The 140,998-nt window shown below is 37.9% G+C and overlaps 1 protein-coding gene across 3 annotated transcripts; it reads right to left on the reverse strand.

Annotated features, from left to right (window-relative positions):
* Window positions 1–6,143: 6,143 nt before the first annotated feature.
* FOXJ3 (forkhead box J3) lies at window positions 6,144–106,990 on the reverse strand. 3 transcript variants are annotated; one of them, XM_054572067.1, is made up of 13 exons: window positions 106,818–106,990; window positions 84,276–84,336; window positions 66,871–67,195; window positions 61,164–61,238; window positions 42,552–42,635; window positions 33,121–33,222; window positions 25,033–25,161; window positions 21,837–22,011; window positions 18,866–19,282; window positions 15,346–15,447; window positions 14,771–14,962; window positions 9,397–9,504; window positions 6,144–7,652 (listed from the first exon to the last, which is right to left on the reverse strand). In XM_054572067.1, the coding sequence occupies exons 2-13, from the start codon at window positions 84,317–84,319 to the stop codon at window positions 7,537–7,539; spliced, it is 1,869 nt and encodes a 622-aa protein (XP_054428042.1). In that variant the 5' UTR covers window positions 84,320–84,336; window positions 106,818–106,990; the 3' UTR covers window positions 6,144–7,536. The 3 variants fall into 3 exon arrangements, with proteins under 3 accessions (XP_054428042.1, XP_054428044.1, XP_054428043.1); XM_054572069.1 differs by lacking the exon at window positions 33,121–33,222; XM_054572068.1 differs by lacking the exon at window positions 106,818–106,990 and having other exon boundaries at window positions 66,871–67,307; window positions 84,276–84,337.
* Between the last annotated feature and the right edge of the window lie 34,008 nt (window positions 106,991–140,998).

Raw genomic sequence — 140,998 nt, forward strand, 5'->3', positions numbered from 1 at the left:
CCACAGGCGGGCAGCTCTCGGTGGAGCAGCTGCTGGCCTGGCTGGGAAGCAGGGGCGGCCTGGGGCGTAGGAGGAGCTGCAAACCGGTCAGGGATCCAGCTCAGAGGGCTGCCGTGGCAGTGACTGGGGCAGGGCGGGGATGTGACGGAAAAGGGGAAAGCTCATTTGTACGGTACTCGCAGGGCCTACCGCTGACAGTGCCTAGGAACCCAGCCCTATCCCAGCAAGTGTCTCCGGGGACCTGGGCCCCTGGGGGAGTCTGGAATGGCTAATAAGGCGCAGGAAGGAGGAGGGAGACAGAGCTTGAGTGAAGAGCCATCGCCTTCCCTCTGGGCCGCATGCTTTCTCTCCTGTCTGCAGCTTAAAAGCACACACAGATGCACCAGAGCACACAGCCACATTCACACAGGCTACACAGTCACATGCGCAGCCAATACATGATCACGCAAGCACGCCCATTCAAGGACTCACTCTCGTGGAGTCTCACACATATACCAGGCCCCATGGGCACAATCAGACCGTCACACAACCACCTGCAGCGACCCTGACTGACAATCACTCAGGTTCAGGACTTAGACACACACACCAGCCACATGGCGAACGCACTTCCTCTCTCACACAGAACGAGGGGATAGTTCCCAGGAAGATCTCTGCCTATGAACGTCACTCAGCCACGAGAAGGGTGGGGAGTGTCCTCAGACGTCTTTACTGCCGTTGTCTGGAAGAGGAAGTCCCCTCTCTGACCTCTTGGGGGCTCCCTGCGGGAGGCAGAATTCACCCACAGTGATGTCAGCTCAGGCCCCTGCTGGAGGGGCGGGGGGAGGGGGTGTGGTAACCGGTCCTGAGAGGTCAAGGGCAGCTGGGGATTGTTGTGGATGGAGTTGGCAATACGCCTCAGTGGGAAGAGCAGACCAGAGTAAGGCAGACCTGGGTGCCTGTCCTCTCAGCAACCTCTCCCTGGCTGTGACGGGAGAATGACTTTCCCTCTCTGAGTGGCAACAATGTCCTGCCATTGACATTGCACTAATCCCACAAGATGTCTGGGAGTGCTGAGAAAATGACTGCAAGTACTGGCAGAGGGCCTGGCAAACAGTGGCAGCAACCACAATGCTTACGATGGCCGCAGGAGTCCGCGTGTGGGGGGACACCGGAGCCCTCGGAGGCTCGGAGGCGGGCTGGGGGGCAGGGGCGAACGCCAGCCCCAGAGTCAACTAGTCCCCAAAAAGCAGCGCCTCGGGAGACTCAGAGTTTGGGGTTGATGGCGGGGTGACCTTCCCCACCCTAATGTTGGAGTAGGGGGGCAATGGGCCTCAGGAGGACTGGGCAGGGCAGCAGGCTCAGAGGCAGCTCTGAAGTGGGCCCCACCAGTATGTTTATTGCTGCAAACTAGAGGGGCACCTTGGCTCTCTCCAGCAAGCCCTGATTCGGAGGATTCTGAGGGCCGGCCATCGGGGTCCCTACCAGTCTTTAGGAACACCCAACTCGAGGCTGTGGAGAAAAGAGAGGACAGCCCCAGTGCGGAAGGGAAACTTCCATCAGAGGAAAGGCACACAGCTGGCAGCCCTCTGCCCTCTGGTGGCCTCCAGTGCTCACTGCAGCCTCATTGCTTTGGTCTAAGGCGCTCCTACAGCCCAGTAGCCAAGAACTGACAACATAGCATGGCAAACAGAGTAGACAGCCGGGCAGGAAGGCCAAGGTTTGAAATCCCAGCTCCACTGCTGCTGCTATTATTACTTCTGTCACTTACGAGCTGGGTAACACTGGGCAAGTGATGTCATCTCTTTGTGGTTCAGATTCTTTATTTGCAAAACAAGGTTGATAATAAGAGTATCTACTGCACAGTTGTTTTGAAACATAAATATGATAATCTACAGCAAGTACTTGGAATAAGTAAATTAAGTGACAATAAATGGTAACTAGCTGTCCTATTCTGTACTTCTGGGGTCAGCTAGGCTTAGGGGCATTGCTTGAGAGCTGGGAGTCAGACAGCCCTGACCAGGAGCTGAATTGAATTCTGGCTCTGGTGCAGCCACTTACCAAGTTTGTGCTTTGCAATGTTGAGTAGTCACATGCCATACGCAGGGACAGACACCAGGAAGTGAGTTCAAAGTCAGTCTTGAAAATCTTTCGGGAAGACACCATGTCGCGGATAGACATGCTATGTTTCAAAGCCCAACATGGCCAGTTTTTCTAATTCTTGGTAATGGCCTTTCAAGTGCATGCAAGGGCAATGGTGCACAGACCACGTGTATCTTCATCCACTGGACTCATACTCAGTGGTGAGGTGCTCACACAGAGAAGAAGTACATGGAAGCAGATACCTGTTAAGAGTCTTAGGTTCAATCTTCCATCTCACACTCACCAAGGGGCACATGTTCATCACAGGCTAATACTCACTTCAATATAAGATTTCCATTCTTGCCCTGCTGGTATGGCTCAGTGGGTTGAGCACTGGCCTGTGAACCAAAAGGTCGCTGGTTCAATTCCCCTTGAGGGCACATGCCTGGGTTGAGGGCTAGATGCCTGGTTGGGGGCATGCTAGAGGCAGCCAATCAATGTTCCCCTCACGCATCAATGTTTCTCCCTCTTCTCTCCCCCTTCCCCACTCTCTAAAGTCTTAAAAAAAAAAAAAATTCCCATTCTCCCTCTTTTTGGCCAAGTGTGTATAATTCATGTGTTTTGAATGAGTGCATTCAGGATGCAGCTGCATTGTGCCTTACCTCCCTGAAGCGGTTTCCTCTTCTGTAAAATGGGGCAATAACACTATATACTACAGCATCAGGTTCTTGTGTAGATCAAGAGAGACCATGTGTGTAGGACTTTTAATTGCCTGTCCGGTAAGTGACGCTCTCTGCTCCTCCCCTGCCCCCAACTTTCCCCTAATTAGCTGTATGACTTTGAGCAAGCCATTTCTCTCTCTGGGTCTCAATGTTCTCAACAGTGAAATGTGGGGGTTTATCAGTATTAGGTGATTTCCAAGTCCCTTTTAGCTTGAAACTTTCAAGCTAGCCCTGTGATTCTCAGGCATTTAGACTGCAGTCAATGCTTCTACCAATGCTGCGGCTTACATGGTTTTTCCAGGACTGCTTTGTCCAACTGGTAAGGGTACATCTAAATATAGAAGCCCTTTTGCACACTGGAACGTGCTAAAGCCTTGAGAATTAAACATGCATCTTAGTGATCTTGTTTACTTCTTTCTTTTGATCAGCACAAAGGTGTACTTCCTCTGTGCCTCAATCAGCCCACAGTGACCACATTCAACTGTGCCTTCAGAGGCACTGCTGATGACCAAGATTTACCTGTGACAGAAAACAGCTCCCGCCTGTAGGCAACACACACTGGGCAGCAAGGCGCTATCCCTGGCTTTGGGACAGTCCCTTTTTGGAGGGCAGTAGAGTAAAAGGAAATGAACTTTGAGGTCAGGCTCCAGCTGAGCCCCCTCTGTAAAACTGCACATCGTTTTCCTGGCAGCATCGTATGGGTTAAGTCAGAAGTAAGACGAGGCCTTGGGCAGGATCGTGGTTTGGTGGGCAGCACAGCACGCTCTGTGAGGCTGGCTGCCGGTTCAAGTACATGTCCACTGTGTTGTTGATCTCTCCATTGCGTAGCCTATTTCCACATCAGTCGAATCGGGACACCATCACTTGAAGGATTTCTGTGCTTGGTTCTTTGCTAACAACTCATCACTTCTGCTTCGGTCCCCACCCCCACACCAGTCTAGCTTCCACGCCTGGCTCAGAGCAGTGGTATTAACGGAAACACCTTCTCCTGCCTGCCTGGGACCCTTTGAAGACCCACATTGCCCATGACCAACCCTGAGGCTTCCCTAAAGCAGTGCCTTAGCCCCTGCATGACCTACCTCCTCACCCCCAAATTCTTGCTTTGCCAGGGCACACCTTCAGAGTAGCCTCCCTGGGTTGGCATTTGCTACCTGTACTGGGTAAGTCTGTATCCCCTGAAGACAGGAACTGTGGTTTTCTCCTCTCTGGATTTTTCATGGGAAGGTCTGACAATAGTGCATGCTCCGCAAATGTTAAGAAGGTGCACTTTTACCTTTTGGAAATAGCTCTCTGGAAAGGCAGTGCTGGGGCAAGATTAAGGTCAAGGGTAGGGCTAGGGACGGGGACTTCCCTTGGAATAGAGGATGATGTAGAAGAATATGACAATGGAGTCAAATGACCTGGATTCAAACCTCAGCTCTGCCACTTGCCAACAAAGAACCTGGGGTAAGCCACTAGATCCAGATGTTCACACAGTATAGGATGAGGATAACGATGTCTACTTAGCACAGTACCTGGCGCATACTAGTACTTTTTTATGTGCCAGGTGCTGTTCTCAATGTTTAAATGCATTAATTAATTTAATCTCACTACAAGTCTAGGAGGGTAGGGATTACTATCCTCATGTACAGGCACTGTACATGAGGAAAATGAAGAAATGAGGCTCAGAAACATTAAATAACTTCAAGTTCACAGGGCTAGTGAGGTGTTCAATAAATGGCAGCAACAACTGTTCTGCAGCAGCAACACATGGAACAGAGTCTCTGAGACCCCACGGACTGACTGAGGGGCTTCTGCATCTGGACTAGTTCCAGTCTTATTCACTTAATTGCATCAAATGACCCAGAAAAGTTGGTGTTATAAATAGAGTTAACATAATATATTTATTTTAAGTGCCATTCATGCATATCAATTCTGGCACCAACAATCCTAATGACACTTGGAATATTTCTTTAAAGCACTAAACAGTTACAAAGAATGGGTGCCGTTCATCATAGAGGCAAAATATGAAATCGTGCAATAGCAAAACTGTAGAAACATTAAAACACTGACTGTCCAACAGCAGTACAGAGAGCAGATTGTGTTTGCACAAAAAGCCAATGCATTTCATCACATATATACAATATAGATATGTACACATCACCCTTTGAATGGACAATATCAAAATATTCTATTCCATTTCAAATAATCCCCAGATTGATTCCCTCCCACTTCAAAGGACATCTGAGAGACATGTATTTACAAGTACACACATGAATACATTTACATTTCAAAAACTGCCACAAATGCCAGTCGGATTATTCTCCTGGACAGAGTACCCCCATTTGATTATATGCATTTATTATTCTTTTCCCCAAAAGCCTTCAGTCAATTTAAGCCCATGACAGAACTCACTTTGCATTAACAACTACCAACTGAAATGGCCACTAGAGGGATGCTCTGCACCTCACCAGGGAGCACGGTCTGGCTGAGCCCACTGAGAAGGCCTGCCCTGGGCTCCCAGGTCACCTGAATCGCAAGACTGGGACCGGTCTGGATGGAGGCTCTGCCCCCAGGGCCATTCTTGGTAAGTTTAAATTCTTATAAAAATATTCATCACTGCAAATCAGTAAATGAGTGCCAAATAGGAAATTATTTTCACACAATTTCAAAAATCCTCATCAGTGGTTTCTACTCAGATCATTCACTATGAGAGATTCCATTCCAATACCCAAATTGTTTAAAGTGCAAATTGCTACCCAAGCAATTAGAAGTTTCAAAAGGGTCATTTTGGCATCTGGACAACAGTGACTTGAGCACACTATTGAAAATCACCCCCTCTCTTTTTTTCAAGCTTTTACTCTGCAGGCTGCTATCTCATCTTGCCTCTGATCATCTAAGAGGGGCCTGCTGGCTGCCTTTCCAGAATCCTCTGATATTCTCTGATCCAAGGGGCTGGAACTGAGCTTCCCTTTTGCATGCCAAGCAGGGTCCAAACAACAGGAACATAAAGCCCTTCCTTTCTCCCCAACTTCACCAGCCTTTACCATGGCTGGCTTCCCAGTGATTCATTCAAGGCAACACTCCATTTAAACACACACACACAGACACACACACTCAAACACTCTCACATACACACATATAGAAACAAAGATGTTTAGTTCAAGTAGAGATTTCTCAACCACAGAATCACTAAGGCTAATTAAAGTGATTTAAGCATGGATGATAAGAGACTTGAGATGCTAAAAAGCAATCAGTGAGTAGTTATTACTCCTTGATTTGATGGAACATATTTCCCCATTAGAACTAAAAAAAAAAAAAATATTTTTTCTCTAAAGAACCAGTTCAAAATATATTCATTTTTTAAAAAAAAAATCTCATTTCTTTTAGTTTTATTATAAAACTAAGACAATCCATGCAAAATAACTGCGATATGATCTGAACCAAAGTAATAAACAACTGATAAAGACCCTTATGAGATGGACTGCATTTCAAAGAACGTAACCGCCGTGCAATCACAGAAGCACCAGGCAACAGAAAGAGCGGCCCACGCCACAGGAACTGTACTGAAGACTGAGGCAAATAACATCGATGTGTGGCTCTATCCTCCTGCCAGTTTTTCCTAAATGGAAAGAGAATGAGTGGGGAAACTTGCTTTGTAAAACAATATTCTGCTGTTTTGTTTCCCAAATGAACTCTGATTCAAATTCCAGGAAAAAAATCATATTTAGCTAATAAGTCTCAATTAGCAGGAATGCTACGATGGAGAAATATACTCACATGGTATGAGGAGTGATGATAAAGAGAATAACACAATCTCTCTGATTGTCTTGTCTGTAAACTCTTACCAAGAAAAATAATTCTGTGCTTTCAGACATCCCATTTCTCCCTAATGAACCCAATTAGAGCTGAGGATTCACAGAAGATAGCAATAAATACTAAAGTAACACTTTTGAATAATAAATAAGTGGAGACATTGATTTGTTTAAAGAGCCAAGCAATACCCAGCTTCTAATCAATCAAATAAATTTTAGAGCTGTTACAATGCAGATTTAGGAAATCAGACATTGACAAGGTACAACATAAAATCTATAATACTCCAAGCATCCAAAAAAAAAAAAAAAAAAAATTTGGTCAGTTCTTTGTGCTGCTCAGGAACAACGTGCCCCTTAGTACTGTTTCGAGATTATCAAACTCTGGGTCCTTTGACTTGCTGGGTAGAACTCAATACCCACATTTCTGCAAAGATTAAATAAGGGGAACTGGGCCTTGAAAAAATCTATTTCCTTTAAGTTGCCCACATCAGTTAAAAGCATCCTGCAGAAAATAGCCTAACAAGGAATAAAAACTCACAGTAATTTTCTTTTCAAGATCTAATAATCCAATTAGAAAAAATTGAAGCCTTTCAACAAATTTTGTACATGTATTTACACATATGTATCTATAAACTGCTTGCAGCAAAATAGGCTCTGTCTGAAAAATCAGTCTGGCACTTGTGGTCAACATCAAATTGACACAAATATGCAAAAGCTGTTTAAATCACACAACAGGAGCTACATAGGGCAGCTGGCAGGGAGACAAACACGGAGTACTTGTTTGGGTCAGATAAAAGCAGTAAGTTATCCAGCTAAAATCTTTCTGATTGTCTTCAAAAGAAATTTTGATAACATTGGTAGAGTGATTAGCAACTTTGTTTTCTCAACTGGATTCTCTTAAACCTTTCCCTTCACTGCACAGAAAGGTGACTCTGGGGTCCCGTGCCTTGCAGAAACAAGCTCTACACAATTGAATCCCAATCAAAGTCATCTTGGATGTCGTCTGGAGGCAGCGAGCGCCGCATCTGGAAGGCTTGGGAAGGCATCATGTGCTGCTGGTTCATGGCTCCGTGGTGGCCTAGAAGGAAGCAGGCAATGTCAGCAGCAGCTCAGTACAAAGGAAAGCCTCCTGAGCACTTCCCATGTGCCAGGCACTCAGCACACATTATCTCACTAATTTTCATTTTCATTATCTTACATATTTTCATTTTACAGATAAGCAAGACTGGGTTTAAGAGAATGAGCAAGTTACCCAAAGCCATACAACTAGCAAGGGGAAGAGACAGGATTTGAACTCAGTTCGCTTGACTCCAAAACCAACACTCTTTTCATTACAGCAGGCCACAGAATGAAAGACATAAAAAGGGTGGTAGGGTGCCCAAGTGCAGACACAAGCAGTTTCCTTACAGTCTGTTCCATTTCAATATGTTTCAATAACATGAGTTGGCTCACATGAGAATGGTAAAGAGGAGAAGGATGTTAGTGTACCACTGAAGTCACACAGGGCCACAGTGAATTTCCTCAGCAACTTAATTTTTGTGCCACCAAATAGCAGCAGGTGAACAGAGAGGACATCTACGCGGCTGAACACAGAAAGCCATGGAGGAACAGAGCTCAGCACACAGTGCCCACTCTCCCCAAGCTCCTCTCCTTGGATCAGTGTGGCTGCGCGCTATCGGTGCGCCCCAGTTTTGGTGCATTCTGCCCTATCCCCATCACTCTGACAAACCCCCTGCCAAACCAGATTCTTTGTTTTTAAATGATCTTTATTTACTCGCAGAATTTATTCTTTAATTAGGAATTAAACATGTCCTTTTAACTGCTATGGAATTTTTACTGATTATAGTATTCTGAATACAAAGTGTCAAGAAAATCTGCTGCTAATGTTATCTTTCTCATAAGCCCTGTAACTTTTTGTTTGTTTTACTTTTTAGAGAGAGGGGAAGGGAGGGAGAAAAAGGGAGAGAAACATCAATGTGTGGTTGCCTCTCGTGCACCCGCTACTGGGGACCTGGCCTGCAACCCAGGCATGTGCTCTAACTAAGAACTGAACTGGTGGCTCCTTGGTTTGCAGGCTGGCACTCAATCCATTGAACCACACCAGCCAGCACAGCCCTGTAATTTTTAATGTATAATTTTACAAAATGCAAAGGCTTTCAGTATATCACAGAGTAGCAGAAATGACTCATATTTATTTTTAAGGTATAAATCACTTATTTTATGCCAGGCACTACTGAAAATGATTTACATACAATCCTTACTTAATTCTCTTAACAACCCTAGGAGTTAGGTAGTGTTATGAGCCCCCGTTTGTGTGTGTGAGAGGGAAGCTGAAGTAGGAGAGTCAGGCAGCTGAGCACTGAGGACAAAAGAACACATATCACTTGATCCCTACTCCTTCTTCACTACTCCCTGGCACACAGTCCTTTTGAGGTTTTAAATCCACTCCTCCACATTGCCATTTGTCTTTTCCTCAAGTAGCCAAAGTAAAGAGTGATGTGGTACATGAGAAAGATACCGAACTCCAAATCTAGATATCAAGGCTTGTGTCTTGGTTTGGCCATTTACCAAACGGGTAACTCTGGGTGAGTTATCTCCCCTTCTGAGCCTCCATTTCCTCATCCAGATAACCCTTAATACCCTCCCACCTCTGACAATGTGCCTCTACTGCCCTGTATGACATCCAAATTCAGAAACGTAGGGGGAAAATACTTAACAGAGTTCACTCCCTCCTGAGACAGCCTTGTTCACTGTTAGGACAGCTAAAGCTTTTCAATATTAACCACTGAGTACTAACTGCGACACACCACACCCCAAATTACCTGTAATCGTTGTTCCTGGAGTGCTGAGTGCCTGTGGGATATGAGGATAACCAGGAGGTGGCATCACTGAAGGAGGGAGATTTTGCCTGGAGTCTATGTACAAATTTCCTAATCAGATTAAAAAACAGAAAGAAGAAACATAGTATCACAAGTAAAACAAATCAAGCATTAAAATCTTAACAGAACTGTTACCTAAAATTTAAATTAAGCAGGTAAGGTGAGGAAGAAAAGGGAAGGAAAAATTATTTCTTCCAAATGTTAAAACTCTGCCAAGCTAGGGCTGGCTTCTTGAACCCAGCGCCAGGCCAGGTCCACAGGTACTAATTCTAGCACTCCCTCGAACTCACTGCACGCCTGCAGGCCAGTTATGCCTATTTTTTGTTGTTACATACCTTACTACAATTCAAAAGCATTTTCATCATTTCATCTGAGCTTTCCACTAAGCCCACATCAGGGCAACACAGGGATTATCCTCGTTTTATGGATGAGGCAACAGAGACTCAGAAAGGCTACGCTAACTTGTCCAGAGACATCAGTTTGTCACAGTTAGGTCTAGAATCCAGTTCTCCTAACTCACGGGCTCTTCCTACTAATGATGACCTCTCTATTGCCCCCATTTTCTCACCCCCAAAGCAGACCTATGTGCGCCCTAGCTGTTTAACGAAGTGACCAGAGGCACAAAGCCACAGGAAGATTTGAACAAAATAAAAGAACTACATTAAGCAAATGTGATTTGTATTATTTAGAAATGTGAAGTTGGGAAGAAACACAGGTTTCATGTAAGTGGCACTTCAGAAGGTTCTTAATATATTTTTGACAGGAGCCATCAAGTGTAATAGTTCCAAAATGTCAATTATGTTGCATCTTAATGCAAAATAGAAAGGGAGGGGAAGAAACATCATGTGCCTTCCTCCAGTAACTCCTTGGGAAGAAAAAGCATGACACTGGCTCACATTAGATGGAGCATCTGGAATTCCGAAAAAGCTACCTCCCTAAGGTATTCTAGTGTTTCATACAAATAACACGTGCATTCTAGCAATGCTGTAATCAAACTGGAGAAGAACAATTATTTTCCCAGAGGAAACTAAAAAGTGGGGGGGGGGGAATCTTCCTTTTGTATTCAAGGTTGGGCACACTATTTGGCTGCTCACAAGTTTTTGCCTGACATTGGAAAATGAAACTAGTAAGACTGTCCAAACTGGAGGTGGTAGCCTCAGAGATATCTAATCCAGCCCTATCTGTTCATGTGGAGGAGGAAATGTGACCAGAGAGAAAATGAGGCAGAACCAGGAACAGATCACAAAATTTGACTTCCAGACACTGCCTCCTAAGATGACATGCATTTTTACAGTGAAGTTTAGAGTCAGAACTGAGCTCCTCTTTGACCAATTTACCATCCTGAAGATTTAGGAAGAAAAAAGAATAAGTTATACTGCATTCCAGCTCTAGTAAATTCTTTTTTAAAAATATATTTATTTTTAGAGAGAGGATAAGAGAGGGAGAAAGAAAAGGAGAAAAACAACAATGTGAGAGAGCAACATTAATCGTTTGCCTCCTGCACCCCATACACACTCTCACAGGGCACCAAACCCACAGCCCAGGAATGTGTCCTCACCGAGAATCGAACCAGTGACTGCTTCGCAGAATGACGCCCAACCAACTGGGCCACACAGGTCAGGACTCTAGTAAATTCTTATGGTGGGGGGCGGGGGCGCTGATTAGTCTTCATATGCATGGCTGGTGTGCTACTCTAAGTAATATGGTCACTCATTTATTTACCAATGACTTTTCAGCCTCTGTCCTGAAAAACCTTAGTTCTCTTTTACTCATCCTTAGGAGCTCAAATCACAATCAAAAGACAAAATCTGATTTTTATTGAAACTCAATCTGTTTTTGTTTTTGTCCTTTTTTTGCAAAGATTTTATTAATTTATTTTTACAGAGAGAGGAAGGGAAGGACACAGAGAGGGAGAAAACATCAATGTGTGACTGCCTCTCGTGTGCCCCCTACTGGGGACCTGGCCTGCAACCCAGGCACGTGCTCTGACTGGGAATCGAACCAGCAATCTTTCAGTTTGCAAGCCAGCACTCAATCCACTGAGCCACACTAACCAGGGCTATATTTCTTTTTTTCATTTCTTGTTTTTTGCTTAGTAATTCTTACTTTATAAGCGGAGAGGGATTGGAAACTGGACAAGGATTACGGAAATAGATACACACATTAAAAAGCCTTAACTTTTTCAAATGGTCACATTCCTAACACTTTCACTTTCAGATAGAAATTTTCATTAATCATCATTTTTCTCAAGTTCTTGTTGTAGTCTGAACAATGAGAATCTACCTAAAGTTTCTAAGCAAGAACTTCCAATGTAATTTCCAGAGATTTTTGAGACCCTGTAACATTTAGAATGTAGTTATGAAAATTTAAAAATCTAATCACACACAGGTAAACAGGTACTCACATCCTCCTACAACTACATCAAAATTACAATAAAGTAGAGAACAACCATTTTCCGGAACTACTTGAAATCTGGCTGAATGGAAGTCCTATAACTAGGGAATTAAAGAAGAAGTCACATCAAGACTAGTAGGAGAGGTGCAGATGTGGGACCAGCCTGTTACACATGTGGTGAATAAAAATCGGGAGGGATATTTTAGCTGCAGAGGTCCCACTTGAAGAACAAAGCGCCCCAGCCCCATACCACGCCCCCTAGCCCAGGGTTCCAGTGCCAGAAAGAGAAGTCCCGTTAACTTTTGGCTGTAAAAAACAGCAGGGATTAAGGCTGAGGGAAATGGAGGGCTTCTGGAGTCCCAGGCAGTTCCTCTTCAAGGGCCCGTGCCAACTTGCTCGGACTCACTCCCTCTGAGCTCCAGTGCTAGAGCAGCAGCTTGAAAGGAGCCAAGAACATAAGGAGAGGAACTGAATTGTCTGGCTTCAGGGTGAGAGCTGGGTGACAGCCTTCTCCCAGACAGAAGTGCAGGCAGAGGCCACTGTTCCTTTTCTGAGCCCTCCCCGCCCCCACAGTACCAGCAGGCAGGCACTGAAACTGAGACTCCATCAACCTGGCTCTGTTTGTTCCATCCTGGTGATTCCCTGAGGCCCTGCCCCACCCAACTTTCAGGCCCACCCAAGCTGTTTCCAGTGGCTTTTCCAATCAAATGATCTGTCTTGACTCATGCTTTAGATTTTCCTAAATCCTGTCAAACAAGAAGCATTTGGCCTCAGTGAGCCCTGTACTTCCCACTAAGTGGTCCCAATCCTGGCATTAGCATCAACTGGCCTTGGTTCACAACCTGGCCTCTCCTGGGCACCTCCAAGCCCAGCATAAGCAGCATCGATCTGAAGATCACTTTGTAGCTCATACCGGGGGTTCCTGAGCAGAACACAGGCGGCACCTGATGTTGGCCTATATCACCTGGGAGGCCCCAAATCCAGAGTATGAGGTGGACAGCTTCAGACCATGTCAAAGCACCACTACCCAACCACCTCCACAAGCAACATACTTAAGGGGTGGACTCACTGGGCAATAGAGCCCTGCTTGATGTAAGTCCTACTCTGTGGGGCACGGCCCTACACAACTGATCTTCCATGGTGGTCAGTCATCATAGCCAGTCCTTGCAGCTAATCAGGCTAGAGGTAAATCTCTCCCACTGACATGCCAACAACAATCAAGGCTCAACTACAGGAGGAGGGCCTGGCCACACTGGGGGCCGCCTCAGGTACCCAGCTTGGATGATAGGAGAGACTGTGCCTCTGGTCCCTACAGACACCTAGGCCATTAGGCCATTCTACCAAGCCTGTGTATTATGTAGCAGCTCTACATAATACACAGAAATAAACACAAGGTAGCTGCTAAAATGAGAAGACAAAGAAACATGTTCAAAATGAAAGAACACAACAAAACTTCAGGAAAAAAACTGATGGAGACAGACAATCTACTAGATGCAGAGTTCAAAACACTGGTTATAAGAATGCTCAATGAACTTAGTGAGAACTTCAACAACATAAAAAAGGACCAATCAACCAATCAGAAATGAAGAATACACTAACTGAAATGAAGAATAATTTACTGAGAATGAACAGAGGAGTAAATAAAGCCAAGAATGAAATCAGCAATTTGGAATATAAGGAAGCAAAAAACACCCTTTCAGGGCAGCAAAAAGAAAAAAGAACCAATAAAAATGAAGACAATGTAAGGAGCCTTTGGGACAACTTCAAGCAAACCAACACTCACATCATTAAAGTGCCAGAAGGACAAGACAGAGAGCAAGAAATTGAAAACCTATTTGAAAAAATGATAGAAAACTCCCCTAACTTGGTGAAGGAAAGAGACATACAAGCCCATGAAGTGATAAATCCCAAACAAGATGAATCCAAAGAGGCCCACACCAAGACATATCATAATTACAATGCAAAAGGTTAAAGACAAAGAAAGAATCTTAAAAGCAGCAAGAGAAAATTAGACTGTCAGCTGATTTCTCAACAGAAACTTCGAAGGCTAGAAGGAAATGGCAAGAAATGGCAAGAAGCAAAGATGATGGAAGACTTCTATAGTATCAAAAGACACAAAAATAAAGATTTCACTAAAAGAAAGACAAAGCCTTGACTGGGGATCTTGAGAACACAGAAAGACCAAATATATGAAATAAGCTAGGATGATGGTTGAAGAAAGTCACTCGTAATAAAAAAGAGGTTTTGTTTTTGTTTGTTTGTTTGTTTGTTTAGTATCGAATGCAAAACCAAAGTAACATACAAGAAAGAACTCAACTTGGAGACAAAAAGAGGCAAGAAATTAAAATGAAGAGAAAAAGAACGTGGATATTAAATGCTTACAAAGTGGAAACTTCAGAAAATAAAATTGTAGGCACTATAATCGGAGTAAAAGAAATAGCTACAAGGGTAAGGGGTAAAGAAGAAAGATGAAAAATACAAAGCACAAATTTTGAGTCCAGAAAAAAAAGTCAGTGAGACTACATACCACTCTTCAAGTAAACTTTCAACTTTAATATTGTTTAACATTCTTAGAAAATATATAAAAATATTATTTTCATTGTAAGTATATACAAATTTAAATTGATCTAACTTCATAACAATGTTCTTGTAAAAATGTATGTATCTTAAAGACATTTAATTCTTGAGAACTTAAAAGGTAATAGTCAACTGTAAACAATAATATAAATCATGACACATAATTTCTTTATGTCAATTTTGCTAACATATACCGTAAATATGTAACTTGATTTCATTCATTTCTTAGAAATTAAAAGACATAAATGGATCACGGTCACCATTAGCAATGTTCCAAGTTCCCTCAGTCACTAAATTTGATATGAATGAGAAAAAGATAAAATCAAGAGGATAATTAAATCCATACCTGTTCCAATGTGTTGGGAAGGTTTTGTTGGATGCATGGCACCATGACAGACATTTTGCTGAACATTACTCTGTGAGTGGATAAGGCCAGTTTGTGTAAAGAATTGATTAAGAGAAGAACAGAGATCAGCAAATTGAACCTGATCTAAAGACCAGTTCTTGAGATCTGCCTGTCTCATACTCTCCATCAAACCTATGAGAAAAATATTAAAAATATAGTTGGCACAGTTCTGTAACTATTGCAAGGAAAATAGAAGGACAATTTTTTTCAGCCCTTGAAATTTCCACTGGCAGTGATTTGCCCATGCACTGAAGGATGACATTATAAAATTATTCAAAGTCTGATTCTTTTCAATGTGGCCAAACTTGTTTTCAAAACTTGTCTGCGATCCTTTGCTTCAACTGGCCAAAAGATGTAATAATGACTTTTGCAAAATGCTATTTTTAAGCATATTAGCAACAGCAAATAAAACACTATATAAGGAGGTGTTTATTTCTACTACAAAGAAACTTATAAGCTACCAGAGAAAACAGAATGTGTATCTGGTTACATATAAAAAAAGAACCAATACTCACCTTGGAACTGTGAAAGGTCTACATCTGACCAATTAACACTGCTAGCAATTCGACAGCTTTCTTTTAGCATATCAAGTGTTGCATACCAATCATTTGAAACACCTATAAAAATAATATTAACAAAACTATAAATCTTGGATAGTAAAAGTTTGAAGTATTTGATAAGGGAAGACAATGCTGACTTTATTCCTGACATTGGCAGATCCATATTCAGTTTTACAGATTCACACCCATTACATCATGTGTTGGGGCAATCTGCTCTGTGACACGGGTAGAAAGGTTATTATTTCTCTCCATTGTACAAATGGAAAACAAAAAAACAAACAAAAAATGGAACCCAGACTAAGCTGTAGTCTGGCACTTGAAAACTGTCAAAATTGATAACTGCTTTTTATATTTGTACAGAACAAATAAATGACTAGGCAGGACAAGTCATACAAATTAGTATTTCCCCCCATATAAAGTTCATTTTCCTGTCTTGTCACATTAAGAGGCACATTCTTCTTAACTTAGACGCAGGTACACATTTAGAAACAATACACATTATAACTTAAAGCATTGACTTAAGGGAGGTAAGCCAGATTGTATAGCAAGAGAAGTTTCTTACAAAGCAACCTTAAAAGTGAGAAATGCCTTAACATAGTTCTCCTGTCAGGGTAGCAAGGGAGAGGGCTGCAAATTCTGTAAGAAATGTTGATGAATCCAAACCAGGGCATTTATAATCAGGAATCCTCTGTTGTGACATCATCAGAAAAGTTAAGACTCCACAATCTGTATGTCAGCAAAGTGGTCACCACTCAGAGGCATAGGGCAAGAACTGCACTCAATGAGAGTGCTGAATAGATAAAGAATATCTTCCATTCAGAGACTGCTGCCCAAATTCCTCTGTTTTCAGGATCACGCCTGGATACATGAAAGTAAGAACTAATAAAAAAAGACTTTTTGCTACCTCACAGATAACTCTGTATGAACTACTGGCTACCTCGTTTACAAAATTCTGCCAATTACAGATTTTTAAAAAAAGTAAACAATGAACCGGAGACAACATGACCCCACCCCCAGGCAACCCATAATTTAGGAAAAAATTTGTTGGGGGGCAGAGAGCAGAATTAAAGCAATGCCTCAAGTGAACCACAAACATTCAAGTCTACCAGGCTTTCAGACCCTATAATGAATACTGACTTGGCAACATAAAATAAAGCAATCTCTGCAGAGAGTGTGGCTGCGCAAACCCCTTCCCACTCAGTAAATATTTGCTGATTTTTAGTCCTTTTAGAATAACTGTTGTTACAGGCTCTAAACTCTGATAGGGCAGGATTATAAATCCAGTTCTACTAGTTATTAGAGGTATGATCTTGAGCAAATTGCTTAATTTCTTTCACTTACACTTCTCCTATTAAATGAGGTAATCTAAACTTGATTTAAGAGAATAATATGAGATAATGTATCTAAATCGCCTTACACCTAATGGGCACTCAAATAACTGGGAGTTCCCTCCATTCCTTCGCTGTTAAAGACAACCTGCTTATTACTCCCATCTTATAAATGAGAAACTTATTATTCAAATACCATTATCACAGTCACAATTCTTCCCAACTCCCAAAGTTTTCATCCTCTGGCCAGTACCAATGGATAGCAGGCCATTAAGGGCACGTCATGGATGGTTTTCAGCTGTATTTGTACTTTTTTCTCCCCTGACAATAATCAGACTTACAAAGAAAGGTATGACCAGAGGAGAGCATCACAGCCTTCAGCTGATACCCAGTTCTCTATAATTTTTAGTAAATCCTCAAAATCGTATTAAAAAACAAGCTTAAATTTCTGAAGAATGTACAGACATCAAAAGGTAGGCAATAATGACTAAAATAAAAGTTACAAAAGGGCACTATATTATATACCTTTTCCTCTAGGTGTAGATCTAAAAATAACTTCAAGATGTTGTAGGACATATAGGCCAATCAAGGCAGGAACTATATCCAATTTTCAATTTTAATCTAGTTTTATTCTACTTAGAATCAGTATTGGAAAACAAAATAGACTGTTAAAAGAAGTTCACTAAATTCCAAGTACCCTGCTATTCATTTTTGTACTTTTATCTCAATTAAACCCCCCTAAAAAAACTTCTATTATTTTTTCCATGTTGTAAATGAGGAAAGTTTCAGAAAAATTTAAGGTTTAAAGCAAATCAGAATATCAGAAACAGTACGCATTATCTAAAGCTCACTTCCCTTAACAACAGCTTAATTGCTGAAACAAAAAGTCAATTTCTAATTGGTAAGTAAGAACTACACTGTCTAGCACTTAGCAACTGTCCCTTCAGGATATAAATCTCATCAGTGATACGGTGGGTAAGTGGATAGCCAGGCAACCCAAGAGAAGGATGTGTACTTTCCACAACTTCCAAGGGCCCCATTCACCTTGTAATCTACGCCTGTGGCACCCCTTGGAGTTCTGAAGTGCTAAGACTAGTTGGTCGGTAAGCAATGTCAGTTAAACATCTCACCAGAAACCATCAAGACCCATCTGAAGAGCAATAGATTTTTCAAAACATCAGGATATGAAAAATGTTCTCTTCCTTTGCAATATACCATTCTAAAATGAGATACCTGGCAGGAATTAAGCAAAGATGGGAAGAGAGGGAACATTCACTGAATACTTTACAAGGTACGAGAACAGGCATTCCACATTTTCTATTCTCGTCCTGACCCTTAAAACACTATATGCCAGACTATTTTGCTTTCACTTGTATAGATGAGAATAGACAAATCTAAAAGAAGTAATGTGCTAAAACTCATAATAGCTATAATGAGGATTCAAATCTGTGCTCTTTCTTCTATGCCACTAAATTATCACAGATTGGAAATGGGCTGTGCATTCCATTCTTCTTTCAAATACAGCTGACCCTTGAACACCACAGGTTTGAACTCTGTGGGTCTACTCACACGTGGATTATTTTCAATAAATATACAGTTTATAGTATTTTCAATTCCCAGTTGGTAATCTGCAGATGTGGAGGGTCAATTGTTATACACTGTTCTATGCCGTATTATGTAAGGGACTTAAACATCCATGGATTTTGTTATACAAGGTGAGGAGCGGGTCCTAGAACCAATCCCCCATGGACTCTGAGGGGTAACTGAGGAGTCAAAAGTGATACAAAGATTTTCAACTGCTAGGGGTGTAGGGGATGATGTGCAGTTGGAGCTGCTAACCCCTGCATTATTCAAGGGTCAATTGTACTCACAAAAACCTTGTTTTACATAAAAATAAAACAAGAGCTTAAACCATAAAACCTGCAAAGGCTGCTGAGTTTGCCTAGATTGCCATAATAAATTTTAATCAAAAAAATCTCCAGGTCAATCTATGGATTACATGAGTTACAACTAGAGGATTCAAATAAAGAAACACAAAAGGAGATAGATGAAAAGAGAGTTAGTAGTAAATACAGATAAGCCTCAGATAACAAAAAACAGATATCCTAATTGACAATTAGCCAAACAGTCAGGAGACAAAAACTTACCAGAATTACAGGATACCTGTTGTGGGGGTGGGGGTGCCTGATGTGTCAACGTCTGATGCTGATGGTTTGAATGATGCTGCAGGTGCTGATGTGGAGAAGGGTGCTGGGGGTGAGGGGCCTGGAGCTGGCTGTGTTGCTGTGGGTGCGGGGCTGGATGCTGGGGACGCTGCGGATGCTGTGGTAAACCATGTGGTCGATGGGGTGGATGTGGAGACGGCTGTGTGTGCATCTGGGGGTGGGACAGCGAGACCTGTGCGACCGAATTACTGCCAGTGGCGTTGAGGCCACTGCCGTGACTGTTGGACAGGCTGCTTTGGTTGCCGTGTGGGTGGGAGCTCACTGTGCTGCTGGGAGGCTGCTGATAGGAACACGAAGTATGGGACTGCTGGGAAGACTCAGAAGGGATGTTCATCAAACCTAAAAACAGAAAAAGCAAGATCATTTATGGTCAGATTTCAGTTATATTTTATGACATATTTGCAAAATTATTTAGAAAAGAAAAGGTATATGTTGTCAAAAGGCAACTCTGGTTCAGTTTAACAAGTGTTGATGGAACATCTACCATACACTGGGCTCTATCACTGAGAATAGTAAGAAACATCATTCCCTGCCCTCAGGCAGCTTATGGTCTAGGCAGGGCTGTTCAACCTGCAGCCCATGGGTCTCATGCAGCCCAGGACGGCTGTGAATGCAGCCCAACACAAAATCGTAAATTTACTTAAAACATCATGAGATTTTTTTTTGTGTGTGATTACGTGCTGCAATGTATTTAATGTGTGGCCCAAGACAACTCTTCTTCCAGTGTCGCACAGAGACACCGAAAGGTTGGACACCCCTGTTAGTAGAAACATGACACTTAAAAAGATTATGTCCAACAACATTAAGTATAAAGGCAAAAGTATACAGCGAGGATACTTGGAATTTTACTTCTTGCCTTTTAAGATAGACAGGGGCTGGATATACAGGGAAGCCTCCCTGAAAAGACGGTATCTGAGTTGAGTCTTGAAAGATGAATAAAGACTAAGCAAAACAAAACAGCCATCTCCACTGTTCTTCTACACTGGTTTTATGGAACATTCTGAGACACAGTTTAGGGGTTAAGTCCGCATACTTTAAAGCACCAGAAAGTAGAGTGTAAAGTCTCTGTACTGCACTTGGCAACTCTGGAAATTTATTAACCTTTCCAAGCCACAATTACCTCAACTATAAATGGGTATGATAATAGTATCTACTTGATAGAGTTGTGAGGGTAAAATGCCATGATGCAAGTGTAGGATGCAGATGAGCTCAGTAAATGTTAGGTGTTATAATGATGACAGTTAGGCCTGAAGTGCCTATTGCTACACATAGTGTATGTTTGGTTTGCAGGCAATCATTTTAATAAAACTACTGCAACATTTGATTCTATAACTAGGTTATTTTCACATCCTAAAAGATGGCTCATACCATGTTTTGCTGAACCAAACACAAAACACATTACTACCTGAAAAATAAAAATCCCACAGCATAGTGTCAGCCAATAAAAGAATCAAACATTTTAAACAAAATCCTCATACTTGTCATTAATAGTCAAATTGTATTGGAGTACACTGTACAATAATCTTAAAACTTACTGAGTTAAGGTTTTATAAGTATAAGCATTAATTAAAGTTCTTGCCTTTGCCCTGGAAAACTGTCATTTATAGGAACTCTATAGAGTTATTATAGTAAGATAAAAGAAAGCAACTATTTCTCTATTTCAAATAAAGCCGTAGCATTTTAAGAGGGAACCCAGATATGCTCCATACCATTTTCAATCCCAAATTATTTTTAAGTAAAACAAAAGAAAGTATCTTTCAGAAGCCCAATGTGTAAAACTGATAAATGTAAAGTTGCTTTTTTTGAAGTCAGGGAAACAAGCCTGCTAGGTCTCCCTCGTCTGCACACTTCTACTCCCCAAGACCATCACAAAAGCCAAGAACTCCAAAGAGAACAACAGGAAAACCAATGATCTAATCTAATCTTTGTTGTACAAATGGGGATGCTGAGTTCTAGAGAGGTGACATTAACTCAGTTGACTTTATGGTAGAACCAGGTCTAGAACCCAGAGTTCCTATCCATGCTCTTTTTTTTTTTTTTTAAGTTTGACAATCACAAGTATAAAAATGTAAATTCTATACTAACAGGGATTTTTGTCTAAAATATTTTGTGCATTGCAGAATAGGTAAACCCTCTGACTTGAGGTATAAATAGTTAATCTGTCAAAGAGTGAAACTAGGAAACGTTTCAACAGTAGAGTTCCCAACAATGTGTGACTACTTTTCTTTAGGGAAAAGACAATGTGGCATCTTGCTATCACATGACTCTGACTAAAAGTAACAGCTAATGGCACAGTAACACATAATAGCAGCTAACTAACATTTGGTTGATACAATACTGCATCTCAACCAAAACCACTTTCAGCATTAAAATCTGATTTAAATGTTATATAAAACAAGAACCCAGAGCATACCACTAACCACTGTGCTCACTTATAAGTGTCATACATGGAGTCACAAATTGGGTGCTACCATATTCCAATAGTTATCTCTTTGCTAATTACCATTAAGAACAGAAAGGCAAAGCACTCCTATTCTTGTGGTGTAACATTTATCATTAAAGCACTTCACATGGCAGACATCACTAATTAACAATACTCTTTCCCACACAGCACAGATGCAGTATCAGAATTCTTCGACACAATGCTCCAAGACACCCCAGGTCATCATGTGAGGTATACGAGATGAAATTTATCTGCCATTCTTGTACTATGATATAAATATACACAAAGCATAGTAAAGGCACAAAGAGCACTCAATTCTAATCATGATGATAATGTTCTAAGATCAGTAAAACATAACAGCAGCTAAGTGAAAACAATTCTTAAAAGAACATTTTACAACAAATATTTACTTTACAAAAAGCATTTTAAAGAAAAAAAAAAACCCCTTACCTTGTTGACTAAGTGACTGCTCAAAAACTGACTTATAAAGGCTCCGAAATGAGGCACTGAGATCTTCAAAATTATATTCTGAGAAAAGCAGTTGTTTGTCTCGTTCTGGAAGGTTGTACTGTGGCTGCTGTTGAGGATTGAGTGACTGAGAGACTGGCTCTGGATGGTTTGTCACCTAACATTAAAAGAAAATACTACTAATTTAGTAGCTCTATACCAGAACTGACTTGTTACTTAAAATATGTAACTGAAAATATTAAAATAGTTTCTAAAATCCAAAGTTTCCCTGTCTGGGGCTTTCCCATCTTCTGTTTAAGTTGGGTATACATAGGTACAGACCACAAAATTGTTAACTTGGATCTTGTATAACCATAGAAATCCAGCCTCCATAGTTCACAGAAAAAAAAAAAAAAGAGTTCAAAGAAAGTAAATGACCTTCCCAATATCATATAAATAAGTGATGAGCTTGGTTTGGAACCTTTCCAGTTTCTGTAGAATCTTCATCTTGATTTCTATAGAAGGAATTTCATCTCAAACACCACTATAATTATGAAACTACTAACATTTTGCATTCATTTAAATTCAAATTCTGTGAGTACTGTGGTCACTTTTTGTGGCACTGCCTAAAGTATCAAGGAACTTCAATATACCTAACTCATCATTTCTAGGAAAATTTTTGTTGAATGAGGGGAAATGAGAAATGAAGCGTAAAAGACAAAGAAGATTCTAAGAAAAACAAGAGACAGATCAAAGGCTTGAGCTATGCAAGGGGGAAAAAGCACCTACAGAAACATCTACAAAATAAGAATTACCTTTAAGGTAGCACACTTAGGAAAAAAAATTTAAAAGATCAGCTGTATCTGTTAAAGATTCTATCAAGGGGTGGTTTACTGTTTTGAAAAATTAACATATGGACGTTCACCATAAATATATTCAACAACCATTCACAACAATACTCACATGGAATTTGCAATAATATGGGAAAATATCAATTTTGTGTAGGACAAAGACTTCACCACTGGCACTCTAGTAACCTTACATGTCTCCACACAGGCCGTGTAGACCAGACTTAATGGCAGGATGACCTAAGCCTTGGTAGAACACTGCCGATTATCCTGAAACATGGGATGATTCTCATCCACCATTCAATCTTGCAGGAGGCAGCCATAGGGCAGTTTCTTGTCCACCTCTCCATCTTGCAGGAAGCTGCTCAGAGACAGTTGCTCATCTGCCTCTCTATTTCCAGTGAGGCAGAGGACTTTCTACTTTACTTCTGTAGGGTACAGCTACAAGTTATGCAAACTGCTTAGCTGCAGTATGGAATTTGTTCCTCCATTTACCATGACCCACCATATATGGAGTCTGTCACCTGGCTCCCGTGATTTGGGGTTGTCCTGTGGAATATGGCACCATACTGATGTGGTGTATACTGCCTATATAAGTAATAAAACTGTCTCAATGCATGTGGGCTCACTTTGTCCTTACAGGCTCAATGTACAGACTTGTGATAAGCCCAACCAGCGGCTGATGCTATACTGTTGTTTAAGGAGTGCTTGATGGCCAGCTTGATGTCGTGTAGTTAAATGAAAACAGTAGTCTATAATGTATACCTTTTAACAGAGAAGTTTAGCCCTCATATGTATACTGGCATTACAGGCATGTTTGTTCTTACTTCTGTCAGCCAGTTCTATAAATGTTTTTAAAATTTTTCCTCATATATTGTGTTATATAATACAGGGACTCTGTTCTTTTGGTTTCAAAATTTTCTACATTCAAATTATTTTAAAAGCAACTTAAAATCATTGAATCTTTGCATAGTTTGCTGCAATGCTCCAACTAATCCTTCTGTATCATAACTTCCTCATTACTGAGTACTGTACTTTAGTTCACCTCTTGATCAGCTATGGAATTATTTTCAATAAGGGCACAGGAAAACAAGGGTTGCACTTCCTAAGCTCTCTACAATGTCTTTCTCTTGCTTCACATATCAACGAGAAGTTGGCTGGGCATAACATTTATCATTCCAAACCTACTCCCTAAAATTCTGTGTAAGTGTTCCATTATCTTCTGGCATTTAGAACTACGGAAGAGAACTATGACTTATGTTTCTTTGACTGTATCTTATTTCCTCTACCAGAGTATTTTTATGAATAATTACTTCTGAAATTTTAAAATTTGTCATGATTTAGATATAAGGGTTCTTTTTCCATTTAGAACTCAGTAGCCCTTTTAATCTCCATTTCTTCTGAAAACTGCTTCTGTACCAATATCCTAGTTTCTTCTTCAGGGCCATCTGTATTTCTCAGTTCTCCGTATCTATTCTCTCCTTTTACATAACTGTTACTTATCCATTTGTTCTGCATTCTGGGAGAATACCCGAATTCCCTTTTCCCCAGAGCATTGATAACAGTTTTGCAGAATCACTTTTCTTTTTACCTACGTTCGAAGGAAATTTTAATTCTGCTCTGAGTTTGTGTTGCCTCTGTATTATTTTCTTATTTCAGCCACCTCCCCCTCCAAGTTTATATCTTTGTCCTGTGTAATTTTTTACATATTTATTCATCCTGCTGGGTGATCTAGTGACATCAAATTTATATCAATAATAGTGTGGTGTATGGCTCTTGGGCCCTTTCTGTCTAATGTGGAGGATAGTTGCCAGATGATTTGAAAAGAGGTATCAGATAATGCAAAGGGGCAAGAATATTCACACAGGTCCCTTTAGAGCATAGCTTTGTTTTCCAGACAAAAATTGAAAATACAGAACTAGTTAATGATTAAGTACAATGTCATCCTAACCTCTGAGGCTTGTATAATCCCCTTCTCAAATCTATAGCTGGAAAATAAGGTGATACACACATAGGTCCCCTAGGCTCTTTTACCAAGGACTGTAAAATATTATCAAATACAGCTTTGCTAGACTGAGGTATAAACCTTTTTCCTAGTCCAATTAACACATGGAGTAAAGTAAACTAAAATATATAACACAGTACAATCACATACTTGTATCTAACTTGGTAAAAGATAACTACCCAATTAAAACACTATCAGGGTAGATGTCTGTTCTACTTATAAAGCTAATTAACTGATTAGTGAGAAATACACATCTTCACTTTTTATTTGTATTTCAATTACAGGTGGTTCAGTTTTAAGCATTAAATGAGTACCCAACAAAGAAGTTAACTTCACCAAGACTTACCGGTGTATAACTGTGCACACTCCCAACACTGTTCAAGTTAACAGATGCCAAACTCTGGTCTGAGAGACTGTTGTTAAGGCTGCTGCGTGGGCTATCACTGCCATCCTGATCAGTGTTGTACAATGTTACCTAGATTGAAAAGAAAAAAGAAAAACTGAATAAGTAGTTCCTACTAAAAAGAGTACTTTTTAAGCAACTCTACAAAAATACAAGTAGCTGAGATATGGCAGAAAGACAAAATGTTAGCGGTCTTTCCCATTTTGTGCCCTTCACTGCTAACTCCATGTTCAGCATGAAATAATTTACTCTCAAACTACAGGACATATCCTATCCAGAAAGACATAAATTCAATTTACTATCAGGTATAATTAGTTCATCAACATTTGGTAAAAAGGGATTAGAGAAGATTTTAACTATTTCCATAATGCAAAAATATATTTTTATTCAATCTTTAAGCAAAACTGCTGTTCTCTATCAAAATCTTAGGCATCAAAAAAAGAACACAAAAAACAGAATTTAAAAAAAACATAGGTAGCAGTATTTATAATACTGAAAATTGTAAACTTAACTATCCAACACATTTGCAAAATCACAGATACGTGATATAATTTTTTAAAATAACAATATGCTAATACAGAGTGGGCAAAGTAGATTTACAGTTGTTCTTATGGTAAAAATAATACAATAATAAATAAAAATACAACAATGAACTCTGTGTTTCACATACTCACAAATGTAAACCTACTTTTGCCCCACCCTATGTATTTAGACATAAAGTGCTATATATATTACACTGTTAACTATCAGGGGCTCAGTATTCCTGAAGACTTTTATCATTAATAACATGTATTTTTACAGTGATGAAGTTTGTTTATAATAAGCATACTTTTTAATTAGAAACAAAAAAAGATTTATTTATTTATTTATTTATTAGAGCAAGGGGAAAAAAAGGGAGAAAGAGAAGGAAACAGATGGGTGAGAGAAACATCAACCTGTTGCCTCTTGCACATGCCCTAACTGGGGAACCAGCCTGCAATCCAGGCATGTGCTCTGACCAGGAATTGAACGAGCGACCTTTTGCTTTGCGGGACAATGCCCAACCAACTGAGCCACGCCAGCCAGGGCCAAAAAATATATTTTTAAATCTAGCCTAACTATCCTTCAAGGTTCTATTCAGATGCTACTATCAACTTTCTTTATTATGCCCTTACTTCTGTGAGAACAATAAATACATTGGCTTTACAGTCTAATTTTTATCAAATTTTTATTCACTCCTAAGCTATTAGCTCTTTTTGTCACCAATAAGTAATCACAGCGAGTATAGTGCTTTCTTCTCAGTATATAATACATGAATTTAATAACCAATTACCTATCACCATCCTTCTGTTTGTGCTAAAATGCAGTCATGCTCAATGCTCACAAACATTCACCACAAGAGACTGAATATGTTGAAACCTAGACATATATACTTCTACACTTAAAGCAAAACCAAATTTAAATTCCCATATTCAAATTCAGCTAGGAACAATTAGGTGTCTAAGAAGTAATAAGGGACAAAAGAACAGTAGTTCCTCCCCCCACCAACTAGTTTCAGTTACCCGCAGTCAACCACAGTCCAAAAATATTAAATGGAAAATTCCAGAAATAAACAATTCGTAAGTTTTAAACTGCGCACTGTTCTGGTAGCATGAAATGACATGCTGTTTCACCTGTTAGGTGAAACATCCTTTTTGTCCAAGCAATGTACACTGTACATACAGTAGAATAAAACATTTGAAGACCACTGGAACTTTATTCCAGTGAATTGTTATAGTTATTCTATTTTATTATAGTTGTTAATCTCTCACTAAGCCCAATTTATAAGTTAAACTTGATCATAGTATGTATGTGTAGGAAAAAACATAGCACATGTAAGTTCTGGTACTATCAGTGGTTTCAAACATCCAATGGGTGGCTTGGAAAAGGGGAGATGCCTACATAAAAAAGAAAAGTGAGAATGAATACAGCAAACTGGCAAGGATCTTTGTTTTTTTCTGGTACATACTTCCAGTGTAAATTTCACTTTAAAAAAATCTACCTATGGGCTCATAGGAAAAATAAAAGAACTATAAAACAACACAATGCCAACAAATTTCAAGTATCCTACGGTCATTTTCTTGGCTGCTCATTCTTTCCTTTCCATGCTCAAGTACCTATCACTCAGGTCTGAAATACATTCCATCATCACTGGGCAAATCTTCATAGCTTATTTTATTTGGAAGGAGGATAAACAGTTTTATTAAAACATAACAGACAGTGAAGTATATAAATTACTAGTTTATTACTTACAAAATGGGCATACTCATGTAACCATCTAGATGAAAGCATAGAACAACAGTTCTCAAACTTTGATCAAAGAGCCCTCCTACAGCCCTAAAAATTTAAGAGTCAAGGAGCTTTTATTTATGTTGATATTATCTGTCAAAAATTGGCAGATTAGAAATTGAAACTCAAAACAATTTTAAATGTATTAGACAATTTTAAAGTAACAATTATAAACCCAACTATATCTTGACATAAGAAATATTTTCTCCCGCCCTGGCTGGTGTGGTTCAGTGGATTGCCCAACTGTGAACCAAATGGCCGCTGGTTCAATTCCCAGTCTAGCGCGCGTGCCTGGGTTGCAGACCAGGTCCCCAGCAGGGGGTGCACGAGAGGCAAGCACACATTGATGTTCTCTCTTCCTCCCCTCCCCTCATGAAAAATAAATAAAATCTTTAAAAATGAAAAAGAAAAGAAATATATTCTCTCAATAAATAAGTAAAATTAAGAGTGCCACTGTTTTACATTTTTGTAAATCTAAATGCCTGGCTTAACTTAACAGTAACCAGCTAGATTCTCATATCTGTTTCTGTATGCCATGGGTTGCAGTAAGTTGTTTAGGTGGAAGTATATAACCTAGCATCATCATATATATTTTAATAGACTTTTCAGATAATTGTGGATAGTTTTTTTTGATACTCTACCAAAACACGACTAGTGACAATGTGGAATCTGAAATGATAACAATAAATATTTCATATTCTGTCACATGAAAATCCACTCTTCTACTTTGTACTTTGAATGAATCATTTATCTGTGCATGATTTTGTAACATCATGCATTAGTTATTTGGAAAATAATGGTTCACTGACTTATGCATATCTTCCAAATATTGACACATTTCATTACACAACATCAAAACATTACATTTGTTTAACATTACCAATAATCTCATTAGAAAAGTCTGTAAAAACTGGGGCAATATTAGACTTGCTGTGATGGATATAAGTTTTCCAAACTTCTATTTTTTGCTAAAAAGCTTGTATTTTATCACCGGCAAGAGATACTGTCCCTGAAGTGACAGACTCACTTTGTACATTTTCAAGAAAACTTCTGACAAATACCCAAATCTAAATAATCAGTTTCAGATGTTCTTTCAGGTAAAAACAATTATCCATGACCAAAGCAGCCAGTTCAACATCCAACTCAAATAATCACACAAATGCTGTTCCTTGAACCAGCCTTTGCACTTCAACATGTAGTATAAGTGCTTTATACATACTTCCCATTTCATCACACAGAATATTAAAAAGATGTACCCTAAAAGGTTACAACTTAATAAAACAATTCTTCCTGCTTCAGAGATATTAAGTAAAGTTAGTTATTTTCTTTTAAATTTGAAGTGTGTGGCAATGAAGAATACCCCCAGTAGTTAGAAGGCACTGTCTTGATTTGTGCTAGCGTTTACATATTATTGCTTTTGTTGCATCAAGTGAAAGTACAAAAAATACAGGAAAAGGCAAATAATACTGAAATATTATCATGAAAATAATTTTGACCTCAAAGAATCCCTAAAAGGATCTTGGTTACCCAACTGACCACAGACCAAAGAACTGCTGATATAAACCATTACCAGCACTCCACAAGGGCACTCATGCACTTTCCTCATCATTCACCAGCCAGGCATTATCCATCCCGATTCTTCTGTCACAGGTAACCACTATATGAACTTCTAACATGATTGAATGGTTTTCCTATTTTTCAACAAAGTATAAATATTATCATGCAATGTATAACCTTTTCTCTCCTTCTGCAGTAAATTTAGCTAAAGGATTACACAAAGCTTTGTTTTCTATTGCATTATCAGTTCTTAATCTTTATTTCTTCCTTTGTTGTTTTTTAAAATTCATTTTATTCTTTTTCATGCAATTTAGAACTTTATGATTTTATCACTTACATTTATTTCTAGAATTGACTTTTGTGAATGGAAAATATGATTTTCCAACAATCCAGCAATATTTGTTGAAAGATGTCACTAAATTCTGGTCCATAAAGCTGTCTACTCTTACACCAATATCAGACTTTCAATTATTGTAGGTTTACTCTTGATATTTGGAAGTGTAAATCCTCTTCTACCTTTTCCAAGATTTTCTCCAACTACTGTTTGCCATTTGAATGGCAATCAGCTGGTCATTTTTTGTTCCCCAGAAAAGCATCGTGAAATTTTGATTGGGATCATATTAAACCTGTAGATTTAGGAGAAACAGATTTCTTTGCAATAATCTCTATGAAAAGTGTATGTCCATTTATTTATATCTCCTTTGTTTTACTTCAATAATTTTTTAGAGTTTTCACTGCAGAGTTCATCCTTCATTTAATTCTAGGTATGTGGTTTTTTTCAATGCTCACATGTTATCTTTTTAATTTTATTTTCTACTTGTCCATAGCTAGTATACAGAAATACCATTAATTTCTAAAATCAAACATTGATCTTATATGAAGACCTTGCCAAATTCACTTATTAATTCTAAGAGTTTATCCTCAGATTCTTTTTAATTTTCCATATAAACAAGCATGTCTTTCGTGAATAATGATAGCTTTATTTCTGTCTTTTCAAACTTAATGTTTTACCGTACATAAAATTTCTGAATTTCTCCTCTCCTTGACTGAACACTACTGTCATATACAAGGTGGGGCAAAAGTAGGTTTACAGTTGTTCATATGGAAAAATACAGCAATAATCAATAAATAATACAAGAATAAACTTTCCTGTACTCTCAAATGTAAACCTACTTTTGCCCCACCTGGTATTTTACTTTTACATGTTATAAACTCACAATATATTTTTGTTATTTTTGCTTTAAACAATCTCCGAAGAGATTTTAAAATTTTTAAAAGTTTTACGTACACCCATGTAGTCATTCCTTTGTATCGACCCAGATTTCCATCATGAACTTCAATTACAAATATATTAGGTTGCCTGAAGTTGTCCCCAGAGCTCACTAATGCTCTATTTACTTTTTGAACAGTCTTTCCAGTGTGTTTCATTTTGGATAATTGCTTTATCTTCAAATTCACTAACCTTTCCTTCTACAGTGTCTAATGTACTATTAATTCCACCATTTATTTTTCAACCCAGGCATAGATTTTATTTCTATGGAGTTTAACTTGGGTTTTTCATGTATCTACATGGATATTTCATGTATCTACACACATGTCCAACCTGTCCTTTAGCTTCTTTATGGAACATAACTTTTTCTTTCCAGCTTCATTGAGATAACTGACATATAACATTGTGTAAATTTAAAGTGTACAATTTGTCCATTTGATACACTTATATATTGAGAAATGATTACCATGGTAGCATTAGCTATTACCGCCATCATCTCACAAAATTACCATTTCTTTTTTGTGATGAGAACATCTGAGATCTACTCTCCTAATTAACTTTTGTGTACTATCATCACCATGTTATACATTAGATCCCCAAAACTTAATCATCTTGCAACTGAAAGTCTGGACCCTTTGACCAGTGTCTCCCTATTTCCCCCACAGCCTAACCCCTGGTAACCACCATTCCACTGTTTCTATGAATTCGGCCTTTTAAGATTCCACATATAAGTGGTATTACACAGCACATGTCTTTCTCTGCCTGATTTATTCATTTAGCATAATGCCCTCAAGATCCATCCATGTTGTCACAAGTGGTAGAATTTCCTTCTTTCTCATATCTAAGTAATATTTCATTGTACATGCATTGCACACACACACACCCTACATCTTCTTTACTCATTCACTGATGGACATTTCCATTATCTTAGCTTATGGTAACTGTTTTAATGCCTTTTTCTACTAATTTTATCATCTCTGTCATTTCCGGATTGATTCTGATTAACTTTCTTCTCATTAGGGGTTATTTTTTACTAATTACTTGCCTACAATTGTTTGTCTTTCCCTTCTCTGTAACATTGCTGAATTCTGGCTAGCAAAAAAATCTACTTGATTTGTCTGTCTGTCTGACCCCAAGCACACAGAGATTAGGGGATTAGTAAATGCCGTAAGTGGATGTTGCTTGCAAAAAGTTGAGCTCACTTCTGAGATTTCTCAGGATCTTAGTCCTCAAGTCCTGACTGCTTGGTAGTCCGAGACTCCCATTTTTGTTTCCCTATCTCAATGACTGCTCTAAACTGCTGCTCTGTGTTCCGCTTCTATGCCACACACTGAGAACTGGTAAATGTCCCAAGGGAAAATTTTCAGGTCTTATCTCAATGTATTTTTCTTTTTTCCTAAGATCCTAGACAATGAAATCTTGGCTGTTTAGTTCTCCAATGCCTCCCCCAACTTTTTATCGGTGGTGGGGATGGTATTTTATATAGATAGGCATAAGGGTAAAGCTCATTCTAGCTATTCCATCAAATCTGGAAACAGAAGTCCAAAAACTCCAGCTTCTTTGACTCCCATATTTAAGTCATCAAGTCCTAGCATTACTATTTCCTAATTGTTTCCTAATAGCCACAACTGTCTATGTTTAGGCCTCACTATCTCCTACTTGGACTACTGCAAACACTAGTTTTTAGTAATTCTGATTCCAACCTGCCTGCCTCACCAGAAATTCTCAGGTCTAACTGGGCATCATTAGGGATGATGTTTAAAGTACGGGTTCCTGGGCCCTATCCAGAAGGATTAAGTAACTTATTTGACAGGCTTATAATGGAATCTGGGAATTACCACCCCCACCCCTCACCCCCACCCCCCACCCCACACACACATACACATGCACCCTTCCCCTAAGTGATTTTGATAAAATCATTCTACTGACTGCTACTTGGAAAAAAATCATTACATTACACTTTTAAACTGGAAACCTGATTAGGCACTCTGATTGTAATATCTTCTGTTTACTCATTATCTTTCTACAAATAAAATTCCTATGTATACTATATTAGTTCAACTGAATATATGTGTGTATTTGTGTTTATGTGTGTCGTGAGCAAATGGACAAGAGAGAAACAGAGATAAAGCAAGTCTAAGTAAAAGCAACATGAAAGGAGAGAGTGAAAGCAAGACTGTAAGAAAGTTATGAGCATGAGTGTGAGAAATGTATGGCTTCAAGGTGCTTGTGTCTGAGTAAGGGAGAAAACACATGCACAGGACTGAATTACTTCATGAACCTCCTAGAACCTTGTTGGGGTTTTGAGATAGGAGATTAAGAAATCACCTTGTAAAAAAGAGACATCTGTATCCCACTAGGTATCTAATGAGTTGACACACAGTTTTGACTCTTGCTTCAAAAAAACAAAAAAGAAAAATGCAGCAAACTGCCATATACTATTTCTGGGTATGCCACTAGACTTCAGTATCTTGAAACAAGCTGACAACCATTCCAATGAACTCTATGAGTTTGTCCAAGTTATTTATTTTGAGTCTGTTGACTCCCTGGGGATTTGACAATCTTTTTTCCATATATTCAGAGGGGTAATCAATGATATGAAACAAACTGATGCAATAAAATGCTGGCTCAAAATGTCTATCAGTGAAAACTGGCAGTGTCAAGAATTTAATAAAGAACTTCCCAATAAATACCTTCCAATTTTTCCAGAGAAATATTTTCTTCTAATCTATTCATACGCCAGAACACTGTAGATTCAGCTTTCATGCTGCCAGGTATGGGCCAGCCAAATTTGTATCACCTTAAACTCAACCATATAGAACTCTATTGTTATTATAAAGGCAAATTAAATGTATTACTCAATGACATTTCAAAAGTGTTTTTAAAAATGTAATTACTTTGTTAGTCACAGTGTTGATTGCCAGAGTTGGAGAGGCACTTCCCGAAATAATACACTCCATTCCCAAAGAATCTGAATCTATGCTATATGGAGTTGAAGCCTAAAATACAAGAACAAAATAAAAAATTATTAGCTCACATATCCAGCAACTTTAACACAATTTGAAGGTATTTCATCAAATTCACCAACATCCCGTTCTGTACTTTGTTTCTGAAAATTAACTTAAACTAATGGGGGGCATTCGAAAGGCAAGATTAGAAGGAACATGGGCATCTGAATGACCTTGTGAAACAGGAGCTGGTTATCTGTGTGATCTACTGTGAGCTCGGACTTTTACCACCTAAGAGAAATAAATCTCTCTGGTTTAGTTCTTTCAGTTTTTTTTCTTCCTTTGTCCATTAGTGCAATTGAACAATATTGTAAATAACACAACTTCATATGCACTGTTTATAAAGTCAGCATGGATGTCAAGATCAGTAACAGATGGTTCTACACATTTAGAATTTTGGACATTGTGACAACTCTCTAAAGAAAGTTTTTACTGTTTTGGTGAGCCTTTAAGAGAGTTTAACTTCAATGCTGAAAGTTAAAGAAGGGCAGATATAAAAACGATTTGTGGCTATGCTAGTTTTGTGCACCTTCCCTCTCCGGCAAAAAATATTTGTCCCACATGATCCCAATCAGACACGCATTTTTAAAAGATCATATTGGATGAAAAAGTGCATTTTTTTTCCATCAGGTAATCTACAAAGGTATGGGCATCTTGATTGAAATGGAAAAAGGAAAAGACAAGGGTCACCCCTAGAATACAGAATCTAGCACTTAGGTGCTGAGTACACTCAGAGTGAGATGAAAATGGAAAGGAGCTTCTGAAATACAAGTGGAAGAACTGCAAAAAGTCTGTGTCTCAGTTTTGGTGCCAGCCAACTTAGCTAAACCTAAATTAACAAAATTTACTTTAGGCAGCTACAAATCTCAAGTTCCTCTACTTCAACTCAGTCATTGCAGTCCAGACTACTGTTTCACTATTTAATTCTCACTAATCCCCACTGGTAGGAAGAGGCAAGCCTGTGTTATATGATTTCATGCAAATACTCAATCTTTACATACTTATTGAGACTTGTTTTGTAGCTCAACATGTGCTGTATCTTCATGAATATCTGTGTACATTTGAAAAGAAAAGGTATTCTATGGTTGTTTGGTACAGTGTTCTCTAATACCAATTAGATCAAGACATTTGATAATGTATTGCAATGCTCTTTATTGATTTTTATTTATAAGCTTTTGCTTCAAGTATTTTGAAGCAAGTTATTAGTCACATTCTCATTTATAATTACATCTTCATCGGTTATTCCTTTATCAAATGTTTTTAAAATTTCTGATATATTCTGTGGCTTAGAGTCTTTTCTCTGATGTTAATAAAGTCATTGCACCTTTATGCTTACTGCTTGAATGGTATACATATTTTCATGCATTACTTTCACCCCATCTGTGCTGTGTATTTAAGTTGTGACTCTTACAGGTCGCAATCTTGCCCTTTTTAGCATCTCTGACAACCTCTGCCTTTTTACTGCTGTGTCTAGATATTTAATATTAATGCAATTGTTGATATTGTTAGAGTTAGATCTGAATTGTTTTATTGCACCTCTACGTTTTTAGTTCCTTTCTTCCACCCTTTCCTCTCTTCTCTGAGATTATCTAGATATATTTTAGTATTCTAATTTATCTATTGGCTTTTTAGGTATAACCTCAAACTAGGTTTACAAGAGAATGTTCTCAATCTGAAAAGGGGCATCTACAGAAGCCCTACAGCTTATGTCATAGTTGGGGGTGATTTTCCTCTTAAGAATGAAAAAAGGCAAGGATGCCTACTACACCACTCCTATTCAACACTACACTGGAGATTCTAGTCACTACAATAAAGTGGGAGGACATGAGGAGAAGGAAGGGGAGGACTAGGAAAACTGTCTATTTGCAGATGAAATAATTGTTTATATAGAAAATCCCAAGGCATCTTCAAAACAATTCCTAGAACTAACAAGATTAGAGAACACAAAAATTAATTACATTTTTATATACTAGCAGCAAGCAATTGGAAAATGGATTTTAAAAACAGTACATAGCATCCAAAAACAAAATATTCAGGATTAAGTCTAACTGGAAACATCCAAGTCCTCTACACTGAAAACTAAAACATTCCTGAGAGGAACTGAAGGCCTAATGAATGGAGAAATAGATTATTTTCATGGTTTGGCATAATCAATATTGTTAAGATGTTAATTCTCCCCGTATCAGGGTTGCCAGGGGATGAGAATGGAAGGAGGCATGAATTACAAAAGGGCATGAGAAAAATTTGAGGAGCGATGGAAATGTTCATTTGATACTGGTGATTATTTCACATGTCAAAACTCCTCAAATTATAAACTTTAACTATTCAATTAACTGTGCATAGACTATCTATCAAGTATTGTAAAAACAAACAAACAAACAAAAAACTAAATCCTACCCATTCATCAAAATGATCCTTCATGAAATACTTTCTGGTCTACATCTCTAATTAATAGGATTTCTTCAACTTCAAAATTCCCAGAAAATTCTATTTACACATATCTCTTGTAGGCAACATGTAGTACCTCCCACATAATGTACACTCAGTACATGTTTGCCAAATTGAAATAAATGCTTTTTCAGTTCCATGAGTTCTAATGGTAGGAATATAAATTGCATTCCTTCCTTTGCTCACTTATGTATTTAACCCTCACTCAGACTCAGAGAAGACAGGCACACATTGGGGCATCACTTAATCTACAACACCACTCTGTATAACAATGGAAAAGACTGAGGCACAAATAGCACAAAGACAACAATCTCAAATATTAGCAAGATGCACAGTATCCCAAAGAATGTCCTCTTTCTATTTATCCATCCATCCTCAATTTATCTTCCTGATTAAATTTATAACCCTCTTTGAACTATAACACACAATTTAGTTCTTAACTAAAAGAAAAATTAATGTGTATTCCCTCATTTTTGTTCCAATAAAAGTGGGATAATTGCAAATTACGTGTTTTTTCTCAGAGGCCAATATATTTAGGACACTGAGTTTATGTAGCTATCTGGCCTTTACTCCCTCAAATGATTTCCACACAATGCATCAGAAGATTTAAGCGAAACTATCAGCAATTTCCTCTTTATTTGCCTGTTTCTACTCTTTTACAGCTTATACCTCACACAGCAGCTAGAGTGTTCCTATTAAAATATAAATCACATTAGGTCACAATTTTGCTTATATCCCTCCAATGGCTTTCCACCTCCCTCAGAATAAAAGCCAAGTCATTACAAGGTATACAAAGCCCTAAACACTTTTCCCCCTACTCCCACCATTTACTTCTCTAATGTCAAGTCCTACGACTCTTCCCTTCTCACATACGCTAGTCTAGCCACAGTGGCCTCTTGTTTTTCCTCATGCCAAGTATGTTTCTATCTCAGGGCCTTTACACTTGTGGGATTTCAGAAGGGATATTCTCTCCCAGGCCTATATAGCTGACAATCCACTTATATTTATACGCAAAGAAACTATGGTCAGAAAAATTAAACACCTAAGTTACTACATACAACTTTAAAATCGGGTCTCTTAATTTCTAGGCTATTAGAGTTTCTTTCCCTAAATCTTGTACTTAAAATATAGTGACACCTCAGACTTTGTAACATGACTTGGTTTTACTCATAATTTTACTATGTTCTTAAACTAAGAGAGAAACTTCAGATCATTAAATGCAGGTAAAATATAGTACAATCTAAAGGGTTGTTTGTTTTTTTGTTTTTTGGTGTTTTTGTAATAATTTCCTTTTCCTAACACTGGTTTCACCCCATCCTCACCACTGTTCAGATACATTTCTAGCAGGGGAATTATTTTCTGTTTCTAATTCTTTCAAAGCAATTTACCTGTGCTAAGCATACAACAGAAATACAGTAAATATGTGACCTCTCAGCTCATAAGCAAGTTACACACAGCCTTTTCAACTTCCTTAAAACTAATAAATTTTACCACTTGTATTTTAAACTTGAATAAGGTACTTAGCCAAACACTAAGCAGTGACCAGGAAGAGTCTTTGAATTGCAAGAAACAATACACTCCAGAAGACGCACCTTCAGTCTACTAATTTAAGAACAACAACTACACCCATGCACACCTTGAAAAGACAAAGGGTTTTTTTGTTGGGTTTTTTTTTTAAGGATTTCTTGTATTTGGGGTAAGGGTTGCATACAATTTAAGAACTAAGTCAAAGGCTCTGGAAATGCAGGAGACTGTGAAAAATAAAAAGCAATGGTACACACAGATCTGAAAACACAAAGACACATTCCAACAACAGAAAAGACAAGGCACATAGCAAACACTGTCAGAACACGATATTCTCTCTGCATTCATTTCTACACTCTAAAGGCTGCTTACTACAAACATCTGCAACTCTCTGCCTGAAGGCTTTTTCTGGTTGGGGAGGATGCTTTGGCTTTGGCTTTGGCTTTGTGCAGGGCAGGCCAGAAGTGCAGAAAAGCTACTATCCCTAGCTGTACCACTTATTCAAGGAGGAAAGAATTGATAAATATACCACCTTGTTGCCCCACACTTCTAAATGACCCAGAGCTTCCACTGGGACTGAACTCCAAGTGTTTATAGTGGTAACTGAATGATAATTGCCCCACTTCCCTAGGATCACCCCTCAAACTACCTGTGCTCAATCTGTGTTTACTTCCGGGGGAACTCAAATCAAGACAGTTATCTTTTTCTTTCTCAGAAGAAATGTCTCCCGGGATAGACATGAAATCTTCCTTTAACACAGTAGTTCTCAAACTTTTTGGTTGCAGGACCCTTTTACACTATTAAAAATAATTGAGAATCCCAAAGAGCTTTTGTTTATGTGAGTTGTACCTATTGAGATTTACCTACTAGAAATTAAAACAGAAAAATTTTATTAATTTAAAATCAACAATAACCAATATATTGCATATTAAATATTGTTTTGTATGAAAAAAAGTCTCCAAAAAAAAAAAACTTAGAAGAATGGGGTTATTTTACAATTTTTAAAAATTGCTTTAATATTTGGCTTAATAAAAAAACTATTAGTTTCTCATATCTGCCTCTGCATCTGATCTATAACAAAATCACAGGTCATATAACCTCTGGAAAATTAGTAAGTAAAAAGGTCAAGGAACATCTTAGTATTATTATGAACACAGTTTTGACATTGTGGACCCCCTAAAAGAGCCTCACACATTGAGAATCACTTTAGTGTAACAGGTTCCTATGAGCAATGGGTAACAATACAAAATAACCAAGAACCAAGATTTAAGTTATTTTTTAGAGGGAGGGGCAATCACAGAATGAACAGCGAGCACTCATTCTCTCAAAGCATTTCTTTAACAAAGAATTGCCAATGATCCAAGTTCCCTTTCTTCTATTCCTTGAAATTAGTTCCCTTGAAATAGTGTAACTGTTTGCCAGTCTTTAAAAAAAAAGACAATATTGAGCTAATTTTGCTTTTTTCTACCCTAAGCAGCTTCCAGTGAATAGGACACTTTTCATTAATAAAAAAGCAACATATCCTTTGGTTGAACTGAACAGACAAGGTCAAATTAAAAAGCAAAACGGAAAAGGTTAAGCTTCTGCTCAAGATAGAAGAGTAGGTAAATGCAGTACTTGCATCCTCTCGCAATCACATCAAAATTATAATTAAACTACAGAACAATCACCATTCAGAACTGCTTGAAATCTAGCTGAAAAGAAGTCTCATAACTAAGGACATAAAGAAGCAGCCACACAAAGACTGGTAGGATGGGCAAACGCGTCAAACAGGCTAATCCCACACTTACATGTGGCTAGAGAGTTCCTCCCTGAGAAATGAGGGGTCCCAGCTCCATACCAGGTCCCCCAACCAAGAAGTGCCACGAAGTCCCCATAATTTGGGAAAACCAGCACGAACTGTGGTTCAGTGAGACAGAGGGCTTCTTGAGTGCCAGGCTTTCCCTCTTAAAGCGCCCACACATGTACTTACTCAAACTCACTCACTCTGAGCTCCAGAGATGGGCAGCAGAGCTCAAAAGACACTATGGACACATGGGGAGGAGCTGAATTGTCTGGCATCAGGGCAAAGGCTAGAGGGGCAACTTCCCCTCAGATGGAAGAACTGGTAGAGGCCACTGTTCCTTTGATAAGCCCTCCCCACTGAAGAGTCAGCAGGTGAGCCCCATATCTAAGTCTCCATCAACCTGCCTAGTACTGTCCCACCGTAGTGATTCTAAGGCGTCACCCAAGCCTTTTTTCCAGTATCTTATCCATACAAATGGCCTCTCTTGGCTCATGCTCTCCATTTTCCTAAAATCTCTCAAACTCTAAATAATCAGCATCTGGCCACAGCATGCCCCGTACCTCTTGCTAAGTGACCCTAGGCCTGGCAGTAGGGGCAGCCGGCCTTAGTTTGCAGCTTGTCGTCCTCTCCGGAGCACCGCCAAGCCCACCACAAGTAGCAACCATCTACGAATTATTATGTAGCTACGAATTACTCTAGGGTGTCCCTAGACAGGCAAAGAGTCAGCTGATCTTGGCCCACACCTCCCAGGAGGCTCCAGAGCCAGCATACCTGGTGGACAGCTTCAGGCCATGCCAGAGCACCACCCAATCACCTACACCAGCAACACCACAGCCAAGAGGCTGACTCATCAGGCATCAGAGTCCTGCTGAAGCAAATCCTGCTCCATGGTCTCGACCCCACCCCTGCACAGCAGCTCATCTGCTATAGATAAGGCCAGTCCTTGCAGCAGACTGACCTGGTGGTAAATCCCTCCCATGAGATGCCCACAGCAATCAAGGCTCAACTACAACAGGAGAGTACACACAGCCCACATGGGGGGCACACTTGGCATGCCCAGCTCAGGGAGGTTGCACCACTGGGCCCTACAGGACATCTTAGTACATAAGGCCATTCTACCATGATTGGGAGATGTAGCAGCTCTACCTAAGAGATAGAAACAAACACAGGGAGGTGGCCAAAATGAGGAGACATATCCCAAATGAAAGAACACAACAAAACTCCAGAAAAAGAAATAAATCATAAAATGGAGGCAAGCACTCTACCAGATTCAAAGTTCAAAACACTGGATATAAGGATGCTCAATGAACATATGAGAAGAGTAGATGAACTTAGTGTAAAATTCAACATAGAGATAGGAAACAAAATGGAGATAAAAAACATAAAAAAGAACCAATCAGAAGTAAAGAATAAAATAACTGAAATGAGAATACATTACAAAGATCAACAGTAGAGGAAGCAGAGGATCAAATCAGCAATTTGGAAGGTAAAAAAGCTGAAAAATATCTAATCTGAACAGCAGAAAGAAAAAAGAACCCAAAGAAAATGAGGATAGTGTAAGAAGCCTCTGGGCCAACTTCAAATGTACAAACATTTGTATCACGGGAGTGCCAGAAAGAGAAGAGCAAGAACAAGGAATTGAAAACCTATTTGAAAAAATAATGGCATAAAACTTACCTAACCTGGTGAAGGAAATAGACATACAAGTCTAGAAAGTGCAGAGAATTCCAAACAAGATAAACCCAAACAGGCCCACACCATGTCACATCATAATAAATCTAGCATCATAAGTGCTAGAGACAAAGAATCTTAAAAGCAACAAGAGAAAAGCAGCTAGTCACCTACAAGGGAGCTCCTATTAGACCGTCAGCTAATTTCTCAACAGAAACTTTGAAGGCCAGAAAGGACTGGCAAGCAATATCCAAAGTGATGAAAAGTAAGAACCTACAACCAAGATTACTCTACCTAGTAAAGCTATCATTTAGCATCAAAGGATAAGTAGTTTCCAAATGAGAAAAAGCCAAAGGAGTTCACTACCACCAAACCAATGTAAGAAATCTTAAAGGGTTTTTTTAAAAAAGAAAAAAGATTAAAAATATGAATAATAAAATGGCAATAAATATATCTATCAACAGTTACTTTAAATTCAAATGGGTTAAATGCTCCAATGAAAAAACACATGGTGGCTGAATGGATAACAAAACAAGACCCTTACATATGTTGTGTACAAGAGTCTCACCTCAGATCAAAAGATGCACACAGAATGAAAACAAAGGGATAAAAAAGTTATTTCATAAAAAATGAAGAAAAAAGAAAAAGCTGGGGTAGCAGTATTCATCCCAGAAAAAAGTAGACTTTAAAACACAGGCTATAGCAAGAGACAAAGAGCCCTGGCTGGTATGGCTCAGTGGATTGAGTGCCAGCCTGCAAAGCAAAGGGTGGCTGGTCTGACTCCCAGTCAGGGCACATGCCTGGGTTGCAGGCCAGGTCCCCAGTAGGGGGGGGCCCGAGAGGCAACCACACATTGATGTTTCCCTCCCTTCCCCTCTCTCTAAAAATAAATAAATAAAATCTTTTTTAAAAGATAAAAGAACCCAGCAATTACACTTCTGGGTATTTATCCAAAGAACCTAAAACTCTAAATCAAAAAGATATATACATCCATATGTTCACTGCAGCATTTTTTTATAATAGTCAAGATAGGAAAGAAACATAAGGGGATCACAGTACACGCACTTAAGAGAATTGTACAAATTGTGAGAAAGCCTATTAAAAAAATATGGTAAAAATTCTGCAAGAATGCAAATAAATAAATGAGGAAAAGCTTCCCAATGTGGTTAACATTTGAAATGGAACAGTAGGTTAGAATGTGGATTGCGGGGGCGGGGGGGGGGCGGTTGGTGTTAGCTCAGATGCTGGAAATGTATAGTGAGAAAGCTGAAAGATAAAGTTAATGTCCAGTGACAGCCTACGTGTTGACTAAACATGTCACAATAACTTAGAATACCAACTAGAGCTCCTTTATCTCCTTCATCCTTGCAAATTAATTTTTAACCATGAATTTACAAGTAAGAAATATCTTACAATCAACAAACACACTTAAGATATTTTGTGTATAAAATAATTACTACATGGTTGGAAGCAGGAAAAAGCATTTTGAAGATATGAAAATTTGATGTAAGTAGAGTGTATGCAGTGAAAGGGAATAGTTTTGTTAACTAAAACCAGTCCTCAATGTTGTAGATGCCAGAGAAAAGAGTTCAAAATTATAATTCAAGAGACCTGAATTCAAGTCTCAGACAACAGCTGTGCCCTAATTACAGAAAAAATAAAAACAAAAAAAAAACACCTTTTACTTAATTTCTAAACACCCCACCTCACTCAGAGTTGTTAAGATCAAATGAAATAACAAATCTGAAAATGCTTTGAAAAAAAACAGAAAATGCTATACAGACTAATATATTGCCTTCATTATGGTTATACTTGCTATAATGGAAATAAACTTTTAAACTCTACATTCTGACATAATAACCGTGTCACAAACTAAATAAAGAGCTTTTACCCGTTCTACAGATCGTGCTCTCTTCTTTGGCCGAGTAGGCAGCACATCTTCCTTCGGATTGGTGTCTATTGCCCAATAGGACCCCTAAAGGTAAAGAAATAAATTATATTAACAGTGTATCACAGCAACTCTCTAACATTAAAATGGATTCTTACAATCCTCTGCTTCCAGAGCAAACATTTTGCAGATACAACACATATAACATGAGAGAAACACTAGTTTTGAACTGAGAAAAGTCAAGCTCATGAGAAAAGAAGTCCACTTATAACTAGACTGTTAAAGACAAAAAAACAAATCACAAACTGAGGAAGCCAAGTTCAAGAACTTCTGCCACAGACAAATTAAAAGAGAAATGATCAACTGAACACATTTTAAAATATATGCTAACTCTTAATAGAATATATGTGATACTTACAACAGCATATGACATTCAAGTCTAACAGAATTTTACGTATAAAGATACTGTAATTTCTGCACCCTGGGACCTCATAAATCCAAAGGGTCAGTGAAATAATTTATAAAGACAAACTGCTTGAAGACATTTTATGAAATAAGTGCTTCCGGGGAAGCAATGGTCTGCACGTAAATCTTGCTTTTTGATGCAAGTTCTCAAACCACTCACTCAAAAATACATATGAGCACCTACTGTGTTCCAGGCACTCAGAAATTGTGACTGCTTGAAGAAATATTTTGAAAAGCATAGATCGTACAGTTTGCACATTTATGCAGATGAAGAGACCAAAGCTCAGAGAGATCAAATTGTTTTGCTCATCCAAGAATATGAGAACCTGACCTGAATCAAGGCCTTAGTTCCTTTCTTCCTCAGTTATCCTGCCTACACACACATGCACGTATGCACGCACACTCAGAGGATAAGAAAGGAAGGAGGGAATAAGGAAGGAAAGAAGGGAGGGCGGGAGATATGCAATTCAGAAACAGAAATACAACGCACGTCCTAGTTATAAAATAATCTCAGTGGCAGTTATTACAGTTTAGTCCTTGCTTCTATTATTTCATTAATTTTCCCAGGCTATTTTTTCAGGCAGTGTTTGTCCATGAGCTCTCATCTACCAATCCTCACATTTTGTGCCTAACATGAATTATTTACTCATTGTTCCTTAAACATACCATATTCTTTTATACATCTGTGTCTGCTCTACACGCTGATCTCATGGACTATTGTAATATCCATCCAACGATCCACTACCTACAATATGCACTCTGACAAACTCATATTCCACCTTCAAAATTGAGCCCAGATGTTATCTAAAAGAATTCATCACTCTCTCCTTCTGCAAGATCTCTATACTTTCTATACATTTAGATCATGGATTGCACTTAACATTACTTAAAAGGTCTGCATCTCTTCTAGGCTATGACTTCCATAAGGGTAGAACACCCTTTTTCTATATTACTGTGACAGGCACAATGTCAGACACTAAACACATACTCAATAAACATTTGTTCTAATGAGAAGAAAAAAGCTGTTGAACAAACTGCCAAGAATATCAGAGTATGATGCCAGACCTTCCCAGATCCTAGTCTATTCAGGTACCTGAACTTCCACCCACCCACTACTACGGCCGTCTTTCATGTTATCTTTTCAAAGTAATCACTCATGTCAGCTGATGAGTCTTCCAGTCGGATGCAAACTTGCCGAGAACAATGTAAAACGTAGATGCTACAGAAATTCAGCACTGAAAGTGAAAACAATGATCTTGTGTAGGCTCAGCTACCAGTTTCAAAATTAAGTAGGAAAAAGCTTTATATCTGGTTTTTCTAAGAGCTGAAAATAAAGCATAAAGAAAAATACCAAAACTCAATTGACAACAATTTAAAAACCACTGTTCATTAAAATGATAGCAAACCCAAAATTTCTATATCTTAGATATAATACATGTTATATTTAGTATATTCAAATTTTCCTGGTTTTGAAGGTAAATATAACAAAATAGTCAAGATCTTTGAAGTACAACTAATTTCTAAACTGTCATGTTTGAAACTAAAACATCTATCTGTAAATATAGATTCCTGGTTTTCAATTTCTAAAATGTTCTATTTTATTATTATTTCTGGTTCTTTTTCTTATATGTTACTATCAAACCCAATAATGTTTCCAAATCAGTACTTTTGAAATTTTTGATGTCTCAGAATTTTATTAAAGAATGGCCACCTCTGGTACATAATTGTGAGAAACATTTTCATATCTGGTTTATAAAAACCAAATAGAGTGAGGAATCCAATTAACTTTTTCATTTTTTGTAACATCTATTTCCTTGCAAGCACTTCTGAACACACATCAGACCTCAAGATTTGTCCACTTATGAATCATTTCAAGTGATTTTTGGTGCACAACCATCATAAAATGTGAAAAATTGTTCACGTGATTTTCTAGGGAAAAAACCAAGATGATTCTTGTCACAAAATACTGCATGATGAAGATCTTGCTAAATGACTAAATGGATGAAAAGAGCACATTTTTTTTTTTGTCCTTAGAAATAGATCATTAACTCAGTATTTCTTTGGTTTGGGAAAATTAATCTAGGATATTATCAACTCAATTTAACCATCATTAGTAGAGTCTAGAATGTTGCAACCTATCTTTATGTTCATCTTCTGAGTCTACTGGAAATAGTACACCATTTTCCTGTCAATTTTCATTTCTTTATTATGAGCAGGAAAAAAAAAAAGTCTAATCTCTCAACTATGTCCAATGAAAGCTAAAAGAAAAGAAAAAAAGACTTAAGATGGCATCTATATACTTTTATTATGCCTTCTTGAAAGATGTAATATTTTGAGCAACACAAAAGGAAAACTGAATAGGTGGAATCGAATGAACAAACTGAACAACCAAGCAAAGTATGGACAGACTCATAGAGAGCAGGACAGCTCTGGGGGAATGGGTAGTTGAAAGGATGAGAGAGAGAGCAAAAAAGAGAAAGAACTCATGGACAACAGTGTGGTGACTGTATGAGGGAGGTGGGTCAGTGGAGGAGGAAGAGGGTATGGGGGGACAAATAGTAATGAAAAAAGTAACTAAAAAACAAAATAAAGAACACTGAAAGATAACAGTGATGATTTCATTACTGCATCATCCTTCTAGGTCATTCAATCATCCCTTTGTATTCTTGTTATTTTAGTATTTGGGCATGATGGAGAAAATATTGATGGGCACTGATGAAATAATTCTTAAGATGATGAAATTCATTTCAAGATTTAGGAAAAATAAGATCAGTAAAATGCCATAATTCATGTTAGATTCATAAAAGAATCACATAGTAATTGCAAGATACAGTAAGTTTACAAGTATTCTGGTTTTAAAAGTAAATTTTCTATTTGTTCTTTGGAAGAATTCTAAGAACAAATATGTCATAAAATAATCACCTTTACAAATCAGAACTGCTCAAAATTGATACTGAAAAACTAAACTGAGTCAAGTGGACCCTGATAGTATACTGAGAGTTAAATAAAATATTTATGATATAGTCCACCCTCCAAAATTTGACCATGTAGTGTTTTGTATTAATCTTATTCTTTCTCACCTTCTACAATTTCTATCAAAGAACAAGCACTCAGATATTTGGAAAAAACACTTAATTTTAAGGGCTAAAAAATTAAAATCTAGCATAGCTTTTGTTTGATTATTGAAGAGTTACATATACAAAAGATAAATAATTTCGGTAATTCTAAAGATTTACCCTTTCAATTAACATTTGCTGAATTTCCATTCTGAACAATAAAAAGCAAAGAAAAAATAACAATAGCTAAAATATTTTTAGTGGAGCTTATTATTAAAAATAAAATGCAAGAGTAAGCTATACCTTAACATAACCTAAATATTAACTAACCCAACAACTGGGAAATGACACATGCTGAATCATCCAAACTGGCTAAAGGTCTCAAAATTTAGGAAGATACCAGGAAGGTAACATCCCTTCTCTTAAGGACAGTTCATCAAGCGTTGGGCATGTGCTCATCACAGTGCTAGGAGTAGGAATACAAATAAAAAGGAAGTCTCAGTCTGAAGGGTGGTTAGAGAGATAAAAGAGGTACCTGCCTGGTTAAATCTCACCACCTTTATGTCTTTGCTCAAAATTTACCTTCTCAATGAATTTACCTTACTTATTCTTTTGAAAATTGCAATCTACACCTCAATTCACTTTGTCCTATTCTAAGTTTCCCACGGCATATTTATAATGGTCTCATATTCTATGTCATTTATGTATTTATTTTATCTATTGTCATTCTCCCACAAGGCTGGAAGTTCTTTGAAGGCATGAATTTTTGACTGTTCTTTTGCTGATGCATTCCAAATGCCTAGAATAGTGACTAGCACATAATAGGAAAATAAATTATCACGATACGGTGCTAAGACAAGTGAGCTGAATCTTTTTGAGGATGACCATGCTCAGGTATGGTAGAAGAAAGAGGGAAATAAAAACAATGTTAGGCAGAGGAAAACAGCTAGTATTCAAAAAGCATTTTTAATATGGTGTTCATGGACTCCCAGCAGGTATGTGGACAGAAAATTCAGCATTTCCTTTCATTATGAACATAAGGAACAAACCACAGTTTAGCAATACCTAAAATATCAGTTTGTTTTCTATCACATTAATAGCTTTTGTCTCAAAATGTCATTAATTACTCATTACTTATTTCTGGTTTTTGTTATTTACCATATTAAATTTTGATCAATAATTTAATATTACCAAGGAACCATAGACTTCTATATCACAAATTTGCTACAGTATTTTTAAAAGTATTTTAATGTAACAGCTTATCTTGTCAATCCTATCTATTCTAGTTTACACCTTTAAAAATATTCTGAGGAGTTCACAGGCTTCAACAGAACTGCCAAATGAAGCATAAACAAGTATGAAGATTCTGGCACTGAAGTCATAAGACATACAGAAGAGAACTGAGACAATAAGAAAACTGTTCCCTTTAATACTTTAGGTGGCATGCTGATTCTAAATTTTCTTGTAATTAATTGATAAATCCTGAAAACTCACTAAAAATCTATTATTAATATCAAACAATCCAAAGTTCAAAGTCCTAAGAATCTTTACAGCATTTATTTTTTAACTTTTCTACAAGCTATCACGACTAAGCAACAGTGAAAGAAGTTGTGTTAATACACAGTTTATAAACATTTTTATGTAGAAGCTTTACACAATGAAGAGTGGGCCGACACCTTTCAAGAAATCTTGATCTCTGAACCTAGTATATCACATGAAATTTTCTGTTTATAACCATAAAGTTATAACAATAAATATTTGCTAAACTTAATTCTGATGAATGTCGTATTTGAAGACACACTGAAATTATTATTAAAATAATTTAAAATATTAAAATATTCAGAACCTCTAGAGCTGTATAGGCCTATAGATACTATAGCTCCACTTTTTATATATACTTCTTATATCTCTTTATATAAACCCCACATTTTATTCCTTAAGTTAAAAGAAATAAAGGATGGAGAGATATACTGTGGTTCATGGCTTAGAAAATTTAATATTAAGATGGCAGTATACCCCAAATTGATCTGTAGATTCAATACAATTCCTATCAAAATCCCAGTCATCTTATTTGTAGGAACTGACAAGCTGATCTTAAAATATACATGCATTTGACCTAGTATAGTCAGAACAATCTTTAAAAAGAACTAACTTGAAAGATTCACATTTCCTGGTTTTAAAACTTGCTACAAAGTAAAAGTAATTTGAATTAAGAGTGTAAAAATAAACCTGTATATTTTGGGTCAATTGATTTTCCACAGGCTATCAAGATAATACAAATGAGAAAAGAATAATCTATTCAGCAAATGATGCTGAAAAAAAAAAAAGGATATCCACACATGCAAAATTGGGCCCCCTCACACCACATATAAAAATTAAAATTAATTCAAAATGGATCAGAACCCTAAACGTAAGGGGTAATACTCTTAAAAGAAAAATAAGTGTAAATCTTCGTGACCTTGGATTAGGCAATGGTTTCTTAGACATGACACCAAAAGCACAAGCAAGGAAAAAAAAAAAATACCCCTGATAAATTCATCAATACATAAAACTTTTGTTTTGTCAATGGACAATCAAGAAAGTGAAAATAAAACTCACACAATGGAAGGAAAATTTGTAAGTCATATATATGATAAAGAGCTGGTATCTAAAATATATATAAAAAGACTTACAACTCACTAATAAAAAGAAAACCTGATTAAAAAACAAAGAAAGAATCTGAATAAACATTTCTGCAATGAAGATCTATGAATGGCAGACACAAATCAAAACTGTAATACAATGAGATAATATAACACAAATCAAAACCATAATACAATGAGATAATATAACACAAATCAAAACCATAATACAATGAGATATGACTTCCCATCTTCTAGGATGTCTACTAGTATAATCAAATAAAAAGCATTGGCAAGAATGTGAAAAACGGAAAACTTTGTAATTGTGAAAATATAAAATAGCACTGCCACTTTGAAAACCAGTATAGCAGTTCCCCAAAAGATTAAACATATGACCCAGCAATTCCACTCTTAGAGAAATGAAAACATATCCAAGAGAAATGAAAAATTATGTCCACACAAAACTTGTACACAAATGATCATAGCAGCATTTTTCATAATAGCCAAAAGTAAAAAAACCCAAATGCCCAATAAATGATAAACAGATAAAACTGTGATATATTCATACAATGGAATATCAGTCATACTACAACATACTACAACACATATGATCCTGAAAACCTTACACTAAATCAAAGAAGCCAAACACAAAAGCTGTATATCATATGATTCCATTTATATAAAATGTCTAATATGGGCAAATCCACAGAGATGAAAAGTAAATTAGTAGTTGCCAGAAGCTTGGGGGTTGGGGGAGTGTTTAAAAGAAGAGAGTTCTTTCTGGGGTGATAAAATCAAAATGCCCTGGAATTAGATACTGGTGATGATTGCACAACTCTGCAAATATACTAAAAACCATTGAATTATACACCTTTAAATGGTAAACTTTATGGTATGTGAATTATACCTCAATACAAATACTGTCTTAATTAGGAAGAAAACAGGAATCAAGGAGCTCTAACCTAATGCAATGGGAGGCCCAACATAATCTAAAGTCACTTGTCACAAAGCATAATCAATGGTATTGCCCAGAAAGAACTCAGGTCTCTTGATTTCTAGTTGTTTACTTGGGACCATATCAGTCTGCAATAAAAGTTTTAAATAGTCATTAATGTCACAGAAAAGTCATGCTAATCACCTACTTGAAGAATAAGAATTCCAAAAATTCTCTCAGATGCAAAGTATGTGAGTTAATGTTAAGAAGTGAAATAAACTTTTGACCCCTGCATTACTGATCAAAAGAAGAGGTCTGAGTAAAAAGAAGCAAAGCGACAATTTCTAGAACATCTAACAACCTGACTCAATTTAAAATAGCAAAGGAATTATTGCACTATTAGAAAAATTTACTTAAAAAGAACAGAACAACTACGTCTTAGTTAACTAGGAAGAGACAAACATCATTCCTGTGATAAACATTAATCACCTACTATGTATACCAGATACTATGAAAATGTCACAGGCCCAATCCTTGTCAACAAAAACTCACAATTGAGTGGAAGAGATCAAAATACAGATGGCACATCATTCGGGAGCATTAACAGTTGTACGGTCAAAGAGTTATGTGGTAATAAAAAAAGAGAGATAAACATAGAGAGCAAGAAAAAATGGTGAGAAGAGGGGAAAAGGAAGGTTACCTTGTTTTCAGCATAATGCTGACATTTGCACTGGGGATTCAAAGATGAGTAAGATGGAAAGAAAATTTTAGATACAATGATGAATATGGGCAAAAACATGAAGATATAAAACTGCCATCATAATGCAAGATAAATAATGCAATATAGCTTGAATATAAAGTTCAGAGGCACAAAGCTGGAGGCCAGAGTTGAAAATGTGGAGTTTTTACTTGTATACCAGGCAACGATGTAGAAAATGGAGCAATGGTAAGCAGAGATCAGAGAAAGGACAGTTGGAGGTGACAAACTAATCCAAGTTATCATTAAAATAATTTTGTTTTTTAAAAATCCCATTTCTTCTGATTTCTTTGTTTTCACATAAAAACGCAGGATCTCAAAACATCAATGATAAAGAATTAGATGAAAGGCTGAATTAGCTTCATGGGGTTTCTAAACCCTATATAGATCAGGACAGTATCCTCTTATTATAAAAACCCACAGTGAAGCCCTGACAGGTACGGATCAGATGTCTGGAGCATAATCCCATAAACCGAAAGGTCATGGGGTTCGATACTCGGTCAAGGCACATGCCCAGGCTGCAGGCTTGGTACCTGGTTGGGGCGAGTATGAGAGGCAACTGATTGATATCTCTCTTTCACATAGATGTCTCTCTCCCTCTCTCTCTTCCACTCTTCCCCTCTCTATTAAAATCAATAAGCATGTCCTTGGGTAAGGATGGCGGGGGGTGGGGACCCACAGTGAAGGAGAGACTCACTGTTGCATATCTTACATCCAGGGACTATAGCTGCGGAAACACAGAAATCCTAATGTTCCAGCATCAAAGTAATTTGGTGGAACACATTTTACCAATTACCTCTTAAGATACCCAAAAAAGATGAAATGGAAATTCTAGAATTAAAATTCCAATCTTTATTCCAATGACTGGAATAGATAGTTCACCAGATATGCTTAACAACAGATAGGATAGTCATAGAGCCAGAGATCTTGAAGACAGATCAGTAAAAATTATCCAATTTAAGGAACAAAAGAAAGAAAAGGGAAAAACAAATGAAAAGCTTCAATGACCTGTAAAACAATATCAAAGAGTCTATCATATTTTAATTGGATACTAAAAGGAAAGAAGAGAAAATGGGGCCATAATTTTTTTAAATGACCAAAAATATTCCAAATTTTGATGAAAACCTTATTAATCCTAAAAGAATCCCAAACAGAAAATACACAAAGAAAACTACACTGAGACACATCATAGTCAAACTGCTTAAATCTAAAGTTTCTGATAGCTGCCAACTAAAGAAGGAATGGGAAGGGCACATTACATACAGGGAAATAAAAATATGATAGGTAACTTTTTACCAGAAATAATGGAAGCCAAGGAAAATCTCCAAAGTTCTGAGAGATAGAGAAAATCCTGCAAACTCAAGATTCCACATCCAGAAAAAGTACTGAGAGAATGAAATAAAGACCTTTCCAGATAAACAAAAGTCCACAAAATTTCTTGCCTGCAAATGTGCACTGCAAGAAATGCCAAAGGATACTACTGTTAGGCTAACAGGAAAAGATATGAGATTGAAATTTGGATTTAGAGACAAGAACATGAGAAAAGAAAAATAATTAGAAAAATATTTTCCTCAATATAATTTCCTTAAAGCACTACTATTTAAAGCAAAGAAAAGAAATTCTAAAGTGAGATGTATAAGTAGAAGTACAAGATATGCCAAAAGAACAAAGAGAGGGATGGGTAGATAAATGGAATTACTGTAGTAAGGTTACTGCATGTGTGAAATGGATGGGAACAAGAGGAAAGTAGTAAGTGGTATGAAGTGTGAGGTGTGAAGTGAAGGGTGGTATAGTAGTTCCTCTAAATAGACTTTGATAACATAGTAATATATATTGTTAAGCTCTAGAATGACTACTAAAAAATTAAGAAAAAGGGCATACCTAAGGAGTCACTAGATGAAATAGGAAACTATATACTATTGGATTAACCCCAAAGGTTGCAGAAATGAAGCAACACAGGAACAAAAGAAAAAGAGCAATCATACCAATAATCATTAAATATAGACTAAGAACTCCAAATAGATTGCAAAGACTTTTAGACTGAATTTAAAAAGCAAGAGCCAATAACTACATGCTGTTTATAAGAGATGCACCTTAAATACAAAGATGTTTACAGACTAAAAGGAAAATACTAGGAAAAAAGTGTATCATGAAATTGCACAGGAAAGCTGTGGCTATATTAATATCAGACCAAGTAAGCTTCAAGACAGAGTATTTGAAGAAATTAAGAATATTTTGTAAAGATAAAGAATAATCCAACAGGAAAATCAAACACACTATCCATTTAACTAATTTAAAATGGATCAAAGACCTAAATGTACAATAAAATAAAACTTAAAACCCTACAGAGGATAACAGAAGAGAAAAATCTTTGACTTTGGTTATTTCCCAGACAAGACACAAAAGTCACTAATCACTAATTAAAAATTGATATTAGACTTCAAAATCCAAAATGTTTACTCTTCTTTAGACACCATTATGAAAACAAAAGAAGTTGGAAAAAATATTTACATAATATAAATCCAAGAACAGACATATTCAGGTATGTTAAAAAATAAAGACCTAAACTTACAACTCAGTAATAATAGCCACCAAATTTTAAAAAGAAGACAAAAAGCCAAGACTTTAAAAGAACCTTCAAAAGATAAACAAATGACCAGTAAACACATGAAAAACGCTCAACATCAATGGTCATCAGAAAATTCAAAATAAAACTATAACGAAATTCCACTTCATACCCACTAAAAATGACTAACATTAAAAAGACAGATAATAGCAACTGCTGGCCAGGACGTGGGGCAACTAAAACTCTCATGCATTGCTACTGGGAATGTAAAATACACAACCACTCTGCAAAGAAGTTTGGCAGTTTCTTAGACTCTTTCATCAACCCTTCACAAAGCAATTATTCTATTATTCAAGAGAAATGAAAGCATATGTCCACAGAAAACTTGTATAAGAATTTCTTAGCAGCTTGTTCACAGCAGCCCAAAACTGAAAATAATCCAAATATCCACCAATAGATAAATGGATAAACAAAGATTGTGGTATATTTGTTTACTGGAATACTAGTTAGCAATATTAAGAAACAAACAAATGATATATGTAATAGTATCACAAGCCAGACATTAGAATATACAATGAATGATTCCCACCTAAGTGAAGAGTTTGATTATGTGAGGTTTATGTGAACTAATCTATTACGGAAAAATATACTATAAACTTGAAGATCACTATCTAAAATGAGAGCCTGATTATCTAATTGTTTGAAGGATCAAGATAATATGTGTAAAATAACTACCTAATCCGTAAAGCAATACACAAATGTAGACATTATTAGTAATTCATATCAACAATTTTGATACAGGGAGTTAATGGCCCCCATGAGGAAAAAGACTACAATGTCTTAATCTGTAAAATTCCCCCCCAAAAAATCATAACTAGAAATGTACAATTTTGAACACATATTCTAAAAACGAATCACCTACCAACTTCAAGATATCCTAATACAAAGATTTATTCTAGAGAGAAAGAAAAGTGGCACCAAATTGAAAACTAGGCAGCATTCCTAAATAGAAGTAACTAAATAAATAATACAGATAATTCAAAAACTTCAGGAAAATTAAGATAATCAAAATGTAGAGAAGGCATCAGAAGATGCGCTGAAAACCAACGAAGGCCTTAAATGCCTCTATTTCCATCATTACAAAATATTTATTACTTCAAATAAAGTGCATTTTAATTATTCCAATAATTTATTTGATACTTTATGTCAACACAAAATACTCTGCTCTATCACAGTAATGTGACTTATAATAGCCCTCAGATTAAAAATAGCCTAGTGAAAATGCCATTATTTGATTAAATATAAGTAAACCCAAAAAGCTATATTAATTTCATATTCCTAGGAAAAGTAGTCCCTATCATAAATAACCTACCATTCCAAATAGCTTCATCCATAAATTTTATGTTTTAACTAACCCTACTGCCAAGTATGTATGCACACTGTAAAATGAATAATTATAGACTATTCTCTGCTCTTCTTAGCTTCCAATGCATACCATGTCAGAAGTCTCAGAAATAATGCTGGATCCCTTTTGTTCCTGATTTCATTGGTTTCATACCATGTCTCAAATGTGGTTTTACTCTCCCCGTTTAGATTAGGCAATCCAGTTTAAAAGGTTTGGTTTTTGGGGGATTTTGTTTTTGTTTTTTACCCTCAAATATCTTAGGATGCTGTTCCTAATAAACACCCTTAGCTCCAAGGCAGAGCATTTGCATGCACCACAGATAGAATGTACTTCCCAGTTTCAGTCTTGGTTTATACCTGTTGTCTAAGCATAATTAAATAATAAGTAACACCCTTTTTTATCCAGAAGTTTCTAGTTGGGACAGAAGGTTAATTAAGTAGTCACTCAGCCTGCAAAAATAGGCTATAAACAGTCAAATATATAGGAACTACTCAAAGGCAGGCAAGCTTGGCTGGCTAGTTGGCTGAATGTATGGAAACAAACTATTCCAATGCCAGCTAAGGTCTCTAGAACATTCTTGGTTTTTATTACTTTTAAATATATTGATTATCAAATAGCTTAAGCTAAGTGTTGCCCAGAAGAGATTGTTAAGGAATTTACTCTTAATCAATGGATTAAAAATAGGTATTTAGCATGTTGATTATAGTATATTAAATGGTTCCTCTAAATGTTAAAAACAGTATGTTCTAAGAAGTAATTCATAATTGGCCATATCTTATTTTCAAATCATCAGTGCCTTAACTGAATTCTTTCAGGAATAATTTTTTAAATTGGAGATAAATGTTATTTTATTACATCACAAATGATTTCCAAGAGCTCATCTGTATTTAATGTAACTCACAAAGCAATTCAGTATGACCATTATGTTAGTAGTTTAGACTAATTCAACACTGTCTTGTATCTCAGTATATGTCAAATTAATTATTGAGTCTAAGCTTAAAAGAAAAGAACTTGACGGTCAAGTGAACTTATGACTAGCAACAAACCACACGTTCTTCAAATGGCGATCACTGTGGTAAATCCATATAATGGAATATATGAAATAAAGAACTGCTGATACAACATGGATGGATCTCAAATGCACTATGCTATGTAAGAGCAGCCAGACTCAAAAGGCTACCTACTCTATGAGTCCCATTTATATTTAATATTAAATTTTAGGAAAAGCAAAATTATAGGGACAAAAAACAGATCAGTATTAGTTGCCAGGGTTTGGGGGTTTGAGAAAGGCGCTGACTACCAAGGGACAACACTGCTCTATACCCTGATCGTGGCGGTGGTCACACTGTATGGATTTGTCAAAACTGCTAGAATTATACATCAAAGAGTGAATTTTGCTATATACTTTAAAAAATGATAATTTTAGGGCAAAATATTTTTTAAAAGTAGTTTAGAAAAAGAAAAAAAGTGGCCAATCACAAACTGTTATCTCCCACTCCTAAGAAGAGCTCTAACAGAGAATACTGCATGTTCGAATAAAAGGCAGCTCTAACCTGCTGTCAGGGCTCTAGGCTGGCATTTCTTTCTGATTCTGCAGTGTTTTCTCTGAATCAGACCCTCATATCTATATACCTCAATCTTTCAAACCCTCTCTGAATGCTTCTGCTAACTCTGAGCTTTCTAACCTTGGTTTGTCTAATGGACTACCTCACATTCATAATCCACCTTTGCCTTAACATGCACTCACTGGCACTGATCCTTTCTTCACTCTTGGACCTCATGTTAGTACTTATATTAATTCCCTTAATTCCTGCTTCCATCTCAATTTTGTTCTCACTGGTCCCTCAGGTAAACTTGATCATGTCCTCTTCTCAACCTTCAATGGGGGTTCTTACCTACCATAAGTTAGAAACCACAAACGTTAGTAATTTCAGCTATCCTTGAAGTGCTTCGGAAGTGGCAAACTCTATAGCCTCCCTTAGGAACCCTATCAGTGTTTTCCTTCACTCCAATAAATATGTCCTTATTTCTGTCCAACCAAACCACTGCGCACCTTTAAATTCCACTTCATGTTTGGTTTTATACAAAGACACAGATAAAAGATAAACGTCTTCCTCACAAAATCATGTACTTAAGACTAGTATTAAAATTACACTCTTATCTGCTTTCTTCAGGGTACATTCCTATGATTCATTCAATACTGTTTATCATTTAATGTTACATCTTATTTTCTCTCAAATCTCTCCAGTTTTTCTACATCTTTTTACAAATAAAGTGACTAACAAAAATATGATACCAACAAATACTAGACAATTTACAAATAAATACAACACAATACTAACAGGACCCCCCAAAAATACTCTTGGAAAATAACAGATTAGTCAACTGTGTTATATGGTCCCTTATACTGTTAGAAGGCAGGAATAGAAAAAAAAGCACAATCTCAGAACTTCCGTAAGTTAATATTCTAGCAGTGACTTTGTTTCCTCACAAACCAGGAGACCCAATATTCAGCCACTGAGCCTTTACAACCTTCCCATCTTCAGACAAGAAAACCTCTCCTCCCACCAAAAAAAAAAACAAACGAACAAACAAAAAAAACACCTCTTTTTATTATGAACTCACTATAATTTTCCCTCCCAGGACAGGCAGATGGCCTTCACAGTGTCTTCAACTTCTTAGCTATCAGTTTTATTAGAGCCCATCAATGCTAATTGTTAACCTTATTTCTTAAAATCTTTTATTTCCTTTAAAGTCAAAATATTTTTCTGAGCAGGGGAAGAGGAAACAAGGTTGAGGAAAGATTAAGTAGAAAGCAAAGAAAGAAAACTTTATATTCTTAAACTAAATTTAGCTGATAGGATTTGTTTTTCCATAATGTGAACAAAATATTTACCTTTCTTTAAGATAAGTAACAGATACGTGTGAACTGCAGAAGACTTTTAAAAAACAAATTAGATCAAAAAGCCAGACAAAAATACAGAAAGTAGAGCTAATGAGAAAAGAGGAGACAAAAGACAGGAATTAAAAAAAAAAAATGGACATAGACTAAATATAGTATGACGATACAGGGTTGTAATTAAAGAAAGAGAAAATAGAAATCTGTGCCCGAAAAAGCAGCAGTTCTGGATACAAATATAATTTCATTTTCTTTGTGTTTCTTTTAAAAAAGAAAGAAAACAATGTGGCTGTTTGAAATTAGTTTCAAGGAAGAGAATAAAATGGATTTCAGACCATCAAAGTACACGGAAGGGTATCAGATACTAAGGGCTTTTATAACAATGATTTCTAGCAAATGGATTGAATCAGATAAAGAGCCATATAAAAATAACTGTAATTCAACAATACTCTTCAAGCTTTGTGCTGGCCTTCATACCACTCTGGTAATACAGTGACCAGGAAGCTATACCATAAAAAAACAGGAAAGAAGATGCTGTATAGCTACTTCTACCTCTACCTCCTGGACCCATCGGGGTCATGGCGGTAGCTAGCAAAATCCTAAGGGGTAAAAGTCCACCCCATACCCAACGACCGAAACTACTCCCACCCCACCTTGGCTCAATGGTTTTCTCCCACTGTGGTGAGGGTGGTTTTGGAAAAGCTCCTCAAATGCCAGGAAACACTGTAATACAAAAAGAAAAAACAATTCATAAGTACCAAAACTTAACTAACATTTTGGCCTCCCTCTCAAGGAAGATTGGTATAGCAGAAAAAGCACTAGTCTAGGAACCAAGAAACCAAGTGTCTGTCTGTTCACCACTCACTCTAGGACATTTGCTATAGTGCAGGTGACTTGGGGGGAAGATAGTCTCTTTCAGCTAAGGGTTATTACTAAAACAGCAGAATATGAGCCAAAAGCTGCTGACGGCCATGTCTGACACTAAGTGGACTGAAAATGTAGTCAACAGAAAGCTAAGGGATGTAAAGAGAAATTCCTGACGAGAAAATTTAAGAACCAGGCTCCAGTTCTTACTGCAGATTACTTTCTCCCTTAAGCTGATCTGTAGTGGGTTTCTATGACTTGCAAGTAAGTCTAGCCAATATACTTGCATTCTAATTCTGCAATGAACATGGGCAAGTCATTCCTCATTTACTGGCCCTAGTTTCCTCTTTTATAAAATAGGCTAGATCTGAGGTTTTCAATACTTTTTTTTAAGCAATAGTACTTTGAACAAAAATTGTATTTTGATAGCAAATATTAAAATGACTTGCCCTGGCTGGTGTGGCTCAGTGGACTGAGTGCTGGCCTGAGAACCGAAAAGTTGCTGGTTCAACTCCTGGGCAGGGCTACAGGGCAGGTCCCCAGCTGTGGGCCAGCTGTGGGCCTGCGAGAGGCAGCTGATCTGTATCTCTCACATATCATGTATCTCTCCCTCCCTTCCCCTCTCTCTAAAAATAAATAAATAAAATCTTTAAAAAAAATTAAAATGACTTTATTCATGTAAGTGTATTTTATAAGATTAGATTTACAACATTTACTTCTGACCAAAATCAATAAGGACAATGGATATTTAAATCTCATCTTGAGACTGGAAAAAAAAAAAAACTATTAGTATAAATGTACTTTATAACGTCAAATATATAATATTTACTATTATGACCAAAATCAATGAAAACAATTATGTGTTTTGATAAAAGTAAGTTTAAAATTGGAGACTAATGATAAAAATTGAAAGCTTTTATTTACCTCCCTGGATTCTATTTATTTCTGTATTTTGTTTTGGCCGCACATTAGTAAGGTAATCCTAATTCAAAACAATAAAGTAGTTATAAAGAGTAACATGTGTTTTCTACATCTCCTTTACCCCATGATACTATTTAAGATAGAGAGAAAGCTTAAAGTTCTGCACAAAAGAAAACCCGACACTACAATTTTTTCTTAAATAGGTCTCCAATTGGTTAAAATTTAGTACATAATATAGTTATACATTCATATGTTGGGGGGGGTTGTTTAATGATGTAAACTTCATTTAAAAATTAAATCTGAACCACATGCTTACTGAATCCAATCAGTGCCTTCATAGAACTGTTAATAAAAAAAAAGAAAATAATTGCTAAGCTCTTTAAGAACCCTTTCAGTCAGATTCATATCTATTCACTGCCCATAGTAAATTGCAATGAAGCAAATATAAAACGTTATCATTCTTTTCTTAATAATAATCCTGCTTAAAAGGAAAGAAAAAGTTCACCAATTCCTAGTTACCACCTTGGAGAGTTATGAACACAGGCAAATAATAAATTGGGTCAAATATGAAAACTATTATAATAATCTACTCAGTCTTATTAAGAACCAACTTGATGGGGCAGCTCATAGTAGGTGCTATAAAGCATTCATTATTTAAAGAGTGCCTGCTTTGCAATAGAAATGAATAACTATCTCTAAAAGAAGTTAATCATCTAGCAGAGGATACAATACATTCATTTATTCAACAAGAGTGACTCCTCAGCCACTGTGCAAGCAACTGGGGCTCTCGAATAAACAAAACACACATGATCCTACCCTCATAATTTAGACTTTAACCTAAGAACAGTAAATAACCAATCCAAGATTTTAAACAAACAGTAAATGATTAGGTTAACATTTTTGAAAGATCCCTGACTACTATGTGAAAATTACTATAAATTGGAGATATAACTTCATGGATAGAGAGACCAATTAAGAGCTACTACAATCATGACAAAATAACAGGAACTCAAAAGAGGGACAACAAACTCATTTGATTGGTGGGGGGAGGGGAGAACTTCAAAGAAGTATTATTGCAGCTCAATCTTAAAAGATTCCAGAATAAGCCAAATAAGTATAGGAAGGGAGTTTGTGCTTTAAGAGAATACCATATGAAAAGCATGCTTGAGAAACTTCATGTAGTTCCTCACACTGGGTTGTGAATGGGGAGAAACACAGCTAGAAAGACACATCAAGAAAAAATACAGTAAAGGTAGTTTATAAAAGAAACATCTTCAAAACACTGAGGAGTACTTATTTTAAGCAGGGTGTTACCATGACCAGGCTTACATTTTTTAAAAAATTTTCCAGAGACACTTAGCCTAACGACAACAACAAGAAGTCTAAACATCCAAACAAGAATGCATGCTTGCCAACAGACACACTCTCTCAAAGTCTTAATCTAGTAATTTATCATGACGAACAAATATGGTCCAAGCAAACACTCTGAGCTTAGAAACCAAATAACTAGTACCAAGTTCAGGCCACACTGTAGTTGACAAGACTGTTGAAACAAATAGATGAAAAAAGTCTGCAGATAAAATACTAAAAATGTGATGGTGGCAGGAAATAAATGCAACAAAGAGGAAAAAATAGCAACTAAGAAAAAAAGGAAATAACAGAAAAACATTTTTTTCAGAGTAAGAATTACTTCCACTTGTCAATTACAGACAAATCTACCTATTATGTGTAATAATTAATAAAGTGTGGTTCAAAAACAAAAGTTAATTTAATATGCACTTTAGAAAATAACCAAAGCTAGATTAGAAACAGCAAACTATAACAGGACCAGCTCTACACTAGCTAGCTTCCCACTGCTTAAAAAGAATGCTCTCCGTGCCTAGCTGGTCCTTGAAGCGTGCCAACTAAAATAGGGGTGAGGAAGAGGGGGTGGGGTGGGGTGGGCTGAAAGAAGACTTGCTATTTTCACAAATATCCTTGATCAAGGAATTTGAATGTTCTCATTGCAATTCTTTTTCTCTGTACAACAGATACAGCTTACATACAAACATATAGCTTAGGTACCGTACAAACATGACAACAAATATGTAATAAAGAATCCAATTATTTAAAGAAAATAAATCCTACCTTTCCGGGGTCATCCTTGGATCGAGGCACTTTAAGGAAACACTTGTTCAGCGACAGATTATGTCGTATGGAATTCTGAAATTAAAAAGAAAAGCCATACAGTCACTGAAATCCAAAAAACAAAATCTACCTTTAAAAATAGAATCAAAAATTTAAATAACTCTATGTACTGGAATACAATTACAAATGGAATAGGCTTTCTAACTGAGCTTCAAATTTAAATCCTCTCGATTTTCAAATTATGAATGTTACAAATGGAAGCAGTTGTTGAAAAAGTTTCTGGTAAATGTTAGAAAATTCCAAATAATGGAATGTATGTCCCATTTTAAATGTTTGTTAAGACCTTTTAATGATACAGAAAGATGTCTATGATTAATTATTATGGTCATTAGAGTCCACATATAAATGAGATCATATGGTATTTGTCTTTCTCTGACTGGCTAACCCATTGTTTTCTCATTGTCTGGAAAGGATCATCATTCTTTGTAGCTGTCTATATTCCAAGCAAAAATAGAACTCTCATTCGTAAGTTTTAAATTGATATTTTTGGTAGTAAGATAGGATTGGATTTACATTCACCTTTTAAAAGCTTCTTTAATACCAGTATTGTTCCCTATATTCATAGCAGCATTATTTACAATAGCCAAGATCCAGGAAAAAATATGTTTGTAAAATACCAAAAGCATATTTAGAAAGTAAAAACACCTAGAGAAATATGAGTCAAGACATGTATATACATACACACAATGAAGAAAAGAGATTACTTCAAATCTCACAACTTGGGCAGACCTTACCTCTAACAACCCCAAGAAAAGAAGTTGGAAGAGCAGAACAGAAAAACTTAGGATGGTCCAGGTTAACCTGGGGAAAAATAGCCCAGGTTAAATAACCAATCAGGGCATACTGCTTGGCCTTAAAAATGCCAGCCCCAAAAGTAGTTTCTCAAAAGTACACTCTACTTGCACACAGTCTACCTGCACTAGAGTCACTTGAGATAAATTTTAATGTAGAATCCTAGACTTTATCCAAGATAACTCACTAAACTGGAGTTGCCACTCAAAAATCTAAATTTTAAAAGCACTCTTGATTTTTTATTTTAAACTTGAATGTAACCTGGCACCTCCAATTCAAATCAAGATCCACATTCTTACCTGTATTTCTCTTCTTGTACTATGACAGTCCTGGTTCCCCAAACATCAAACATGAACCCACTTGTTGCGCCCTACCAAGCACATAAAACAGTTTCAGCATTTCTCCCAACTTCCCAACTTCTTTTCTTGGAGTTACTGGAAGCAAAGACTGACACTAGCAAAATATCACTAACAAAGACAAATCTGCTAAGTAAAGTTCATGTTTTCTTTGCAATTTTCAACCTTAGTATGTATGTTATGAAAGTTTATAATCAGGAAGCTCTTTCCAAAAGTGTCACAAATTTCTTTTTCTAATTACATTACACATTTGATAAGATGTAAGGCTTATGTTTGCTTATACTCAGTTTTAAGATTTCCATTTCCCACACTTTTTATTTCCTACATATTTTGGGGTTATTTTTAATGTGTAAAACACATGATTAAAAAGTCAAAACTATACAAAAAGGTATAGTTAAAATCTTATTCCCTTCTATATCTCTTCTATGTCAGTTCCATGCATCCGCTGAGGTAACTAATTATGTTTATTATGTTTCTAGTTTATTAGTCCTAAATTTCTTTTTACAACAATAAGCAAATACACAATATATTTTTATCCCTCCCACATACACATACCACTCTTCTGTATTTCTTTAGTACCCTATACTCCAGTAACATCATAGGTTAATTTTCTTTTGTAAGGTGAATAGCACAAAAATTTAAATTCTTTTTCATATAGTTCAGGTTACAAAATCATTCAATTATAGAAAATTCAGAGAGTATTTTTTAAAGATTTTTATTTACTTATTTATTTATAGGGGAAGGGAGGGAGAAAGAGGAGGAGAGAAACATTAATGTACAAGAGAAACATGGATCAGCTGCCTCTTGCATGTCCCCAACCCAGGATTTGGCCCACAACCCAGACATGTGCCTTGACCAGGAACCAAACCAGTAAACTGTCAGTTTGCAGGACTATTCCCAATCCACTGAGCTACACCAGTCAGGGCCAGAGTGTTTTTTAAACTCTTATGGAATATTCAAAAAGTTATTTTTAATATGTAATCTCTCTTCAATGCCCTGGCACAAAATGAAAGGGAGTTTTACCTAAATATTTAAATTGTATTTGAGTGCTTTTGAGTGACCATGGCAACATTTCCTCCTCTGGGTGACGTTAGTCAGCTCTACATTTCTGGAAAGGTATTTGACAACTGCTTTAGGATCCTTCTTCCACCCTAGTTCAACCAACATAAATTAACTTCACAAGTTCTAAATGATCTTTCATTTTCTCCTAACCCATCTCCTCCATACCTAAAGAAAATATAGTGAGCAGCAGATTGCAGGAGTGTGCTAATCAAAACTAAGGACAGTGAATGGGAAGTAAAGCCTGAAGAGAGAGAGAGGACCTGCACAAAGGAGAAGAAAAACCAGTTTCCATTTGTCTACTTCTGAAATTCTCAAAACATTTCTATGTCCACAAAAATAAAATTAAAAGTGATTATGGCAAGTTCTAGGCACCTGAAATTGGTTTGAAGAAACTTTTTTAAAAAAGTAATTATGGAGCAGCTACCTCTAGAAATATTAAAAGTCTGCCCAAAGCAACAGAACAGACTAGATACATCTTTTAGTTCTAAGAACAACATTGTCCTTCTCCACCTACTCCCATTTCTTCTCTTTTACCCCTCTTTCTTCACTGTACCTAAATCATGCATCTTCCAGTCAAAACTGTACCACTACTTCTAACCCAGTTACAAACTATGACTTGGGCTGGTCAGCAGCAAAAAATTTAGCAGATTGGATTTGACACTCCCAGGTTGACTTACACTTCAGCAAAAGCTGAGGTCAGACAGGTAAATGAGGTATATAGTCAAACTTTACATGCTATTTCCTACTAAATTTGGACCAAGGTCTTCAGCTTGGCATTCATATGTTCATGGGATCTGAACATTCTGGCTCTATCCCAATTCTTCTGCTTTCTACTAAAAACCCTTAAAACCATTTCCTGGAAACATTAAATAGACCTCCTCAAATCTTACTCTTCTTCAAAGCACAGCTAAATTCCATTTACTCAATAGTTTTCTAATCTAATGCCTCTCCCTTCCTTTTCTCTCATAGCACTTAGTTTTGTGCCACTCACTTTATAACCTCATCATACTTCCCAAAAGCTCTTCTAAACTCTCACAGCAATTATTAACTACACCCTTCATTTAATACTTTTTAGTAGGTCACATATATAATGAATATTTTTTATGGCTTACACACAGTAGCTATGCCCAATTATTCAACTCTTCATAGTGCAGCATTCTATGTTTTTCTATTACAGAGCTTTTTACATAGCATCATAATTCCTTGTTTCTATGTATCCACCACATCCAATAACAATTACAAGCTTCCTCAACAAACAAGTGTTGACAAGGATGTGGAGGAAAGGGAACCCTCGTGCAATGTTGACAGGAATGCAGATTCATGTAGCCACTACAGAAAACAGTATGGAGGGTCCTCAAAAAAAATTAAAAATAGAACTGCTCATGACCAGCAATTCTACTTCTGGGTATATATCCAAACAAACCCAAGACAATAATTCAAAAAACATATGCACCACTGTATTCAATGCAGCATTGTTTAAAACAGATAAGATATGGAGGCAACCCAAGTGCTCATCAATAAACAAGTGGATAAAAAAGCTGTAGTATATATATGATGGAATATTACCTGGCCATAAAAAATGAAATCTTACATTTGCAAAAGCACAGTACATCATTGGTCACGATACATCAGTAAACGTCTTCTTTAATAAATATAAGGGAGGCTTAAGAGAAACAAAACTACCTACCATCTGATGGCAGACCTAAAGTTCTATAAACCCCTTCTTCCAAATGCACACATATCCACATGCCCCACACAGCACACAACTGGGTAATTCCTACATGAGAATATGAATATAACATGTGCAGATCCAAAAAAGAGTAAGTTTAATTATTTGTTGTATAACATTAGGTAGGTTGGTAACTAACTTTATGGAACATCAAAAAACCTAGATAAGGAAAGAGGGATTCTTAAAAAGAAGTGGTTCATTTTAGGGCTGCAGCAGAGAAGGTATAAGATGAGCCTATAACATTTTGTGATGCCAGAAAGTTAAAAAGTGCTAAACCAACAAAAATGTGGTCATGTCAAAACAGCACAGGAGCCAACCTATAAGAGCTACCAACGGTCAAGGCTGTAACAATCTGAGCAACAAACAATAATAGCACAAAGAATGAAATAAATATCCAGGAGTGCATAATATTACGAATAAGTGATTGAGTAAACAAACAAAAGGGGATGAGGGGCAAGTCTTTCTAACAGAAGAATTCCAATTAATAAATGTAAAAGGAGGGAAGAAAAAATGAAAATCACCACTAGAAAATGATAAAAAACTGCAGTAGTTAGGATTCACTAACAAATGCTAAAATTAATGAGCAAAACTGAAGAAGAAATGGGATACCTGAATGCCCTTAAAATAGCTCCCTAAAAAATTTTATAACTCACAAAGTGAGAAACAGTAATCTTATAGTGGAGAAGCCTGGCATATACCACATTAACCAAAGAACCAAGGTGAACATTACCAGTAATAAGACACAGTGACATGAAGTCCGATATGATATATAGACAAGGGCACATCACCTCCATATTATTCTTCCCAAAAACACATTATCTCACTCTAATCATGAGAAAACCTAAGACATTTCCAAACTGAGAATCATTCTCCAAAGTACCTGATAAGTACTCTTCAAAAGTATCGAGGTCATAAAGACAAGACTGAGGAACTATTAACAGACTAGAGGAGACAAAGAAGACATAACAACTAAATGCAATGTGGGGTCCTGGACTGGATCCTGGAACATAAAGGACACTATTTGAAAAACTAATGAAATCTGAATAAAGTCTATAATTTACTTAGTAGTTAACAGTACTGTTTTAGTCAAAAGTATTGTACCAACTTTAATTTCTTAGTTTTGACAATTGTACTATGGTTATATAAAATGTTGATATAGAGGAAGTGGATGAAGGACATATCGAAACCCTTTGTAATAGTTATGTAAATTTTCTATAAATCTAAAATTTTTGCAAAATAAACAGCTTCTATACCCTGGCTATGATGCTCAGTGGATTGAGTGCCAGCCTGCAAACAAAGGGGTCGCCGGTTCAATTCCCAGTCACAGCACATGCCTGGGATATGGGCCACATCCCCAGTTGGGGGCGTGCAAGAGGCAACCACACATTGATGTTTCTCTCCCTCTCTTTCTCACTCCCTTCCCCCTCCTCTAAAAATAAATAAACAAAATCTTTTAAAAAAAAAAAGCCTCTGAAAAATGTTGGATGATGAAAGCAGTACTAACTGCAATAAATACAGTTTTTTCTACCTTAGACTCACTATGAACTTACATGAACTGTGAGTACTGTTTTCCAGTGAATGCTGCGTTACCTCTGCTCTAACCAGAATTTCGTTTTCAGTTATAAGCCTCCACAGAGCTTATCTTCAATAAAGGCCAATATTGTTATTGCTTGCAGCATAAAAATAATAATTTAAATAAAATCCTTACCTTCCAGCCACTGCCAGCCTCTCTATAATATGGGAAGTTATCACAAATCCACTGGTAAATCTCACTTAGTGTCATTTTCTTTTTGGGTGAGCTATTAATTGCAAATGTAATGAGGCTGGCATAACTGTATGGAGGTTTCCCATCTTTGTGCTGCTGGACTTCTTCCTGGTCCAGGGTTGTATTTGGATCAAGGAGTGCATTCTTCTTGGAAATTCCTGTTCCATGTGCATTTTGTGTAGCATCAGATTTTTGGATAGCTGCTCTCATGGTGAGCTGTGGTAACCAGTCCATAGATGTTAGGCTGCTCTCCAATTCAGATGTCATCCTGAAGGTAAATAGACTCCTTAGTCAATATCAAGGAAAGAACCCCTCCTTCTCAAAATATCCAATATTCACAAATCTAGGAGTTCCAAAGTGAGGGAAAGCCTGAGTTAAATCTGGAGGAAAAAGATTTGAGTATGTTAATAAGCAAAACAAATATTTAAGAGAACAACATTTCCAATCTTTTTTCTTACTTTATCCTCTCCAAAACACAACTAATTTGGCTTTAAAACGTTTAAGATACCGAACAATACATACACACAAAGTAATTCTGATGCCAATCTTTACTCACCAACACCAAGGGCCCTTTAGAAACTTAAGACTGTACATCTGTCATTTCTTTTACACAAATTTTAGAGAGGTAATAAAAACAAGAAAAAAAACCCACCAAAAGTGAAGGCAAGAAGTCAGAAAAGTAACTGAGACATCAGCACAGGGATTTGCACAGAGGAAATAAGGTAGAATTGAGATGGTACAGGGTAAGAAGAGTAAATAAGGGTAGACAGGAATGTCAAGGAGACAAACTAGTTGGGAGAGTTGACAGTAAAGAAGAATGCAAACCAAAGGACACGGATGAACAAGAGAAAAGGAGGATATGCAGGACCAGGCAATTTCTTTAAAAAAAAAAAAAAAAAGTAAAGGAACGAGTTTAAGAAAACTAACTAAAGATCTGAGAGGCTGGATATAAGACATTATATCACAGAAATGGACATTAAGAAAAGAAGCACTAAAAGCTCAAGCACAGGCTTAATGCAAACATCCAGTGATCTGGGCTCTGTAATGTATTTCACTCCAATGATGAAAAATTCAGATCATTACCACCCAAAGAAGAAAAATAAAATCTGCCAGATTAACACATTCTAGAGAAGGGAGGAAGCTCCTCTAAGAATTAAAAATACAGAAACAAAGCGTGATACTTCACTATGAAATCGCTAACTTTCAGCAGAAGGTACAAACCTTTCTATCCTAGGGTCAAAGAAGTGGAATAGTAACCCTGACTAAAAAATAAAGAAGAATGAGCCCTGGCTGGTGTGGCTCAGGGGACTGAGTGCCACCCTTTGAACCAAGAGGTTGCCAATATGATTCCCAGTCATGGCACAGGCCTGGGTTACTGTCCAGGTCCCCAGTTGGGGATGTGTGAGGGGAAACTAACCGATGCTCCCTTTCTCCTTCCCTTACCCTCTCTCTAAAAAATAAATAAAATTTAAAAAAAGAAAATAAGAAGAATGAAAGGCTCCTAAGTGGTATCAAATACAGGAAAAAAGAAGAAAACAAAATAAGAAACTTAAAGTACCTCAAAAGAAAAAAATGTATGGCTAATACATTTAATACACAAATGGCTGCAGATAAAAAGCAACTTGGAGTATGTACTTAGGATCTGAACTTCTGGGAGGCATGTGGAATTGATAAAGAACACAGGCTCCTGAGTCAGAAAGACCAGAGAGCTCAAGTACTGATTCTACCAGTTACTCTACCAGCTACTTGCTATAGGACCGTGAAAATGTTTAGTATCTCTAAACCCTATAGCTTTCTCATCTATAAAATAAAACACTGTGACCTAGAGTTAAAACATTACTTTGAAAATTAAATGTGGTAACACATGCACAGAAGAAACATTCAGTAAGTATTAGTTACTCTAGGAGTACCCTGGGAGTGTACCAAAGCACAATAAAGTAAACCATATAAATCAAGAGACAATCACGAGGATTCTATCTGCATTGCCAGTAGAGTTTAATTATATATTGTTTTTCAGATATTTAGATCCAGCTTCACCTTTCTTATTTTCTCAATCTGCCTTCATTTCTATTACATGAATATCTCTGGAAACTGAATTTTAAATTCCTCTAAATAGCATCTTCAGAGATCTTTAAAACAAAATACAAAACCAAAAGAAAAAAAAAACCTTACCAACCTGCTCTATAATCTCAGCCAGAAATGCTTGCTCCCAGTATGGCATAAGTTAAAAGAACTTGTGGAACAGGAAGACAAGATAACTCAGAGCTCACAGGATACCAAGAGAGTAGGCTAAGTACCCTAGAGATCAGAGACCAATCCCTTCAATTTAAAAATGTAAAACTAAGGTCTACTGAACTTAAAAGACTTACCCAAATTTAACTAACAGCACAACTAAAACCAGAGCCCAGAGTTCTGATGCCCAATCCAGTAGTTTTTCTACCATAGCTCATTTGTAAAATGAAAATAATAACCTCATTGATATAAAGTATTCAGACCAGTGACTGGCAAATAGTAAGTATTCAATAAATGTTAGCTACTGGTGGTGCTGGTGATAATAGCAGTTACTGCTGTTATTATTCACATTTCGTTCTATAAACATTGGCTATTATTATGCCATGCTGTCATCCTATTTGCTTCAATTAAGTCTCCACTGAGTAGCTTTATTTTGTTCAAATTCCCAAAGCAGCCGGTCACATATATTTGCGAATTTAATGTAAAAGTATATTCCAAATTGGAATATAATTGATATTGCAGGTGCCCCCTATTGAGAACCATCTTTAACTTGTTTCCTTCCACCAGTACCACTAATTGACTTTATGAAACACCAAGGCTGTAGGTTAGATCTCCGGTCAGGGTACATATAAGAATCAACCAATGAATGCATGAATAAGTGAAACAACAAATTGATATCTCTCTTTTTCTCAAGTCAGTATTTAAAAAAGAGACTTTATGAGTCAAAGTAATATAATGAAACATACAATAAGTAGGTACTTAATATGTTATAATATTTAAAAAGAATTTATAATTACACATATATAGGCCTATGCTACAGGAAGATTTTATACACATACACACAAACACACACAAAGTATGATTAAATTCCTGTCCTCCAGGAACCCACAATCCAGTCAGGAAGGTCAAACACAAGAAAGAGCTGAAAAAGAGTAAAAGGCTGAGCTCTCTGTGCTGCAATGGTTCAGAAAAGGGAGAAGACAACATCAACTGAAGCCTTAAGAGGTATAGGAGGAAGAGGTTCAGCTAAAACTTTAAGTTAAGATCTAAATAGACTGGGAAGATGGTCCCTAGTCATCAAAGAAATCATGAGTAAGACCTATTTCATTGTTATGCTTATTATCATCAGTTCTGCTGGAGCAGATTTGAAGTACCCTATGAACTCTCTTTTAAACTTAAACTCTGAAATAGTGGGATTTCGGTTTTGTTTGCAATTTATTATATTTTATATATTCTTGGTAGGGAAGTAAAAGAATGCCTCCATGGTTTGTGCTTAGACTAGTCACTGCAGTGGTTCTCCATTAAGCGCTGAAAATACAAAAAAATGATCATTAGGCTTGGCCAGATCAGTAACTTTAAAAGAAACCTCTTAGTGAAATGGGGATGACAGAGGTCCACTTGTAAAAAAGAACAGATGGTAGTAAATTTTAATAGAGCATGGGAGGCTCTGAGGAATCTGGTTATGGAAATCTAGTTAAGAAATGTCAGGCCCTCATTACCTCACCTCATTCCAAAAGCTTCCTAGCTGGCCTCCTGGACTCTTGATTTCTCACCACTCCTCCCTGCTAACCGTCTCCAGAGTCCGAGCATACACTCCAAGAGGAATCTGCCAGCATTGTTTCTCATGTCATCATGCCCCAACACTTTCAATGGTTCTTTCTCTTGTTATACTAAATCTAAATTCCTCATTTTCAACTACCTTAGATTACACTAATCTTTTTTAATCCTTCTCTAAATTCCTAGAGCATTATAACCTCGGTTTGGCATTTACCATGCTGTTTTATATGTATAATTACATCATACGCCTAAGCTTTCTACCATCACTCCCTCTTCCCGCACCCTCCTCATTAGGGATAGTAAGCGTACTTCAGATGCTAATACCATGCCAGGTACATGTTATTTGAAAAATATTTAGATAATGAATAAGAGTCTCTTCTCTTCTGAAAAGCCTTTTTTTTCTTACTCTGCCTACCTGGTTACTGTTTTTTTTTTCAAGACTCAGCTCAAACATCTCCCCCTCCAGAAAACCTGGTCAATCTACTCTTCCCGTCCTATCTCCTAAATTGAACTAGATCCTGCTTCCATAGTAGAATATAAATATTCCTATTACAGGACTTACAAAGAATTATAATTATCTTTATCTTTTTCCCATGAGACTATGAGATCCTTGGAAGATACGTTCTTACTTTTTTCTGTCTCCCCAATGCCCAGTAACATAGTAGGTAAAGGGTCAATAAATGGTGGTAAAATGATTAAAATACATTGTGTAAATGTGTTTCTGCTCAAAGAAGTGAGACCATACACATTAAGAGCTAAACAAAAGAGGCAAAAGAAAAGAAAACTCCAAGAGCATGAAGTAAGAATAATCACAGAATCAAAATCCTTTATGTGGGGGCGGGTGGGGCAGGGGAAAGTGGTAGCGGGAAAATGGAGACAAATGTATTTGAACAATAAAAAAAAAAAATCCTTTATGAATTGGCCCTGGTTAGTGTGGCTCAGTGGACTGAGTGCCAGCCTGCAAACCAAAGGGTCCCTGGCCTGATTCCCAGTCAGGGCACATGCCCAGGTTGCAGGCCAGGTCCCCAGTGGGGGGCATGCGAGAGGCAACCACACACTGACGCTTCTCTCCCTCTCTGTCTCCTTCCTTTCCTCTCTCTCTAACAGTAAAATCTTTTTAAAAATCCTTTATGAATTGTAAAAAAGCACAAATCAGAGCACAGACTGACAAATGGCACTACACAGGAACAGATACAGTTCCACTAAATAGAGGAGAAAAATGGGAAGACGGAAGCAAAGATAAGAAGATAATATTACTTGTGGAAATTACTTGTGATAGCATTACTTGAGAAAGCAAACACAGAGAACTTACATCGGAGGTTCTTAAATCTCTGATGGTACCTATTGCTTAAAAGAAGTTCCATGAGGAATTTTTTTCTGCATAAAATGAAAAGGTAAAGAGCATCAAGATAAAAAAATTCAACATTAAGTCATGACACAGGGGGAAGAGAAAGGGTTCTATTCCCCATAATGAAATGCTGTCAATGATATGACCCCAAATATGCTTTTAGCCACTTTAGCACATTGCTTGACCTCCCCTCTGCAACTTCCCTGACTTTCAAGGAGTAGCCAAAGCTTATCACTAACAAAGGTTTCAAAAATGGGGAAATCAGTAGAGATATTGTTAGCCCCCTAGATGGAGTTAAGAGAAAGACATCAAGGAAAATAAAAGGAGTAAGTAAGAATAATGAGGATAATGATGTTGTTGACCTGGATATTCTGGAATCCTCCTACTCCATTCTAAGCACTTGGCATTTCATCATAAGATTTGGCAGCATGTGAAAAATTGAGCAACTGAGAACTCAAAGGAAATCTTTGTAGTTACCACAGCAGTAATTCTGGTCACATGCAGCTCAGGAGATATATACATATTTTTAATATATTTATTGTCTATAAATATAACTTTTATTACAGCATCTCAGCACTCACAGCAACCAGAGGCAAAGTCTGTGGCAGAGACTACTAATTGCCTAATATCTGTTTTTACCTCTTCCTTAGAAATACAACCCCAATTTTATTCTGGATGGCATTGCACCTTTTTCCCTTCCTGCTCTCTAGAATATGGACACAATAGTTGTTCCTCCAGTAGTCATCTTGGATCATAAGATAACCTCTGAGAATGGAAGCCACTCACTGAGGATATGGAAGCTATGGAAGCAGAGAAGGAATCTTGATCATTGATTTTTTTAGTGAAGTAATTATGAAGCTGTAATCCTAGCCCTAAAGAGCCTACCTTCCAGACGTTTCATGTGTTTATCTACTATAAATCTCTACCAGTAGGTGAATGCAATTCCTAACAAATGTGAAATTTGGGACATGGAAGCGAGATGATATAAATAATAGAATCTAACATAAGATACTCTCTTTAAAAAAGAGTTGATGAGACAAGTATTAAGAATTCTGATACTGCAGGTTGGAAAGCTGTGACACTTATTAAACAGTGATGAAAGAATTTGGTCACACTAATCTACAGAAGTTGGCAAGCAAACCATATGCCAACTGAGACTACAACAAGGTAGAAATGTAGGGAAAATTTAGAATGTTGGCATGTGTTGGCTCCTCCTTGCCACTTAAAGTCCTAAGAGAGAAATAAACTTCAATTAGAGTTGCAAGTAGAGATGGAGAAAATGCAGATTTGCCAAGTGAGGTACTCCCTGACCGTGGTCTGCAATTTAAGCCAAGTCCTATAATTTAAAGCCTTGTGTGGTTGAAAAAAACACCAACTGCTTCTGAAGTGGCAACATGAAGTAACTGGGTACTAGCTGCAAAACTGCAGACTTAGCAGTAGAGAAGACTGGTGCTTTGCCACACAAAAGAAATATTGTAAGGGTGGTGTTGTCTTTCCACCCAAGACTATTGTTTCAAATGGCCTCACCAGAACCATTCTCCTCTCAGGAGCTAAAAGAAGGCAATGGGAAAAATATATTCTTTATTTCCACTAACTTGTAACTGAAATTTAACATTTCTTTTTATTATGAAAATAAGACATGAAATCATTAACAGGAGCATTATCGGTACCTGTGACTTTGCCATCATTAAAATCACAAAAATATTCATATCAAGTGACAAATGTCATAGCTCAAAGTTTTATTTAAACTCATCAACTACTTCAAAATTATGAACATATTAGACTTGCCCCAGATCTTTTTAATGTGCTATTTTTAAAGGCACATCTATTTCTCTATTACAAAGTTAATATTTTGTTAACCATTTTTCAATATAACTGGTTTCCTTTGTAATCTAAATATCTTGTTTCCTGAATTTGAGGCATTGTTCTGAGAAGGGTCCACAGGTTTCATGAGCTTGCTGAAAGGGTACCAAAACAGGGTTAGAAATCCCTGGGGTAAGCAGAGCACAAAGGGTAGGCTCTTCATATTCTGTCTGGGCAGGGCCTTTGGCTCAAAGCAGCAAAAAGTCTAGAAAGTAAGTTTTCACAGGTAACTGTATGAAGAGTGGGGGACAGAGGAGTCTAGACTGCAAAAGCCTCTTGAATTTCCAAAATAATACCCATCAACAAGCTCATCAGGAAGAACTGAGCTGTAAAAGCTGTGCATTCCCTAGAAGGGCATTTTCACCAATACCCATCTCAGATGCGGCCATGGAGGATGCTGCACAAAATAAGATCCTTTAGAGGGCAGAGCTGACAATGGCCGCTGCCCCGAAGAGCAGAATCAAGGAACTTTTTACACTGTCAGGGAGTCTCTGCCACTCATACCCAGTAGTTTTATAATCAATATGGACTAGTGAGTTACTGAGTGTTTCTGATTATCTCATTTTCTTCTTTTACTGCTATTATCCTATTCTTTCTGCACCAGTCTATATTAGGCATGCAGAATGCAGATTTTGTTTGTAGGTCTTTGAAGCAACAAGAAGCCACTCTGGGATCTAATGAAAGCTTGCAGAGAACCTGGTTTTTCAGTTAGATACAATAACTGGATGAAATTCTGGGTTGTCTCCCTTGGGAAAAGAGCAAGTGAGTTCTATATATAAGAACAGTACGTGTGGAAAAGAAATCACAATTTAAAACAAGGAATCCAATATACAAATAGCAAGTCATTCCTCAAAACTCAACCTTCACAACTTTTCTTACACCACAAAAATTCCAAAAATATTCACAATACAACTTGTACAAAAATTGTGGGAATTTAGCAAGCACTCCATTTGTAAACACAACTGTGATTTCAGAGCTATTTATCATAAAATCAGAGACAAAAAAACAACCTCATTAGCTCATTTTTTCAATTCCTTATTACATTTTTGGTGACCAACAAAGGGAAGAAAAGTTCACAATTTATTTGAATATGCTGCAAGGTTTGTAACTTAAAAAAAGAAACAAAAGTTTCAACAGGTTAATCTATGATCTTCCTTGCTATAGAAAAGAAAATTCCTTTAAATTCTATCCTAGAAAATGAGAACTGGTCAGAGTTCTCTTCATAATGATACATCATACGTTTTATAGTATTAACACCACTGGGGTTCTTTCTTCTCTAAGTTTAAAGTCCAGAATTTCTTCAATCGGATTTGATTTGAGAATCATAATATATCTACTGCTCTTCTCTAGATTCTCTCCAAATTATTCCACAAATATGAAATCTTATATTCATAAAACTGTATTCTAATTTCATACAAGCCATACTCATAGTCAGAACTCCATTCAGGGTACAAACTTAGAGATCATATGGTCAAAAGATAACTTTATATATACTATATGTGTAATTCTCACCTTAAAATTATTTTACTTTACAGATAAGGGAAGAAAAATAATCAGGGTCACTAAGCTAAAATTAATCACTAAGCTAATTTCTATCATTAAATACTGTATTTTGCATTCAAAGCTCACTCTACCTACTGAAATCTCTGTTTCTGAGTAGTTGGAAAGACTGATGAACACCTGTCCCTTTGAGACAAGAACACTCAAAGCCATATTTGCAGCTGTTATTTAAAAACCCAGACAGAATCTATTAATACTTCCTATACTGAATTTAAAATATACATAAATATATATAAAAATAATAAAAGTCCTCTGAGTAACATGTGTCTACTGGTTCATTCTTTCCCTTTGAAGTATTTATCCTGACCTGTTTGCAATCATATTGCTTCAACACATCATACAACATTTACTGGATACCACACGTCAGTGTTATCTCTACACATTCTGTGACCATGGCATTATGCCAGTAGCATGGCATCAGTGCTCATAAACGACTAACACTGTGGAAGGTGATTCCCATCTTATCTTTTAGTGTTAAGTATAATGCACACACACAAAAAAAAATGCTCAAGAAACAGCTTAGGTTTCTACCTGCGATGTCTACAATTCAGCAGTCCTCAAAGTATGACCCAGAGATACTTTCAGGAGATCAGAAAGGTCAAAACAATTTTCATAATAACATGTTATCTACCTTCAGCCCTGGCCAGGTAGCTCAGGTGGTTAGAGCATCGTACCCAGATGCCAAGATTGCAGGTCTGATCTCTGGTCAGGGCAAATAAAAGCAGCAACCAATGAATGCGTAAATGAGCGGAACAACAAATTGATGTGTGTTCTCCTTCTCTCTCTCTTTCTCTGTCTCTCTGTCTCATATCTATAAATAAAAAACAATTTTTTAAACTGCTATTTGCCTTTTTTCACTCTCATCCTCTTATAAGTGTACAGTAGAGCTTTTCAAATGCTATGGAACAGGTGATATCACAACAGATTGAAAGCAGAGGCTGAGCTAAGAATCCAGCTGTCTCTATTAAGCCAGATATTTTAAAATTTTGCAAAATGTAAACAATACCAATCTCACTGTTAATAGTTATTTGTCATAAAACATGTTACTGATATTTTACTTTTTTCTTCGTTTTAATTTCTAATACAATGCATTTTGATAGATATAGTTCACATAAACAAAAGCTCATGGGTACAAAATAGTTTTTGAGAGAGCATGAAGTTTAACAATCATGTTATACTAAGTTATCTCCAAGACTGAAGACAACTGTTCCTAATATAGTATAATTAAATGAAAAGAGTAAGATCTTTGAAGTCACTCGAAAGAGCATGAATTCTCTTGGGAGTGGCAAATATGTTACGGTGAAGATTTTATGGGTATATATGTATGTGCCAAACTTATCAAATTGTACTATGTCAATTTATTTCAATAAGGCTGTTTTTAAAATAAGAAAATGATAAACTTTTGCAATTTAGTCACGATTAGTCAGATAAGACACAAAAAGAAAAAACTCTGAAAGAAATAATTGGTAAGCTGGATATTATCAAAACTGAAAAAATATGTAAAGAACTCTTACGATTCGACAAGAAGAAGAAAAGTACCCAGTTTTAAAATGTGTAAAAGATGCCCTGATCCATGTGGTTCAGCTGGGTGTCATCCTGCAAAGTGGAAGGTTCAGTTCCCAGTTAAGAGTTCATGCCCAGGTTGCAGGTTCAGTCCCTGGTCAGGACACATACGAGAGGCAACAGATCAATGTTTCTCTCTCACATCAATGTTTATCTCTTTTTCCCTCCCTTCCCCTCTCCCCAAAATTAAGTAAATAAAATCTTCTTTTTTTATGTGCAAAAGATATGAACAGACATACGAGTACCGATAAACAAAAAGATGTTCAACATCATTAGTCATCAGGGAAATGAAAATTAAAATCACAATGAGATACCACTCCACACCCATTAGAACGTTTAAATTCAATATGAAAAGCTGTAATAATCTTTTTTCATGAATTTAGTGTATGCCACATAGGTTTCTTCCTGATCTCAATAACAAAAATAACTAAGTTTGCGCTATAAAGTAAAGCATGAATGATAATTCCCATTTTATATATCTTCCAAACCAGTGTTCCACTTGTTATCCTACATGGACTTTTCTTCATGGTTCTATTTCTTTCGCTTTAGCAGATGATGCTCCAAACAACTGCGCCACACTGGTCAGGGCGGTTTTCTATTTCTTCATCTACAAGACTACCTGAAATGTATTAAGCACTATCTTTCTCAGCCTCTATTTACTCAAATAGTCTCATCTTTTCCATAACCTCCAGGAATTGTACTTTTTTATATTGCTAATATATCACTTTGCAAGGTCCTCAGGTATGTGTCAGGCTGCGGAGCAAGAACGTTAACATAACTGTGAGAAAGTGGGCTCCTATGCTTAAAAGCTCCATTTGACACCACAAGTCTTCCACAGAGATCTGTCCGTAGCACCCATCCTTCGGGCTCTCAAGTATGTACAAGTATGGAGCAGAATAATCTTTTTGTTTTCCTTTTCTTTTGTTGCTTTTATGAGAATCTTGAACACTAGTAAACACGTATGTATTCAATATGCATGTGTCAAACTCAATAAAATTGAAGAAGGAACTTAATTTCAAATTCACAATTCTAAGGATCCTGTTTTGCTTTGAAGGTGGGAATCAAGTCCCCCATTCACTACCCACATAACTATAAGGAAAGGTTCTAAACTCTATAAAAATATGCTCTCTTAAAATCTCACCCAACACTTGAAATATGCTGCTTTGTATCAGACACTTTTTGCAGTGTTTTGTCTAGTATACCATGCCCTTTCTCAGAGTTGTCTTCATCCCTAGGGTCCTGAAAGACGTATCTATACCTTCTCTGCACCAGTACTACAACAACAAATTAAAGGATTTGAACCATGGTTGATACCTGACCCAAGGTGTTCACCTGAGTTTTCTCCCTCAGGAATTTAAAATTAGAACTGAAACTGTCTGGACTGGTCTCCTGAATTAAGAAGCTATGAACTTGAAAGGTAATGGATGACCAGGTGCCAGCAAGGCAAAGAAAGTTGATTTGTAGAAATGAAGAGAGAATTTATATGCAGAGAAAAGCAACAGAGAAGAGAGTATACTGCCTAGGTTCCTAAGAACATGAGTTCTGTTCCCTCAAGAGATTCAGCTACCCCTGGGTTCTATAAAATACTCCAATATTCTCCAAATAAACTTTTTGCCTTTCTTTTTCACTTGATATATCCAGTGCTGGTTTCCTTTACTTGCAACCAACCAAAGCTTGATTGAAATAAGCTTCCTAAACCAAATCACGTAACTTCTTTTTTATTTTTCAGTATTATTACTTTATACCATGTGCACTGTTGGTAGGCACAGATTTTATATTTACCTCTTCTTTTACTTTGCCAAGATATTCAAGGATGTTTTTATTACCTAATACCTGATAGTATTTTCCCCCACATATATGAATTCATGACAACTCAAATTTCTCTACCATATCTCCATAAAACGAAGAAAACTGCTGCCTTCCATAACAAGATTTTTTTCAATTTTACACAACATATTTCAAAATTAAATCACTAGTTTTATATCCTTTTTTTCTCCAGTCTCCTTGTACATTGATCTTTTCCTGCTGCACTTATCTTTTTATAGTACCCTCTATTAAGTGGAATGTTTTTTGGCCTCCCTCATTTAAGAAAAAGCCTAAAATTATGATAAATACTGAAAACCAAGAAGCAGAATTTAGTGATTAAGAGCATGAGCACTGGAACAAAATCTATATATAAATCCTAGCTCTATCCCTGATATGCTACATGTCCTCGAGTTCCTTAACTTTTCCTCAGTTTCCTATTTTGTGAAATGAGGATAATAACTGTAGCAACCTCACAGAGTGGTTGGTAGAATTTAATTAACATATATTAAAATGCTTAAATAATGCCTGGTCTGGTAGTAAGAGTACCATAAATGCCAGCTATCAAAACCAGTATTTAGTCACAAAAGTAACTTTTATAATGCCCTTAAGTCAATGTATAGTCAATGGTATATTTCAATACCTGATGTTCAAAACTGAAGCCCTAAAGGCATTAGATCATCTTAGGTCAAAGATTAAATTACATCTAGGACGATCTAGACCAGCACTGTTTCAAAAGAACTCTCTGCAATAATGGAAATGTTTCTGTGCTCTTCAATATGATTGTCACTAGCATGTGTGACTAATGAGCACTTAAAATGTGGCTGGTGTGACTGAGGAACTGATTGAAAATTTTATTTTTAATTAATTTAAATGTAAATAGCCATATGAGGCTAGTGGCTATCATATTAGACAGTACAACTTTAGAAGATAAGCCAGGAAAGTTCAAAGTACATCTTAGAAAAAGTTTCTATAGAGTCAAAATTAAGAGTTTTTCATTACTACTCATTTAATTGGAACATGCCTCAACTAAACATGAAAATTAATAGATTTTATTAATTCTAAAAACGTGTAATAAATAACAAACTTAGCCACTGATAATGCAAAAGCTATTTCTGCCACTGTGTGGGCAGACCTAAAAGCAAAAAATATTACTTATGAAAATAAACATACATGGTCTGACCAGGAAAAATTCAGCCATTGTTAACAGAGAATGGTTTACACGACACTGATGTAACCTGGCAGCCAAGGAGAGTGGACTGGAATGCACATAGGTAAACAATGACTTCACTGCACTAGTCAGTGGGAGCAGTAGATGCCACTGAGTGTGTGTGTGCGTACTGTGTGGCCGTCGCATTCAAAATGACTGAGTGAGTAAAGCACTGAATCTGCTTCAAATTTTGCGTTAAGCTTGACCATTCCTCCATGGAAACTATTCAGATGATTAAGGAGGCCGCAGCTATGGGCAACTTCAACACAACATCACACCTGCTCATGCATCACGTCTCATGCAGTTTTTTGGCAGAACATCAGCCCCCCTGCAGCCCTGATTTGGTGCCCTGCGGCTTCTGGCTTTTCCCAAATATCACCTTGGAAAGAAAAGAGATTTACAGACCATTGATGAGATTCCAGAAAATACAACAGGCAGCTGATATACAACGGGGCAGCTAACTGCAATTGGGAGAAAACTATGTGAGGTCCCAAGGTGCCTACTTTGAAGGGGGACTGAGGTATCACTGTCCTCTGTACAATGTTTCTTGTATCTCGTATCTTTCTTCAATAAATGTTTCCATTTTTCATATTACATGGCTGGATACCTTCTGGACAGACCTCATTGTAATATTAAACATTTGCAACATCCTTAGCCTAAAGGTTACTTACAAACCCAGACACTACTGGTAGATACTCTAGAATCTAAGAATTTGGGGTAAAGGAAAAACAGAAGGGGGAAAAGAAATCCTCCTCTGCCCCACGTTCTTGAGTTGACAGCAAAGGATACAAAATCTGTCCTCTTTTATTCTAAAAATGATGATTCCTTTTTTTGTTTTTTTTTAAAGATTTTATTTATTTATTTTTAGAGAGGGGAAGAGAGGGAGAAAGACAAGAGAGAGAAACGTCAATGTGTGGTTGTATTTTGCGAGCCCCCTGCTGGGGACCTGGCCTGCAACCCAGGAATGTGCCCTATACTGGGAATCGAACTGGCAACCCTTTGGTTCACAGGCAGGTGCTCAACCCACTGAGCCACACCAGCTAGGGCTTCTTTTGTTTTCTACTACTAGAAAATGAAGAAGAGGAAAAATATGTTAGATATCTTATGTGTGTATTTCATCCCATGAATCCTAACAGACCAGTGAGGTAAGCATTAACAATTCTATTACAGAAAAATTAGGAAAAGTGAAGTAACTTGTCCAAGATCATATGGGTAATATATGGCAGAGATATGAACCTGTATCTACCTGATTATAAGGCTATATACTAGAGCTGCCTTATCAATACCAAGCCTGCTACTAGAAACAAGGCAGCAAGAACCTTTAAAATAAATCTACCCTCCTCTGGTGGTTCTAAATAGCAGGGTCATCATTATCAACAGGAGGAAAATGAGGAAACAGATGGACAGGAAATTCAACTGGGACACTAAAACATGAGCTTCTATGGTGCTAAAATATCCCTGTGTTCCCTTGCATATCCTAAACAGGTATAGTGGATCAATAATAAAAGGCATCTTTAAGGAAGAAGCATAAAAGAAAAAAGAAAAAAAATATATATATATATATATGCAAACAAAGGGGTGAAAATAGAAAAAGATAACAAGTGGAAAAGATCTCATGTAGAAGGTAGTAAATGTCACCAGAAACTACTTAAAGTGCTACTGATAACCCAGTATCTGAGGCCGCACACACATATGAACCATAAAATAAATCTCCTAATAAATGTTAGCCAATTTAGAAATGCAAGAAAGGCCCCATTTTAACAAGTCCAAAGAAACATCTAATTTTATCTTGCTTTGATCAAACCAAATCATTAAAAAGTTTGTTGCTACAGTATGTGAAGAAGTATGTTATATACATACGTGTTTACTTGTCGAAATAAAGCAAATGTTCAAGGAAAGCTTTTTTTTTTTGCTTTTTCAGTAAGCTTTTGCTCTTACTGAATCTGTACTTGGAAATAAAAATACAAGTGTACCTCAGGATTCAAACCTATCTTATGCAAACTCAGGAACCAAACAGATTCTGCTAAATTTTTTAAGATTCTATTGTTTGATAGAAACCGTATCCATCATTATTTGAACTCTCACTCTTGCTATCCAAAACTCAGGAACTGAATAGATACAGACGACCCAGTATTCATTATCCAGACTTTATTCCAACTCAAGATATGAATGTAGTAGATTCAGATTGCAAGGCGTATTTGTGAATCCTATATAAATTTTTAATATAATTTCACAGGATTTACAAAATTAGGGCTTTTTTCCCCCTTAGTAACATGCAAGTATTCTACATAAACACTGGCTGCAAAATAGATCTGAGAAAATATCTTTTTATACCATATTTCTTAGTAGTTTGCTAGAACAAGTTATTAAGTTATTGCCCCTCAGCTCCAAACCCCCATCCCTTCTTGCCAATTTGCTTTAAGGATGCTGGAACTGGGACTCTGTACACCACATTTCTGATTTGCTGCTGGTTCCTATAAGGCTCTGCTATAGGGATGAGAAACCTTTGTTGGAGTTATTACTTTAATACAGAATTGTTACAAGTTGTTTTTATGAATCCCAAAGAATAGACAGGAAGGCACAAGTCTCTCCTTTTCCAGGCTTGCAGTCCATCTTCAGTGCCCCCTCTTTGGGCAGAGCAATTTGGTTAAAATTAAAGAGTATACTTAGCTATTGATACAAAATCACTTGCAATAATTCTTTTAAAAGAAACTTAGTGGGCCTTTTTCTAAGTTATACACAGTATCTACTAGTAAATGTTACATGATATCAATAAGAGGTATCTGTCTATCCAAATTATCCACAATAAATATGTGTTACTTTTTTTTTAACGTGTGTCAGGCTCTGTGCCAAGAGTCTTTATTTATCTCATTCTTTCTTTTTTAATTTTTTCAATTAGTTTACATTCGATATTATTTTGTATTATTTTCAGGTATACAGCATATTGACTAGACAATCATGTATTTTACAAAATGCTCCCCCTGATATTACTAGTACCCAACTGACATCACACACAGTACAGTATTACTATGTTTTCTATGCTGTACTTTACATCTCCATGACTATTTTGTAACTTTCAATCTGTACTTCTCAATCCCTTCACCTTCACACTTCCTGGATTCCCTCTAACCGGAATGCACAACTTCCATATATCCAAGATACGGCTTACTCTATCACTCTTTCAGGTTTTCATTCATATGTTACCTCTTCAGTATAGCTTTCCATGGCTACCCTATCAAAAACAAAAACAAAAACAAAAACAAACCACTGTATTTTCTATTCCTCTTCTCTATTTTATTTTTTCTCTTAGCCCTTAAGTCACTAACAGATACCTCTTACTTATCTTGTTCATTAACTGTCCCTTAACCAGAATGTAAGCTCCATGATTTTAGGATTTTTATCTACTATGTTCACTGCTGTAGCCTCAGCATTTAGAATAGTGCCTGACAACATAGTAGGTGCTCAATATGCTGAATAAATAAGTGACACAGCTACCTCCAACACCACATGTAACTGGTGGGTACTGCCATCAACACTTCATATGCAAGTCTGAAAGATTTCAATAAACAGACTAGATTAGGTTATTTTATCAAAGTGTGCTCTAGGAACTGCAGCAATCCCTCAGGGGTAAGTGTGAGGACAGAAAATGGAAGCCTAAGCAATCAGAAAAGTCCCATATTCATTGGATTTCACACTAAATTTAATTTGTAAAAGATTTAGCAACTTCAAAAATATCTGAAACCACTGATTTGTATATAACTTGATTCCTAAATTATATTTTACATTTCACTTATTTATTATAAATGAGGATAACCTGGGTACCATGTTTACAGCATCCTTTAGAAAGAGATTAAAATTAGCATCTCATCTTATTTAATGACCTGCCACAAAGGCAATCAATATTTACGTGTATTTTCTAATTAAAACAAACAGATTAGGTTTTTTAAAAAAATGACAGTATGTATAAAATTATGCTATTTCATGGACAAGAACATATGTAAACTCACCAAATGATTAAGAAAAAATCCAAATCCCCTTATCACAAATATCTCTGTAAGCAAAAATATCTCCCAACCCCACCAAATAGCACTATATGACAAGAAACTATAATATTTTATTCTGAACCTCACCTTGAAATTAATCCTAATGTGACTTGACCAGCATAACTTTTTACATGTTACATGTCCAATAAAGAAAAAGAGGACCACTCACCTTAATGAAGTTACAGATGGACAAACCTGTCCATACAAACCCATCTGGCCACAAAGAGAATCTGAAAAATAGAGAAGAGTTATTTATCAGATGCTCCAAAGTGAATGAAACGGTAAGTCATGTTACAATTCTAATTAAAACACTTCAAAAAAAGAAAAAGGCTAAAATAAAAGATTCATCATTTTCTGAACACATAACCCACATGACTCAAAAATGCAAAAAGAGGGATTACACTGAGGCAGACATACCAGTAGGCATCAGAAACAGTCATACTATCACTGTAACACCCAAAGAAGCTGAAAACTCATAAAATTTAACAATCATTATGCTTATACAAAGAATGGGTCCAAATTGTTTAGTGGAATCCTAGGGACTCCAGGGAGATGCCTAAAGGCTATCAAAGAGTTGAGCAAGCAGGTTCCCATTCCCACATTATTTGTCCCCCATCCCAATCTACTCTTCAATCTAAGTCATGCTATCTTTATTGGCTTTATATCCTGGACTTCACTAAGACTTCATCTGAAATAGTTCCTTTGCTTTAAAAAAAAGAAAAACGAGGAAGAAGAAGGATAGCAATGAAACAGAAGGAGCTCTGAATAAGAGAGTTCTAGGTTCAAATTCTAGCTGTGACACTATGAGACCTTGAAGAATTTATGTAAAACCTCACTGAACCTCAGTTTCTTCCTCTGTAACTTGGGGATAATACCTCCTATATAACTTTATTTATTCCTAAGTAATAAATTGTAGATTTGATGTAAGAATTAGATAAATCAATGAACAAATATGAAATTGTCTCTTAGCACTACTACCTGGCACAAGGAGATCCACAAACGTCTACAGGTAACATAAATGAGAAAAGTTGGAATGGGTATGTGTATACATATGCATACATTACACAAGAGGTGGAAGACCTGTGAGCAACTAAAAGAAACATGTTCACTCTTAACAAATCAGCTGCTATTACCAGTTCTGGCCTATCATTGCTGACAGAATTGCAAGCCCAGTATTTTAAGATCTTCTAATTTTTTCAAGAGAAACAAGATATCCAAATTTTTATTTTAAATCTGATTTTTATTTTCTAAAAACCATGTGGGCCAAAAAAACCCTGGATTTTGTCCCAAGTTTATAACTTAGAGGCTGACTAAATTCTCTACATCCAACTGTCTCTGCAGGCACTGAAGAGAGACAGACATTTCTATTTCTGCCAGAACAACAGAATAGATAACTTGCTCAACATGTCACTGAAAATAATAATCACTGCATAAAATATTTTAAATCTTTATAAATTAATAAAATGAAAAAAATTAGTTACGACTGAGGCCAAAAACTAAGTTAAAATAAAGAGAAAAGTATGCAGAGGAAAAGAAACCAGCTTTCATTCACCTTCAGGGCATTTTGCCAAACCCTATGATTTTGCGATTCCAAAGCCTATTGGGGCTCAGAGTACAAGAGGTAAAGTCCACATGTTACCCTGGTGCAAGGAGAACTGTTTCTTACCCTTGGCATGGAGTGCTGGTGAAGGGCTGGGGGGTCATGATAGCATGCAACAGTATCTCCCGTGATATTCATAAAAATATGCTACCCCACACCTAGATTTTGGTTTAGATTTTGTTTAGGGTCGTTCTAGATTGGTGGTACCCCCAATCATGATAGAAGCAAATGCAAATGCTCTCTGAGGAATATGCCTTTGATCTCAGCCTGGAAGAATTCCCACAAATAAGGTTCCAAAATTAATTCACAATCAAAAATCAAAAAACTTGGAAACAAGACACTCAGAATAAGATACAAATGAAAGATCAGTTGGAAGTATCAAAACCTCAAAGACTTCAGATACTGGAATTACTAGATCATTTTCTCTACTTTTTTACTTCATGGGTGAATTACCCACTTCTCTATTTCAACTGCCTGTATGCAGGTAAACTTCAAATCCCCATCTCAGGCAGGTTATCAATCTCCTGACCTCCAAACATAAATATCTAACATTCCCTCCTAGAAATCCCAAATTTATCATGTTCAAAACTGAATTCATTATCTGTCTTTAATCTATTTCCTACCTTGATAAAATGGCTGTCAGGTTTCTAGCCTAACTCCTTTCATTTTCTTTGTTAGAGTAGCACACTTCTTTCCAATTCTTGATTTCCATGAGGACTGACTTCTCTGAACACTCCTGGGCTCTTAGCCCACTCCCCTCCAAAGAGGTAAATAAGGAACTTGGTTAGAGGGGCAGAGATAACTCCAGAACTCTACATCCAGGACTCCATAGGCAGTAATCTGGGTATGTCTGCTCTGTTGAACCTAACAATCTAGACATCAGGTCAACTGTCCCACAGTCTAGACTGGGTTCTGTTAGGTGGAAACAAGAGAATGTAGAGAGTTAGCCTATTTGGCTTTTAAACCTAAGCCATATTCTACAATATTTCATAATATCACTCTTATCAGAAACAAAGGTAATTACTCCAAAAGTTACTTGGCAATTTTATTCCTATACACATGTATGTATATATGTATATAAATACATATATATGTGTGCATGTGTGTATGAGTATATTAATTCTCTAGGGGATACATATATATGTGTATATATGTATGTGTGTATATCCCCAAGAGAATGTAAACATATGTTCACAAAAACTTCCATATGATGTTCATAGCAGCATTATTCATAATAGCAAAAAAGTGGAGATAAACCAAATATCCATCAACTGATAAATGGATAAACAACTTGTGGTATTATCTACACCATATCCATAATATACAATGGAACATTACTCAGCCATAAAAAGGAATGAAGTACTGTTATGTGCTACAATACTGATGAACCTTGAGAGTCTTAGGCTAAATGAAAGAAGTCATACACAAAAGGCCATAAATTGTTATGATTCCATTTATACAAAATATTCAGTATAGGCAAACATTAGAAATGGAAAGTAGATTAGTGGTTCCTAGGAGTTGAAGGAAGGGGGAGGAGAGAGAGGGGATGAGAGGAAGAGTGAGTGCTAATTGGTTTCTTTTGCACATGATGAAAATGTCCCAGAATCAGAGAGTGGTGACAGCTGCACAACCTTGTAAATAAAAATCTTTAGTATAAAACCACCAAACTGTACACTTTAAAATGGTGACATCCTATGTGATTTTTATCTCAATAAAAAACTAATTTTACCAACAGTAATATTTCATTTTTCATCTGCTGCTTCTTGTTTTATTCCTCAGTCAATTCAGAATTCAGGCAAGGGAAACGGATGTTATATATTGAGTCTCGCAACTATCAACACCTTTAGGACCCCAATTAGTTACCATTCACTACCAACTCTAGTCCTAGACATCTTACTCATCTGCTGTAGTAGTCTCAATGCCTTAGTTTCCATTTTCTTCATTTTAACCTACAATACGTGGCTGCTCCTAAACGGTGTCCTGAGCTAAAAGAACACATTAATGCTAGTCGTCTTCTCCCTGCCCAGGCAAACGACCAGTAATATGGAAATCTCACAAGAAAAAGTTAATGTTCGCCGTGAAGTCAGGAAAATCTCAAAGTGTTCTAAAAATTACAAGCTCACATCTCTGGAGCCAACTATAGTTGAACAACTATATTAACTCTTTCAATTATATCCATAATTTATATGGTTTAAGCTGGTGCCCAAAGCACTTAGTAGCTTTTTCTCCTAATCCTCTGAAAAGCAACATGCAAGAAAGTTTATACTGAATGACAAAAGCAGAATGTAAATAGTAAAACTTACTGATGCATATGCTCCAATGGAAGCTAATGTATTATTTCTCATCAACCAACAGAATATGGAATTCCTGTTAATATGTGCAGTCTTCAAGTGTATATTAAACTGAGTTACACACTATCTCACATAGGAAGCAGATATTTAACAAACTAACAGTTGTATAATAATACATTATTTGGGAGTAGGAGGTGAAATGGGACTAAGTATTTCGAAAAAGCTCCCAAGTACTTCTTATGAGACCTTCTCCCTCCTACCACACAAAGATAAAATGCTTTATAGTTTACAAAGAACTCACAGAATTCATGACTTTGAATGAAGACCAAGATCAGAATCCCAGCTGTGACCATGGGTATACTGTTAATTTATCTAAAGCTTCATTTCCTCCTCTATATAAATGGGAAAATTCAGGACTGTTATTGTCACAGTAGCTTAAATGAAACCACTAGCATAACACCAGAAAAACGAATTAAAAGCTGGTTGAAAGATCTCCTAGGGCAAAGGGAATAAAGGAAAAGGTAAACAAATGGAACTACATCAAATTAAAAAGCTTCTGCACGGCTAAAGAAACCATTATCAAAATGAAAAGGGAAACTAATGTATGGGAGAACATATTTGCCAGTGATACCTTCGACAAGGGTTTAATCTCCAAAATACGTAAGGAACTCATACGACTCAACACCAGAACGACAAACAATCCAATTAAAAAACGGGCAAAGAACCTGGACAGACACTTCTCCCAGGAGGACATACAAATGGCCCACAGACACATGAAAAAATGCTTAATAGCACTAGCCATCAGAGAGATGCAAATTAAAACAATGAGATATCACCTCACACCTATCAGAATGGCCATGATTAATAAATCAACAAACAACAAGTGCTGGTGAAGATGAGGAGAAAAGGGAACCCTAATACACTGTTGGTGGGAATATAGACTGGTGTAGCCGCTGTGGAAAACAGTATGAAATTTCCTCAAAAATTTTGAAATAGAACTGTCTTTTGACCCAGCAATTCCGCTGCTGGGAATATACCCTTAGAATTACGAAACACCAATTCAAAAGAAAGTATGCACCCTTGTGTTCATAGCAGCACAATTTACAATAGCCAAGTGCTGAAAACAGCCTAATGCCCATCAGTAGATAAGTGCATCAAAAAGCTACGGTACACTTACACAATGGAATACTATTCAGCAGAAAGAGAAGGAACTCCTACCTTTTGCGATAGCATGGATGGAACTGGAGACAAGTAAGCTAAGTGAAATAAGCCAGTCAGTGAAAGGTAAATACCATATGATCTCACTTAAAGAAGAATCTAATGAGTAAAACAAACTAATGAGCAAAATAGAACCAGTGGTGTGGAAACATGGAACAGACTGACAGCAGACGGCTGGGGGCTGGGGGGGGGGGGCAGGGGAGGGCGGAATAATGGTGGAAAGAAGGGAAAGGGACTAGTCAAAGAACATGTGTGAATGACCTATGGGAGTGGCGGTGAGGGGGGAATGAGTGGAGGAGGGCAAAGGGGGGAAAACATGGGACAACTACTAGAATAACAATTAAAAATAATAATAAAAACAAAGTTTGTTGTAAATGCTATAGCACCAGAGGTCAGGAGTAGTCCATCTTTTTTAAGTTCTGAACTCAGCCCTATCTTTCAAAAGACTTAAAAGAATACAATTCACTAGCATCCATGAAAGACTAACCCCTCTAATTCAGTCAGTAATCCTTCAGTCAGTTACTTGACTGAGCACTGTGAATTGTTATAGCCACTGGTAAACATTAAAGCAGTCACAGAAATAACCTGCACCTTAATCAGTCTGAGCAGGTGAAACCCACCAAAGGAAGGAGTAAAGGGAATAGAATCCTGCTAAGTGAGTAGCAATCAGCTGTTCGCCTCAGCTTCACTATAGTTAAGGCTGAAAGCAGTGGTGTGGCCTGAGCTAAGAAGTGAGATCTCAGAGTCATATGCTCTCTGAAAGCAATTAAAATCATGTGAGAATGATCAACATTCACCACAGGAGGATTAAAGGGGGAACAGAGGCCACAGAGAACTTACGGAAACTCGAAGAGATAATTAAGAGAAAATAAACTAGATTTTTTAAAAAAACTTCAGAAAATTATCCTGGAAATAGCAAGAGATTTAATGAGGAGAAAGGCTATTTAGTGTTAAACACAGATCATAAACTGAGAAGACAATATGAGGTGGGGAACACCAAAAAAAAAGAATTATCTTCTGGAGGGTGGGCCCCTTGTAGTACAGGCTTCCCCCACTAGGTGAGTGTTCTAGGAACCCATTCATACCAGTGTACGAGCTGGCTAGTTGTGAACGGCTCCATTCTGCTTCAGTGAAATTTTTTTAACACTCTTTCAACATGTTTGACCATTTCATGATTTACATGCACACCTGTTCACACCACGCTGAGTGTTCAGCAGTTTTTGCCCAAAAACAACATGACCCTGGGGCCCACGGTCCCTATTCACCAATCTAGCCCCAAATGACCTTTTTTTGGTTTCCCCAATGAAAAAAAGTCCTCAAAGGGAAACGTTTTGCTGATGTGGAAGAGGTGAAACAAAAAACAGAAGCACTAAAAGGCATCAAAATCAATGAGTTTAAAAACTGTTTTGAACAGTGGGGGAAAAAGTCTCGATAGGTGTTATTGCATCAAATGGAGAGTACTTTGAAAGCAACTGAAGTTTAAACATGTAAGAATAAATACACAATGTCATATAAATAATCCAGATTTTTTGGACTCTCTCTCATACTGGCCTTTAACATAAAATCATTAACACTACCAAGATTGAATGGTTTTTGAGGACCAGTAAGATCAAAAGTCAGACTTCAGGCCCTGGCCACTGTGGCTCAGTTGGTTGGAACGTCCTCCCACAGACCAAAAGGTAGACTGAAAGGTCGTGGGTTCAACAATTCTCGTCAGAGCACAATGCCTAGGTTGCAGGTTCAGTGCCCATTCAGTTTGGTGCCCGTTTGGAGAACATATGAGAGGCGACTGATCCATGTTTCTCTCACATCAATGTTTCTTTCTCTCTCTCTCCTTCTCCCTCCCTCTCTCCCTGGAATCAGTGGATATGCCCTCGGGTAAGGATATTTTAGAAATAAAAAATCAATTTAAAAAAAGTTAGACTTCAACGGAGTCTAAGACTGAGGGAAAAAAAGTTAGACTTCAAGGGAGTCTAAGACTGCGGGAAATAATAGTTTAGCCAAAAAATATATAGGATGAAAATAAATGGAAACGGCAATAAGGTCAAACACAGCAGAGAGTTAAGTAATCAGGAAAGGTGAAAATATGTTAGAACTTTCAGCACACTGTATCTTTTTATCCTTCATAGTTTTGTCACTATCTGATATGACTTTTGTTAACTGTGTCTCCCCCACTAGAATGCAAGTTCCACGCAAGCAGGAAATTTTATCTGTTCATTCCGTTATATCCCCCAAAACCTGGTATATAGTCAGCAGCCATTCTGGTTCAATGAATGAACAAACCAGATTCCTCAAGAGTTGGAAAAAAGAGAGTAAACTTAAAATAAGAAGTAAGATCTGACTGAAAACACACCAGATCTTTTTAACATGGTCTTTGTATCTATTCTCTCTGCCTCCAAGCCAGGAATTTAGGACCAATCTGCAGTTAAAAAGGCAAGTTAGATATCTAGAATATAAACAGAACGGGCAAAGGATTTAGATACAGCTCAAGAATAGAGCATTTGACTGGAAAAAAATCAGCAAAGATTTGAACTGACATTTCTCCAGAGAAGATATGCAAATGCCCAATAAGCACATGAAAAGATGTTCCACTTTATTAGTCATTAGGCAAATACAAATCAAAACCACAATGAGATACCACTTCCCATCCAGTAGGACGGCTATAATCAAAAGGAGAGATAACAAGTATTGCAAAGATGTAGAGAAACTCTCATATATTGCTAATGAAAATGTAAAATAATGCTGCCACTTGAGAAAACATTTTGGCAGTTTGTAAAAAAGTTAAACAGTTACTACTATATGACAGAGCCATTATGGTCCTAGAATATATACCCCCAAAATGAAAACATACTTCCACAGAAAAATCTGTACACAAATGTGCAGAGCAGCATTAAATCATAATAGCAAAATAGGAGAAACCATCCAAATGTCCATTAATTGATGAATGGATAAACGGAACATTATTTAGCAATAAAAAGGAATGACATACGCTACAACATGTATGACCCTTGAAATATGCTAAGTGAAAGTATTAGTCATACACTGTATGATTCCATTTATATTAAATGTCCAAAATAGGCAAATTTATATAAGTAGTTAGACTGTGGATTAGCAGTTAGGTTAAATTAAGTTAGTAGTTTCTTGGGACTTTGGAAAAGAGGTAAAGAGGACTAACTGCTAATGGGTGCGGTGTTTTTTCAAAAGATGAGGGGGTTTTTTTAAGATATTTAATGAGTGATGTGCATGGCACCATGCTACGTACTTCTTTTTTTAAGATTTTATTTATTTATTTTTACAGAGAGGGGAAAGGAAGGAGAAAGGGTGGGGGGAGAGGGAGGGACAAAAATCTCAATGTGTGGTTGCCTCTCATGCGCCTCCTACTGGGGACCTGGCCCACAACCGAGGCCCATGACCGGACTGGAAATCGAACCAGCGACCCTTTGTTTTGCAGGCCAGCACTCAATCCATCAGCCAGGGTGAAGATATTCTAAAATTAAGAGTACAGTGATGGTTACATAACCCTATGAATATACTGAAAACATTAAATTTTACACTTTAAATAGGTGCATTGTACAGTATGTGAATAGCTCAATAAAGCTGTTTGTTTATTTAAGAGCAAGTTTAGAACCATCACACACAAATGTTGTCATTCTGTTAAGTTCTTGCTTCTTCCCTCACTAGTGTCAGAGGAGCCACCTCCATCTCCCAAACTGGAACAGGAAGGGGAGAGTAAAGTAATGACTTCTGTTTTCAAATCTGTAAAGCCTTGAACCATTTGGTTCAGGGAAGTTTGTTCTCTGGTGGGCTCTGCTATTTCCAAACCATACTGTTTATTAATTAAATGTGTTTACTGAAGATACACTTATGGTTCATAAAAAAAAGTTACATACACCTTTATACACTCTGAAAAACTTCTACAGAAACCACTCTACCACTGCCTACAAATCAACCACTTAGACTACCCCTCTCCTAAAATAAGACCAGGGCCAGGACTTCTCATTCTCTACTAACAAATGAAAAGAAAATTTTTTTTAAAAAGCAACCATGCCAACCAACCATCAAGTTTAGCATTTTAAGAATGTTTTAAAGAGTTGGAAGTGTAAGTCTAAACTAACTGCCTCTTTACCCTCCACAGTTTAGGACTGGTGTCAATAAAACAGGTGGTAAATGTGGGGGAGGGGAGATTCTTGGACAAACATCACAGAGCTATAACTTCTTCCAAACCCCAAACCTTACTTCCTGCAATTTATGTAAACAGATCACAGGCCACTCTCTTCAAACCAAATCATAACCCAAGCAAATAACATTGGATTCTATTTCTGGGTCTGTCATTAACTCACTTCGACACTCCTCAAGCTTTAGTCTCTCTACTTTGCTCAATAATTTAACCATAATTTCTGGTCCCAAAAATCAAATATGTGGACTAATAAAATACTTTTTCCCAATTTGTAGATTTACTTTTATGGAAAAATCTAACAAAGATATATAAAATTAAATCACATTATGTTTAAATCACCATTATTAAATATACATAAAATATGAAAATTTCAAAAGATCCAGTACAAAAATACTGAGCTCCTCCACTTTGAACTTTTGAAGGTATTCACACAACAGAAAGAATAAGCTTTCAGAGGGCTGAAGGGTTTTGAGACTTTAAATTTAAGCTCAGTTATATTTAGAAAACCACCTCTCTGTATCCTGTATCTTTATCTTGGGCATTTGATTCATGTGCTTTGCCTGGTGTAATTTAAAGCAAGAGATCCTACCACATCCCTGAAAAGTAAAACTGAACATATCAAAACATACTGACTGTCAGAGGAATGACATGCTGCACTACAAATGAAAAGAAGTTGGAAACTATAGTCTCCACTGCTAGTACTATTTAACAAAATAAAATTACATGTCTGGTTCCCAAAGGAAGTCTACAAACCACTGCCAACCTTGTAAGAATTGCTTCTATCCTATTCCCAGAAATCCTGGCTCAAGATTCCAGGGTGAAACCTACAGAATCTATTAAGTCAAAGTATCTCACGTGATTCTGATACATAAATTATTTGGGAACTATTGGTTTAGAACAAGGATAGCAAAAAGGTTTCATAACATTTTGCCAATTATGCTGGATAGGTAGTGGCTGCCTAAAGTGCCTGAGAAGGTCACGTCTAAATACAACCAGCAATTAGTAGTTTGTACATGGTGATGGGGAAGTGGCCACTTGTGAACCATGTATCTGCCATCTGTATTTTAGACTACTGAATGGGCTTTTTGAAAGGAGGCTTTTAGGTAAGAGGAGAGACAGAGACCTGGACTATTCACTTCTAAATGGCAGCTCTGCCTGACACTGGGAGGGTAGGTAGTAGGCTGCAATAACAGCCGTTAAACGTATATACCAGGACTCTCCAGAAGTACTTATTACATTTCTCTATTTTATAAAGAAAAACAAAATTTCTGCTCCCAAAATGTACATAATCTTGAGAAATGAAAATTCTACATTAAAAAAAAAAGGGTGTTTGTGCCTTGAGGAGTTCCACTTTAAGTGAAGATGGGAGCTAGTGGGGGCATTGAGTAACAGGCCAAAAACAGTATAGTCTGGATTGATTCAAGAGGGTTCCTTATCAGAGCACTATTAAAGTAATGTATTAAGAACACCGCACTGGCAGCATTTTCCAGGGGTAGGTGGGGGGTAGAAGGCTTGACGTATGGGAAGATAGGTAATCTGCTTCACATTGTTTCTACATGCATCTGTCTTTATCACTGGATTGCTTGATCCTAGTGTGCCAGGTATATGTCAAATTAACCTTTCTATCTCCCACAATGCTCAGCATATTTTGCACATAAATATTTCAAAATGTTTGCTGAATTGCTGTAAAGAAAGGAAAAGTCTTACAGACATACCAAAAGGAACAGTAAAATAATTTGGTACAGAGACATGAAGGTTCAAAGGAGGAGATGGAGTGAAATTATGCCAATAGGTAAGGGGAGACTGTTTTTAGGTTGAAGGAAACAAGAAACATAACCAAATATAAAGTATAGACCTTGTCTGGATATTAAATAATTTTTTTAAAAAACCCAACTCTAAAGACATGTTTACCCCTGACCAGTGTGGCTCAACTGGTTTGAGAGTAGTCCCATAAACCAAAAGGTCACAGGTTTCATTCCTGGTCAGGGCACATGCCTACGTTGAGGGTTTGGTCCCCAGTCAGGGTGCATAAGAGGCAACCAATCGATGTTTCTTTCCCTCTCTCTCCCTCCCTTCCTTCCTCTCTCTCTCTGAAATCAATAAGCCTGTCCTCAGATGAGGATAAAAATAAGAGATAATTGAGGACATTTTATTATAAAATGAATATTAGATGAAGCCTAGAAAATAGTCAATTTTGTTAGATACAAAGATCGCATGTTATTATGTACAAAAACGGCTATATTTTTTTGGAGATGCATACTGAAATTTGTGAGGGTGAAAAGACAATGTCTGATCTTATAAGCAAAAGACAGTTGAGACATGTGGCAAATGGTCAAATCTATGATGGGTGCCCTGGCTGGTGTGGCTCAGTGGACTGAGTGACAGCCTGTGAACCAAAGGGTCGCCGATTCAACCCCCAGTCAGGGCACATGCCTGGGTTGTGGGCCAAGTCCCCAGTAGGGGGCATGCAAGAGGCAACCACACATTGATGTTTCTCTTTCTCCTTCCCTTCCCCTCTCTCTAAAAATAAATTAAAACCTTAAAAAAAAAAAATACATGATGGGTACATGGCGATTCACTATATTTTATCTACTTCTGCGTATACTCAGCAATTCAGTTGGGCTTTCATGTTACTTGGTCAAATCCAGGACTGTACAATTAACTTTCTCCTTTCTCAGATTTCAGGAAGCTTAAGAATGACTAGTACTTCTGAGAAAACAGCCTAGACTCAATCAGAAGAAAACGGGCATTCATTTATTAGCTCTACTCATAGGAAATCTCTCTAAATCTACTCAAAGAACTTCTTGTAAATTAATATGAGAACTGAATATGAGCCAAGAAAGTGACTCAGCTGCTAAAAAGAAACAAAGTACAATCTTAGGCTTCATTAGAAGAATAGTACCCAGATCCAAGGAAGGTACCAGTCCCATGCACTCTTCACTGTTTAGTTCACAACTGGAGTATTGTGTTCTGTTTAGAGCACCTCATGTTAAGAACACTTACAAGCTAGAATGCTTGCAAGAAGGGATACCAGACTAGTGAGGAGTTTAAAAGCCAAATAGCAAGTGTAGAATGGCTGAAGAAACTGCCTGTATTTAGCTTGGAGAAGAGAAAACGCTTCTTGGCCTTCCATGTCAATTCTCCAAAGGATTTATCCAAGTGTTCAATATCCTAAAGTGTTTTGTGACTCTTCAAGAAGAGGATGTTCAATATTTCCCAAATGTGATCATTTATTCATTCATTCAACAAATATTTACTGAGCCCCAATTATTTGCCAAATACTCCTCCAGGTGTTAAGGATACAAGAATGAACATTTTTAATATCCTGGAGGATAGTTTGTGAAACAGCCAACCTAGAGCTCTTGCTACTCCTCTAACTTACCATACGTTGGGCTTCCTCATCTCTAGGTTTTTGATTATGCTCTCAGCCTAGGATGCCCCATCACTAATCTTAATTCAGGCATTTCTCCTTTATGAAGCTTCCCTGATTATCATAAGCAAATACACTCTCTTTTCAACAAACCATGGCTCATTCTCTGTATCAGTTCTCTGCAAACAGCCTATGCCTCTTAATTACCTTTGGATCTTTCACAATGCCCAACACGGTCTCTTGCGTGTGTAGGTGCAAGAAGTATTTGCTGAATGAGTAATCACATTCAAATATTTGAAGGGTTATCTTGTTAAAGAAAGCAAACTAGGTCTCTATTATTCTATAGAGAAGGATTAGGAAAAAGATGAAGTTTGAGGCAAATTTTGCCTCAGCTCAGACTATTTACAGCCATCAGTGACTTCAGTTGTTCTAAGAGTAGCCAAATGACTGTGTTCCAAATGTTTTAATGGGATATCTCACTGGCCTGAGTAAAGAATAACCTCTTAAGGATCTAGGAACTACTATTTATCTCATTATATTAGACATAAGGTAATTTTAATATATTTATATCAATATTAAAATTCTTAAAATTAAGCTTAAACATGAAACATTCTTTCACTTAGTAGTATAATAATGTCTATTATGTGTCATGTATAGTGCTAAGTATAGAGGGTAAAAGATAAAAAAAGCAGTCTCCAACCTGGAAGAGTCAATACAAAGTTTCTTAATAATACTCCCAAAGCAAACCTGAAATAAATCTGAATGCACAGGTTATCTACTTCAATAAGAAATGCTCCTCAGATAAGGAAATTCTTTAGATCAGTAATTTTCAGTATTTTGCAGTCAGACAAATAACTATGAAGTCATAAGCTCCTCATAAAGCTATCTATCCACACCACTAAATGTATGAAGTTCTTCAAACAAGTAAGCTAGTCAATCTGCCTTTCTAGTTAAAAACTAGAAAACTGAAGATATCTCAGGATACCTGCATATGCCAAGAATGTCTCTGTGATGTCTCTCCCAAAATAAAAGGCAGTGCCTTTGCTGGGAGGGACTCCATCTTTTACTTGTGTCCCTAGCATTTAGTACAGTGCCCAGGACATAGCAGATGGTGAACAAATGAACAAATGAGTGAAAAAAATCAACAAGTCCTATGTCAGTGGATGAAAACAGTACCTTAAATAAGCACTACCAATTTGGTTTTTCTTATTAGAAACCTGCTAAGGAAATGGAAGCACAAGCAGATCCTCAGCCTAGTTTTCATTATAAAGCAGTATGCTATTTTTAGGTTACTTATTGATAACTAACTACTGTATGTAAACCTAAGGTCTTGGTTGCTTCTGGGGGACTAAAATTAATTTCTTGAATCAGCAGAGCTAAATGGCTAAATTATGATGCAAATAAAAACCCAAAGCACTTAATACATCCACAACTCAACCCATATTATAATCAAATAATTTATCAAACTGATTTATTAGCATAACTGCCTAGAAAGCAAAATACTTTGATGCACCAAGTGTTAAACTGCTCTTCAAAAGTGCTATCATTTATTTCTTTTCAAATTCTCATTTGAACCATAAAAATCATACGTTTATTTCTTCTAACTATAAAAATGATAAATGCTCATTGCAGAAAATATAAACAGATTCAAGAGAGACAATAAAGACTATCCACTGTGATGTTTCCTTTCCCTGTCTGTCTTTCTATGTAGTTATAACTTCTTTATACACTGCGATTCTCCCTACCCACAGAGCAAAGGACAATACCCTATGGCAGTAACCCAAACACCCTCAGCAGAATCATGTTCCAGGTACAATTTCTCAGTGCCTAAATTTTATAGGTTTATACTCCTATAAAATAAGACCAAATTTGCTTTTTAGTTATCCTTAAAAGTTTCCCTTCTGATTCCATCTCCTCCTTACCTCTAGAATTCTCAAAGAAAGCAAGCTCACATAAAAATACATCCAATGACTAGAAACTGACCCAAATTTAACAAGGAAAGAAGTTGTTCCCACTAGTTGTATGTCCCCAAGTCTGATATTATCACAAGACAAGGGCTGTTCCAAGTAACTCATGTCCATTGGGGTCCATAACCTTTCATTTCTACCTCAAAAATCCAAAGTACGTTCCTCGTAAGAACTCTGTCAGTTTTCTACTAAAGAGTACAAGACTAGAATAGAATGCAGGATCTGGGTTCCTGTCTCTGCTCTACTACTAAATGACTGTGTGACACAAGTTTTAGCTTGTATCTTATTCTCTCCGTTTGTCCACAGGAATATTACTTGCCATACTTATATTACAGGGCTGTTATGAGGCTCAAAAATACAACAGATCAGAGATAATGCTTCTCAAAAAGTATTATTTAATAGTAAGGTGGAAATCTTTCCAAAACACACATGCCCTATAATAAACAGTATAAAACAGGACTTCCCCTGACAGGCAAAAATGTCATTTTTCATGGTGCTTACTATATATATATATATGGTGGAACAACACCATCAATACCTCCTTACACAGAGTAGACAGATAAAGCATGTCAGAGACATGAGAGACTCAAACATAGTAGCAAAAACTGATGCCATATAGTTTACCTCCTGACATGACACTGTTCCATCTTCATTCAGAAGAGTAACTCTGTTCCTGACTACAGCATATTTGGCTGTTGTGTCTGTAATAAATTTCCCAAAGCTTTACAGCAAGCCACAGAAACTTTTTGGTTATGTTTAACAGCAGCCAAAATCTAGGATCTTAACAGTAACATTTCTTCCATAGTGGACTCATTTCCCAATCCCATCTTTCTGTAAGCAAACAGAGTTTGAAATTAATATTAAGTTCCAACAGTCTTCTCTGTCATCCACTCCTCTCACATATCTACGTTCAACACAGTAAGGCCAGGTCTTAACCCAAGGAAAAAAAGTTGATTCCAACGTCCAAGATCTTTAATTAGGTCACATCAGCACCATGCCCTAGCAATCAATTAGAAGGCTCAATCTTATTTCCTTGATAACCACTATACCACTGGGCAGGACTCTGTCTAGGCAGAATTCAGTCACAGCTTTCAGTTTTGTACTCCAGGTGAAATTTTAATTAAAAGTCAGTTTACTAAAGTATCCTTCAGACACAGGGTCATCTTGAAATAACTGTTCAACTAGTCAATGGAATCCATGACTCTCCCTACACATGATTTGAAGACATTGAAAAAATAGCCAATACTGTGAGTTCAATGTTTGTGTCCCCTACAAAATTTGTTTTGAAATCGTAACTCCCAAAGATGATGGTACTAGGAGATGGTCTTTGGGAGGGGTTTAGGTCATCTGGGTAGAGTCTTCATGAATAGAATTAGTGTCATAAAAATGAGGCTCCAGAGGAAGCCCTTGTCCCTTCCACCATGTGAAGACACAGCAAGAAAGTGCCAGCTATGAATCAGGAAGGTAGCCCTACCCAAAAAAAAATCATGCTAGCACCTTGTTCTTTGACTCGTCAGCCTCCAGAACTGTGAGCAATAAATTTCTGTTGTTTGTAATCTACCCAGTCTGTGGTACTTTGTTATAGCAGCCCAAAGGGACTAAGACAGTCAACATACTGAGTTTCTAAAGACTGTCTAAAAACTTACACCCAAGGACTTTCCCCACCCCCAAACTGTTATCATTCAACTCAGAAGAGAGTTCTCTAAGACTGTTATAACAACAGTTCCATTTGTTTAATTGTGTAAGTTTGAGTCCATTATAGACTACTTTACCCACTGATGACGGGAAATAAGTCAGACAGCGTAATTAATTTAGGTCTGATTATACCGAATGAAATCGCTTTCAATTTCTGGTAAAATTCTTACAGCAATCAGACTAGTTTAGTAATTAATACAAACCAGGCTTACCATGGACATGGACAACAAGGTAGGGATCGACTGTGGGAGCAGGGAGGGCCAGCAGGCAGGGAAGGGGAGAGCAATGGGGAAAAAATTGGGACAACTGTAATTGAACAACAATAAAATAAAAGTTAAAAGACAAAGAAAAAGCAACCCAAAACATAAATATAAAAATAAACCCCTTCTAACCCCCCACAAAAAAGAAACTAGGCTTATTAATGGTGTCAAAATAAGTAGTTTTTATTGAGTATGATCCCAATTCCCTTATTAATATATACATAATTATATTTTACTTTGTTACAGTACTAAAATTTGACACTATATATGACTCTCATGTGCTTTCTGTTCCAGCTGTTTTGTCTCAATTCCACAGAAAAGTAATAACCACTTTGAAAGACACTGCATTCTCAGGTTATCAACTGATATGTCAAGCAGAATAGCGACTGAAGGTACCTTACTACAAAAGGTTACTTAAAATAAGTAGAACGTCATTGTTATAAAGATAAATATAACATCTGGTTCCATATAACAAAGCTATTTCCATATCCCAGCAGATGGCCCACGGTAATAATGCTTTGCTGATCTGGTTATAACAAATTCTATTAAATCCAAAATCCTGAATAGCAGATGCCTCTTCCAATTTCAGTATAAGTCAATCTCTTTAACCAAAACATTGTGCTTTGGTTTTTGTTATTTGTGCACTAAAATCCAGTTATGCCAATTAAGATGATCAAATTTTTTGACAGTTGTTATAAAATGCCACTGTGGTGTTTTCTGAGTTTTGGGGTAGCGGAGGTAAAGAGTGCCTCCACCTAGGACTGAAAGGCCAATTGTTCAAAATGGAAAACAAAAATTTACAGTTAAAGGAAGGCTGAGGAGAGGTAAAGCAAGTTTCAGCTGTCTCAAGCCAAGGTTTCTGAATAGTACCAATGTGGAAAGCTATGTGACTAACAAAGCCGACAGTGAAGAGCACTGAAAATACTGCAATTTGAGTTGAGCAGCTATTAGCAGGGACGAACAAAAAATGTACCTGAATGCCTAAACAACATGTACACTGCATAGTGTTAGGTTCCTATTTAAAAGAAACGTGGATGCTCTGTCAACTTAATTTTGCTTTTTGCTTCCCCAACTATATTCAAATCCAATCTTCATATTCTGGTCATGACTTTACTTGAAATATTACCCTCTATTAATTCATAACATAGTAAACAGTACAGTGTAGTGATTAACAGCCACTGAGTTCTGAAAACAGACTGCAGGGGTTCAAATTCTGGCTCTTTCCATTCCTAGCTATATACCCTTAAGCAAATTACTTAACCACTCTGTATAATAAGTATAGGACAGTTACAACACTTCTGGCCCACAGTAAGGCCTCAGAAAATGTTAGCTATTACTATTACTGCTATATCATTACCACATTAATGCTCACTAAATGTCTGAAAGAAAAAAAAGGCAGAAATATTAAATGATTTATCTAAATCACAGAGCAAACAAGTGATAGGAAAAAAAAAAATCTCTTCATTTTAAGTCCTAAAGATTAAACATTAAAAACTACTGATTCCCTAAGAGGATTTCCCAGCCCCTCTAATTCTCCAGGAATTCACATGGGGATCCTTTAATAGCACAGAGTATTGGAAATAGCAATGGACATGGACTAAGATGATCTAATTGCTCCATCAATGACTTAAGTGTGCAATCTTGGGCAAGTCAGTGAACCTAAACTTCAAATTGCTCATCTTAAAAAATGCTTTGCCTGCATCAGGGCTTGTTGTGGGACCAAATGAGATAATGTATCAATACAAAATATGTAAACCATAAACACACTATATAAATGTTCAAGGGCCATGTCTTACTCATCTTCATATCCCCAATAGCTAACAGAATGCACAGCAGAGGCTAGGATCTAAAAGAAAAGCCATGGGAGGGGTGGAGTTGACAGGATGAGGATTAAGATAAAGACAGGGCTTTTAAAAAGAGTAAAAAAACCCAAAAGCCCATCAAGGGATGAATGAATAAATAAAAAGAGGTATAGCCATACACTGGAATATTATTCACCAACAAAAATGAAGTACATTACTGATATATATACACTAAAAGATAGGTAACTCTTGAAACATTATGCTATGTGAAAGAAGCCAGAAGCAAGATGATATATTGTATGATCCATTTATATGAAATGTCCAGAATAGGCAAAACTACAGAGATGGTAAGTATATTAGTGGTTGTCTAGGTCCAGGGGGAGTGGGGAAATAAGGAATGACTGCTATTGGGTACAAACGTTCTTTTTTAGGATAATGAAGTATCTAAAGATGATTTGGAGATGGATGTACAACTTGGTAATACTAAAAACCATTGAATTGTATACTCTAAATGGGTAAATTGTATACTATGTGAATTATATCTCAATAAAAGTTTTTTAAAAAAATAAATGTGTGCGAGAACTTTGTATTAAAATCACGAGTTTTCTTTTTTAAAGGAAAAAAAATTAACTTTTCTGATACTCGATTAGCTCTGATATGTGAACAAGAATGAAAGACTGGAGGGAGCAGCAGGGGAAAGTTCTACAAATTATCATACCAGACCATGATGTCTCTACAAACAGAAAACAAATCTGGCATCTATTCTTATCCTTCCTTTCAAAATTCTGAGGTTACAAATTACCTTCTGGTCCTACTTCAGTTTTCATTATGACCACTGTTTTTGAACTCTGAGACTACATTTGATACTGTCAACCACAGCACCTTTCCCATCCTTGGCTTCTATAGCATTGATGTACCGCTGGGCTCTTCTCAGAATGCTTTACCTATTAACCTATAATGTCTCTGAAAGTTCCAAACCTCAAAGCTGTTTCACCATCATATTACTGTCCTCCCAACACTCAACTACTCACATGTTTTTTACCACTATCTATTGCCCTGATCAGTGCACAATCTACACTGCATCTCTGTTCATCCTACAGCAATGTAGGGCTGATACTTGAGTCAGTTCTTGATTATCTTCACTATGGCTGGGAAGCAGTGGGTTGGCTCAACCGAAGTAAGTAATTCTTATGCTATTTACTGTGATTTTGCAATGTGGTATATATTTTTTTCTTCTGAATAGACATTTTTCTAATTGTTTTGCTTAGATTAATACTAAACTAAGTCTGCATTTCCAGAGCCAAACCAGCAAGAAAAGAAGAATATCAGGAAGGGCAGGAGACTAGTCTGCTATTGAAAAACTGAACACAATCTAGTGTTGCCCATAACCAACCTTAGCTCATTTTCCTTCTGTGATACTTCCTTAATTTCTTCACTATTATCAGCCATCCTTCCATGATTCTAGGCTTTAATCTATTAATGTTTTATTTGCTCTCTTTCCTTCGCCCACATTCAATCATCACCGAGTTCAAGTTAATTTTTATTCACACACACACCTCTGTATATATTTTATACACTTCCTTAGGACAGCGTAATTTATAATTAAAGGTATAAGCTCAAAGACCAAATTGCCTGGGTTCAAATCCTGACTGGCTCTGCTGCTTACTCTCTTGAGTTTGGGCTAGTCATTGAATCTCTCTGTAACTCACAGAAATAAGACCATATTATGAAGATTTAATAAGTTAAATACATGTAAGGACTCAGAACAATGTCTGGCATACTGTAAGTACTCAAATGTTAACTATTATTTTATACCCATTATCACATCTTATGTTAGACCCTCATCATCTTATTCCTAAAATTCTCCAGTAGCATTCTTGTCAACCTCCCCACTCCAGGACACTGAGCTAATACAAAAACCTCCCTCAGAAACAACATGAATCATCTTACTCCCATTCTTTAGAACCCACTGTGGCACCCCATCACACTAAACCCTGTATCCTTCACAGATTCCCTACCAATACCTGTACACCAATCCTAAACTCATTCATTATTATTCACCACTACACATTCTTCATGCCAAACTGTTTGATGTCTTTGTAGGTCCCACTTCTCCGTCCTTGCAAATACTGGTTCAGTCTCCTGGAATACATCTCTTCCTCTTTGAAAATTTCTATCTTTTTCGAGTCTCACTTATACCTTTGTCTTTGGTTGCACTGTTACCCAAAAGTCTGATGCTGCTTGGTACTTACAAATTAAGGGCATTACGTGTTATTTCCCCAACAGAAGTTGAAGCATTCGAAGAGACCACATATTTTATCTCTTGTAGTCTCCTTCATACAGGCTACTTCACACACAGCACAGTATTTTGTAGAAGTACACAAATGCTGATTGACTTAATTTAAAAAAAAGCCTCAAAATGTATCACAACATTCTCTATTTTCCCCTGCCCCACCCATACTTAACATGATGAAAGCAGATCGAAACTGTTATTTAAATACTTTTATTTTACATGGGAGAATATACTAACAACTGTACCAGATAAAAGAAAATATAAATATATACTCAAAGAGAATGCATGATGCAAAAACAAACCAAGAAAAAGTGAAAATGCTGGCCTTTTTGGAATCTAAAAAGTGACTTCAAAATATTAAGTTCATCCAAACTAATGAACCAAAATGAGCCAAAATAAACATGTCCGATCCCATCCAAAAAATACCTAATAAAGGCATGACAAACTCCCCAGTTTCTTCAGCAGCATGAAACCAAGAACAAGATTTCACAGAGACACACACAACACAAATCCTCAGGTTTATCTTTAAAAAAAAAAAAAAAAAAAAAAAAAAAAAAAACCTTGAAGAAAATGCAATCACATCTATATACGTCACCCAAACAGAAAAATAAAAAGGAGTTAATACTTTTCTACAAATACCTGCTAAGGCCTGGGTGGAATAAAAGGCTATTCTGTGGCCTGTTCCCTGTTAAGGGGGCAATCTATGGTCACAAAAGAGCAAAACACAAGAAAATGGAAACCTTAACCTGGAAGAGACATTAAGGTGAGAAACTACTCAAAACACGGAAGACAATACTCAATAGACACAGGAAAAGTTAACTAAAAGAGCTCCTAAAAACGAAGTGACTCAGTGAAACTACCAAGTGCTGTCTTGCAAGTAAAGTGCTGTACATGTAACACTTCCATGACTGATTTCGCCTGCTTGTCTCACTAGGAAACAAAGTGGAAGAAAAAATTAAGTAAATGTAAGGAAAAGACAAAAAAGATGCCCACTAACTCCCTGGCCATCCCCATTCAACTCATTCGGGAATCCAACTAGGAACAAGAGAGATGTAGATTGCACAACACAGAAAGGAAAATCCTTCACCAATCGTGCACACAAAAAGTAGAGTGAAGTGGAAACTATACACTTTAATGCATCAGCAGCTAGAGCTATTCCCTCCTTAGGATTAAGCACAAGAAAAAAGAACAAGCGCAACCAACCAAAGGGAGAGGAGGAAAGATGTCAACGAAACCACCCTGTTGTCCCTTGCTGGTCTCAGGAGAGAGTACAACTCCCACTTTTCCCAGCTAACCAACAGTAGGCCTCAGCAAAGAACACTGACCCTAACACCTTCCAGTCCACCAGGAGGAAATCACAGAGGAAAAACCACCCCGTTAACCTCCCTCCTCCCCAGCTGCAAAAATGGAGGGGGGAGGAACACCCTACCACGTGGGCAGGATGCAACACACACAGGACAGCAACACGTCCGCATGGAACGGCTGCCTCTGTCCTAAAGCCGGCAAAGGACACGGCGACAGGATGGGTGGGAACACAGGCCCCTCGCAGGGGCCTCCTCGCCCCAAAGAGCACCCCCAAGGCAGGAGGCCGAAAAGCAGCCCCAAGATTGAAGGGGAGAAACTGCATCGTGCCGGGGTAGGGAGCTGGATCAGGCCAGGGGAACGTCACCGAAGGACAGAGACAGCCGCCGTCCTCGGACTTCGCACCCCTGGGAACCCCGTTAGGCTCCCCGAAGCCCCGCCTGGGGGAGGGGCGGGAGACGCGGAGGCTCAGAGCCGCCGCTTCCCGGCTGAGGGGCAGCAGCAGCTGAGCAGCGCCGCGGGGGAGGGAGGGACCCAGCCCTCGCCGACCGCCAAGGCCCCAGGTCTGGTCCGGACCCGCTGCTCCGCCCGCCGCCCATCCCGCAGCGCGGCCGCGGCTGAGAGAAGGAAGAGGGCGTCTCGCGGAGGGCAGCCTCTGCCTCCGTCCCGAGAGATGCCCCAGCCCCGCCTCCTCGTTCGCCGCCCCGGGCCGGCTGCCTCGGCAGCAGGAGCTCACCTCAGGCTGCGCAGGCCGGGACGGCCCGGCCGAGCCCCCGGCCGCTGCGTGCGTCTCCGCCCCCCGGGAAAGGTCCCAACGGCGCCTGGTGCGAGCGGCCGAGGCCCCAAGCAGCGCCCAGAGCGGCGGCGGCGGCGGCAGCGGGAGCAGCCAACATCCGGGGCCGTACACCCGGAACTACTTCCCGACCCGCTCCCCCTCCCGCCCCCGCCACCACCCCCGCCTCCGCCTCCCGCGACGTCGCTGCGCCACCGGCCCCGCGTCGGCGGCGTCGGCGGCGTCACGGTCCCTCCGCGGTCGTAATTGCGACGACGCGCGTGATCCCTCCGCTGGGACAAGTAGTGCCCTGGAAGTAAGGGTGCTCAGCTTTCACATTGCTGGTGTCACGGAAGGGCCAGCAGCTCCGAGTAACTTGGGCTTTGACACCTCAGAGCGGCGACTGGGGAGTGAAGGTGGCCGAGGCGGCTCTGGAGTTGAGAACAGCAAGGGTCTGCGGCCTTGGACCCTGCCTATGGATTCCAAGGTCCCCATGATTCCACGGCATGGCGACTCTTGACCTTCCCACACGCCCATTTTCGCCACCTCACCGTAACGACAGGCACCTTAGCCACTATGGGAAACCGGACCCCTTTTCCAACTTGGCACACCGCGGATTCCAAAGGCACCTTGGAGCTTCGGGACACCCTTTCAGAACTTAACAAGTATGGGGTTCCAGGCCCATTTCTGCCGAGGCCATTTCCGTACCTAGCCTTGGTTTCCAACACCAAAGGAAGTGGAATTTTGATTCTAAATTAGCTGCCAGGTTATGGTCCTTGCTATCAACAGGTGAAGTGTTTAGAAGGGTGGTGAGGGCAACTTGTGAACTTTGGAATTTAGTTCTACGTCAGTCTTTACTGATTCTTTCTCTGAACTATTAACACTGGTGATCTGCTCTATAATTTCACACTTAATTACGGTCAGACGTATTTACTCTTGCTTTATTTGTGTTAGTCATGTATGTAGCACCAAGCATTCTCTTGAACTCACAGTAGGTACTCCATATTTGGATACTCAGATATTTGTTAGATGAATATTAGGTTGATTGGATGACAGGAAGAGAGGCCTGAGGGAATTACACTGGGAACCTTTTTGACATAGTCTCCGGTAGTTAAAGAGCTGATTTACCCAATTGCTTCAGCAAACATTGAACACCTGCTACTCACCAAGGATTTCTAGGCCCTGAGGATTCAAAATACTGCTATATTCCTTTCTGTGTAAGACTAACAAGATCCTGAAGATAAAAATATTCGTTCACCCATTCATCCAAAAAACATTTGCCAATCACTCCTAAGCTTGCCAGATTCTACTGAGTGCTTGGGATGCGTCAGTGAACAGAAATGGGAGGGGGAATACCCTTCCCTCTTGGAGCCATCCTCTAGTATGGGGAGAAAGATAATAACAAGAAAATTATTTGGTAGGATAGAAAGTGTTCAGTTCTACGAGAAAAAAATAGATCAGGCAGGGGAAGGTGTATGAAGAAAACTGAAGGAGGTGGAGGGTGGATATTTTTTAACATCTGCCATTTGTTCAATAAGTTTATTTGTTCAACAAATCTATAAGCCCAAACCATGTGTTGTTAGGTGCTGGAGCTTCAACAGAGAATAAGCCGAAGTTCCAATCTGGTACAATCCCCAGCTAGAGGAAACCACATGCAGGTGTTTTCATACGTCTTCTCATTCAGTGCCTTACAAAGTCCCTGAGATAGGACTCCTATGGCCACCTTCACAGCTGATGAAATAGAGGCTCAGCAGAGTTAAAAATTTGAACCAGGATTCAAACCCAATGTCTTCCCAGCCCAACTCCCTTTCCAGCTTCACCTCAGCTGAGATCTCATATTTTTGTCTCCTTATGCCTCACCTTTTACAAGTAAACACATGTGTTAATCTAGGTAAATGGCCTTAGGCCTGCACTGGGGCAAAAGGGAGGGAGAAAAGAAAATATTTAGTGGAGAGGGGAGTAAGTGGGGCAAAATAATAGGAGTAGCAGGGAAAATTTAGTGGAAGAGAAATAAACGTAGATTCATAACATCTTATTCCAATTCTAGTTTTACAGAATGGGATTTAAATAGAGCCATCAGAGAGAGCCCAATTCATAGGTGATTTCAATGAAAAATTTGACAGAGGTAAGGGAGTGAGCCGTGCCATTGTTGGAAAGAGTGTCCCCGGCAAAAGGAACAGCTAGTGGAAAGACCCTTAGGCACATGCATTCCTGGGAGTACTAGAAATAGTGAGAAGGCCAGGACACCGAGAGCAGCATGAGTAAATGAGAGAGGAACGGGGAGAGAAGGTCAGAGAGTGGGGCCATTTTAAGGATCTTGGCTAGAATGGAGCCACTACAGGGCTTTTAACAAGAGTAATATGATGTTTCATGCTTTCAGAAAATCACTCTGGTTACTGTGCCAAGAGTAGACAGTGAGCAGACAATGGTGGAAGCCAAAGATTCCAGTATCCAGGTGCAGGATGATGGCTTGGACCAGACCAATAGCAGTGAGTTTGATAAGTAAGATAAAGTCTCTGTACTTTTAAGAACTCACAGTCTAATGGGAAGCAAATAGGTTAGGTAATTACAATATACTGTGAAAAGGGAAATAGTGTCCCAAAAAAGAGGCCATTCTTGCCAGCTTTCCTGAGAAAGGGTAGAAGCTACATCTTCTACCCAGTTTCCAAGGGAGTTGGAAGGTGCTGGTTCTTCATTAGGCCATTGGGTGGATACTTGATAACAGCACTCATTTTCTTCTCAGACCTTCAGGCCTCAAAGCCCACCATCACCTGGGTGGGGCAACAGGAAGAAGGGTACTAAGAAAAAAATGTCTGTAATATATCTAAGGAGATGGGCAAAACTGAGATTATCCATATTTATCAGAGGAAGAAAATGAGGCCAATAGTCACCAGACTTTAACCTGAGACTGGGATCAAGGTCATCAAAGTCCCAAACGAGGAATCTCTCTGAGTCACTTGAGTGGAGTCAGCCAGATAATGGAGAAAAGAGTAGAAAAACTCGTTTTTAGACTTTGTTCCAAGTCTGGAGGTTTTTGGTTCCAATTTATCATCTCCCCTTACAAATTTCAGGCATCTCCTTACCTCTCACCTGTTTAGGATTCCAAGCTTTTCTAAAGTGCTTGTTCTTATCTGGGGGATAGGACTGAAGAGAGAACAAGAAAGGGTAGCTGCCAGAATGGGGTTGGGGATCAGAAGCCTTGGAAAGGAAAGAAGCAAGTCCCAGAGTGTCAAATAATGGAGGAGCACCCCTCCCATTACCCCCAAAAATAGTTGTAATGGCAATAGCAGCAGAGGGAGATTCTGGGAAAGGGTGGGAGGAAAAGCTTAAAGCCCAGACTGGAAAGGAAGACTTGAGTTCAATCTGATGTTCCATAGTTTACTTGCTGTGTGCCTACATCAAGTAATGTAGTTTCTCTTAGTCTCTCTTTCCTTGCCTATTCAATGGGAACAGGAATCATAGCTACCTGGCAAAAGGGATCATATACAAGCTGTCACAAAACAAAGGCCCTCAAAAGTGGTTATTATTTTGTACAAGGTCAAATGTAGAAAAGAGTAGTTCAGAAAAGAGGAGTTCACAGTCTTGGGAGATGGGAGGGGGATAAGAAGGAGGGTGTGGGGCAGGAGAGTCGTCAAGGAGGAGGTGGTATCTAACTTGGGACAGATCCTTAAGAGAAATGGATTGCTCAAAGCAGTGAAATAGAAGTTTTATTGTTTTGTGTTGTTTGCAATCTTTTACCAGCCTCATCTGGATTATAAATTCCCTGAAAGAAACACTGCCCGAGCTGGGCTACAACAGACCTACAAAAATCTTGATTCGGCACTGGCAGTACATCAGCAGCACGATGTTCAATGCTTCACGTGACCCACAGCCACTCAGACAAATGAGGCCGTCCCTGATCCTTTATTGTAAGAGGAAAGCAGAAAGTTAGAAATGAATTTCAAATGAGCCAAGACCGCAAGAGGAGAGAGAAAAACCTGAGAAGGCACCTCCTATCATTCCCAGCCCTGGAGGAGCCTTTCAGATTCCCCAGATATTTTTATATAATACTTTATATTTCATGTATTAAATGGGGGAAGAACTATACAGAGGCCACTGGGATGCTCTCAGAACCACTAATTGCTATCTAATAAAAACACTCATTTTTGGTCACTATACATACTTAAACAGCATTCAATAATCATCAATCAGACCCCTACTCTATACCAGGCATTGGGCTAAATACTAGGGAGCCAAAAGGGAAAAAATAATTTCTCTACCTTCAGTGGGTTCCTAGACTTCTAGAGAGGCAGACATGTGCATAATCTCAATGGAATTTCTAGAGAGAGTTACACTTGTGCCTTGAAACAGAGAAAAACCAAAGCTAAGCTTTGTCAGATTGGATAGGATTGGGCACCAAAGAAAGCTTCACCCTTAAGGTTAAGACTGAGCCTGAATAAATGAGTAGGACTTTACCATGTAAAGACAAGCAAAGCTGGAAGTAGAGAACAAAAATCTAGGGTAGAGGAGGATAGCTTGTGCAGAGTGAAAGTGGTTGAGCAGATATTAAAAATAGAGACCATGGAATTTTCAGCCTTGTAAGTCATCCTTAAACATTAGTGGCTAATGGAAATAACTAACTCATGAAGCTAGACCATATCACTCTGTATAAACCATCCATATAATTTAGTTCCTGCTCTCTAGGAGCTTGGTGTTAACTTCAGATTTTCATGATTAAGGCTAAGTGTGATCCTGCTCAGACACTCTACTACTTAATCATTCTCAGTAGAAAGGAATAGTGTAGGATGTTTCTTTCCAGTAGAAGGCAGTAGCCTAATTTTTCCCCCTAGTTGTGTCAATGAATTTGCACTAGTACCCTTAAACCGACTACCTCCCCTACCCCACACCGCCATCCATCTTCCCTGTAACCATCCAGCTTAAACCTTGGCTTACCTCCACTCTCAGAATCAACTGAGCTAATTAGAAGCATAATGAAATACACATGGGCACCAAGACAGCTGAACAAACATTAACAAATGCGTAGATTAAATAAAGTACTTACATTATGTGCAAGCAATGGTGTAGATGAAACGTGGGTGGTGCTAGGAAGAGTGAATCAGAGGATATTCTGGTAGAGTGGCATCAGAGGAAATCTGTCTTACAGTTAATCCTTTGGAATGATAGAATGAAAGGAACCAGGAAAGAACAACCAAGGTTTGCAGCCCAAAGGAGCCTCAAACTCCAGGTGCAAACATGGTAGTTAAGAAATTTGTTTGATTTAAAGTTGTGAAGTTATTGACCTATTTAATGCTTAATAAACTGAATAAAAATGATCAAGACACCCCAATGCTGAGGGGAGAATGTTGAGGAAAGGCTAATATTTATTGTGTTCCTTGTGTGATTGGGAACCAATACATCCTTTGAATACATTTTCATTTAATCCTTAGAAAATACAAGGTGGTCATCCACATTTTAAAGAAGAGGAAACAGGCTCAGTAGTTTGAGAGTGGTAGAGTCAAGATTTGAATCCAGAACTGTCTGGCTCTAAGCTCACCTTCAAAGACTTACTAACCTATCAGTTTACATTGATATGCAAATTGTAACTTACTGGATGCTGGTCACTGCAAGTGGGTGGTATTTACATCCAAGAACCTGAAGTGTCAGGAAACCTCTCAAACCTTGTTAGAGACACAGCTGAGGTTGGAACCTACACACACAAAATACCAAAGAAATCTCTTTATTTTTCTCTATAGACATAAAGCATCCAAAAAGTCTTTGCTGCATGAGGGGGCAGGAAGCAGAAAATCTGTTTTGCAACCAAAAAAAGAAATGGGGGGCGGTAAGAGACCATGTGGTAGACCATATTATTGTTTCCAAACATTTACTGTGCCTTTTAGGGTTAGATTGTACTGCCCGACTCCATCAACAGCAGGCTTGGTTACGTGACTGAAATGAAATGAAATGTCAGTGGCCTTAGGAGCCACTTTCAGGTGGAAACTTTAAGAGTCAGTGTGTTTCATGGTATTTTCCTTCCTGCTGCCTTGATGACCGGCAACATTCAAGATAGAGACTAATCCATCTGCTTGGGCCCCAGAGTGAAAACAATGTGTAACAAAGCCACAGGTGACTGAGAAAGGCCACTGAAAATTGTGAATTGCTACCATAGTGTAACAGAGCCTATCCTGACTCATGTAGACCCTTTCTGAATTGATTTCTCTTGGTGATCCAGATTTCTGGTGTCATCCCCTTGTAAAAGAACTTGCTTGGGAAATAGGAGATATAGAAAATGGGATGATTGGTGCAATGTAATAAAAGACTTTAAAATACAGAATTTGAAACTCAGTCCTGATCTGGGTGCTCAGACAGCCATTGTAGGATAGGTACCTTAGACCAATGTCATGTCCCAGAGGAAGTTACAAAGAAGGTTAAGATATAGTCACTGTTCCTTATTCATTTCTTAATCTTGTCAATGCTTTTATTTCAGTGATCAAAAGAATGCAGTAAATGGCATCTATACTAATTGATTAACATTAGATGTGCACCTCTTACATGAAACTGGAACTTCTTTGAAACAAGCATTGAAGAACCTGAAAATAAATTTGTACTGTCCAAATCTATGGATCAGTCCTTCAAAGCTGGAAAGAGGTTCAACCTGTTATTACTACTAGTCACTTAAAAATTAAAATACTGCAAATACAACATGCATCTAATTCTAAAGTATAATAGCGTTGGGAATAGTTGGAATATTTGAAGGGCTAACTCAAAGCACAGAGATGAAGAGTTATCCAGTAAACCTACTAGGGTTAACCTTAATTGGTTAACCACACTAAATAGCATGTGCAAAAAGATTCTTCCATAGGAGATTACATTGGAATTTCTTTTGGTAAAAATAATAATAATAACAGAAATCCTTGCAACTGAAACACTGAAGATGAACTGACATGATGTCTAGGATTTTCTTTGAAATACTCTAGGAAAAAAATGTGTGGGATATCTATGAATCAAGACTAGCAAAATTTTGATGTCCATAGAAGTTCAGAGGAGGAAACAATGGCTTCTCTCAGGAAGAGGGAGTGGAAAAGGGAAGTCATAGTTTACCTTACTAAGTCCCCAGAATGATCCTACAAAAAGGAGATCATTGTCCCCACTTTATAGGTAAGGAAAACTGAGGTCACGTTGCTGGTAAAGACTTGAACCTCTATCCTATGACTTCAAAATCCTTTCTCTTGCTAATACCCTACACGGATTGTCTAAATATGTTTTCTCAGATTCTGAGAAGGGTTGTTTTTCTATGTAATGGGAACTTATTTGTAATTCCTATATTTTCTACCTTATAGGTTCTCATCTCCACTTTTGAGCAACTATTTTGAATACTTCTTGACTCACAAAGCTGTTTTGATTTCATTTAATCTGAATTCATGATCCACCTATGGCTTGTTCCCACTGTTAAGCTCAGTAGAATGAATGTGGAATTTTTTTTTTTAATGATTCTGAATGCAAGAGATGCCAGAAGGCCTGTGGGCCTGTGCACGCACACATACACACAAACACAAAGCTTATGTCTAAGAACCCAAGCATGATTTTTCCTTGTTAACTGTTTAGGAGTTGATTCATGGCCTGCTATGCCCACTTCCCTATCTAATCTCTTTTTCTGCCATATTAAGTATATCTAAGTTTAACCCTTCTACTAGGGTTTCTTGTTCCTTACTACCATGACCTATGTCATCCTGTGCTTATAAATTGCATTTCGATTTGATATGTTTCTGAAATGAAATTTGCTAGAAATGCTGATGAGATGCCTATTCATTCATTCAGTAAACATTTGTCAAATGCTAACTCTAGATTGGATACTAGGCTCAGATAAAAGTAGTAGGTAGGGGGCAGTACACCATAAAAGTGATTAAGAGAGTATGTGCTAGTGATAATAAGTAAGGGATAGCGATAAGTATATAGAGTATGGGCTCCCTTGCCTGGGGTTAAATCCAAGCCCTGCCACTCACCAGCTCAATGACTTTAGCTGGGGCAAGTTGCTCTAGTCTCTCTGAGCCTCAATTTTCTCATCTGTAAATGAAGATAATACCTACTGCGTAAGTATGTTGTGAATTCACTAAAACAAGGCACATATAGAGTGCTTAACATGGTGCTTAACACATAAGAAGTGTAATAAATGTGAGCTCTTCCTAGTCTCCTGTATGGTGCATAGAGAAAGGATAATGGGAATTTGATCTGAGGATGGAGGTTTCAAGGAAGAGTTCACAAATACAGAAACATTTGAGCTCAGCCTCGAAGGAGTTCAAGTTTGTTCTGGCAAGGTAGGCAGGAGGGTGATTCCAAGTGTAACGGCCTGGTCCCATTGTTCAAAGTGGACATATCTGGAGCGCCCTTCCATCTCCTTAGCTCCCTCCCTAGGTGTTGGGCATGGGGGAGGTGCTAAATCAGATGAGATCTGTTTGGCAACTCTATCACACTTCAATTCCCTGCTCTGCCCATTCCTCTTTACTTCACTCCCCAACTAGGACTCATCACAAAAGCACACTTCTCCACCTTCCCAGAAGACTCCTTGCCCACAAACTCCTTCTTGAATCTGTTTTTTCAAGGGGTCTAACCTATGACCTTATGAATAATACTCTTGTAATTTGAAATAGAAAAGTAATCTATTACGTATACAATGTAGAAACCTCAGTATGGAGGACTGGTTAGGGAAAATATAATTTATTCATTAAACCATTACAATGCATTTGCCCAACACTGTACTAGGGAATATACTGTATTTCCTTACATCTAAGCATCATTATTGTGTGAGCAGTCTTGGGTAAATGCACTTAAAGTTTTAAATATGCGTCCTTAATCTTTTTTAAACTTTTTATTTTCTATGAAAAACTTCAGACAGATATGGAAATAGACAAATAATATAATGAACTCACATATACCCATCATCCAGCTTCAACAGCTATCGAGTACTAGCCAACACTCCAATAACATTCACACATGGAAATTGGATGATATGTCCCTTGAATATTTTTAATTTATAAATTCCTGCTCTGTTTTTTCTTCTTTTGCAAAGTGTTTGCTGAAGAAATTATGCATTATTTTTCCTGTAGTATTTCCCACAAAACTGATCTTGCTGATTGCTTCTCTGTGGTGGTTTTTAGCATACGCTCCACCCTTTGCATTTCCTGTAAATCAGTATTTGGGTTTAGAGGCTGAATCAGATCCACATGTGAGTTTTTTTGGGGGGCACAGCAACTTCACTGGTAGCATGTTCTTCCACAAAGGAGGCACAAAATATCTGGTTATCTAGTTTCTTATTTTTCCTAATTAAATGCTTTAACATTTTTCCCTCCAAAAAGTTATAATCAGCAGAGCTTGGATTGCAAGTTAAGAATTGTGAAGGGGACTTAACTTGAGGTAATGAACACACAATACAATATACAGATGATGTATTATAGAATTGTAAACCTGAAGCTATATAATTTTATTAACCAATATCGCCCCAATAAATTCAATAAAAAAGAAAAAAAGAAGAATTGCAGCTGATGTACAGTTGGGCCACCATAGGACAACTGTTTTCCTATCATCTGTCACCATTACCTTATTATTCATCAGGTATTACTAAGTGCTAATCATGGCACCTGGGACTGGACTGGGCACCATGTTATAATAATCAGTATCATTGATAGAGTCCCTACTATAGGCCAGCTACTTTATTTAAGTTATATGTAATCATCACAAGCAGCCTCACAGTGCAAGTTTTATAATGCAATTTTATAAAAGAAAAAGAAATCAAGCAGACAAAATGACTTTCCTAAGACCTTACAATTGGCAGATGGAAGAAGCAGAGGTGGTATATAAGGGAAGATCTGTCTTCTTTTTCCACTAACCCCAAGTCTTTTGAAAACACAACTGAATTGCAAGAATTATCCCTGCCTTCAATAGGATTGTGCCTGTGGAGGAAAAAGAGATAAATTACTAAAACAATTAAAGACTATCAGATAATAAAACACTGTATAGAACATACGCAATGAAAATGTGTGCATTTTCCAAGTGGTGATTGCTATAAATGAACAGGAAGGAGGAGGGAAACATCAATGTTGATTGGAGTTCCTGGGGGAAGCTTCATCAAGCAATGCAGAAATTATTGCAAATATAAAAACCTTTACCAATGAGCAAAGGGTCCTTTGCACAAGCATCCTCTCCCTTGGATCCATGTCATACTGACACAAAGATTTCATCACCATGGCAACTGGTCATTGGACCAATGAAATAATCAGTTGTCATGGTAACATCATCTCCATCTTACTCCCACCAGGCACCTGTTCAAAATCATCACATACTCCAAGTTCATGCCACCTTGGTGCTCCTTTCTTCTTTCCCCTATTGACTCTGTTATTCTCTGCCACCTATGCCTGAGCGCCTAAATTTATGGCTAGATATGCATATGAGACTACTGAGGCCAGAACAAAGGAAAGTGACTTTGTAGTGTAGAGCTTCACTACAGACAGAAAACCTCTGAATGTAAGGGTTGAATGAGTTGGATCATTGAAGAAAGAGAACATTTGATGCTTTCCCACCACACCACCCCCCAACTACCACATTTCCCAAAGTATAATTCCTTTGGAATTTGAAACACTGCACTACCTGGATTCTCCTCCTACCTTTGTCTATTCTTTCATTGGCTCCTTCTTGTCCTTCTGTCTCCTAAATGCAGATATCTCTCAAGGCCCCATGCTTTGTATCTGCTGTCTGTCCAAACTGCACTGTCCAATACAAGAGTCACCAGGAAGCCACATGATGATTATAGAGCCTTTGAAATTAATTATAAATGTGCTGAACTGAGATGTGCTGTATATATGAAATGCACATCAGATTTTAAAGACTTAATACCCTGCAAAATGCAAAAATCTTATTAACATAGTTTATAGTGATTACATGTTGAAATGACAATAATTTGGATATGTTGAGCACAATAAAATACATTGTTAAATTTAATTTCAGCTCTTTTTATTTTTTTTGCCACGCCCTCTTTTTATATTTTTAATGTGGCTACTAAAAAATTTAAATTGTAAATGTGGCTCACATTTATGGTTTGTATTCTATTTCAGTTGGACAGCACTGCTCTAAACTTCCTCCCTAAAGCCATCTCAACCATTCTGTAGGTGTCAAGTATCTCCTCTTTGAAATGATTCCAGGATCCCAAATCCCAACCTCTTTTTTGAAATCGAAACCCACATTTCCAATGGCCTCTTTCCCTTTCACAGATAACCACCAGTTCCTCAGCTCCACATGAGCAAAGCCATGAGCTCTCCCTCAAAATCCGCTCTTCCTTTTGATCAGCTTTATTAATCTTTTGTATTACTTTCTTTTTTATTGTTTTATTTTTTTTAATTTTATTTATTGAATTTAGAGCAAGAGGAAGGGGGTAAGGCGAGAGAGAGAGAGAGAGAGAAACATCAATTTGTTGTTCTGCTTATCCATGCATGCCTTGGTTGACTCCTGTATGTGCCCTGACCAGGGATCGAACCTGAAACCTTGACACATCAGGACAACACTTCAAATGACTGAGCTGCCTGGCTAAGCTGTATTACTTTCTTATTGTTGCTGTAGCAAATTACTACAAACTTGGTGGTTTAAAGAAATGTGAATTTATTATCTTACACTCCTGAAGGTCAGAAGTCTGAAAGCAGTCCCACTGAGCTAAGACGAAGGTGTTGCAGGGCTGCATTCCTTTGGAGGCTCTTAGGAGAAAATCTGTTTGCTTGCATTTCCAGTTTCTAGAGGCTGCCAGCATTCTTTGGCTCATGATCCTCTTCCATTTTCCCAGCCAACAATGACTGGCCAAGTTTACCTCATGCTGCATCACTCTAGTACTGACTCTTTCACTTCTAAGGACTTTTGTGATTACACTGGACTCATTGGGGTAGTCTCTCCATTTTAAGGTCAGCTGATTAGCAACCTTATTTCCATGTTCAATTTTAAGTATCCCTTATGTAACATAACATACTCACAAGTTTCAGGGATTAGGGTGTAGATATTTTGTCTGAAAGGGCTGGGCAGAGAGGGAGAATCTGTGTGAAAGGCCAACAAAAAATAAATGCTTATCAGAGCAGATATGACGATAGCTCAGTACTTTCAAGGCGATTGCTGGCAGATAGGGAGCAGTTAAAGAGATGGATGGTATGAGCATCAATGGTCTAATACTTTTCATAGTTCACTGCAGAATCTACTCTTCTAAGACTCCTTTGCTGATCACTCCTTTCCCCCAGTTACACCTTTCTTCCATGTTAGCTTTTGTAGTTCCTTGGTCATCTGTCTTACTCTTTTTGTATCATGTATGTAAGCAATGGGTCTTAACCTCTCTACTAGATTGGAAAATATTTTGTGAGCAGGAACTATTTGCTTTAGCTTTGTGTTTAACCATGATGCCTAACACTTAATATATAGAGGTGTCTCAATAACTATTTCTTGAATTTAGTTGAATGGGGACAACTCATGTTCACTTATATATTGTGTCCTTTGGCACCACAGCCACTGATTTCATTAAATAGTAAACAGTTTCTTAACTGACTTCCACTTAAATGATATACTCCATTCTGTCTTAAAAGAACCATCAGTGTAATTCGTGTAGTCAATGGTCTACTGTGCACTTGAGTTTTATGCTCATCGAGGGTCACTTGTATTATATTTCATAACCTATTGATGCCAGGTGTACTTGATATTATAATTATATAATTTAACTTAAAGTTATATAAAGCAATGTAATATGAATGTCAAAAGAATGAGAACTGTTTCTACAAAGACTTAGTTGAATATCGTGGAAATTCAAAGATGTACTGCATCCTAAAATGTATTGAAATATTATAGCACTTGAACAGATTAAAGGAGAAAAAAATGATCATTCCAATAAATGCAAAAAAAAAGGCATCAACAAAGTTTAACACTCATACATTATTTAAAAAAAAACACACACACATTTAAAAATGGGATTAGAAGGTCACTATCCTTACAGATAAAATGATTGATTACATACAAAATGGAATCACAGAATGGAATCTAATAACACTAACATGGGAGTTTAGCAAATTTGCTGTAATCAAGACAAATAGAAATAAATCAGTACTCGTATACCCTAACCAGCGTGGCTCAATTGGTTGGGCATCATGCTGCAAAACCAAAGGTCACCACTTCGATTCCCAGTCAGGGTTGCCTGGGTTGCGGGTCCTATTCCCCGCGGGCGCGTATGAGAGGCAACTGGTCGATGTTTCTCTCTCACATCAATGTTTCTCTCCCTCACTTTCTCTCTCCCTTCCCCTCTCTCTAAAAATAAATAAATAAAATCTTTAAAACAAAAATAAATCAGTAGCCTTTCAACATCAGAACATAATTAGAACTTGTAGTAAAAACAAAATCTCATTCACAATGGTGACAAAAATAACAAGATTCCTAAGAATCAATCTGACAAAAAGTATGTCAAATCACTGTGAAGAAAATTTTAAAAATGAAGAAAAATAGATACACAGAGAGACCTGAGTAAATGGAGAGATCTACCAGGTTCATGAATTGGAAGAAGCAATATCATAAAATGTAAATTCTTTCCAAGTTCATAAATTCAATATAATTCTAAATAAAATCTAAATATGACTATTTGGGAAACTAAACAGACTGATCTTAAAATTCATATGAAAGAGGAGATGGATAAGATAATTTTGAAGATTCAAAACAAAATAAAAAGGGTGTCCCACCAGATATCAACTTATTTTTTTAATTTATTTTTTATTTTTTATTTTTATTTTTTAAATCATGTTTATTCTACTACAGTTGTCTCAGTTTTTTCCCCTTTGCCCCCCTCCACCCATCCCGCCCCACCCCCCTCTCCCACAGTCAATTCCCACACTGCTGTCCAAGTCCATGGGTCATTCATACATGTTCTTTGTCTAGTCCCTTCCCATTCTTTCCACCATTGTCCTCCTTCCCCATCCCCTCTGGTCATTTTCAGTCTGCTCCATGTTTCCATGCCTGTAGTTTATTTTGCTTGTTAGTTTATTTTGTTGAATAGATTCCACTTAGAGATGAGATCATATGGTATTTGTCTTTCACCGACTGGCTTATTTCCTTAACATAATATTCTCCAGTTCCATCCATGCTGTTGCAAAAGGTAGGAGTTCCTTCTTCCTTTTTTTTTAAATGCAGATTGATTTTATTTACATTAAATGTCAAAATCCATTATAAAATATTAAAAAATTTAAATCCATTATAAAGTCTCAGCAATTAAAACAACATGACACCAACACAGAAATAATCAAGTAGATCAATGAAATAAAATGAGCATTCTAGAAACAAATGTATATATCTGTCTAACAATGTGATATATGACTAAACTGATATTTCAAATCAATGGGGGAAAATAAGGCTTATTCAACAAATAAGGTGCATGGACCAGTATTACTTGAAATAAAACAAATATAGAGCCTGTTTCACACATTCTACAAAAAAATATTCAGGTGAGTTAAAAATCAATATGTAAAATCTAAGGAGTTTTAGGAGAAAATACAAAACAATATTTTTCTTACCCTGAAGTAAAATATTCAAACCCAGAAGCTATAAGATAAAATATTGACAATATGACTATATTAAACATTTAAGACTATACAGTAATATACATATAAAAAGTTAAAGGACAAGTAATAGAATAGGGAAGTATTTGCAACACATCTAAAAAAGGGTTAATTGTTTGTTTTAGGGAAAAATTCTACAAGCATTTAGTCAAAAAAAATGGATAAAAAATACCAAAAAGCCATTGAAATCATTTTAAAAATAATAGAAATAGGCAAAAAATATACAAAACAGGTTTAGTTTCAACTAATAATAAAGTAACAATTAAAATAACACATCATTGTCATGACCAGATTAATAAGTATTAAAAATATTGGTAATATAAAGTATTGGTGACTATGTAAAAGGAACTGGATATTCATAGACTCTTTTTCTTCATCTTCTTAAAGTAGACCCTTCAGCATATTTTGCAATGCTGGTTTGGTGGAGGTGTATTCTTTTAGCCTTATTTTGTCTGGGAAACTCCTTATTTTGCCTTCCATTTTAATGGAGAGCCTTACTGGATAGAATAGTCTTGGTTGCGGGCCATTGCTTTTCATTACTTGGAATATTTCTTACTATTCCTTTCTGGCTTGCAGTGTTTCTATTGAGAAGTCAGTGCATAGCCATGTAGGGGTTCCTTTGTATGTTACTACCTGTTTCTCCCTTGCCACCTTTAGGATTTTCTTTTTGCCTTTGATATTTGCCATTTTAATGATGATGTGTCCTGGAGTGGGACTCATTGGGTTCCTCTTGAATGGGACCCTTTGTGCCTCCTGGACTTGTGTGACTTTTTCTCTCCTCAAATTAGGGAAGTTTTCCATCATTACTTTTTCAAACAGGTTCTCTATCCTTCCTCCTCTTCTTTTCCTTCTGGTATCCCTATTATATGGATATTATTATGTTTCAGATTGTCCTGTATTTCCCTAAATGCCTCTTCATTCTTTTTTAGTCTTTTTCATTTTCTTGCTCTTTCTGGGAGCTTTTTTCTACCTTATCTTCCAGCTCACTGATTTGTTTCTCTGCTTCATCTAGCCAACTTTTGATTCCTCCTACTGTGTTCTTCAGTTCAGAAATTGTGTTCTTCATTTCCACTTGTTTCTTATTGATAGTTTCTATGTCCTTTCTCATGCTGATATATTTTGCAGAAAGTTCCTCGTAGTTTCCTTATAGTTTTTGTAATTCTCTGAGCTCACTGAGCTCATTGAGCTTCCTTAGAATCATTGTTTAGAACTCAACATCTGATAGTTGACTTGCCTCTATTTCATTTAGTTCTCTTTCTGGGGATTCTCCCTTTCTCTTCAGTTGGGAGGTGTTTCTTTGTCTTCCCATTATTTGTGAGACTCTTATTTTTTGCTTCTGCTTCTTAAACTGATCTGTCTTGATTTCCTGACTTTGTGGTGTGAACTTCTATGGTAGGAGGTTGCTGTTTTTTCTTTCTGGATCTGCCTGTGATAATGTCAGATGTTGACCCCATCTGACCTTAGGCAGTCTGTTCGAGACTCCCAGGAATCTACTGTCTGTGGCTGTCCCCTTTAGTTGTTAATCTAGTCACTCTGCACTCAGCAGTCAGACTTAGGCACCACAGAGTGGGGCAGAGACCCTCCTGGGGGTAGGGTTATTGAGTCCTCTCATACTGCTGCTACTCGGGGGAGTGGTCTGCCTGAGCCAGATGGCTGCTGCTGTATGGGGGAGGAGTCAGCACCAGGATCCTGCCAGCTACTCTCTCAGTTATCTCCCTAAAGCCTCCTTCCCCAGTCTCCTCAGGCGTCTCTAGCCCACTCTGCTACCGCCTTTGCCAGAGACCAGGGTAAGTGGCCACAAATAAAAATTTATGCATTGGCCCTTTAAAAGGCTCTCTGCATCTCCAGCCACCCACCTCTGGCAGAGAACGACAGCCTTGCTGCTTTTCCCAGCTGGTTGCTATCTGTGTACTTTTTGGGCTCTGGTGCTGTAAGCAGGAGATCCCTACTTATGGTTTAGACCCCACTTTTCTCAGGGGGATCCAATGGGCCATTTCAATATCCCTCTGGTGCTGCTGCCCATGGGCACCCCACCTACCTTCTCAAATCTCTACTGCACTTCTTACCAATTAGGTTGTGCTAATGCTGATTCTTCTCTCTGTCTGAGGTTATAAGGTTCCTCTCTCACTATTGTTCAGTTGTTTGTCCCAGGTGATTTCTCCACAATTTAGTTGTAATTCCAGATTGGTCCTGGGAGGAGGTCAGTGTGACTTCCATTCACTCCTCTGCCATCTTGATTCTGATATCAATTATTTTAAAGTTACAAGATTTAAGATGACATGAAATTGACTTAGGGATAGACAAACTGGTGAATGGAACAGAAAAGAGACCCCAGAAAGAGGTTCATGATTATAAGAAAACTTGATACATGAGGTCTGTCTAGAGGTATCCAGCCATGTAAAAGGAAAATTCAAGACATTTATTGAAGAAGAGACAAGATACAAGGAACATTGTACAGAGGACAATGACACCTCAGTCCCCTTCAAAGTAGGCACCTGGGAAGCTCATACAGTTCTCTCAGTCATCATCAGTTGCTCCATTGTATTTTCCTGAATTTCATCAATAGTCTGAAATATCTCCCTTTCAAAGGTGATTTTAGTTTTGGAAAAAGCCAGAAGTTGCAGGACACCAAATCTGGGCTGTAGGGGGGCTGAGTCACCCGGGTGACTTGATGTTTCGCCAAAAAACTCTGTATGACACGTGATACATGAGTGGGTGCTATGTTGCGATAAAGCTGCCAATCACCAGTTGCCCATAGCTGTGGCCTTCTGAATCATTGAATAGTTTCCATGCAGGAATGTTCAAGCTTATCGCAAAATTTGATGCAGATTTGTTGCTCTACTTGCTCAATCATTTTGAATGGGGGGGCCACACAGTACATGTGCTCACACATTGGCATATACCTCCCCCACTGACTAGTATAGTGAAGTTATCATTGTTCAGGCATGCACATTCCAGTCCACTCTCCTTGGCTGCCAGGTTACATTGATGTTGCGTAAACCATTCTCATTATGTTAACAATGGCTGGACTTTTTCTGGACAGAACTTGTATTCATAGGTGGCATTACAAATGTGGGGGGAAAGAATTAACTATTTAGCAAATGAGAAAATTAGTTGTAAAGAATTCAAATAATGCATCTGGACACACTGGGTTCCAGAACCCCAGTTGTATTAATATTTCTTCATCTCCTAATACTACTCATCATAGAGTGAAAGCCTGGCTTTGCCATAGCCTCTATTGCTCCTAATACAGCAGAAGACACATGGCTCTGGTGCTCAGATCTCACCTTACCAGACTTATGGAAGATATGGCTCTTCCATCACTTTCAGGCTCAGCTAAAGCATCAAGTATCATGTAACAAACAGCACTAAAGATTTGCTTTCCCACTGGCTACACAGAGAAAGTGTGTAATTCAACCCAGAAGTGAATTAACTTCCAGTGGAGTAAATTTCAACTAAGAACAGGGAGGAGAAAAAAAGGAGCCAGCAGATTGTTTACCCTTCCTCTTCTGATGAACTCTCCTGAGGCATGGTACTTACACAGAACCTGTAAGGAAGATGTCCTGGGTGACCAAGGCTAGACTCCCTTAGGAAGCTGTGGCCTGCTTTTTAACATATCACCTTGTATTTGCTTTCTTTCCTTCTGTGCCCCACTTCCTTTTTCCCTGACTCCTGCTGCCCTGGGATTGCCCCTATCAGTATCTTGGCATGTAGGTGGTATGTCAGGCTCTGTTTGTCAGAGAACCTGAAGTAAAAAAGTTGCATGTACAGAGGGAAAGAAAAGCTAGGTCCCTATATCCACACCATACAGGTCCCTATATCCATACCATATCTAAGTGGAATAAAGACCTAAATATGAAAAATAAAACATTTTAAAACATTTTGAAGAGAATGATAAGAGAACCTTTTTTTTTTTGGAAGAAGCAAGTATTTCTTAAAACTCATGAAAGAAAATATGATTACCTATAATTTAAGGACATTTATTCAACAAAAGATGATACGAACAAGGATAAATTACAAGCTGCAGGCTGAGAAAGGTATTTGAAATTCATTTAATTGACAACTATATGTATCCAGAGTTTAACAAAATTTCTACAAATCAAGAATAAAAGATAAGCAACAGAGAAATGGTCAAAGGACAGAAACAAGCAGTTCCTAGAAGAGGACTTCTCAATGGCTAATAAACATGAAGAGATAAGAACCTCATTATTGATTAGGCAAATCAAAATAAAACCACTTGAAATACCATTTCTCACCCATCTAACTAGAAAAAAACAGAAAAGAATGTTAACATGAATGTTGGATATGGAGCAAAGAACTCTCATACATGGCTAGTGAGAGCTAAATTGTTACAACCATATTAGAAAATAATTTGACAAGATTATCTGTGAAGATGTGCATGCCCTTTGACCCCCAAATTCCATTCCTTGTTATGTTTGCTAGACTAGGGAAACTCTCACATATACATATATACAGAGCTCTATGAAGGAATGATCACTGAAGTGTTGTTTGTAACAGAAGAAAAAAAATAACTCAAATGTTCAACAAGAGGAAAAATTAAATAAGTTTTGAAATGAATATTTACAAAATGAAATACTATGTAGCAGTTTAAATAATAATCTACAGTTACATATATCAACAAGGATAAACCTCAAACATAATGATGAGAGAAAAAATCAACTTGCAGAATAATACATACTGTATTATACCATTTAGATATAGACTCAAAATATGAAAAACAAAATAAAGCCATATACTTATGGCACACACATGGAATAAGTATAGACACATATGGGAAAGCTAAACACTGAATTCAGGATAGTTATAAATGGGGAAAATATGATATAAGTGAAATTAGTGTAGAATGTGCACAGGTTTCAACTCTCTGTAGGGTTTATTCCTTTTCTAAAAATCAAAAGTAATTATGGCAAAATGTTAGCATTCTTACAGCTGACCATGGGAAGAAGTGCCTATTCTGGTTTTTGCCTTATATGTTTGCAACATTTCATTAATTTTTTTAACTAACTGGAATGCTTTTAAAATATTTAATAAAGACTGAGTTACCAAAAAAAAACCCTCTATTGAAATAAATGTGGGCAAAACTATTGTAAAAAATTGATAAATAATTCTAAGTAACAAAGTCCTATACACAGATTTTTTTTTTCCCCAGGTGTTTTTGCTCCACTTTCAAGAAACTCAGACTGGGAATCATAAAAATGCATATTGTGAGTGTGGTTTGTTCAAGAAATATAATGCAGAGCTCCAAATAGGGTACTCATTCACAGCCTTGCCTTACACCAAAACAATTGCAAGTGAAAGTTTAAAGATAAAATAACATTTAAATAAGTATAGGTCACATTTTGTGATTTCCCACTTTAATGGAATTATTCTAATTCCAGACCAAATCCTGTTGAATAAGAAGGCTTCTACTGTAGTCATTCTGAGATCTGTTAACACATATGAAAGGCCTCCATGCTATGCATTGAACTACATGCAGATCGGTCCCTGAAGGACGGAGTGAACCAGAGAGGTGGTGCGCAAGCATAGGGAGAGGGTAAAATGGGAGCCAATTCAGCAAGACATGGACAGGAACTAGAGCATAGGTGTCTTCTTCTGGAAGGTGTAGGAGGAGGGGAGAGACAAGTTTGGGAAGATAGGTTATAGTAAGGCTGAAAAGAGAAGTACTTGAATTTTGTCTTAATCTCAATTTTAATATATTGTGGTTTCCAATTGAAAGCATTTTACTCCTATTTTAAATTGTCGTGTCAGAAAATAGTCATCTTCAATTTCCAAGGCACTCTGGAGAAGCGTATGCTTACATCATTTCTAAGGAAAATAAAGTAATTGAGATCAGAGTTATGTCTTTAACCTTCTGTAATAATGGGTAAGTTGTTATATTTCTTTCTTAAATAAATTTTTATTGACACAAAAAAATCCACACATCTTTAAAAAAATAGATTACAAATTAGGTCATAATTCCGTTTGACCACCACCCCAATCTCAGCCCCCTTCCTACCCCATATAACCAAACTTAAGACTGACAGCTCTGGAGCTAGATTGTTCACATTCAGATCTTGATTCTGGAACTTACTCAAGACTTTGGGCAAGTTATTTAACCTCTCTCAGCTTCAGTTCATCATCATGGGGATAATAACAGTACACATCTTGCAGGGCTGTTATAAGGACTGAATAAGAGAAATCTTACAAAAGGCTGAGAGCAATTCCTTTTAGTAGGTAACATTCAATATTAAGTGCCATTATTAACTATTATTTTTAGTTCAGTATTATCTCAGACCTCTCTCTTATATTTTAAATATACACATAACAGCTGATAAAATTGTTTTGTGTGAGGTTGTTTTAACTAAATGGCATCAGACCAAACATATTGTTCTACAACTTGTTTTGTCACCCAATAATAATTCCTGGAAGTCATTCTTTGCGCATAGAAATCAATCTTTTCTTTTATATTTTGAATAGTCAATCCACTTCTGACAGACCTGAGACCTTTAAATTGTTCCTAATTTGTCCTATGATGAGCAATGCTGCAATGAACATAACATCTTTGCATAAGCATCTTGTGCACATAGATAAATCTTCATTATGGTAAATGCCTGGTGGGGGGAATTCCTGGGTCGTGGTATACACACATTTTCAATTTCAGTCAATGTTGTCAATTTCCACTCCAAAGTGTTGGTACCTATTTATATTCCTACCAGCAGTGTCTGTGAAAATTACCCGTCCCAACTTTGTGAATTTTTTTTATATCCTTATAATACTTAATAGTAAATTCTTAACAATTTGGTGGGTGACTTTTTTTTATTTTAAATTAAATTTTCCTGACTCCTAAGAAAGTTGGGCACACACATATTTTAATATGTATATTGGCCATTTGAGTTGCCCCATTTGTAAATTTTCTGTTGATATTCTATTTCATTTTCCTTTTGTAATTAATTATATGAGTTTTTTACACATTATGAATCTTAATTCTCTGACACATATACGACAAATATTTTCTCTCAGTCTGTTACCTGCCTTTAACTTTCTTTATGTTATCTACTGTTTTTAATACTGATATAATGAAATGCATCACTTTTCTTTTAAGCTTTTTTTAAAGATTTTTATTTATTTACTTTTAGAGAGAGGGAAAGAAATATCAATGTGTGAGAGAAACATCTATTGGCTGCCTCTTGCTCAGCCCCACCTGGGGACCCGGCCTGCAACTCAGGCATGTGCCCTGACCAGGAATTGAACCAGCAACCCTTTGGTTCATAGGCTGACCAAGCTCATTCAACCTACTGAGCCACACCAGCCAGGGCTCTTTTAAGCTTTTTAAAATTTGAACCTTCTTCAACAAGCATTTCCTTACACCTAAGGTCATAAAGACTTTTCTATAGTTTTTTTTCCTATACTTTCATAGCATTTTTTTATATTTAGGTTTTTAATTCTTCAGGTGTGTATTTTTAATGGTACTGGTAAGAATACAACCTGACTCCCCTAGAAAAAATTTCTAGTTGTTTCCAGCATCATTATTTGTATATCGGCTTTCTTGAGAGAGAATTCACATGCCATACAACCCATCCATTTAAAATGTACAATTCAGTGGTTTGAGTATATTCACAGAGTAGTACAATCATTACCACAATACATTTTGGAACATTTTCATCACCCCAACAAGAAACTTCATATCCTGTTTTACTCCAACCCTCCGCAGCCCTAGACAACCATTAATTTACTTTCTCTATATATTTGCCTATTCTGGACATTTCAAGTAAGTGGAATCATATAACACATGGTCCTCTGTGACTGGGTTCTCTCATTTGCATAATGTTTCAAATATCATACATGTTGTAGCTTCTGTGAGCATTTCATTCCTTTTTACTATATACGTTTTATTTGTTCATGCATCAGTTGATGGACACTGGGTTATTTCCATTTTGGGGCAATTATGAATAATGCTGCACTGAGTATTGGCCCCAGGCAATGACTGATCTGGTTCCTGTCACCATAGGTTAGTATTTCCTTTTCTAAAATTTCATATATGTGAAATCATATGGTATGTGTTCCTTTGTGTCTTTTTTAACTGAGCATATAGTTTTTACAATTCATTCATGTTATTGTATGTATCAGTAGTTCACTCCTCTTTATGGTTGAATAACATTCCATTGTGTTGATACATTCCATTGTGTTGATACATTCCCAAGTTTTTAAATTTTTATGAAATTCAACTTACCAATATTTTTAATTTCATGTTTTTTGGCTCTCATCCACAACATGCTTTTAAATTTTATTCATCGGGGAAGTTTGACCCTCTGTTTTTGATGACTCTCCGGCATCCACATGACTCTTAGGTAAATAAAGAGTCCCATAATATATGACAGTCTCAGTTTACGTATCAGAATGTTCAATTCTACATAAAAATCAAAATATCAAACTTTACTTAAAGTGAAAAACTCTTCTCCTCCTCTGACTTGGACCTTCCACATGAACACTTATAGTAGGAATAGAGAGGAGGTACGGCCATGGTTAAACTATTTCCCCACCTACAGTATCTCCTTTTCTTCCAGCTAGCTCTCTCAGGTTTAGGAGAAAAACACTCTTGTTTAATAGTTTGAAGCTCATTGGGATTTGCAGAGAGTGAAAGCTGACCATTTTTCTCTTGAGGTATGTTTGTGGGCAGAAGCCATAATACAGGCAATGCCTTTTCCCTTCCATTGGATGTTTCCATCTTAGTTTTTGGTTTTTTTCGTGGTCCACTCAGTATTGGCATTTCTCTTGGAGTCCCATGGCTCTACCAAGCAAATCTCTTGGGTAAAATTTAAAAGGGTTTAAGCCAGCTCTCTTTTCAAAGAAATCACTCACACCAACTGACTCTTGGACTGCAGACCACTTGACATAATCATTTTATGTTTACCCCTGTGGTTGGAGAAGGTTGCCCAGACCACCTCTGCCTTTTACATGTTCCAGGCATGAGTCAGACACTGGCCCATTACCTGGAGGAGCCACATATGAAGGTCTCCAAGCAGTCCCATTGAAATGGCTCCCTCTTGACTTGAAGAGAATGGGAAAGCATCTCCCACACCACAGCACAGCTCTCTGTAGAAAAGCCATTATCATAAAGTCCTGGACCAAAAATGTTTATGTTCTTGAGGGTGAGGAGGTTGAGAATTGTGAAATTAGTGTGGAAGGAGAAACTGAGCATGCACAGCAGACCCCCTCTCCATCTCCTTCCTGTGGGAAGTAGTGGGTCTGGCCACAGGTAGCAGGCTCGCTGCCCTGCTCCTTCAGGCTGTGTGTTTTGTAAATACATCTAACCCTGAGGTTCAGTATTAAGAAAACAGCTTGGTTCTCACACCTAAGCCACCTTCTCCAGTATAATGGAAATAAAGGCGTTATTTTGGCCTCCATCTGCCAGCTCTGGTCTTGTTTATTAAGTGGTCAGAACTTTGATGGGAAAGAGAAGTGTTTTCAATCACTCCCAAAAGACCTAAGTTTTGTGGTAATTTTCCCCAGGGAAGCCAAGGCCGTGGTGTGTTTCAGCTCAACTGAAAGCAAATCATTGCAATAGGATCCCTTGACTTCAGGAATTGTGCACTGGAACATAAGACTTGGTACACAGACTGGGACTATCTCTTGGAAATGGTGGTGTTCGGAATGACTTCTAAGCATCTCATGTATCTTGCCTGCAATCTCTGGGGTTGTGAGGTACTGCCCAGATCTAGACTAAGCCTCATCTCCTATAGACCAAGTTCTTTTCTCCTATTCTTGCAGACAACTGAAGGGGCATTTGGAACCCAAGCCATGATATAAAATATCTTAGGAACATGAATATCATAGATCAAGCAGAGCCAGGAGATAGCCAGGGATCTTTAGGCCACATTTGGTACATCCAGAATGGCTACAACAACATAACTATCCATGCTAGTATTACCATTGATCTGTTATGTTGTACAAAATCTCCAGCTACATGAAGAACTTTACTATGTGAGTAGGTCTTCGTGGATATATTTATTCCTCTAGAGATACAATAAAAGCCCCCCGCCAAAAAAAAAAACAGGCAAGTCATAGAGAACATTTAGATGTATCTCAAATCTCACACCTAGACTGAAAGGGACATTTAGTGAACCCATGATATGTTATTTTCTCAGTGCTGCCTGTCATTGCCTCTGCTCCCAGCCATCACACACCTTCCTGGGAAGTGAGTGCAGACTTCGCAGCTGCACCCCTGGTCTTTGCCAGTTTGGACTTGTTTCCTCTTGGTAGTTGGCTCAGTTCAGCTAACTTGCTCTTGGCGCCTGGTGTTTGTGTGTTTCTTGAATACTTAGTGACACTTCTCATGAGGCTATGAGATTAAAGTATTTTAGAGGTTAATTTATCTAGTACTTATTATTTAATAGGTTACCTAATTAAGAATCCTTCAATTTACAGATAAGGCTAGTGAGGTTTAAATGACTTTCTTGATGTCACATTGCTGGCTAATTAACAGGACTAGCTGGACAGGACAAGAACTTGGGTTTCCTAGTTCAGTGTTTGGGGTTTTTTCTACCCATACTACTTCCTATATACAAGGTCTGTCCAGAAGGTATCCAGCCATGTAATATGAAAAATTGAGACATTTATTGAACAAGATACAAGAAACATTTACAGAAGACAATGATGCCTCAGTCCCCTTCAAAGTAGTCACCTTGGGACCTCCTGCAGTTCTCTCAATCACCATCAATTGCTCCATTGTATTTTACTGAATCTCACCTACAGTCTGAAATCTCTTCCCTTTCAAAGGTGATTTCAGTTTTGGGAAAAGCCAGAAGTCACAGCGCACCAAATCTGGACTGTAGGGGGGCTGAGCCACTTGGGTGACTTGATGTTTTGCCAAAAAAACTCTGCGCAAGATGTGATGCATGAGCGGGTGCATTGTCGAGATGAAGTTTCCAATCGCCAGTTGCCCATAGCTGCAGCCTTCTGAATAGTTTCTGGGGAGGAATGTTCAAGCTTAATGCAAAATTTGATGCAGATTCGTTGCTCTACTTGCTCAGTCATTTTGAATGTGACGGCCACATAGTACACATGCTCACTCAGTGGCATCTACCACCCCACTGACTAATACAATGAAGTTTTCATTATTCACGTATGTGCATTTCAGTTCACTCTCCCTGGCTGGTGGGTTACATTGATGTCACGCAAACCTTTCTCATTATATTAACAATGGCTGGGCTTTTTCTGGACAGACCTTGTTGTAGTCCACCTAATCCCTGCTGTATTCAATATACTCTCTTCTACTGAACATGACTAAATTATCTGATGCTATCAAATAACAATTGTTCCTAGGAATCTTTAGCTGGTTTCAGGTTTAAAAAAATAAAATCTGAAGCCTTCAGCAAGACATGGCAAACTAAATACCAAACATTGATATTACATGTCAACTTCTCAGGCAAGAAGGGACAGAGCCAATTACTAATTTTTACAAGTAATGGGTGTGACTCATCTAGCTTTTGCTTTTCACCAAGGATTTAGTTCAGTAGGTGCAAGACTGTTGGCAGTTCATTTTGAAAGTCAATTACTCAGTTGTTTCACTCTTATTGTTGAAGTTTACTTCACAATTTTCTATTTTCTTTAATCTGAGCAGTCAGATGGATCTAAGCTCCAGTGTTTAAAGCCATCTACTTCACTGTTCTCACTATCTCTAGATTAAGTTCTCCTAACCCTCTCTGATGTAGTCAGTAACCAGATTGGGACATGTCTCTTCCACACCTTCCTCTTACCCTGGCCCTATCCTTGCCTAGAATCCCACTTAGTCTACTTTTATTGAAGATAACAACAAAAGGGGAACAAAAGAATGTCTCTGCGTGGCAGATTATGGAGCACTCCTATGCAATTTCATGCCTTTCTGCAAAAACACAAAGTCATAGGGCAGCAGCGTGAGACACACAGATTGAGAAATGTGCACATGTGTTTAACCACCTTTGATCCCACTGAGTCACCGCTCCAAAGGTCATACCCAGTGGCAACAGTGGCCATATTCTTATTGGAGGGAGTCCCCACTGGGATGAAACTGGGATTTGGATGTTGCTGGAGCACAGTGAGATCACAGCGAGATCACAGCTCTTCCAGTTTTCTATTGTACTCCCTATTTTGCCTGACTGTTGAGGAGCCTTCTAGGAAAAAAAAAAACACCTCAAATCATGTCCACAGTTCATATATAGGTCGGTCTGAGGAGCTGGGGGAGCAGCACCAAAGGGAGGGCCGACAGAGGCAAACTGCAGGCAGGACGTCAGATGCCTATGAGAGTACTCATCGGGAAGGAGAGTGTGTGGTATGGCCAGCCACACCCAGCCGCAGAGCTGGAGGATTGATTAGCATGGTAGTTCTGGGACCAACATGCTGGCTATTTCCTAAACTTGTCCAGACCTACCTACTCTCCTGTTCTAGGGAGGAAGGAGAGGGGCAGGTTAAGACTGCACGTGACACTAAAAGAACTGTTTTTGATGCGTCTGAGAGCCATCCTAATCCAACTGTGTGGTGTAATGTGAACATGGGTTATGGGGGTGTGGGAACGGTTAGTATCACCATGAGGTGTTTCTCATAGTTTGTCTGACTTTTATTTTCTAGCTTGATGAAAAATTTGCCAATTTCAAAAAACATGAAATCCAGCAGGCTTTAGAATTTACACAGCTGATTTCTTTCGGTGTGCTTTTGACAGCTCTGTCACATTTGTGATGGTTTTTCATTATTTTTTGCTCTGGCATATTGGGAGGGCATATGAGGATGTAGCAGTTGGCTGCTGGGGTAGACCTGTGATCCCTGCTGCTCTCCCAGCATTATGTTTATGGTAGTAGCTTCCCTTCAGTACAATGGCAAACAGAAGAGAGAAAAAGCAGTTCTTACCCTTTTCAGAGGAAACAGCAAGAGCTATGCTGCTAGTAGCCCTTCCTTAGGGAACTATCATCTGAAATAGGAAAAAGTCATTTCTTGGGTGCAGTCACAGCTCCTAGGGGCATGGCTTGGTACCCTCGGACAACGAGAAAATGTGCTTCTTCCTCCTGGAGAACACATGTGAACTAGCTCACTTTTCACGCTATTTGTCACGTGTGCCCTCATAAAGTGCCCTTGTACATTGAACAACCTACACAATTGTGCAAGATAGCACAGCTGTATGCAAAGGTCCCTGTCAGAGAAGCTCATGGGCACATCTCTGAATATCGCACTGAGGGGAGGTCCAGGAAAGAAAAGCGGCACAAGCACTGGCCTGAGCAGCAGAGTGGCCCTCTGCGTCCCAGATAAGCGGGATCAGTGTTAGTGGCAGTCCAAGAGAACCATGGACTAGGGATCCACACGGAAGGCAAGCAGTGGCCATAAAGCGTTGTCAACCTAAGAATGTTCAAACCTACAGAAAAATTTTGCAGAATTTTATTGAAGCTGAATTTTTGAGGCATAGAAGCAAGATTTCAATGGGTTTAGAAAATGGTCAAGAGAATAGGAGTTTTGCAGTTCATTCTGTGCATTTAGAGTCAAAGGAGGAGATGTAAGGAGAGTTACATGAAACTTAGATTAAGGAGTCAGGAGAAAGCAAATGGGGTAATCGCTAGGATTGAATACAAAAGAAAAAGGAGAGACATACTTCTTTTACATTTGGTGCATATAGGGGAGTTAACATTTAACCCTTATAGGAAATAGAGATGACATGTGGACAATAGGAACAATGAGGAGTTCTGTGGCCTCATGCTGTTGGTCTCATGCTCTGGTGGTCTTGTGCACTGGTGCCAGTGGTTGTACCTTCAAGGGATCTGGAAATGAAAATTACTCTGACATTTCAAAGGTATGTTATCCTAGATGCATAAGAATGATAGGCAGAGCTCACTTAAGATATAGATTGACCTTTGCTAGGAAGCTTTAGGCCTGGGACGTGACTACCTGCCATGACATGCCAAGGTAGGAAATTGTGATCAGGCCATCCTGTGTGGTCACTGAGCTTGTCAAGCCAGCCAGGTACCCTCTGAGCTTGCTGGGTCTAGTAGGCAGCCCCTTTTTCATTCCAAGTCTGGAACATTAAAAGCAGAAACAAGCAAAACTAAGAAATGAATCCTGGGCTGTTCGGTGGGGACACTTCAGATATTTACTGGTGACTCTCAGGCATTGGAAAGGAAAGTATGGTGAGTATTTCTTGTTCTGTTTGCCCAGACCCACACAAACTGTATGAGTCTAATGAAGCTCTAATTAGACCACTCCATTTCACAACCACAGGGCCCAGCCATGCAAGGTACCCTGTAGCCTTGGCCAGAGTGATTGGTTCCAGGGTAGGCCAATCAAAGTTCTTCCTTCAGATTTTTAAATTTAGAGGTAGAAGAAAAGGCGCCTGGCCTTCCAGATAAAGAGCATTGAGAATGTGAACAGAGTCCATCTTCCCACCAAGTGGAGGAAAGTATCTCTTGTAGAAGGGAAATGGATCAAGACATAGAAAGAAACAGAGCAAGAGTACGTGCGTGCACATGACAGTGAGAGGGTGGGGGGAAAGGATTAAAAGAGTGGGAAGACCAATCTGTGGTAGTTACAAAACCGTCACAGGGATGTAAAATACAGCATAAGGAATATAGTCAATAACACTGTAATAACTATGTATGATATCAAGTGGTTAATTGAAATACTAGGGGGACCATTGTATATTATGATTGTCTAACCACTATGCTGTACACCTGAAACTAATATAAAAGAATATTGAATGTCAACTGTAATTATAAAAATAAAAATTTTAAATGTTTTATTGATTATGCTACTACAGTTGTTCCAATTTATCTCCCTTTCTCCCCCCCCAGCTGGTACCTCCATTCCCTCCAGCAATCCCCCCTTATGTCCATGGGTCATGCACATAAGTTCTTTGTCTACTCCATTTCCTATATTATTCTTAACATCCCCCTGTCTATTCCATACTTGCACCGTTTCCCTTAATCTCCCCAACTGATAACCTCCAAATGATCTCCATATCTATGATTCTGTTTCTGTTCTGCTTGTTTGCTTAGTTTCTATTTTAGATTCAATTGTTGATAGTTGTGAGTTTGTTGTCAGTTTAATGCTCATAGTTTTGATCTTCTTTTTCTTAAATAAGTCCCTTTAACATTTCATATAGTTATGGCTTGGTGATGATGAATTCCTTTTGTTTTACCTTGTCTCAGAAGCACTTTAGCCTCCCTTCAATTCCGAATGATAGCTTTGCTGGGTAGAGTAATCTAGGTTGTAGGTCCTTGCTTTTCATCACTTTGAATACTTCTTGCCAGTCCCTTCTTGTCTGCAAAGTTTTGTTTGAGAAATCAGCTAGCAGTCTTATGGGAACTCCTTTGTAGGTAACTATATGCTTTTCTCTTCCTGCTTTAAGCTTCTCTCTTTATCTTTTAGCCGTGGTATTTTAATTATGATGTGTCTTGGTGTGGTCCTCTTTGCGTCCATCTCGTTTGGGACTCTCTGTGCTTCCTGGACTTGTACATCTATTTCCTTCACCAAATTAGGAAGTTTTCTTTCATTATTTTTTTCAAACAAGTTTTTAATTTCTTGCTTTTTCTCTTCTCGTTCCAGCACCCCTATGATTCGAATGTTGGTATGTTTGAAGTTGTCCCAGAGGCTCTTAGCCTATGCTTGTTTTCTTGGATTCTTTTTTCTTCTTGCTGTTTTGATTGAATCTTTTTTCCTTACTTATGTTTCAAATCATTGATTTGATTCTTGGCTTCATCCACTCCACTACTGGTTCCCTGTAAATTTTTCTTTATTTCACTTAGTGTAGCCTTCATTTCTGCCTGGGTCTTTTTTATGCTGTTAAAATACCCAGTGAGTTCCTTGAACATCCTAATAACCAGTGTTTTGAACTCTGCATCTGACAAATCGCTTATCTCCACTTTGTTTAGTTCTTTTTCTGAAGTTTTGTTCTGTTCTTTCATTTGGGCCATATTTCTTTATCTCCTCATTTTGGCAGCCTCCCTGTATTTGCTTCTGTGTATTAGGTAGAGCTGCTTTGACTCCCTGTCTTAGTAGCATGGCCAACTATAGAAAAACACATCAGTAAGTTGGATGGGGAGGAGCCTTATGTAATTGCCAGGGTGGGGCAACCCTTGTGAACCAGGTTGATGGAATTTCCAATATGGTGTCACCGCTCTGTGGCTCTGTGTGGGGGAGGGCTCGGAAAGGGGCCAATGCCACTGCCTGCCCCTGGAGTTTTATCCAGGAGGAAGCTGTCCTCTGGCACTTGTCCTGATGCCAGACACTTCATTTTCTCCTCGTATGCCACTGGTGCCCTTCCAGCTAGTTCCCCAGTGCTGAAGCCCAGAGGGAGTGAGTCTGCATAAGTCCTAAGTCCATTGTGGGCCCTTTGAGAGGAGACTCCTGGGAATCCTGTAGTTTCTTCTGCCACCCCAACTCCCACTGGTTTTTATAGCCAGAAGTTATGGGGACTTATCTTCCTGGCAGTGGAATCCTGGGCTGAGTGTCTGGTGTCTGGGTCTCCATGCCTCTCTGTGCATTTCAGCATCTCCACCCTTCCTACCCATCTGGATGAATGTGACTTCTTTAATTTCTTGGTTGTTGGTCTTCTATACAGTTTGATTTTCTGATTATTCTGGGTGATATTTGTTTTGTAGTATAATTGTAATTTTTGCTGTGGTTGGGCAAGGAGGCGAGTCATGTTTACCTATACCTCCATCTTGACCAGAGGTCTCCAAAATAAAATTTTTTTTAAAAAAGACCAATTTGGGAAATGGATATTAGTCACCAGATCTAGTTGTAACTGAAGTCTATATCTAGACTATAAACCAGGGCATTCCCTTTTTGCTTACTCTAATTTAATTTAATTTAATTTAATTTCTATCATTTATCAATGAATGACTTCTGACTAATACAAACCATGAAACTTGGAAGGTTTCTGAGCATCTGAGCTACACAGGTGGGATCTATCTCTAACTCTTAAGTGATGTTTTGGAGTCAGGAACCTTCAATTCATTAAATAGTGCCAAAACATCTTCATCTCATCAAGAATACTAGAATTACCTGCCTCTTAGCTCCCTAGATATTGCCAAGGTTTTTTGGATGGTTTGACTAAATTCCTGACTCTTTATGGTTAAATTCCCTTGTTTCTGACCCACTGCTTTCATATACAAAAGGACAGATTATGTGCTGACCAAATCATTTATTTGAAATGGGAATCCTGCTTCACTGAAGAATTATCAAAGTCATACCAAAAGAGAGAGATTAATTCCTAAGATCTTACTGGTAAATCTTTCTGTAAAATAAAAAAATACCTGGAAAATGAGTCACTCTCAATGTATTGGTTTTACATATCCAAATATAATGTTTTTAAGATAAATATATATTTTTTCATCCAAAAAAAATCTATGACAATTGAATTCTGTGCTAGTGTGTGAGGGTAACTCGGGCCATGACCCCTCCGTGACCTCAGAGAACAGATGGATGGTTGGCCAGCAGCCTTAAGGAAGAAGGAAAACAGTCTGTATCTGGATGTCCTAGCCCTCTCAAGGCCACTGCGTTTCAAGGCTCCTGTGTTTATCACAAAAGTGTAGAATTTTCACATGCTACTCCCTCCCTACCCCTATAAGCAGCACCGAGGCTGGAGGCAGGGTGCCGTCCTTCTCACACTGTTCCGCCATCCTCGGTGCGCTCCCCTGTAATGTGAGTAATAAACAGCCTGAACCCAGTATGTCCACATCTGCTGGTCCTCCCAGTGGGTTTTTTTTTTTTTTTTTTTTTTGAATATCACACACACATAAGTGCAACTCCCCAGTCTGGAGCTCCTGTGTTACACAGTGACATGCCACCAAGTTGAGAATCCATTCTCATCTTGGACCCATTGGCTTCAAAAAGAAAGTACCAACCATATTTATTAATCTTAACATGGGCAAATTTATTCACAAGTCAGGCATGAAAAAGCCTTAGCAGGATGAACCGTTGATACAAGTTAGAGACCATTAGGGGCAGAACTGGCGGGGGCGGGCAGGGATGACCTAGCTAAAGAGTCATTTGTCAATGTCCCACAACAAGGAGTAAGCCAGGACTGAAATCCAGCCAGTTTCAGTGTAACGAAGATGCATAGCAGGCAAAGTCCAGCAGCTGAAGGATTCAGCCAAGATCAATGGCAGCAAATAGCAGTCACACCCTGGTTCTGGATTAGCAGCCAGCACCTAGGGGGTAATAGAAACACTTCTTGGGCTCCCCAGAGGCAGGAATTCACAAGAGCTAATAAGAGGATCAATATCATGAACAGCAGGGATTTCAGACCACTGCTTCCATTCAAATAGGAATATGAATGCCCACTTACATGGCCTGACCACTATGGGGGAAAGATACAATTCATCCTGGAAAAGATACTACTTGAGCTGATTGTAGCTGGCAAAGAAAAATGAGAAAGGTTTAGCATGAATAGTCACGGACATGAGACACAGAAAAGCATATTCAGGGCATTTCAAGTAATTGGATATCACTAGGGTGGAAAGCCAAAGATCTGCAGGGTCTCATAACATGGTAAGTTTATCCCACATAGGGATGGGGGGTACGATGGAAATTGGTCATCACTCCCCATCTCCCCACATTTCCTCTTCCTTTTAGTAATTGAAACCCTTCTCTTTCCCACGACGTTTTAGCGGGGCATATTCTCCAGCCTCCCTTGCAGATGTGACTACATGATCAAATTCTTAGGATGAAAGTTAGGAGTATAATGTTCATGTTACATCATTAAAAGAAAGCCACTTGCTCTCCACTTTGTCTTTCCTCTCCCTTTCCAGAGGTCTGGAACGCAGATGTGGCCAAGAGAGCCAGCCTCTCCCCTCTGCCAGTGGGAAAGGGCGCTACGGTGAGGACGGCCAAAGTAGAGCGTGCCATCAGGAGCGGCAGCACCCACAGCAGAAGCGGGCACTGTCCGGGGAAGGCAGGATGAAGTCTCTGGAGCAGGACACCCTCTGCTCACAGATGACTCTCAGAAAGTCCTAGCAGGGCCGGAGCAAGCATCAGCCCTAGGAGCAGCTGGCCAAGGCTCCTTCACCTGTGCCTACCCTGCCACTCACTCCCTTGGAAGAGCTGGGTCCCCCTCCCTCAGACCAGCTCCGCCTATCCCCAGGCTTTGCTGAGGAGCTAGGATCCTTGGAACTGCCTCCCAGCACCAGCCCTCAGGAGGACAGAGAGGTGGCCATGGTGCTTCCAGGCAAGATTTCACAAGACTCCACGGGCCCCAGAAAGATGACATGGTGCAGCAGCTGCTTCCCAGGGCAGCCAAGGCGTCGTGGCCTGGGCCTTGCACTTTCCTAGCGCGTCAGGGTACCTCTCCTAGACTTGGGGTGGGGCCTTCGCTGGCTCCAATACCACCCTTTCCCTGAGTCTTTTAACCTGGGTGTTAGCATTTTAAAGAGACCCCTCAGGAGTTCTGGCCTCTGACTGACTGTCCACTCTCCAGCCAGGACCTCTTGGCAAGACTGGAACTAGTGACATTTGTATTAATACAACCAAAAACTCCATTTGCTGGTGTACGGAAAATAAAATCGACTATGATTATATTTAAAGAGAGAGAGCCAGCCT

This window comes from Pteronotus mesoamericanus, unplaced genomic scaffold, assembly GCF_021234165.1.
Source record: "Pteronotus mesoamericanus isolate MK-2021 breed Mesoamerican mustached bat unplaced genomic scaffold, CSHL_Meso_final contig_221, whole genome shotgun sequence".
Taxonomy (NCBI): domain Eukaryota; kingdom Metazoa; phylum Chordata; class Mammalia; order Chiroptera; family Mormoopidae; genus Pteronotus; species Pteronotus mesoamericanus.

What these genes read in the sequence shown, in the direction of transcription:
- FOXJ3 (XM_054572067.1), bottom strand. Translation starts at nt 84,319, where the DNA reads ATGGGTTTGTATGGACAGGTTTGTCCATCTGTAACTTCATTAAG. An exon ending in CCAAGGATGACCCCGGAAAG is followed by an intron (nt 42,636 to 61,163) that starts GTAGGATTTATT and finishes CTTTACCTTTAG; the next exon opens with GGGTCCTATTGGGCAATAGA. An exon ending in GCAGTCACTTAGTCAACAAG is followed by an intron (nt 19,283 to 21,836) that starts GTAAGGGGTTTT and finishes TTCTGTTTTTAG; the next exon opens with GTTTGATGAACATCCCTTCT.